Source organism: Chionomys nivalis, chromosome 15 (genome assembly GCF_950005125.1).
Source record: "Chionomys nivalis chromosome 15, mChiNiv1.1, whole genome shotgun sequence".
Lineage (NCBI taxonomy): Eukaryota > Metazoa > Chordata > Mammalia > Rodentia > Cricetidae > Chionomys > Chionomys nivalis.
In genome coordinates, this window is record NC_080100.1 from 46284456 (window position 1) to 46428634 (window position 144179).

Below are 144179 nucleotides of genomic sequence, written 5' to 3' on the forward strand. Positions count from 1 at the left end.
GTTACACACACCTTTAATCCCAGCAGCCACACTAGTTAACCATAGAGGCCAGGCAGTGGTGGCACACGCCTTTAATCCCAGCAGCCACACTAGTTAACCATAGAGGCCAGGCAGTGATGGTGCACACCTTTAATCCCAGCACTAGAGAGAAATATAAGGTGAAATGAGTCAGGAACTCGCTCTCTTTCAGTCTGAAAATGTCACAGATGTAAGAGCTCTCTAGTGGCTTGGCTGCTTTGCTTTTTCTGATCTTCGGGTTGAATCCCAATATCTGTCTCTGGCTTTTATTACTCGTGCTACATCTTAGAGGCCATCTAGCATCCTTTTGTCAGATATGCTTTACAAAATCCCATGAAGATAGCGTGAGCTTTAGGGTCTGTTCCCCTGGTGGTTTCTGTTTAGTTTAACCCTATTCAGTAAAGTATTGGAAAAGCTTCTAGAGCATTCTGTCTCATACACTGAATATATTGTTATTAGAATATATTTGTCATCCCCCGAGTGTGTTGTAGCAACTGGAACCCTCTCACTTAGATACCACTGCAGACCACTGTAACAGGGTGAAAGAGATTCCTCCAGAGGATTCTGGGAGCTCCCAGGGATCCTCCAAAAGCTGAGAGCAACAAGCAGGTATCTGTGATGGGGACAGATTTGTGGCTTTTTCCTGGAGATGGGAAGAGGAGGTGACATTAACAGAATGAGTATCGAGTTTAAGATGGTCTCTGGGGAAATGGGAGTTAAATTGGCAATTGAAAGTCAATTTAGATCAAAGGATGGGAAAACTGTCAAAACTGTGTGTTGATTTATCTCAGAAAATCAGGCCCAATAAAGTGCTGCTCATTGGCCTCTGGGGAACGGCAGGTAGGGCTGCATGTGACCTTCCAGGACCTCAAGCTGACATCAGATCCAGCCTCAGGAGAGCACGCTGCTGCCTCTGGGCTTGGGCAAGACCTTCCAACACCACCAGATGTCCAGAGTGGGGCTTCAAAATAATTTTTTTTCCCTTATCCTTGACCAACTTTTAAAAACAGGTATCCAAACAAGTTACCTATCTGAGACATGAAGGAATTATCTGATTCAGCAGACAAAACATAAGACAGCCAGTTCAGTTTGGGTTTCAGATTAGCAATGAATAATTTTGAATACAATATTAGCATATAATAATTGGGAGGTATACAAAAAAATCTGTTATTTACATAAAAATCAAATTTGTATTTCATCTACAAACCGTAATATGAATAAGCTTTCCCCTGGAGAGCAAAGCAGAAAAATAACTAGAAAGAAAGAAAAGTTTGGGGGTCTTTTTTTCTACCAAGTACAAAGGAAGTGGCCGGTGGATTGATTTGTCTTTCTTATCTCCCAAATGATTGGCGTAATATAAAACAAAAGGCGCATGCACACGGAGACCACTAAAATGGAGAAAATCAGATGCAGTGGGAATGGGGGTGGCGGAGCTTACACTGCACAAGCCTAAACTGATGGCTGTAGTTGGTCTCACCATTTACGTCTGAGCATCTTGGCAGCCTGCAGGCAAAGACACCCTGGTCTGATCCAGAAAAGAGGCCTCTAGAGCTGGCTTTCTACGACTTATTCCCAGAGAACTTTATTATGAGGTTCTCACCCGGAATAAGCTGCCAGCGAATGTGGTTTGCAGGGCTGGAAGGAAGCGAATTCAGACAGCCGAGACCCTGGGCTTAAGCCTCGTTCCATCACCGCTTCACCTTCTTCTTCGATGATGTGACTTATGGTGATTTCAGGACAACGGGAGGCCCTGTCTCCAGTGTTCACAGCAGCAGAGGGTGGTCGCGTGTGATGTTGTGTTGTGTTGTGGGTTTGTAGGCACACGAGCATTCTTCGTATGACTTCTACAGCATTAACACTAACGGCCCTTGATCTTTAGATGAACAAGTGACAAAACTTACTAAAGGCCCTTCTTATAAGGCAGGTCATAGGTCAAGTCATCCTGCCTGGTCCCTGCCCCCAAGGGCATCACAGATGAGACAAAGCTCGGAGCCTGTTGTGGGTGCTTTGTCTTTGGAGCACAGCTAAATTAAGGAGCCTGGCTTCTACTATTCCAAATATTCCTCCCCCACCCCTGCCTGAGAGCGCCCCATCTTAACCTAGAAGCAAACCTAAAGCAAATGGGATGATTGTTCAAACACACGACAGGGCTGAAGAGGCATATGCCCAAGAGTCAGAAGAAGGAAAGACACATGGCTGTGGATGCCACTAGATTCATAGACAGGGTGTGGCATGCTGCTGCCATAATTTAGCAATGTGTCTCTTTATGAATAGAATTAGCATACATTCAAAACATGGCACCAATGAGTCTACGGCATAGACATGTGGTTATCTACCACCGGTTTGCTTTGCATAGTCACTTGGTGCTTTCTTCTCTTTTTATAGGGAAAGACAGGACTGCTCCCACCATTTCACCTCCGCCTGAGAAGTACCAACGTAATGCCGGTAGAAATGGCCGCTGGGACTGAGTTCAGGGCCGTCTTCCATGCCTGGCCCTCATTAACCCACTGGGGGACACTCTGCTACTAAGGAAATATTTGGAAATGATCCTTTTTGCCAGACATGTAAGGGAACAAAAGAGCCCTGTGGCTTTTTCAGTGAAGAAAGTTGTTCAATTTTCTATCATTTTTTGTAAGACTGGTTTGCTTCAGCTGAGGAAAAAAAAAAAAACCCAAGGGCCACTTACTCACAGACATGAGCAATTGAGAAGTACCCATTGGATGTCTTCCAGGAAAGAGCTAGGTGAGAAAACCGGAGAAGAATGAAGAGCATGGGTCTCGAGTCTGTCCTCTGAGGCCCTTACACATGAAAACTACATTCTGCCAGGCTGACATTTGTCTTGGGTGTGGAAATTGTCCTCCCCAGGCCAGCAAAGGAAGAAATTACTGATTATATTCTATTACCATGACTTTAACTCTGCGGTCAGTTAAAGTCCGTCTTGAGCTCACTAAAGGTCCGGATAGTGCTCGGGATAGGAGCTAGTCTCACCTGGGCCAGGTAGAGCAGCTAACTCTATTTACTGGAATCAGGTGACCCTTCAGCTTGGGGCCAGCTTAAGCCCCTGCAGCTGGTCATCACAACCTCCCAGCCCCAGGCTGCCCTTCTGATTCACTTTTCACTGCACAGTGAGCAGTTGGAGGCTTGTCTGCTGGAAGGTGTGCATTTGGAAGCTCCCAGCTGCCTCTCTGAGAATCTGCCTCCTTTTCAAATGCCCTGGATTCCCTGCCTAGCCTAACAGTTTGGTGAGCTCTGTCCGTGGGGGGCGGGAGGGGGGAGGCTTCCTGATTCTCAATGTGTGGAGAACCTTCAAATGCAGGGTCCACAGCAATCTCACCCACGGGAGACATTCATTTTTGTATCTCCCACGGAAAGCTCGGGACCTTGTCCTGGCTACGGCTCTTTAAGCTGCAGTTGGTGGAGGTCACCCACCGTCTGAGAGCATCACACAATTCCAGAAATAGGCACTTTGGAAGTTTTCAGTGGCAGAGTCTGGGTAGCGTGATGAGATCTCACCCTGCTCTGCTCTGTCCTGCCCAGGGCGTGAACTGTCCTTTCTCCAGTCTGCAAATGTTCTGTAGTCTGTCCACCCACTGGTGCCTGGGGAGCCTGGATGATCAGGGCCTGGGAAAAAATAACATGAGCAAGAGAATCTCATTTTTTAAAGGACAAATGAGGTTTTAGTAAGAAGCTGAGTAACAATTTCCAGAAGTGGATAGTCTATAAAGCATAAGGCCTATAACCCTCATTTTACTTAATAGTGGTCCCAAAGCATAAGGCTGATGGTGCTGGTAACTTAATAGCAAGCAGTAGTTTGTTCTAACTATTTATTCTATTTCATTATTGTTGTTGTTGTTGTTAATATTTTACCCTGCCTACTTTATGAATAAAACTTTATCCTATGTAGGTATGCACAGGAAAACATATCCATAAGACCGGGTACTTAGGACCCGGTACATAGGACCATAGCCTCTCCCTAGAGATACGGAAGGGCCTCTGTAATCACCGCTGTTCCAAAAATCACAGCTCTCATCTCAAAGGGAATAAGACTGAGTTTATTCTGGAGCCAAATATGAGTGACTATGGCACAAGACACAGATTTGGGGGACCCCTGCTCCAATGGGGAAACCGTTTGGTGAAGTTTTCAGAGTTATAGAGTAAAACTCATGAATAAAGGAGGCCTCACGTGCATTTGTAGAAGCCTCAAGTTGGTGGTTATGGCCGAGTCTGGGAACCTCTGCTCTAGGGTTCAAATGCTCTCCGTGACATCCTCGGCCCTCCAGTTCATGGAATACATCCCAAAATACTTCATGTCATGGTCACGAGGACGGTAGATCAAACGCAGAGGCAATGAATGGCTATCAAGGGAGATAAAAGTAACCCAAGACAATTTGACTCCGGATCCTGTAACGTTCCAATTCTTCCACAGTCACAAAGTCTGAAGTCAATCAACCCTGTAGACTCTTTAACTTAGATGTGAGTTTTATTTTTTTCTGGGATCTTCAACTCCGGTTACAGAGAACAGAGAAAGATAAGGTTTGAAGGCAATGATCATCTCTCTGCCTCTGACCCGGAAATGCGAAGGCAAATCAGAGGGTCAGTGAGGGTACAGAGGTTGGTGTCACGTCTGCACTGACAGAAGGTGCCGCAGTAGGGAGTCCAAGCTGTGAGAGAGGAGCTGGCCTCCACAGCCCATTCTTCAGATTGGGATCCGGAGAACGCGAAGCATTCTGGGTGGCGTCTCTCTTCAGAACCAGAGGCCCGCGCAGCAAGGCTTCAATCCTGGTTTGCGGACTCCGTGCGAGTCTCGGAACAGAAAGAAGCTCTTGGCAGCCTTCCCTATGCCCCTCTGCGTAAACAGCAGATTGCCTGCTTCTGTCGCCCTCATCGCGGAAGGAGAGAAAGATGCTAATCGTGTTATTTTTCTCTTCTTTCTGTCTTCAATTGGCTTCATGACTCAAGGGCTCTCTTCTCCCTCCACCAGACTCTGTGTGGTGTAGAAGCCTTCAGGCAGGGACTGACCCGGTTCCTTTGCATCTGGATGGTTCCATTTAAGATTTATTTATTTTTTTAAATGATGTTTGTATCTGTGTGGGTATGAGCATGCATGAGTGCTGGTGAGTTCAGAAAAGAGTATCGGATTCCCTGGTGCTGTTAGAGATCGTTGTGAACCACTTGATCTGGGAGGGAGGGAGGGAGGGAGGGAGGGAGGGAGGGAGGGAGGGAGGGAGGGAGGGAGGGAGGGAGGGAGGGAGGGACAGGGGATTGAACTCTGGGCAATAAACCCTCCTAACCACTGAGCCATCTTCCCAGCTCACTAGTGGTGGATCATTCACAAGCAATTGTGGGTCTATCAGATAACGGTGCAACGCATGCACAGATGTTGCGCAAAACAGACACAAGCCTACAACACAAAGCAAATGCCAGAAAGGTCAACAAAAGTCAACTCACTTTCTGTTTTGCCTGCTGACTTTAACGCCTGTCTTAAAATACCAAGCACAATTCTTCCTAATGCCTTCGTTTACTGCTGGGAATGCACACGTAGCCTGCCCACATGTGCAATCTCGTGTTCAGCAAACCCACAGATGTCTCCTTGCATTGCCCCTTCATGTGCCAGGAACAGACACACTTGATCCTGAAAAAAGGAACATTAAGGTCTGCTTTCTCAAGTATGAACCAGAGAGGAAGAATCTAATCGTCCACTGACGGGCCTGACCCGAGGAGCTGATACAGGATGTACGTGTGGAAGCAATATGAATTCTCCGCCTCTTAGAGGTTCCAGGTTTACACCGGTTGCCCCAGCTCCACTCTTCAGGGATAAGTTGAGGAGCAGCGACCCAGCAGGCCTCACCTTTCTCTCTGAGAAGATAGATAGGTGGGACTAGGCAGATGGGAGGTGGAGCTCTGGAGAACATTTAATGCAGGGGGCAGGTTACACGGATGTCTCTATCTGAGGTTTCCAGGAGACCCGGAGACAAGGATTGGAGGACCAGCAGCTCTGAGAGAAATGAAGCCAGGGATGCAAGTAGAGGAGCAGTGAGACAGGCACAGCCAGGAAGCCCACGTGAGGATGCATCGCCAAGCTCACATCCACAGCCGATGTCCATGGCCTTGAAGGGTACCCAAGAGTCATGGAGGGACATGGCTTCAGGTCAGCCCATCCCTAGGAGAGAGAGATCTGGGTCTTCTGAGATGCTCGTGGGAGCGTTAGCTCTCCACCTGGCTCTGATCACAGGCTGTTCATGCATCAGTGACCATAACCAAAGTCCTCAGGCAGAGGGTACCTGTGATCAGTGAATGCCTAGAGGGCATAGGAAGGGGACAGCACCGGTGACAGAAAGAGGCAAACAAAACACCAGGACTCTCCTGGGATTAGCCAGAGGAGAGCAGGGTGGATAAAACTGAAATCCTTGCTCCTGCAATCCAGCATTCAGAACCATGTGGCAGTAGCTCAAACCGTGGGGAAGAGGACAGTTACAGGAAGAGAACAATGAAGAAGACAGATCTTCCAGACACAGTGCCAGAAGAGAAAGGAGGGACGCATGTCTGACTTCGGTCTTTCATTCCTTCAATCCCTCACCAAAGAATAAACGCAGCAGGGCTGGGAGTCATGCAACAGACTAGCCAGCAATGTCAGTTGTGGGGTGAGCTGACTGTCCACTTTTGTGTCCCTTGATCCCCACCACCCGTGGTTCAAGCAGAGCAGGAGAAGGACAGGCAGCGGATATGGAAAGGGACCCGGTCTAGGAAGGTGCTGGAAGGCCAGCACCAGCTCCCCACCTCCACCCCTGCACACGCCGTGCTTGCAGAAATAAAGAAAAGGCATTCTAGGCGGGTTACAGCATGTCTGCAACTCAGAGCTTGATTGGTCATTCTGTTGGCTGTCTAGACTTCAGGGTATGATAGACACAATGATCACAATAAATATTAAGCTTAGAACCTGCCATTCTATAGCTATTAGGCTGTGAATATGCATACATATGCACACATGCATACACACACACGAGACAATATTCTTTATAATCCAGAGCCATCCTTTAATTTCTGTGAGGAATTGCTCACAGTATTAGCACATAGCTGAGGTGGGGGCGTGCACACTGCCGCAGCCGAAAGGGGTCTCAGTTTCAGTTATTATTTCATATGCGTAAGAAGTTATTTATGAGGATGACATAATAGATTACACATCATAGCAGTGATAATAAATTTATTGGGAGAGAGTTAAAGATTGACACGTCGCTCTATTTGTTAAGTCACAGTCGGAGTGCAACCCTAGCCTGGCAGCAGAGACTAGCTTCCTGTGAGAGTCAGTGAAAGCCTATGTAAGAATCAATGGGCTACATGGAATTTGCAGTAAAAAGTATTACATTTTTATTTTTGCTTGGGAATTGTGAAATACACTGCTTATATCAGTAAATTTGAGAATAAACACATATGCATGTACGTTGCATTTGTTTCCCTGGAGAGCTGATTGATTGGGAAGCCTGGCCCAGCATATGGAAGGTCAGATGCATTTGTTCAATAGTAGCTCTGTTCTATGGGTATCCTGCTTTAAGACCCTGCAGGCGTCATCTGCTTCAAATACCCCCATGTGTGGGAAAACACTGGCTCTCAAAAGGATCCCAGTTAATGCTTCTTTTAGTTTGGTTTACCACACGGACTTACTGTGCACAGAGAAGCGTTCACTACATTACAGTCTTAAAATTCCAAGAAATGCTTAAAACCTTTACATTTAACCTCTTTTACATTGAATTCAGACTAAATTAATAGAATAAAAAGTTCACTTTCACTATCTTAACTATGTCAAAGGGATGAGTCTGTGGTCTTTAGTATTCTTGTGGCATCGCACAACCTAGTTTCCCCAAGAGACTTTGGACCATTAGCTGTCATTCACTGTTTCTTCTTACAACGCAACCTGTCGAATTTTTCTTCTGTCCCTATGGGTTGATCTGTTCACCCTTTCATAGCAACAGTGTTCTGTAATGTATGGCTATTCATATCTGATTTCTTCTACTTCATTTCTTGAGGTTTTCGAGTCTCACCATGCACAGCATCCTCTGTTATTCCTTCTCTACTGTTGAAGAGTACTCCACTGGGTGACTATAGCACCTTCTTTATTCAGGTGGCACACAGCATTGGGTTGTGCCCCCTGTTAACTAGCATGGATATGTTTCATTCATGTGCGAGTTTCTGTCTGCACATGGTTTGGTTCTGTTGGGTATGGAATTTCTGGGTGATCTGTAAATGACTGGTCAGTTTATGCAGTGGTCAGCCCACTGTGCACTCATTAGGATGATGTTTCCCTGCAGACAGGAGTCTAAGACCCAAGACAGATAAATGACTCTCAAGAAGTCACGGTAGAACAGGTTAGAAAACCCATCTACTCCACCTATGTCGTGTTCCATAGATCCACTGAAAGCTAATGTACTTTTTCTGTCATCCAATAGGAAAGTAGTCATTATAAAAATCAAAACAAAACAAAACAAAAGTGTAATATTGGTAAAAAGGATGAGTCTTAAGAAACTCTGAATTAATCATAAAATTCAAGTAGTCAAAACCCACCTCATTATGCATCCCTATTCAGAACCCCATCATCCCAGTGAGCCAGTTTCACGGATTTCTGCTCTGCTGAAGCTGACTAACTCCTCCAGCAGCACCAGGCCTGAACGCTAATACTTAGAATGATATGGGTGCTGGCAAGCATATTTTAAGGAACCATCTGGGCCATGAGCCTTGACTCCCCAGACCTGCTGCCCACCCCCAAGCCCACCCCACCTCACCCCCCACTCACCCACCCTCACCCTAGCTCCTTCTTCCCATGCTCTGCTTCCCGACTTTTTTCAGAGTAGCTTCTCTGGTCTCACTGCTTCCTGCTTTCCATTGCTTCTCCTGGATTCCCCTGTCCCCAGTCATCTGTCCACACAGGACCTTATCACACCGCCTTCCTGTGGTGAATAACATTAGTGCCCTTAGCAGAATGCTCAGGAGCCTTCCCGGTTTAAGCTCCACTGACCCCACTCACTTCCAGACCCAAAGGACTATCAACATTCCCGTCCTGCCATGCTTTCAAGATTTTAACAGATTAATATACAATACTGAAAGTCTCCTATGTGCAGTCTGGGGATCCAAATGAATACATTTCTTCTTGCGAAAACAGAAAATCGCAATTACCAAGTTCAGTGAGAGCTTCATTTTAGGCGAAGGTCTCATTAAGAGACTTACAACAATGGAATCTAGTATTTAAAGTGGAATCTGACTGAATCTGATATATTTAGAAGTGCAAAAGGAGAGAAGAGTAGAAAATGATTTTCTCTAGGAATGGCGCATTGAAGGCTCCACAGAGAATGGACTCCCAGAATAGGGCTTTGGAAGATGAAGAGGAGTTCACCAAGTAAAGAAAACAGATAAGTTGGCAACATAGAAGAGATAGCTTCTGAAGATGCAGGTGGCAAAACCCAAAGGCAAGTGAGGGACTTCCTGGACATCTCTAGAACTCTGGGTGGAAGACAAGACAGGCCAGAGGATGGAAGGAGATAGCCTAGAAAGATCTGTGTGTGGCAAAGACACTGACTCTGTACTTTACCCCATAAGCAGCAAGGAGATCTCAGCAAATGAGGGGCTATCATGTGTTTATCTAAACCAGGAGGCAGTGAAGGGCAAGGAGTTTTGAGGGTCCCCAAAGAGTGGCAGCAGCCTGGTGGTGGTGGCGCACGCCTTTAATTCCAGCCCTCGGGAGGCAGAGGCAGGCGGATCTCTGTGAGTTCAAGGCCAGCCTGGTCTACAGAGTTAGTTCCAGGACAGCCAGAGCTGTTCTAAAGAAACCCTGCCTGGGGTATAGGGGGTGGGAATTGGCAGCAAGGAGCATCTCACCTCAGAACCAGATGAAGAGCGGCTGGTCTAAGATATGGAGTGGGGAGACCCACTTGTCTTTCTTTCATGGAAAACTGTTGCCTCTCACAACTCCCAGTGTGGGGGTGACAGGCAGGGACTGCAATGGCCCCTTCTGTTGTCCAGCACTCTGGAGAGACTTCTACACTGCTCCCTGTAATGACCACTCTAGGAATTTGTGTGTCTTTGCCCGCCCTCTCTGGGAATGCTGATCTTATACCCTCAGCAGCATATTAACTTCGAGAAGATGCAGGCTTTATTCAGTGGGTAGAGCAGAGAGTCTGGACTTCTTTCTTTAGGGGCTGTGGCTAGAACCCAGGACCCTGTGCATACCAGGTGACCACTCTGCTGCTCGGCTACATCCTCGGCACAGCGGTGTGGTTCTATCAGTTCTCAGGTGTATGACACGAAGGACACTTGTTGCCTGGACCAGCCCTGCTCCTGGAGGGGAGGCTCCCAGCACACGATCCCACTTGCACTTCCTGGAACTTACAGAAGGACCCCACATCCCGTGGCCCCCAGGTTCTCAGTCAAGGAGAGAGCAGTGGTGAAAATCCCCTTCTCTAAAGCGCTCATTTTTCCGTGGAAATGCACACCCTGTGTAGTCAGAGAGCAAGTCCACATCCTTCCTATGGACACTGAATAGCCAGAAAGAGCCAATCGGGCTCTGGCATGCTAATGAATGTCCTCAGTAGCCTCTGAATAATTGATCAACAGAACCGTTCAGTGTTTGCTGCTCTCGCTGACTCTGCTCATTGTGGAAGATGATTCACTCAGTTCTGGGGAACAGATTGTTCCAAAGTCTAACTCCACTTCCCTTGCTAGGTTTTTTTTTTTTTAAAACAAAACAAAAAAAAACATGCACCTGTGGAGCTCACATGCGTGCAAGCGTGCCTGGAATAGAAATGAGGGAATTCATTTGTGCTCCACGGCGTACAATAGTAGTAACCTCTCGGGGCCCTGCCAAGCATTGGGAATGGCCCTTTTCCTCAGAGAGGAGGAAAGAGACAGATGTGTCAAGTCTCTGCTGGCTGGGGAGATTGCAAGAGCAGGCTGAATTGAAATGAGACCATCTCCCTCAATAAAGCTGGCTAGTCACCAGGCTAGGCCAAGAAATCATTGGTATCAAATTGTGTGCCTGCATTTTCAGGCTGTGCATTTGGGAGCTAATTTGGCGCAACCAGTTTCTGTTGGTCACGTGCCCCTGAGTGCTTAGGGAGGCCTTGTGAACTGGAACCAAGAACAGTTTAATTTTGCTCTCAAAGCCTGATGGTTGGACAAACTACTGTGGCTTGTCTAGAACCCTTTCCACCTCCCAGCTTTGGTGACTTCCTTGTTTCTTCTTCCCATCTTGTCCTTCGGTGAAAGGATGCCTGTGTTCTCTAAAATCCCATAAACCCAAGCCTTTTGCTGTGTGTTTCTGCAGCAATTGGCACAGTTGGCTCCTGCACACATCCAGCCTAGATGAAATCTCAGCGACAGGAGAAGGCCACCGTCCAAGATAACGAAAGTCCCTTCTTTGTCCTTCAAGAATGAAAGAGACAAGCAACCCCGCAAGCTTAATTGTGCCAAGTTTCAAGGACAAACTCCGGAAAATATCATCCCTTCCTTAGTCCTGAATCTGGCTCCAGTTCTCAGACACAAGTGCAAGTCAGCCCTGTCCCAGAGGACAGTCTGGAAGGGTAGGCAGGGAGCTGGACCCAACAGATCGTCTTCTCCAGCAAGGCCGTAGATAGAATTGAGCTCTTGGTGGGTCTTTCTTAGAAGATTAGAATTCTCCATCAGGCAACAATCAACCAGTTCCTGGGGACCTTGGGATTCATAACAGTCAGCTCTGGTGGGGCTGGACGACAGACGAGAACACCGCCGTCATTCCTCGCATTGGTGCTGGCCACATCCTTAGGACCGAATGAGTCAGTGTCCTCAGAGGGTGGAGACAGGAGGCAGGCTCAAGGATCTTTCCTTCAATACCTTGTTGTGAACATGTCAATCACAGGTGGAATGAAGGTGCTAGAACGCTGAGATAATTAGCCTGTCTTGTTTCTTTGACTCTTCTTACACTGTGGAAGTTTAGCCCAGCTGGGTCCTTTCTCAGGGCCCTCTCTGGTGTGCATTTGGAAGATACGGTATCTCTTGGTCATTGGGCTGATTCTGGATATCTGAATGACTAAGGATGCTGGTACAGATTCTTCCACTCCCACCCCCACTATTGCTTTGAAGCCCGGTGTTCCCTTGAATGCAGAGAGGTGTCCTGTGCACAGAGGAAGAGGGATGAGCAAGAAAGAGACCAGAACACACTCTGGGTAGGGAAGACAAGCCATGCAACGCAAAGCATCTCTCCTCAAGAGTGGGGTGAAGTACTGGGGTGAAGCCAGAACTCCCTTGGCCACACACACACACACACAGAGAGAGAGAGAGAGAGAGAGAGAGAGAGAGAGAGAGAGAGAGCAAACACCTCACTAGATCTTAGAAAAGAAGACTACAGATGCCAGGGTAGGAAGAGGACTTACAGTCAGTAAGTCACCACCCACCTGATATCCAAGTCCCAGCCCCACCCCAACCCCATCTTGCCCGAATTTAGGACCAAAAACTGCTTGAATAACTTAGATTCCTCTGGATCCTCTGAGAATCAATGTCAGGGAAGGACAGAAGAGAATGAGCAAAGGTTTCTTAGTGGAGACAACTGAAAGAAAGGAATAGGAAAAGAGCCATCTCCAAGATGCAAGGATGACCCTGGCTGAAACAGAAGAAGATGCTGCTAGCTTCCTGGACTGACACGCAGCACACAAGTGAGAAAAGATTCAACAGAGTCCTTGTGGGGAGGAGCTCCCGGAACTTAGGTCAGCTAGCAAAGACATCCTTTGTTACCAGAAATGTGTCTGCCAAAGCTCACCATGCAAAGCAGAAAGCCACCTTGGGACAGGGGTTGGGGGTGCATTCGTATCCTCAGCCAGATGCGGTAATGATGTGCTCAAACCTCCCTAGCTGAGTCTCTGTGCATTGCAACAGTGAATGCTGGCCTGGCTCAGGCTCCTGTCCTGCCTCAAGCAGAATAGGGAGAGACGACCACAGGGGCAAGCAACAAAGAATGGAGCAGTGCAGAGAGGCCAAGCCTGGAAGCCAGGAGAGCAGAAACTCACACAGCTGCTCTCTGGAGTTCAGGGCCAGCTGTTAAACTACTGCTCACATCCAGGGATTGCAGACCGCAATCTGGCCTGGCCCTGGATGAAGAAGGAGAAGCATTTGCTGGATGTGCTGCTTTTCACTTGAACCCCAAATTTAGCTCTGCTCAAATTAACCACCAACCTCCTGGGCATAGTGGTGCACTCCTGGAATCCCAGGCACATAGGAAGTAAAGACTTCCTGTTGAGAGTTGAAAACCAAACTGGCTACATAGCAAGACCCTGTCTGTCTCAAATATAATAGTAACAAACAAACAACAAAAACACTAAAAAACAAAAAAATCCGACCAACCAACTTAAATGCTCAGTAGTTCTTTCCTGAGGTCCATTTCCAGTTGGCACCGTGCCCCAGGTAACACTTAAATACCTATCAGAATGGGGGAGGAAAGTCTGACGGAAGCAGAAAACTTCAGATGCTCACTGATTTCAGATGTCACTCTTGTCTTTCTTTTTCTGTGAACACAATAGTAAAAAATATAGAAAAAAAAACAGCTTGGAAATAGCTATTTTGAACAACCTTGAGGAAATGGCTAAAAATATAAAACTGTCGAGTATTGCAGTGATTGTCAGCGACAGTAGCTAGCACCCCAGAGGCATGGCCCTTGGTTTATGTGCAGCACTTGCATTCAGCCTGGGGCTCTGCTGGATTATCACAGGCCTTCATCCCTGCTCCCTGACACCTAATGCCATCCCTAAGACGAGGCTGGGTGTTGTCATGGAAAGTGCTTACAGCCAGTAACCCAGGCTATTTTCAGTTTGAGACTGGCAGGCGCACAATCTGTATCATGTGGCCAGGCTTTGATGTAACTGTATTCAGGGATTTCCAACATCCATACAACACACATGCACACATGCACACACACACGCACACAGATGCACGCACACACATGCACATACGCCATGAAAACAAAGAGCCACTGGAGAGCAGCTTCTGATGATAGACCATGGGTATTTTTTTTCACACTCAATTCTCATTTTGATAATGTGAGATCTGAAACTGAGGAGTATTGAAGAGAATAGAATCTGCTTTCTCCTATTTCCTGTGTGTGGTATGGCAATGCTACATGCTGATCAACAAGAAGAAATAAACAAGGAGTTTTAAAAGACAGAGGGCATGTTTTAAGCGCATCTTCCATTCTAATAATAGACCAAATAGATACAGAAGATGTATTTATAGGAAAACAATGCTTTATATGCATAGGAGATGCAAGTTTATGTGGGTGCATGTGTGTAGGGTGTACATACACGCAAGTGTATGTGGGTGCACATGTGTGAGGCGCACATACACTTACGAAGGCCAGAGGTCAACGAATGTGTGTCACTCCTAAGGAGCCATCCTCATTGTCTTTTGAGACAGTGTTATATTGCATGCACTAGAGTAGTCTCGGCTGGCCAAAATCCCTACCATCTTCAGGTCTCCATCTCGCCAAAGCTTGGGTTACAATCATGTGACACCACACCCAGCTTTTCATAAGGGCTCTAGGGACTGAACTCAGACCTTTACGTTTGTGTGACAGGCACTTTACTGACTGAGCCATCTCCCCGGTTCCAAAATGTTTTCGTTTTTTTTTTCTTGTTTGTTGATTTGTTTGTTTGATGTGTGTGTGCATTTTAATGATATCTTGTGTGATCAGCCTGGATAAATTTCAGAACTACTGAGTTGAAGAAAAGCCACCATCAAAAGAGTATCTCCACCCTGGTTTCAATGACATGATGTTCAAAACCCAATTAACAGCAGAAGTCAGAGTCGAGGGTGTCTAGGGCAAGGGAAAGGCTGACTTCCCTGGGAAGGACCATACCAGGAAAAGCCCTGGTATGGGCATCCGATGAAAATGTCCATCTCGATATTGATGGTGGAGACCTGGTTCAGCCCATTCAGCCAGTGTGCTGAGTGTACCCCACTCTCCTGCAGCAAACAAGCAATCAGGACATTTTTCTCAAAACATTGCTAGTCTGAAATTGGTCAAGGTGGAAGAAATTTAGACTGAAAATTATCATCTGATACAGTGGGTTTTGTTGTTCACGTTTTGCTTTTCCATGTTGTTTTTCAGTTTTGGGTGCTGGAGATTAAACCCAGGGCCTCACACAGGCTTTGCAGACACATGACCACCGAGCCACATCCCTGGCCACCACCCCCATGTGCCCTTGCACCCTATCAAGCCTTCGTGGGTTCTATTCCGAATTGATTAGTACCATGATCATAGTAAGTAGCCAGCATGGTAAACTGACTTTAATCCACCCTTCGCTAATTCTCACACAAGATTTATGCTAATCTCTCCTACCACATTTGTACTCGCTGGTTTTATGTTAACTTTATACAAGTTATAGTCATTTGAAAGACGGGAACCTTGAGTGAGAAATATGCATCTGGCTGTAAGGCATTTTCTTAATCAGTGATTGATGGGGGAGGGCTCAGTCCTTTATGAATGGGGCCATCCCTGGGATGCTGAACAAGCCCTCATGACGAGCCAGCCAGCAAGCAGCACTCCTCCACAGACCCTGCATCAGCTCCTGCCTCCAGGTTCCTGCCTTATGATAAACAGTGATGTGGAAGTGTAAGCTGTATGAACCCTCTCCTTCCTGAGTTGCTTTTGAGCAATAGAGATCCTAATAAAGACAACATCGAAAGCACACCACGCCACGCCTAAGAGACTCCTACTTTATTAAAACATGTTTCAAATGTTGAAGAATGCTAATGTTACCATTGTTGAATATTTAGTTCACAAAGTACTCAAGCAAATAAATGTTATTTGTGCATTATTTGTTTTCTGGGGCAGGGAGAAGAACCCAGCCTTTACACATAGGAGATAAGTGCTCTACCATTGAGCTTCAACTCCAACCAGAGTATTCTTTTTAGTATGATAAATTCCCCAATGCTCTTGTGTTATAATGGTCTTTTGGGTAGCTTCTTCATGTCAAATCCCAGCACTGAAAGCTAAGGAAAACACTTCTCGTAGAGTTGACCTGAGCCCCTACTTCAAAGGTAGACATGATTGAACATTAGAGTGTAGTTATCTCAATCAGGTGGTGGAGGCTCACACCTTTAATCCCAGCACTTTGGAGGCAGAGGCAGGTGGATCTTTGTGAGTTCATGACCAGCCTGGTCTACAAAATGAGTTCCAGGACAGGCTATTACACAGAGAAACCCTCTCTTGAACCCCCACAAAGAAATAGAATTATCCCAGCTTTCCTATATTACTTTCCATATAGAACAGAAGTAGAATTTATACAAAGTCACACAGTGGGATCCGTTTGGTTGCCCATGGTCATAGTTCTTTATTTTTAAAATAGCATCTACTCTGCAACCAAAGCTGACCACAAACTCCAGACAATCCACCTGCTTCGAGCTCCCAAGCGCTAGTGTTATAGACTGACCAGCCTCCACCCCACCCCCAATGCTTGGTTCGGTGTTCATGTGCACAAAACTGTGCATTGACTCCACCTCAGGAGGCTAGTACTACACAGCTATATCTCTTTAATCAGCCCCTCCCGCTGAGCAGTTAGGGTTTTCACAAACTCATCGTCACAGAATTAGCACCTTGGGTTAGGGCGAATCATCTGAAATGGCCGTATTTTTATACATCGAATGCAGTCAAATAGAAGTAACTTTGTGGGCTTCTTGCTACACATTTCCCTTTTTGTGCCATTTGTTTCTTGGAGTGGGACTAACGCTCAAAGGATAGATGCTTTTTTAAAGACCTTGATGGCTATTAGTACCTCATTCTCCTGAAGAATACACGTTTGCTCTGCGCTCACTTCCCGGTGCCCTAGACAAGAAGAAAAGCTTTGAATCTTCTGAATCTATTAGGAAAGCCAACCCTCAGAGTTTAGCCTTTCTCCCTTCCTTTGTTAGTGGGGATGCTGAACATCTTTCCAAATACATACTGCACCCAAAGCATTCCTCCACAGCCCTCCAACGTCTATTTACACAAAGGAAATCAAATCTGGTTTTGAAAGACCTGTGAGACCCGCGCCTGTATTGAAAAACCTCTCTTTACAGGCAGCAGGAACGGGCTGTTTTCCTGCCTTCCGATTTCTATTAGTGTCTGTTACCGGGCACACAGACATGCGTTGTGTTTGCCCAGAGTGAACTTCTTTGACTGAAGTCTTTAGCGGTTGGGGAAATTCTGCTGGGCTCTGCAAGGCAGGGCAATCTCTCACCTATAGGTAGTCCCGCAAGGCCATCTCGTCTCGGGCCGCCAGGTCGCATGGCTGCCAGCAGGGGGCCCCGGCAGCTCTGTAGGCTTCCCGACCCTCCTCCATTTTCTCTTCCTAAATAATTTAGCCTCCTCTCTCCCCAGCACAAAGAGGCAATTGCCGACTTCTGCTTAGCCAGACTAACTGACTGGATTAAAGTCATTTGGCTTCCACCATAGCAATTAGTATGCAAATTGCCGGTATACTACCTGCCTAGCCATAAATTACATTCTCGAGCTTAATATTCACAGAAGCAACATACCAGGGTGGATAATTTTCTGTTTTTCAGTAGATGGAGACCAGAGCGATTCATCACTTTATTGAACCGAAACACATTAAATCAACAGTTGAGAAATTAAGCATTTTTCAAAGCATTTTCCTATGCATTTATTTCTTTCAGCAAAGCAATAAAGCAGAACATTAAATATGCAGTGTGTCTCCGTGGATTAAATGGCCCGTGGATACATTTAATCCTAAAATAGCTCTTTTGTAACTTAAAAAAAAAAGTGTACACAACAAAGGACAATCTGTGCCATAATGCAACTTATTGAGTCCTCTTCAACATTGTTAGAACCAAATGCATTCTTTTATAGTTGCGTTCCCAGAAGAGTGAAAAATCATTAATCCCAATATATAGCTAACACTGTTCAGGAATGGGACATGTCTGGTCCCAAGAATTTGAGTTGCATTGGCTGTCACTAAGTCTTACAGCAAAGCATTCAATGTTGGCCATTAGCTCATTAAATTAATTGTACCTGATTTTGTGGGGTTTTATTTTCTCCAGTTTTGAGTAACTAACCTATTGAGTATTTTACAGAACAAGGGTGGAGGGAGTTCAAGTTGAGGGAGAAAAGTTCATGTCTGGTGACAGTGTCATTTTTCTCCATTCACTCATGGGGCAAACTGAACCTGCATTCCCTGTCAGGTTACTGACATGACCCCTGACCCCAGACACACTCAAAGGTGGTTAAAGATGCAGCCCCTTAAGTCAGCAGTGGCCGAGGGACCATACAGAGCGTTTCTGTCAGTAAAGAGCGCCAGGAGCTCTCTTGTGTTTTGTCTACATCCATCTAGCACAGAGGTCTCCAAGGACCATGGGAGAGTCCGACACTCTTTCCTCCAAAACCTGCCTTGAAGGAAAATGGCCCTTGGTTTCAGATTCTGACTCTGCTTTGCAGGGGATCAAAGGATACGCTTGTTCATCATTTAAGCAAGGAAATCTGAGAATATTCACTAGAATGGCTCACAAGACTATCCTGAGAGAAACTCAACTTCAGGGGTGCAGATAGAGAGGCATATCAAACGCATGGCTCCCATCTACACTAGCTGTCTGACTTTGAAAAGTGTTTGAGTTACACAGACAGCACTGTCCTTCAAACCAAACCACAATGTCCCCTGGAGAGATGGGACAGAACAGCACTCTGCTGAGCCAACCTGGGCCTGCGTAGCTCCTGTGTCCCCACCACCGCTGCCACTCCTAGGAGTGCACTTCATCACTCGCAACTCTGAAAAGAGCCCCTGTGAGCCTGCCTTTCCCTTCAGCTACCTCACACCTTTCTCAAGGGAGCTCATCTTAACAGGCAGTAAATATTTTTCAAGAGTCTCCTCATAGACTGAGGCACAGGGGATAAAAGAGAGGATAGTGCAGTCCCCATGTGGCCTCAGGAACAGAGGTAACCTCAGACTTCCTGCCAGGGGAGGAGGCTCCATGCAGTGTACCCAGGAGAAGGAAGAAGTCAGCATGGCCTGGAGCTGACAGCAGGTGTTCCTTCACCTGTGTCTAGACAGACAGCAGATGTTCCTTCACCTGTGTGTCTAGACAGACAGCAGGTGTTCCTTCACCTGTGTCTAGACAGACAGCAGATGTTCCTTCACCTGTGTGTCTAGACAGACAGCAGGTGTTCCTTCACCTGTGTGTCTAGACAGACAGCAGGTGTTCCTTCACCTGTGTGTCTAGACAGACAGCAGGTGTTCCTTCACCTGTGTCTAGACAGACAGCAGGTGTTCTTTCACCTGTGTGTCTAGACAGACAGCAGGTGTTCCTTCACCTGTGTGTCTAGACAGACAGCAACGGGACGCTACAGGGAGGCCGACTCCGGCATGCACCTGTCACTGAGCACACAACTGTGTGTCGCCCAGCAGAATGCTTATTTGTATGCCAGTGTAGAAGAGAAGGAGAAGGGTGTGGTGGTGGTGCATACCTTTAGTCCCAGCCCTCGGGAGGCAGAAGCAGGTGGATCTCTGAGTTCGAGAACAGCCTAGTCTACAAAGTAAGTTCCAGGACAGGCTTCAAAGCTACACAGAGAAACCCTGTCTCAAAAACAAACAAGAAAAAGAATAGTGCTTCTTTAAAATTAATTATTTTAAATGGAAAGTAAAATTATATATTTTACAAATGTGTGTATTTATCATATATATTGTGATATTTCAAATATGTCTTATGTCTACACTGTGGAGTGGATACATGGAGCTGGTAAAGTATGAATTAATTACCTCACAACCTCAGAGAACCTAGACAACAAAGTGGACCCTAAGAGAGACATACATGGATCTAATCCACATGGAAATAGGAAAAGACAAGATCTCCCAAGTAAATTGGGAGCGTGGTGAGGGTAGAAGGGGGATGGGGAGGAAGGGAGGGGAGTAGAGAAAAAATATAGGTCAATAAAAACAATTTAAAAATAATTAATTAATTAAATCTATCCTTTAAAAAGAAAAGGTTAGAGTCTTAGTACATTGCCAAGCTGATTCCAAAGGCAGTGAGCCCTGCTTCCAAGACAGTGACACTTCTACAACCCACCACGTGTGAGCTGCCCATGGCAACACACTCCTGCCAGCAGTGCAAAACTAAAAAGGCATTTTATTTCAAAAAATAAAAATAGAGCCGGGCGATGGTGGCGCACGCCTTTAATCCCAGCACTCGGGAGGCAGAGGCAGGCGGATCTCTGTGAGTTCGAGACCAGCCTGGTCTACAAGAGCTAGTTCCAGGACAGGCTCCAAAGCCACAGAGAAACCCTGTCTCGAAAAATAAATAAATAAATATAATAAAAAACAGGGATTTTTTTTTAAAAAAAAGATACAAATTGCCCACAAAGACTTAACAATGTGGAGGGGAGGACCCTTGAAGGCCTTGCCTCGTGGTTTTCAGTCCCCTGTACACTGTTACTAACACTGCTGTCACACAGGACAGCCGCTCTGTCTAACTGAAATGTTGCATTCTTGATCAGCCTCTTCTCCATCAGCCCCACCAGTCTACTCTCTGCTTCTGAGAGTCCAGCCTTCATTGGACCCATGCACGGCTGAGATCAAGCGGCTTTTGTCTTTCTTCGCCAGGCTCATTTCACTTACTCTAATGCTCTCCAGCTCCTTCATGTTGTCACAAAGGATGGGACTCCCTTCTTCTTAACGGGTAAGCAGCATCCTATTGTGTCTGTACACAGCATCCCCTATATACATACAGGTAAGAGCATCCTATTGTGTCTGCACACAACATCCCCTATATACATACAGGTAAGAGCATCCTATTGTGTCTGCACACAACATCCCCTATATACATACAGGTAAGAGCATCCTATTGTGTCTGCACACAACATCCCCTATATACATATGGGTAAGAGCATCCTATTGTGTCTGCACACAACATCCCCTATATACATATGGGTAAGAGCATCCTATTGTGTCTGCACACAACATCCCCTATATACATACAGGTAAGAGCATCCTATTGTGTCTGCACACAACATCCCCTATATACATACTTATCTCCTTTCTTTTTGAAAGGCACCCAGTAGTGAGATTTCTGGGTCATATGATAGGTCTACCCCATACTGTTTTCCTTAACAGACGTGCTTATTCCCATTCCCACCAGTGGTATCCCAGGGTTTCCTTTTCCACCTGTCCCTCATCTTTTGATAACAACCATTCTAACAGGTATGAAGTATTAGTTCATCGTGGTTTTGATTTGCACTTCTGCAATGATTGCACAAGCTGTTTCTTTGTTTCATACACCTGATGGCCGTTTGCATGTCTTCTCTTGGAAAACGTTTGGTTATGATTCTGATGAGTGACACTGGTTGTCAATCTGACAGGGCCTAGAATCACCTAAGAGACAAATGTCTGGGCAAGTGTGTGAGTTTCTAGATTGGGTTATTTGAGGTGGAAAGACCCACCCTCAATATAGTCAATCTCATTCCATATTAGTCAGGGCTCTGTAAAAGGAAGAGAACTGATAGAATGAATATATAATATAATATATACTATATGTCATATAGTACATAGTACTATACTATATGCTATATAGTATGTATATATACCATATATGGTATACAGTATAGTGTAATATATTTATTAAACTATATATAATATATCTATTATACTACATAGTATAGTATGCAGTATATTATATTAATTATATTATATTATATATTCCTGGAGAGCTGCTGCTCTTCCGTCTGCACTGAAATCCTAAAGAAGTCGGTTCTGACACCAGTGAACGACTGCCTTAGCAACAGCATTGATAAACTTACAATTGAGAATGAGGGCAAGAAGACTAAAAGCAAAAGCTCTTCCTTTTTCTATGCCCTTTCGCTTGGACCAGCACCCAGCTTTGGTGGGTCTTTCCCATTTTAAATGATCCAATGAATCCCTTTGGGCATTATTCTGTTTGGGCTTTACCTGATTCCAGATGTAGTCAAGTTGACAACCAAGATTGGCCGTCTCAGGGTTAGTGTCCTGATCGTCACGAAAAGGAGGAGAGGGGCTGAGTGCCAGCATTCATCTCTGCTTCCTGCCCGAGGACACGAGTGACTGGTTCCAGCTTCTCTTTCACGATTGACTGTCCTCTCACGTCACAAGCCAGACGAACCTTTCCTTCCTCTGAACTGCTTTCCTAGGGCATTTCGTCACAGCCCCGAGGGAAGGAGATATGAGATCATTTTACCCATGTTTAGCCAGCTTATTTGTTACCTTGCTGTTGAGTTATTGGATTTCTGTCCCTATTCTGGATATTAATCTCCTATCCCATGTATGATTTGCAAAGATTTTCTCCCACTCAGGTTTTCTGTCCATTCCGTCTCTCAGTTCCTGCCCTGTATGCAGTTTTTTAGTTTCCTGTAATCTTATTTGTCTTTTTTTTTCATCTTTGCTGCCTGTGTTTTAGGGATTGTATCTTTAGAACCATGGTCCAGCCCAATGTCTTGGTACACTGGCCGCCGTGTTTTCTTCCATTAGATCTGGGTCATCTTTACTCACCCACTGTAGGAAGGATAGTTAAGGAGCTGAGAGCTGCAATGAGCGGCTTTGAGGTAGTTGGTTTAAGAGCAAAACCCAGAGGAAGTACAAGACAATCCACAGTACAAACGCGCGAAAAAATTCACAACATGAAACCACATAACGACCCACATCCCAGGTTCTCCAGGGCTAGGATCGAGTCTGGATTATGTCTTCGTTTGTGAGTGACCTTAAAGAAATGGCTCGGCTGTTTTTAGTCCTCGTCGCCTTACTACTAAATTGACAAAGATCCACCAGAGCCTTTTAAAATTAAATGAGATAATACATTTGCAAAGCTTTGACAAGTGCCTGCCGTGTAATACCCGTGCTCTATGATTAACGATTACTAGCTGTTGTCTCATTGGTCCAATGTGCCTATGAGCTCCACACCTGTGGATCCAACAGGCTATGAATTAAAGCTATTTCAAGAAAGTTTTTTCTTGTTATTATTCCCTGACAATGCAGCATTAACAATATTTGTAACCCCCATATATTTTGCACTGGGAATTATAAGCAGTCTAGAGATCATTGAAATTGTCAGGAGAATGCACACAGCTTAGCAGCCAACCCCACATTGCTTCACACAAGGGGGTCGAGAATCCTCAGAAGTTATTTATGTAGAGTGCTGGAATCAGTCTCCCACAGATACTGAGGAAAAAACGTTACCTTAAACAGCAGAGTAGTCCAAGGAAAGGCCACGGCCCGAGGCTGGCTATGATGCTGTGTGAGAGCCAGGTCTACAATCACTTCTAACTGTCCATTTCAGTAGACACCATTCACCTTTATCTCATATGACATTTCCACAGCGGATCATACCAATACCATCTCAGGCCTAAATCACTCATTTCTACCTTTCCCTTACACCAGCCGTGCAAACTCCATCTTCAGTACCATCAGAATTATCGTGAGTAAGTGAGTGTGTGTGTGTGTGTGTGTGTGTGAGAGAGAGAGAGAGAGAGAGAGAGAGAGAGAGAGAGAGATCTTATCTCTCATAGACTGCTTAATGCCTTGGTACCTGTTCTGTCTCGTTTTTATATCAACTTGGCACAAACTAGTATCATCTACAAGGAGGAAACCTCAGTGGAAAAGCTGCTTCCACAAGGTTAGACTATAGGCAAGCCTGTAGGGCAGTTTTTAAATTAGCGATTGAGGTGAGGAGGCTCAGTCCCTTGTGTACCTTTGGTTTGATGGTCCTGAGTTCTGGAAGCAAGCAGACTGAGCAAGCCATAAGGAGCAAGCCAGTCAGCAGCACTCCTCCACGGTCTCTGCTTCAGCTCCTGCCTCCAGGTTCCTGCCCTCTTTGAGTTCTTGTTCTGCCTCCCCACAGTGACGGACTACTACCTGTAAGTGGAAGTGGGATAAGCCCTTCCCTCCCCAAGTTGCTTTGGTCATGGTATTTCATCACAGCAATGGACCCCTGAGTAACACAGCACCCTACTTATCATTACAGCTATTTTCCACAGACTGCCAGTTGCTCTCTCCTGTGATAAATTAGAAGAGATGTAATGGAAGAAGGGAAAAAATAAAAACTGATCCTGATCTGTGCACACATCAGACTTCCCCATAGGACTACAGAAAGTCATTGAAGCAAGAAAGTGGGGGCAAGTTCAAGTACTACGGAGCTAATTGTGGCTGAGCAGAGAGAGCTGGATCTGGTGCCAAGGGCAAAGGCTTGGGAAGTGTGAGAGCCACACAGAGAAGGAGCTGCCAAGGACTGAGAGATGTTGCTGGGTCAGGAAAAGATCAGAAAAAGCAATGACAAAAAGTGTTCAAAATCAGATTAAATAATCAATCTCCAGGTCAATTTCCAAAAAGAAGAGAGGTGGGGGATGGGGGATGAGGCAAGGAAAGAGGGAGAGAGAAAGAAGGGAGAGGGGAGGGAGAGAAGAAAGGAGCCTAAAGGTGATGTGTGCATATGTGTTTATCCCACAAATGAATTATACCCAAAATATGAAAGTAGCTATTATCTATCACTAATAAAAAGACATAATAAAAACGTCATAATTGGGTTGTTGCGTAATTACAGTGTGTCAAGAGACTTGGATCAGTACTTTACTAAAAGGATACAGAAGACTAATAATTTCCAACTTTAAAAAAAAGTAGAGGGCTTATGTCATGTAAGAGTCATGGGAGTAAATCTCCTTAGTATTTTGTGTAGAGAACTTAATTTTATCATCTAAGTGTTTCTCTCCTCTGTCTTGGCCTTCCTCCTCCGCTGTGTCGATGAAGGGAGGGACATCACTTTCTCTGCTTGATCCAGGAGTTGTATTACAGTCCCAAGCTTCTGAAGCAGTGGCCAAGATTTGATATTTTTAGAGGCACCCAGCAGAGCGTGTAGCTAAAAGAGGTCAAAAGTAATAGACACAAGGTGCAGGCGACTTGTGGTTTCTTCCTTGCCCGGTGTCTGCTTGCTTTGCAAGTGTCAGCCATGGAAGCAGACTATGCCTCCCCTCAGATGCAGGAAGATGGGCAGGCAGTGACTAGACACCTGGCGTGGGCCGACTCTACAAGTTATCATGAAAGGCTGCGAATTCATCCTGACTTTACGTCCATTCACCCGCCTTGTACCATAGCTGCTTCCTCTCTAACTGAATGTTCATCATTAGCACTGACAGAAAGGAACCTTCAGAATCCAAGCATATTTCCCAAGAGCCTTTTATCAGAAATATTATAAGAGCAGGGTACATGTTTTATCATCCCAAGGAAAGTTCATGTTGGTGCTCAGGTTTACCTGCACAGCAAAGTCCCTGCTTGGTGTGCACAAGTCCCTGGATTCAAGCTCCAGGAAAAAAAAGGATGGAGATGGGGCAGAATTTTCTGGTTCTGGATCTAACAGTAATTCTGGCTGTCAGCCCCAAGTGAATGAAGAAGGAAAGTTTTTAAAAATGGAGACAGCTAAAAGTGTCATGCACCATGTGAGGTGTGTCATTAGAGCCAGACAGAATCACAATAAGAAATAGAGATAGATAATAGATAGATAGATAGATAGATAGATAGATAGATAGATAGATAGATGATAGATAGATAGATAGATAGATAGATAGATAGATAGATGATAGAGAGATGATAGATAGATAGATAGATAGATAGATAGATAGATAGATAGATAGATGATAGAGAGATGATAGATAGATAGATAGATAGATAGATAGATAGATAGATGATAGAGAGATGATAGAGAGATGATAGATGATAGATAGATAGATAGATAGATAGATAGATAGATAGATGATAGATAGATAGAAGATAGATAGATAGATAGATAGATAGATAGATAGATAGATAGAGAGATGATAGATAGATAGATAGATAGATAGATAGATAGATAGATAGATAGATAGATGATAGAGAGATGATAGAGAGATGATAGATGATAGATAGATAGATAGATAGATAGATAGATAGATAGATAGATAGAAGATAGATAGATAGATAGATAGATAGATAGATAGATGATGGATAGATGATAGATAGATAGATGATGGATGGATGGATAGATAGATGATAGATAGATAGATAGATAGATAGATAGATAGATAGATAGATAATAGAGAGATGATAGATAGATAGATAGATAGATAGATGATAGATAGATATATAAATAGATGATAGATAGATAAATAGATGATAGATAGATAGATAGATAGATAGATAGATAGATAGATAGATAGATAGATAGATAGATAGATAGATAGATAGATATAGATGATAGATAGATAGATAGATAGATAGATAGATAGATAGATAGATAGATAGATAGATAGATAGATGATAGATAGATAGACCCTTTCTTCTTGTGACTGTATCTGTCTATATCACTCTGTGCAAAAACACACACACACACACACACACTACAACAACAAGCAACAGAGGTGATAACCGTGACAGTAAAGCCATTCATTGCTTTGAGACAAAATGATTCGAATTTTTCTATCTTCCCCAAAGTCTGCAAGCACAGGAACTCTGTGGCTTTGGTTCAAAGGGAAAGAAGGACTGTACACAGAGTAAATGTTCCCACCCAGGATGCTTCACTGGTGCTACAGAGAAATAAACCATAATGTCGGGGAAGCCAAAGGGATTTTTATTTTTTTTTTCTATCTTGAAAAGCTCGGCAAGGGATATGATGGAAACGAGAAGCGGCAGAGGGGCTCACAATATGCTCACTCCTGCCTTTTGCTCCTGGCCTGCAAGAGCAGAGATGTCAAACATTATCAAGGGCAAGGCATCCTCCCTTAGCTCCTGCCTTGGTCTGTTTCCTGTTGCTATGACGACACACCAGAGATGGAGTAACTTTCAGAAAAAGGTTTTGTCCATTCATGGGTTCGAAGGCTAGGAAATTCAAGAATGGGCCGCCACTTCTGGCGGGGTCTTTATTGCTGGTTGAAAGTCTATAAGATCCCTAGGTGACTCTGGCTGTCACGTAGAAGAGAGGCTGAGCAGTCTCTCAGGTCTCTCCTCTTCTCATAAAGCCATCAGACTAGGGCCACACTTAAGGTCTCGTTTACTTTGAATCACTTCACAAAAATCCCCACCTCCAAATAACACATCTGGATTAAGTTTCTACCCTCTCAATATGTCACAACGGATGTGTTGATAGGGAGATTCAAACCACAGCCGTTCCATGCTGGATTCCTGGAGTAGAGGTCAAAGTACATGGTCACTCAGGGAGGTTTGCTTGGTACCTTCACTAGATGAACACTGGACAGAGAGCTGGCCATGGGACAAGGTGACCTTGAAACAAAGGTTGGAACGAAGCACCAGTCCAGGGCACTGAATGGAGAACCCCCAGGAATCCAAGCATCTGTATCCTATCCGATGGGAGTTGAGTCATCACAGGAGAAATGGTTTGATAGTCTTGGCATGTTATATGAAAGTCAAAAGAATGGAACACAAATTCTGGTTGTAAGTAGCAGCCATGGTGCCCAGCAGAATTCCACAAACAGCACTCCCAAGTCACTGCTCCGTAGGCAAATCAAGAACAGTCTGAGACAGAAAGAAAGTCATCAAGAAGCCAGGCACCCCGACTCTGTACATGCTCAAGATGACAGACACAGTACACCCCCCCCTCCAGATAAACTCTTGGAAAAGAAAGAAATAAAACAACCTTCAGATATTGATTATTTGAGCGATACTATTTTCTATGCAGTTTCTATTATTGCCTCAAATTCAAATTAAACAGTGCCAAATACAGTAGAAAAGTCAATGGAACTATAATGCATTAAGAATTAGTCACAGAAAATATTGAAGCAAGTCTCTTTTATTCTCTCCACTCAACTGAACTGTGTCACGCGTTAACACTATTGTACGGCATCTGCCGCCTGATCTGTTGTTTCCATGCTGGAAATACATCCCATATTACCATATCGTTTCTCCTTAAAAAATCATAACAATGCAATGGGGTCATAGCTAGTGGTAGAGGGCTGGCATGGCACTCATGAGACTATAGGTTGAACCCCAACATTGCAAAACAAACAAAGGAATAACCATCCCATCGTAGGTGTGTTTACAAGCCGCAGGACATTAGTTTCCAAGGCAATTATAAACTGAGAAGTAAGGTCTATGATCTATGATGAAAAGATACAGCAAGTTTACAGCTAGAACAAAGGCATCTCACTGATTTTAATTTTTAAAGGAAACAGAATAAAATATAAATCATCAATGAAATATTACAGATTTACTCGACTCTGTCTCTCAGTCTTCTTGTTATTTTCTCCAGACAAGTTTCAACAAATATGGTAATATATACTCAATATGTTCAAACTTTCTTGCCAAGAAAAGAAAAAAATAAAACTTCCAAAATGCAAAAATAACCTGTCCATGGGGACCTCCAATCGCCATGGCTGATCTTTCATGAGTTCTAAAAAGCAGAAAAACTTGCAAAAAAAAAAAAAACAAAGCAAACAAACAAACAAAGGAGAAGTCAATGCTGTGAACTAACCACTGGGGCCTTGCTGAGTTCTAGCCCAGTGTCTGAATGGAGAGCCATGGCTGGCCCTTGCTGCCTTAACAAAGGATGTTATCACCTAAAACCAACACAGTTTCTATGCATGTGTCATGCCAGGCTGGTCCTCTACTGCTCTCTGGCAGTAATGGCAGACTTGTGAGAGTCATGCTTTAGAAAGTCTGTGCATGATCTTTAACGAGATACTTGGTATGATCCATGAAAGGGGGAAAAAAGCTGAATCCCAGTAGCAAGGATTGGAAACTACCAGGGTGGTGACCAATGGTGACCACTGGCTCTGTGGTAAACTCTTCAGTGTGGATTTGGGGCTTTGCTTTGGATCTGGCTCTGTTTTGATGATTTGAAGGGAACAGTGATGGTGATTGATAAAATCTTCTGTGGACAAAATGAGGACCACAGAAGATCTTAGCAGGCTGCAAGGGTGAACGTGACCCAGTGTGTAGAAAATAACTCTGCTATTATTGGTGCTGAGTTCTCTGCATGGCCCTTTCAGGGTCCGTCAACAACAAAAGGACAACACCAGAACACAAACAGGGTTCCTTGACATGCAAGAGCACCTGCTTTGGAGTCAGTCTCTGGGCAAGTCTCTACTCAGCGTGTCAGTGATTCTGCTAAGGATCCTGCCTGCCTTGCTGGGTTGATGCAGGGGCTACCTGAGATGCTAAAGAGGGGAAGTATTTAACACATTGCCTTGCCCCTAAGAAGCTCTCAACAGATAATAACTATATATAGCCATACACACACGGTGGCTTAGCAGGAGCATGTGTGAAAAAGACTTGTGGTTTTAATAGACTCCAAGCTCCAAATGAGCCAACGATCTGATGTGGTCTCCCAAAATAACCGATAGGGGTTTCAGCTGTCTTTTTTAAAGAGCCACGGTAGGCTGAATAAATGAAGTGACAAATTTTGCCAGACCTCCCCCACCCCCATGTTGGATCCCAGGGGGAGCCTCCCATTCCACTCTCATTATCCCTTTTTAGAAGGCTTTTTATGCACTGAAATGATCTTAAAACAAGAGCACAAGAGCTCCTTCAGCCACACCCAGGAAGGACTAGGCTCATATAGCCTGGGGAGAAATACTTAAGGGCATCATAGCACCTGTTTCAAATATTTTTAGGACAGCCACATGGGAGAGAAATCAGTATTCAACGTCCAGCCAAACTGATATTTAAAAAAAAAAAAAAAAGTCTTTGGATTATGAGAGGCTTGGAAGAGGACCTAGTGGGAAAAAAATTTAAAAAAAAAAAAAAAGAAGAGCTTTCATTCTATTCTGAAGAGTGTAGTTCAGCCCTAAGCCTTTTCTTTCTTTTTTCTTTGTCCTTCTTTTTTTCCCCCCATCAGATCATTATTATGGATAGGAAGCTGTCTCTCTGAAGACAAACAAACAAAAGCCTTTCTGGAGTTTGATCATCTTTGCACCATGATCACCAGCCCCATCTCAGAAGAAGAATGTTAAATAAAGGAGAGGCACTTTAGTAAATGCCTGTCGCGCCTCTGAGGGACACGGGAGTGCTGTTCGTCTTCCTCCAGGCTGAGCCCTGCCCCACGATGGGCTACGAGGCCTCTCCTTGAAGCCGTGAACACACGGGCGGCGTTGCGTGTTCTTCCCCACCCCCCTGACTGTCACAGCAGCACTTATGCTAAGATTAAAAACTCAGCTTCTTAGATGAGTGTAAAGAAGGCACTGGGCGGAGAGTTGTGCAAGCCAGCTGCTTTATGCAGAGCAGCGATGGTGGCTCAAGCTTCTTTGTGCATGGTGTCCTGATCCCTCCCCTATATTCTCCTCTGTACACTACCTCAGAACTTTATTTGCTTTAAGGTAATATATATATTTTATTATATACTATACATAATATATAATAAATGTTATATATTACATATAATATAATAAACACATTATATATTACATATAATATTCTTTTTCTTAAACAGTCAAAATCAAGGAATTTGTATTCTGGTCACAGTGCAGGGCCTGGATGGAACAGGCTCTGGCTTCTCTCACCTGATCAGTGCATTTAAATGAGAGAGAAAAATAAATGGAATCCCATTCACAGTGCAAATAATAGAGAAAAGCAGAAGCCATTCTGCCTTATAATCAAAACCAGAAAGCTCTGCTCCATTTCCAAGGACTGTAGCCCACAGGCAGACACTCTGCTCTGGAATGAAAATCTGGGCAGCTTGAGGTTGCTTCTGCTCAAATCCTCTGTCCTGAAGGTTCCAAAGTCACGGGTGAAGTGGACTGACAGCAGCTGACCAACTGGAGAACTTTGTTCTGGTCACATACTAGTTTAAGAATAAAAAGAGCCTCGGTTAGTACCAAATACTGAGGCATTAGGATGATGTCTACTTTGATGACATTCATGAGGGACGGAAACTAGAGTTGAATTATAAAATTATGTTTTATAAACACTTCTCGAGGCAAATCTAAATGCATAGCTGTTGATGCTGGGTTCTTAAAGCCTTGTTTGAAAAGTTCCTCGGGGACTCCCCGACTCTTCCATTCTTCCACAAGACCTTATTTGCCAGCAAACTTCAAAGGATCCCACAGTGATTTTCAATTACACTTATTATTAGCTCCACAATCAGCCAGCTGATTATATAAAGCGAAGGCAGTAACTTGGGCTGCTCAGGGACTGGCATCAAGTTCCAAACTGACATGTGGTTCTCGGGGAAGGGCACAGACTTTGGAAAGATATTCATCCCACTTTGGTTTTGTTTGACGTTGTTTCGACTTTACCAACGGGTCCTCCAGACACTGCTATCTTCACCCGAAGGTTAAACTTCAAACAAAAATATCTTAGGCGTTTTTATTTTAAAAAACATTTCAATAGGGGGCTAAAGAGAAGGCTCAGAGCACGAGATGATCTTGCAGAAGACTTGGGTTTATTTCCCAGCAGCCACACGGCAGCTCAGGAAAGTCTGTAGCCTCAGTTCCAGGAAAGCTGACACGGCTTCATGCTGTCTCAGGCACCGGGCATGGCACACATACATACATGCAAGCAAACACTCATATAAAATACAACTCCTTTAACACAAAATAAATCTCGGGCGCTCACTCACACTGCCAGTTCTCTTTGCTATTGCTCTGGGATTTTCGCCTTTGATTTTTAGGATTCATTTTAGTATATTGATAGATTATCTCTAATATTATATAAAATTACACAGTTATGAATTTCAACAAGACTGGTTAACACTGATATAGTAAAGCACACAAAACAGTCTGCTGGTTATAGGTCAAGAATATCATCCTGTCTGGACAGTGGTGGCGCACGCCTTTAATCCCAGCACTCGGGAGGCAGAGGCAGACGGATCTCTGTGAGTTTGAGGCCAGTCTGGTGAGTTTCAGGACAGCAAGACTACTCAGAGAGTCTCTGTCTCAATAAATAAATAAATAAATAAATAAATAAATAAATAAAGTACAAAGATTATCGCCCTGATTTTCCTAAGAAAACCAGATCAGTGAAAAGGAGCACTTTTTCCAAGATTTCAAATGATGACAAGGAACAGATGAACAAGCCTAAAATGTGTGTGAGATGCAGTCCCGCCCCTCATCTGCTATATGGTGGTGTGGGCAGAGTAGAGATGCCCCCTTGTCACCTGTGGCAGATGGGAGAGCTGGCCCTGAGGTCCTAAGAGTGGGAGAGCTGGCTGCCCCTCACAAGCAAGAGAACTGGCCCTGCCCCCTGCTCATCTCTGCAAGGAATGAACTAGCCACACACTCACATTCTGGGACGGGCTCATTTGCTCCCCTGTCAAATAGGGTCAGCTCTATTGTGCTGCCCAGGCAAGGACCCTCTTTCCTGAGTGCTTCAACTGGTAAAGGGCAGGACCAGTTCTCCCTGAGGTTGCAGTCAGTGAGGGGGAGGGGCCAATTCTGTACAAGGCCTTGTCCTCTTGGTCTTCGATGGTATCAAGAGCCATGAACATCAGCACAGAACACAGGTGCATCAAGGTCATGAATCCAGACGTGAGCCCCAGTAGCAGCCCAGGCCCAGACATAACCATGGCCCTGGGTGGCAACCAGGCCACCTATATCAGCCCATTCCATACCACTTTCACTTCTTCAGAGATGCCTCTGTCCACAGGTCCTGAACCATTCTCTCTCACCCCCATACCACACCATACATTTGCTCCCCACAATAGTGCTCCTCTGTCCAGAGCTGCAAGGCATCAAGCAGCCCATGTTTTCTCCTCAGAACCCAGGAAAGACCACCCCTGGACTGCATGTGGGTCTTCTTGTCCCACTCAGTCTGCCATGGCGCTGGGCAGGGCCCCATGGCCTGTGTGTGGGTCTGGTTGTCCCGCTCAGCCCATGACAGAAGCTAGGCAGTGGGGAACATTTCTAAGCCCTCACTGGTCTTGAACTTGAAAAGAAAACCTGAGGGCAGTTTTCTCATGGAAATCACATCATATTTTGTCTTTAGATTGTTTAATTTCAACTGTTTCAGCTCCCAAAGTCAAGCACTTGCAAGCAAAACCAGTGTGGGGCTGTTCGATGCTGCAGTTGACCATGACCTGAAAAGCTTTGCCGAGAAGCATCGCCTAATTCATCACTAATACGGATTCAATAACTTCCTTGCAGAGAATGGTTCCTTTGTTTCCCTTTTGCTGCGTACAAAGGCTGTTGCTGAATAGCAATCTTTCCCCCATGTGGAGCCTGCTCCTTTAATCACGCTTGCTGGGAAACTGAATTCTCATCCTTGTGCCTAGCTCCAAAGCCATGGGATGCCCCTATTCTCTCCAAGTTCAGGTTAGCTCTGCCTTATATGGGTTGCCAACTCCATTTTCTTCCTAAAAGAGAAAAGGTGAAGAATTCATCCTGCAGGACTCTAAAGAGCTTAAGGAAAGAAAGAGTCTTCTGGCCATCTATAGGAAGTGGAAATTCCAATCCGGCTTCCAGTGATGATCCATGAAGTATGCCCCACTTTCAACAACCTTGTGTGGCGTTTTCTGCATATTGAGCCACAGCTCTTCCCTACCAGGGAAATGTTCAGCCTAGGAAGGACACACAGAGGTTTAGCAAGCAATAGAGCCACCCCTGAAAGAGTTCAGCTGCTCTGGAGGGGAGATATGTGCTGGTCATGCTGTGTTCTACCTAAGAGTAATAAGCTTTTACACTAACCTCTGAGGGTCCACTCAGCTAAACTGGTGCCCTAAAATCTTTCTCCTCCATGGAAATAAGAATCCGGGAGCCACAAGCCCCTTCTCCATTGCTCCCTATTCCCTTGGTGCAGTAGCTCGTTCCCTGCCAGCAGGCCCCTGTCTCTTCTACGGCATCAGAGGGTGGCCATCCTTTGGCCGTCATCCACACTTTTTTTTTCAAGCTTATATTCCTCAGGGAAGGTGAAAAATTAACGAGCCTTCCTAAGTGTAAATAGAAAGGAGGGGACAAGACAGCACAATGGGACCCCTGCTCGAGAGTCTCACTGAGAGGAATCATCATGGCCAGGGCTCCCAAGTCCAATTTCATGTGTTGGTAGCTTGAGAGCTTCCGTTAGGCTCACCTGTCAGGCTTATCCCTCATGTGGTTTTCCTCCTTAATGAGGAAAGGCAGGCTGGAAAACGCCACAGTGCCGTGTGAGTCGTGATCCCCTGAGAACTGCATGCTCATTGACTGCAGGGAGCGATCTATAATGAAGTGGGTACATAATTCATTGTTAATGTACAAAATCCGTGTAGAGTTGTAACAACCGTTCACATTTCCAAGGGCTTCCGGATTCCCCGGGGGGATACCTACAGCAAGTCTGATCACGTTATAGGTATTCATCCCGGAGCTCTGCCAACCGTTCGCCATGACGTGTCCCCAACGTTCTCACAGCCATCAGAACTGCTATGATTGCTGAAGTCCAGTGTCCTCATCTGCTCTCTTTAGCTGTGAGGGTTTCTTTGGTTTACGTTTCCAGATCACAGTCCATCCCCGAGGGAACTCAAGGCAGGAACCTGGAGGCAGGAACTGAGGCAGAAGCCACAGAGGAGTGCTGCTCCCTGGCTTGCCCCTACCCATTGTTTGCTCAGTTTTTCTTATACCACCCAGGACCACCGGCCAAGGGGTGGTACCACCCCCCGGTTGGCTAGGTCCTTCCAAAGCAATTATTAATTGGGAAAATATCTCCCATAGACTTGCCCATAAACTCTGATGGGGGCACTTTCTCAATTGAGGTTTTTCTCTTCCCAGATATGTCAAGCTGACAGGAAACTGACAGCATCTCTAACATGACTCTGAATGCTGTTTGCTAGATTTTTTTTTCCTACTGGTTGACCTCAAGGTTAAAACCCAGAGACCCTACGCTATCAGCAGTCCGCAGGATCCAGTGGTAACTTCATCTGCACAACAGCTGTCTCGAGTATGCGTCACCCCGGCACATATACGTTGGCTGTCTGTGATCATTAGCTCTCGGCCCATGCTATTAATTACGAGGCAGATGGGAGCGCTCAGGAAGGAGACGGAAATACTTTAATATGTGGTGGGATTTCCTCTTAATTTACGATGCCACGTCATTTTCTCTGTATTCTGTTTCTGCCAGCTCCCTTAACCTTTGCATGACTTTGTCTTGGAAGGCAATTCCCAATTTTGAAAATTATATGTACACATGGACCAGTATTGGCAAACAACGCCCCCCCCCCCCACCCGGTCCTCCGTATTGAGATCTTTTCCCCAAGGTCCTTGCCAAGAAACTTACTGTTAGCAATTAGAGACAACCAATGGGGGATTTTAAGAGTCTGCTCTCATTGGATTGGGAGAAAGCAAGCTAGCTGCATGTTGTAGGCCAGGCTGTTGGGTGGCTGATGCTGGAATAAAGATGGGAGTGCATGAGTGTGGGGACAGAGTCGTAGAATCAGGCACAAGGGCACACACTCTAATCAGGCCCGAGTCAGTGTTCCCTAGGAGCTCCTGAACTTGACTGGTCTTGCAAAGTTGTCCCCGGGTAGAGTGAGGGGCCAGGGCAAAGGCTGCTGGGAGCATCCCACTTCAGTATAAGCTTCTGCTGGGCCAGGGACTCAGCTATGAGCAGTTGACAATGAACATTCCCAGCAGCTCTGCAGTCAAGGATGCTAAGTCCTCAGGGTATGGTGAGCAGCAATGACTGCTGGGAGCTGACCACACATGCTCTGCTTGGTCAAGGTCCCCTCCTTCTGTCTAGTCATAAGTCCAACTCTTTTCGTTCTGTTATTTAGCTAAGAATATGACCAAGTGATTGCTGGGTTAGGATATACCCTCCTCCTAAAAATGAGAGAATATCTTTGAAGGACCAAGTTTAATGGTGGGTGAGTTTTTGCATTCAAAATGCAACTGGATTTGCCAAATGCTGCTGTATCAAGAACATCTCAGGGCACACTGTAGTATAAGGGCATGCACATTCATGTCCAAGGTCAGAAGACTGAAGTCTTCTCCGAGAAGCAGCAGCTTCCATTGGGGTCAAACCTACCCTTCTTGGGAAGTGGCTTATGGCCTAGAACTTGGGAAGTTAGTACTCTTGACTGACTGTAATTGTCAAACTAGCACGGGGAAACTCAGCTTCCCTTCTTTCTAAACTATTGAAAAATCATACTTTCCTAGCATAGATGTAAAAGCACAGTGGGTCGCTTCTTCGGAGACAGCCTAGTGCTGGGACATGATCCAATCTAGCTTTCTATTCTGTAAGGTCTGTGGCCCCGAAGGAAATAACTTTACACTCTCTGTGCCCCAGTTTTCTCAGCTTTGGAGGTGTTTTGTGGGATGGGGTTAATAACCTTGCACACGGTAGTGAGTCCTGTCACAGAAAGCGAACGCTAGAAGTAAACATTGCGCTCACCTTGGCATGTTCTCCAGGGGCCTTATGATCATCTCACATCCTATAGACGCCAAAGGGCTTGCCAGCGACAGTCTAAAGGGAGGAGGACAGGATCAGGGCCAGCATGCAGTCTTCTTGCCTCCTGAGCCTGCATCTAATCCTGACCCTGCACACATACTCATGACGCTGCATGGGAAATTGCGCATGTGGCTCGGTCCCATGGAGCCTTTGAGAAAGCTAGTAGTGTTTGTCAGGGCTTGGAGCCTGTGCACTGGAAGCAAAGTACTCTTCAGATCTGAAGGATTATTGTTAAAAAACTGTTACCTACGTCATTATGCTAAAAACCTACCTTAGGATCCAGGAAAGAGGGGAGAAGTAGTTCATTGTGTGTTGCTAATGCAATTACTGACTATGCACAGCCGTCCGGGTATGCAGCTGTCACAGAGAAGATGGAGGATGGGGGCGGGGAGAAACAGAGCCTTTTAAAAAGCAAATTACTCTGCCATGTATTTTGTATTATTTCCTGCCCTGTGTCTTTAATCAGTCAAAATTGAGAGCTCTTGTAATTGCCTGGAATCAGTGGATAAGCTCTCAGCGCGCCCAAGTGCTGCAGGGTGTACAGTTTCTCTACCCGTTGGTAGGTATTCATTTCCAAAATTTCATTACCAACCCACATGTGAGTCATTCCCTCCCATGCAATCCTCTTAAAACCTCCACCAGGAGGGAACCCAGAAAAGGCTGAGCCTATTCATTTACTATGTTGTGACTTGTCCAAGTGACACAGGAGAGGAGGGCCCAGCAGGGTCCCTCTAAGGAAGCCAGCAGAAGCTATGGAAACATCTGATCCTCACCGGCCACTCTTCTCAGGAGGTACCCTTGGACTTTGCTAAATGCTTCCCGTGGAGTCTGGGGAAGCAGAGGGGCAGGACAGTTTGCGAGGAAAAATGGACAAGGGAGAAGTTCCTTCACAAGATGATAAAGTCAAGACTGGGGATTATCAAGAAGCATCCCCTAGGCTGTGTGCAAGCACCTCTGGTAGGTACAGCAGACTTGGGACTGGAAGTCACTCAGTGTGTAAGAGGACTGAACCACAGAAGCCTGATGTTCTGGTTAACTTTGTTGTCAGCTTGACACACCTGGGAAGAGGGAACCTCAGCCGAAAAGGTGCCTCCATCAGACTGGCCTGTAGGTAAGTCTGTGGGCGCTTTCTTAATTGCTAGTTGATACAGGATGGCCAAGGCCACTGTGGCAAGTGGGTATGAGCTGTATAAGAAAGGGACCTGAATAAGCCGGGGCAAGCAAGCCAGTGAGCAGCCTTTCTCTGTGGTTGTTGCTTCCAGTGCCTGGCTTGGTTTCCCTTGATGATGAATCATAGGCTGTAAAATAAACCATTCCTTCCCAGGTTGCTTTTAGGTTTTATCAAAACGACTGGACTATAATACTTGAGGACCCGAGTTCTGATCCCAGAGCCCATCTAAAAAGTGGTGGCTGTGACCTCAGCAGGAACAGGAGGACTGGCAAGGCTTGCTGAACACCAGCCTAGTTCCAGGTTCAGAGAGACACTCTGCCTCAAGGGGACAAGGCAGAGGGTGACGGAGGGGAACACCTGATGTCCTCTTCTGATTTCCTCACAAACACACAGGCGCATGCAGAGGTGCAGGGACCCCTCCCTAACATAGATCACACTAACATACCCATCCTCTTGCCCAAAGATACACACACCTGTTGTAAAGTATTATTTTAAGGTGTGTTACTTTAGCTTATGCTCTGCAACGTTTGTTTAATGATGCAAAGATGTGTTTGATTAAATAAAATTCACTTACAGTCAATGTAATTATTCAGCCACAAAGAAGGCTGCACTTCCGGGTTCTAGAGCCATGCGCACGTACAGACAAACCCTCACTCAGGCAAGTGCCTGAATATTAAAGCCCCCCCCCCATCCATGGACAACTCAGTTAAACCCTTGCACACATGCGTGAGCCCATCTTCTGCGTGTGACGTACTCACGCCAATCTCCCGTGCACTTTCACTAGGCAGCTTTTAAAAAGCTGGACGCGCCATCTTCCTCTCTTTCTGCACACCCATTCCCCAGGCCTGTACGCACCCTCTCTAAAAAACTCCTAAGCGGGTTTGTTGCGTGTTCCGTGTTTCCTTCTCACTCGTGCCAGGTAATTTCAGTCAGGAGCCTGAGTCAGCAAATAGCTGACAGGAAGTTGTAAGGAGGAGCCTGGTGGAGAAGGGTTTATAAGGAGGCGCTAGAAGAGGCACAAGGACTTCAAGGGGGAAGTGAGGAGGCCAGGTAGGTGAGCTGCTTGCTCTTCAGTCTCTCTGGGGAGCAGGATTCTACCTCAACCTTTGAATCTTTTTCTTTAGAGGGACAGAGACTTCGAGAAGTTCCTATTGTCACTTTGTAGAAGTCGGGTGCCTGAGGGAACAGCGCTTCCTCAGGCTGCAGCCTTTTGCATCTGAGCCTCTGCTTATAGCACCGGGAGTTACAGTTGCTGACTAGGACAGCCGTAGCTTAAAAGGCAGCAACAATTAAAAAAGAAAACAACACATTCCAGGTGCATGTGTACATGCATGTGTACTCATACCCATACCCACCCACCCACCCACACCTCCTAAAACCAAATAAAATGAAAACCTGGGTCTAGCTTTGTTCTTGCTACCAAACTCACACACACACACACACACACACACACACACACACATACCCCTAGACTTTTATCTCTGTCTTAGGATTTCTGTTGCTGTGAAGAGACACCATGAACACAGCAACTCTTATAAAGGAAAACATTTAATGGGGTGACTTATAGTTTCAGATGTTCAGTCCATTATCATCATAGTGGGACATGTGGCATGCAGGCAGACATGGTGCTGGAGCTGAGAGTCTTACATCTTGATAGCTGACAACAGGAAGTGAACTGAGACACTGGGTGTGGCTTGAGCATATTGAGACCTCAAAGCCCCCACCCACAATGGCATACTTCCTCCAACAAGGTCATACCTACTTTAACAAAGCCTCACCCCCAACAGTGCCACTCCCTGAGCTTATGGCGGTCAATACATTCAATACACCAATCTCTGGTGATTCTAACTCTAGTGAATTGATAATGGAGACTGAACACCACTCATGCCCGTCCCAACTCAAGATTGATAAGAAGACCTCAGTTAACAGAAACCTGCTTGCTGACCCTCCTGCTTGTCCCACCTTCCTCAGCAAAAGGCTTCCAAACTTCAAACTGCCTCACGGTCCACTATATAGCAACCCAAATTCCAACTAGCGACGGACTCCATTCTAGCCAGAACCAAAACAAAGAAGATGGAAGCAGGTAGACATGCTTTCCAGCAGAGCCAGCCCCGTTTCAAACTGTTTTCTAAGAAGTCCCAATCAGAGGTTTTCAATTACAGCCACTGGCAACTCCTAACAGCAAGGGAAATTAGGAACACATGGACATCTAGAGAGGCGAAAATGGGGTTTTGGCAGACAGGCTACCCAAGGCCTATGGCATATTTTGCCTCTTAGAAGTACACGGCCACAAAATTCTTGGCAACTCTCTAGAGCTTAGGCTCTGACAGTAAAGATTCAGCCCCAGCCCCACTGAGCAGCACCCAGTGCACCTTGATATACAGAGGAACCAGCCAAGTTAGAATCGTTACTTCAGTCTGGCCCAAAGCCCCACTATGTTTTGAGACAAGGACAAAGGGGTCGGTGGCTTAGCTGGGGGAGGAACTGGAGAGGTGGCTTCAAGGCTGCACAGTGACTGTCCCGAATACATTTCACCCAGAACTTTCAGCAAAAACCCACCAGCCACAGCAGAAAAATGGGAGAAAATGGAAGTGCATTGCACAAATCTGGCTAATCCCAATCGACTTGAACCAAGAGCATACTGGGAGGGAAGGTAGAAGAAATGGGATGGGGTGGGATCTGGAGGGGCCATTGGCAAGGCCAAAGACTTGGGGATCCCAGGTTTATGGGGTGAGAAGATGGAGATGGTGCCATTGTAACTAACAGGGAAAGAGATGGAACAAGGAATTTCCACAGAACCGGAATAGGACTGACTAGAAGAGAAGGGAGAATCCTAAATCCAGCCAACAGATTGTTGGAAGTCCTTTTTACCCACTGGTGATATGCACGCGGACAATCTGCATTCTCGGTAGGGTTGTTTCTATTCCAGAATGAACAGAAGAGGAGAACGTGGGAGAACAAACCATCTAATGCTAACGCGATTTTCCAGAGCTCTCACTGAAGTGGGGGCAGGGGTGCCGTGCTGAGCAAGTCTGACCTCTGGGAAAAGAAATGTCAAAATGAGACTTAAAAAAAAAAATCCAAGGGCTTGAAGTTTCTCTCTTCTCTTCATTTCTGTCTTTAACTCTCAGAGCCGTTGTTCTTTCCTCCTCTCTCCATTCCCTTCTCCCCAGCCACCCTGTTTAGATACCACAAAGCTGCGGGGAACAGCCGCACTTAGGATCACCGTGGGGCTGCTCCCCCCAATCCTGATGCTATACAAAGTTAAACATGGACAGAAACACTTGGAAACATTAGAGATCCGAATTGTTCAGCTGAAGACAGGATGTTCCAGGGCCACAGCACCCTCCCTAGCTCTCTGGATTACCTGCACACCTCAGTTCTCCTGACGTCATTTTGCTAATGGTTATTTTTGCCGGCATTTTTCCATCCAATTATTGCTTTATGGCTCTTTTATGCAGTTTCCGAAACAGGCACACATTTGATTTATGCAGCGGGACACAACATCAGTCCTTGCCTCAATTATGAGTCAGAAATTTATGTGGGGATGCTTAAGATAAATTTTCATTGTCAATTAGTCTTTGAAAACAGAGAAGATTTAAAAATCTTGAGTCCTAAGAGATCCACAGTAAGCTTTGAGAAGATATTTTAAGAACAACAAAATGTAGCTCCTCTCCTTTGTCTATTACTAATTCCACCTCTCCCTCACAAAAATCTTGCTTTTATTAAAATGTTTCACTAATATGCTGCTGTCTGTTTTTCTCCCATATTAAATTACAACCTGATGGGCTTGTCTTATTAAGACTTTTCAAAGCACTGCCAAAATTCAATAATATTGGAAATAATAAGATATACTGACCCAGATAAAATAATGAAGTAGGAAACAAGCAAAATACTCAGAATGCCAAACCCCACTCTTCCCAGGGTCTACAGCTTTAGTGATTCACAATCCATTTCTACAACCGTGTCTGTATCTTCAAGAATTTGTTGGTTTGCTTTGGGTTCCTTTTTGAGTTGCGTATTGTTGCAGAGAAGCCTTTCCTGGCTTGTGCCTTTGCCAGTTGAGCCCACCATTAGTTAGCCTTGTTGTCACTGAAAAACTTTAAATGCTTGAGGATGTAATTGTCCCCACCTCATTAACTTTCTAATGAGTAAAGTATCGCTGCTAACGTATCGAGATATCTAGGCAGCCTTTTATCTGTTTAGGAATTGTGGGTTAGGCCTTGAGCCCATTCATACCCCAGTCAAACCTCAGAGCATGAGGACTTAGGAGAGGCATCCCTCCAGGCCGCCAGCATATTTGTCAGACTGTGCAGCCCACACCTGTTACAGCTGGAGGAAAACCTAGAGGTTTGCAGATCTGTCTGGAACCCCGAGATCTCTAATCTGGCTCTCTGCTGTTCCTCTGGGTATTGCTGAACATGAGATCTTTGTGTCCTGGGTCCCATCATCTCCTGAACTTTCTAAGTCAATAATCTGATCTACTGATGTAATATTTCATTTACTAGGTGAGTTCATGAGTCAGAAACATACACCGTTTCAAGAGTTTTGATTGGCATTTCTCAACACATCTTAAAAACACTCCAGGGTTGTAGTCTAAACATGGCCAAATACTTTTCCATAGACACATACCACGTAATCCTAGAAGCCAGCTCTATTCTGCATTCATGAGCCAGGTCCAGCATCCAGCCAGAGAGCCAAGCCTATGCCCTCAGGAATCCTAGGCTAGTGGAAAATGACATTCAGCTCAGTATCGCTGTCAAATATCTCAGCTCTGTCACAGTTTAAGGGCTCATTTCAAAACACAGACATAAGCGACAGCCCACTGTGAGCTCCCACTGAAGGCACAGGCTTGATAATCAGCAAAAACATCACTTATCCAGAAAGCCAACTTTGTCATCTGGTGCTATCTTCATTCAAACCGATAGTCCTTCTCTAAGGCAAAGCGCTCGCTCTGGTATCAGTAGGCATGAAAAGCGCACGTTGTAGAGGCTGACCCTTACTGACTTCTGAGCATATGCCAGCTCAGTCCTCTTCCAAATGCTAACCAAAACCCCCAGTGCCTTTATAAAGGTTCCCCAAGGCTCCCTCTCTGCTCCCAGCCAGGCTAAAGTCTGTGGCCACCACCCAGGCATATCAGCAGCAAGCCGTCAATAATAATGTGCTGTAGATGAGCAAAACAAAGACAAAAACAAAAGAAAACATGACTTGCATTTTAGTTCTTTTGTTTGGCCTTTCTGTAGGTTGGCATCCCAATCCTGTGGCACACTGCCCGTGAAGATGTGGTTTTTACTACGTTTTTTTCACTCTGGGCTCGGAGTCCCCTGCCAAGGACCTCAGCTGCAGCCCTTAAAGGCTCTGCAATAGGAAGATATTGGATAGAGCCACACCCCCTGATTCTTTAATTCTGACAGACCGGGCACCTTAGAAATACCCTCAAGTAACAACTGCTCACAAACACATTGCCTCCCATCGCTCTCCTGCTAAACATGAAGGACTCGGGAGGCTCGGAGTTTGTGTTTAATGTGGTAGTTGTTGCTTATGGATGATTTCAGTGATGGAAGCGAGCTGGGGCTATACAGTTATTATCTTGGACAGTTTCTGTTTGGTTGGTTTTGATATTTTTGTTTTTGTTTTGGTGGGGGTTTTGTTTGTTTATTTTGGTTTTGGTTTTTGCTAAGGAATCTTGATGATCGTGTCTAATAGACTCTGGAGTCCAGCTGTAGCATGAATAATAAAAACCCAGAGACAGATATTGGGGTTCAGCCTGAAGATCTGAAAAGCAAAGCAGCCAACCATTAGGGAGACCTTTTACCTTTACCAGTGCTCAGACCAAAGGGGCAATCCTCAGACTGCCAAACCTCTGACTCCACACTCCACTGAGTTCCTGTCTCTTCCCCTTTAAATTCCTCTCTCCGTCCAGCCATATCACTCCTGTCTCTACCTCCCTAGTGCTGGGATTAAAGGCATAGGATCCCAAGTGCTGGGATCACCTTTGTGTGAGCTCTGTTTCTGTTTCAGACAGATTCAATCTTGTATAGACCGGGGTGGCCTTGAACTCACAGAGATCCGTCTGCCTCTGTCTCCCAAATCCTGGGATTAAAGATATGTGCCACCACTCTCTGGCCTGTATGCCTGACTAGTGTGGCTGCTTTGCCCTCTGATCTTCAGGCAAACTTTATTATTATTATTATTATTATTATTATTATTATTATTATTATTATTATTTTGGTTTTTCGAGACAGGGTTTCTCTGTAGCTTTGGAGCCTGTCCTGGAACTAGCTCTTGTAGACCAGGCTGGCCTCGAACTCCCAGAGATCTGCCTGCCTCTGCCTCCCGAGTGCTGGGATTAAAGGCGTGCGCCATCACCGCCTGGCTTCAAACTTTATTATTAAAATACAAATAATATACCACAATATCCAGTTGCCCACCTGAAAATCTTATTCCACCGCTCTCCGGAGGGATGTCGCTCTCTTCTCCAGGCTCAAGCCTCTGAGTGGTGAGGCAGGCCCTGTCACACTCACCTACTGAGGAGGGCGCTGTGGTGAGAGTGGAGTGACTAATGAGGCCTCCCCCAAACTCCCACCCCATCTTTTTAGACTCCGACCATAATTGTCCATCACACAGTACTTGTTTCCCCCGGCTCTCTCAGTCCAGGGCCCAATTACAGACCTCAGAGTGCTGGGAACTTTTCTATTGGGCGTTCCAATTGGAGGTATGTACAGTATGTTCACGTGTTTTGGAAAGGCTTGTTCATTTCATCTATACCTGAACATCCTTTTTAAAATACAAGATTCTCTATGGGCTGGGGTATGCACTAGAGGAAGCCTTTACCAATTTTCTTATTTCTGTTGGCAAGTACATCCATTCCTGTGACATCACCATCAAACCAGTACTCTGGTCACCATTAGATGATTTATATGCTAGACACTCTTTGTCATTTACCGCATATGAGATAGATATTCTCTGCCTATATCATCATTTTAATTTATTGTGGAACTAATATTCAGAAATATGAGTAAGCCACCCAAGACCACACAGCCTAAAACAGACCAGGCAGGTACTCAAAAGTCAGTTCCGCCTGCCAGTGGGGCCCTGCAGATCTAAGTGGTCTGCATTGCCGTCTGGGGCAATGGTGACATCCAGACCCAGCTGCTGCTAAGGACTGGACCATGTCTGGGTCCATGGTTCTACCGTAGCTGGGATCTGTGTTGAAATTCGAGGCCTGTGTTGCCACCAATGGTTACACAGAAGCTGGGGGTTGGGGCTGAAACCTGTGGCCTTGTTGAAGCTTGGGGGCCTTGCCATCACCAGAGCCATCCTGATCTAAGTGGCCAGTGCTTCCACCCAGAGCCAGGATGTCATCTGGGCCCAAGCTATTGTCAAGCACTATGTCTGGGTCCATGGTCCCAGTGCATCTGAGGTCTATTTTGCTGTCTGTGGCTCGTGTCACCTCAGAGGACTACAGGAACCATTCATGATGAAATCAGAGGGTCATGTTGAACCACCTACGCTGGACACTGCAGCAAGAGAGTTGGCATCAACTCTCGTGGTAGAACTGACCCCGTGCCCTTGGGAGAGATGGACCCACCCCTCACCACAGCTAGCGAGACTGACCCTTATGGCATGGGTGTAGGGGATCTGGCTCCACCCCTCACCTGAGGAGAGGCAGCCCTAGTGGGGTAGCCCTGGACTGACTACTCCCAGGGCCCACAGCTGGGCCGTGGGTTGGCCCACCCTACCATCTACCCCATCTAGGACCTGCTGGCGCTCATGAAGGGACTGGTCCTGCAGGACAATACCTGCTGGATCTCCTTGACTCTGAGTGGCCGCAGAATATCTGAGAGGAGTTCCAGTGAGGACCCAGTGATGATGGTGTACGAGAGACCCTGAACCAGACCAGTGACTCGTTACCGTGAACATGCATTTGCAAATAAAGCTGATTGGACAAAAGTGTCTACTGTGTGACGCCCTGCAGCTCCCAGTGCCACCAGGATGAATGAGGAACTGTTGGAGAGGTGGCAAGATGGAGGAGCAAAGAGGGCTTTTCAGTTTGTTTTTGTTTTCAATCTTGTGGGTTTTTTTTTCAGCTTTTTTGTTTGTTTGTTTTTCTTTTTCTTTTTGCTTGCTTACTTGTTTTGTTTTGTTTAAATTTTTTATTTTCTGGGGGGGGGCAGTGCTACAGGGATGGTGGAGGATATGGAGAGACTGGGAGGTGGGCAAAATTGGGGTGCATGTGTGAAATTCCCAAAGATTCAATAAAGAAATTAAAGTAAGTAAATGAAAAGTGTGTGTGTGTGTGTGTGTGTGTGTGTGTGTGTGTGTATTTTATCCCCAACCTGTAATTCATATTCTGGTGGGGGAGGGGCTGTTATGGAGCACCCACATTTTCCTATATTCAGAATCAACAGAGTAGTTTTAGAGTCATGCCTGGGACTGGTTCATATTAAAAGCTTTCAGCTGATTCTACCACCCAGTTACTCAAGGCTGATTGAGTGCTATTAAATACTAGAATATTCAACGTATTTGGTAATATCTATTAAATAATCTATCTCCTCTATATGTACTTCCAGGCCCTATGAGGGCCAGCACCCCCTTCTGAAACTAAGCTAATTTGTGATATTCCTATTTGGTTTATACTTCTCTGTATTTTTCTAAACCTAGTATTTTTTTGAAGGGTGATCTGTAGGCTGTCTACATCAAAGCCACCTGGCTTGATTGATTCTTTAAGCAAATGAAGACCCCAGATCCACTAGAGACTTTGGAGCTCTGCCTTGAGGGGGTGGTATCTGGGAGTCGTGTTTTCGCCAAGCACCCGGAGTCAGCACCGTAAAACAGAAGGGGTAGGACTTGATTATGCTTACCCTGACTGTCTAGTACTCCCTAGGACACTACAGCCCTTGACATGTATGTCAGTTTAGTGACCACTATCAGATCATTGCCTTTGTGAAGCATACAAAACACAGGCTACATTCTGTCCTACGTTCATTTCTGCTGCTGTGATGAAATGTCTGACAAAAGGCAGTCTAGGAAAGAAGGAAGTCACAGAGGCAAGAGTTGGAAGCAGCTGGTCAAGAGCAAAGAAAGAATATTTGCATCTCTGCTTGCTCACTCACTGCTTAATACTCAGCTCGCTTTCCTTACTCTTACATAATTCCGGGCCCAGCCTAGGGAACGATGCCGCCCATAGTGGGCTTGGTCTTCCTATAGCAATTAATATAAGATAATCCCCCCCCATGGCCACACGCCAACCTGATCTAGATAATTCCCCACTAAGACTCTGTTTCTAGATGATTGATTTCTAGGTTGTGTGAAATTGAGAGTTAAAACTAATCATACCACATGCATGCATGCACGTGCACACACGTACTGGCACACACACACACACACAGAGAGAGAGAGAGAGAGAGAGAGAGAGAGAGAGAGAGAGAGAGAGAGAGAGAGAGAGAGACGCTTCCACTTTAAACTCTTCTTTAGCTGAGAAAACAGTTCAGTGTGCATTTTTGTTTGGTTTTTGGGTTCCCTTCCTTTTAACAATCTTACTTGAATCATAGAAAACTTGAGGTCAGGATCAGTGGGGTCCTTCTGAGCTTCTTTACACACAAGTTTAACCCAGAGGACGCTTTCTCTGCTGCAGAAGCCAAGTGTCGAGGTGCAAGTTTTTAAAAGCACAGACATAATAACTGAAACTATTACAATTTACGTTACTGCCTGGGGTGGGTGGTGGTGCACATCTTTAATCCCAACACTAGGGAGTCAGAGGCAGGTGGATCTCTGAGTTTGAAGCCAGCCTGGTCTACAGAGCTAGTTCCGAGACAACTGAAACTACACAGAGAAAGAAACCCTGTCTTAAAGTAACCAAAAACCAACCCAACAAACAAACACACGATGTTGTTGAATGTATTAGTCTTTGCTTTTGAAATGTTTGACGTCCTGAATTCGTTTGTAATTTGCTGTATTTGCTGAATCAAGTATTGTTGTTTGCCAAAGCACAACCTACAGACTGTCCATTAGAACCAGCTGGAAGAATTCTTTGAGAACAATGAAAATCCCACCAAATGCCAAGGTATACACTTGTAATCCTAGCAGTGGATACCGTAGGAGAACTGCAAGGGTAAGCCCAGACTGAACTATACAGCAAGACCCTATCTTAGAAAACCAAAACCCAAGCATAAAGAGAAGGAAGAGGAAGAAGAAGAGATGGAGGGGAGGGAGAGATATCACAGATTCACCTGAGTCGTACTGGATCTCATAAACCAATAATTCGGTTTGTGTGGACGGATAATGGATCTTAGGAGCTTACAGACTCATGACATTTAATTTGTTTGTATGAGATGTTTTGCCTTTGCACATGTGTGCACTGTGTGTGTGCCTAGTGCCCATAGAAACCAGAAGGGAATGCCAGATCCACTGGAACTGTGGTTAAGGATGGTTGTGAACCACCACGTAAGTACTGGTAACTGAACCCAAGCCCTCTGTAAGAGCAGCCAATACTCTTAACCACCGAACCATCTCTCTAGGACCTGGGAGCCTGATTTCACATCTTACTCCAAACTGCCCAACTCAGAGCTTATCTCTGGTCCCTGAATTCTTAGAAGATGTGTCTAGTGCCTATTTTATAAGCTTCTTGATTAACGAGCCAATGTGTATAAAATTGCTTTGCTCTCTCACACCAAGGTTCCATTTAGTGTACAAAGCAGCCTCTTACTATATTAGCAGTTAAGTGGCTTCTTTGGCAAACCCAGAACTCAGTTGTGATGTTTTCCGGCAGGTAAGGTTCACTGCAGTCGGTCAGGAAAGGGAACGTAGGTGCACACATGCAAGCGTCCACAAGTTCTCAACCTTATGGTGCAAGTTTCCCTCTAGAAAAGTGGTTCTCAACTTGTGGGTCGCCACCCATTCGAGGGTTGCATATCAGATATTTACATTACGATTCCTACTGTGCCATGTGCACATCCTGATGCCCTGCTCTTGCCAGCAGGTTCACTTGTGTGCAGGCCCCTGGCTTGCTCACAAGCACTGGAGGCAAACAGCACCTTGGTTAAGATGCAATGACCTCGTTCTTCTGCATAGAGAAAAGACCTGTCCTGCCAAGTCCTCTCCCAATCTGACTTTTAAATATGTCATGGTTCTTTTCTTCAGCACAGCCACGAAAGCTTGATTCTACTTTGGAGCTCTGGAATATCCCAAAGACAGTGGGATGTAGGAATGATTTCATAAAGCCATCCATCCTAGAAGGGAACACCCTTCATCTGCAGCACAGCAGTCGGCACTCCGTGGCTCTGCATGCTCCATGGCACTGCATGCTCTGTGGCACTGCATGCTCTGTGTCACTGCATGCTCCATGGCGCTGCATGCTCCGTGGCATTGTGCATCATGTATTTTGCAAATGCTTCTGTGTTTTATTTCATTCAGTCCTCACAGCGAGTCAGAGGACTGGTATCCGTTGGCATCTGTGCCACAGGAGTAGGTTAAAGTTAGTCATGGTCAGAAGACCAGTTTACCCAACGTGTCAGACTCCAGAGCTTTTCTTTCAACCACATGATAGATTAGGGTGCTTTTGTGGAAACAAAATAATGTTACATTGACACCTACTTAGTGCTAGCTGCGTACTTGACAAGTTGGACACGCTTTACGGGTAGTAATTCACCCGATTGGGTAGCTAATAAACCATTATTTTGCAGAATGAAATAGGTTAAGCAATTCAGCTAAAGTGTCTCAAGCAGGAAGTGGAAGACCCATATCCTAAAGAGAGTTTGTTCTGCCAGTCAGTGCCCACCTCCTGGGTTGTTGTGCCCTAATAGCTGTAAGTGGATGGTCTAGAATAGAAGTTAGAGCTGATTATAATAGATGTTAGAGTTCAAGGTAAGAGGGGGTGGAGCAGTAGGGTGTGGGAGTGGGAGGGGTGGCCGGGGACTCGGGGATGGGGATAAAGGAAGAGGAGAGATTCTGCAACCATGACATAGAGAAGGCCCCGTTTATATGCAGCCCTTTCTCCTGAGCACGCTGGAGGACCAGGACTCCAACCCTGGAGGGCGCTGTGAGGCTGGGACTGGATGAGGTGGAGCTACCAGGTTGGCTGCACGGAGGATCAGAGCAATCAGCGAAGGGTCAAACGTAGAGCCAGAAGCCACAAAGAATACATGACAACGAACAAATCCAAGTGACCACCAAGAGAGACAATGAGTTTCAAAGCGAGAAAACTTCAATGAGGGTAGCAGGATAGCCAAGGGAAGACAGTCATGGGCTGGATTTTGAGGCTTTGGTGTGTAGAAGTCACAGCATATGGACGCAACATGGTCCCCAGAGCCAGTGGAACGGAGAGGGAAAGCTAACCCCTCCCGTATCTCTCCTCAGACTTCAGATCTGAGTTAGTCAATCATGGTGGGCCTGATTTCCTCCGAGCTCTTCCCCGTAGGGATAAAGAAGTCAATGGTCCCCAACACGGAGCTGACTAACTTGTCCCTTTGCCCTCCACTCCGCCTACTCTGACAAAGCACAGCCAGCCACTGAATTCTTTGACGGGTTCTGCCGCAAGAGAGCCTTGACTCGGAATATTGGCTTCCATGAAACATGTCTCACTTTGTTCTCAGCCCGTCTCCCTGGACACCCACATCGCCATCCTTATGTAAACAACGAGGCTTTGAAGCACCAGGAGCCCTGCAAGGCGGGGAAGAGATCAGAATGAGCTGCAGGCTCCCTGGTGTGAACTGGAGACTAGAAATCTCTCATAATCTCCATTTGTTTTTTGTGGCTGTGAAAATAACAAGTGTTCCTGGTAGAAAATACACGAACATTTGCAGAAAACAACCGTTTTCCCGCAGAGATAAGCAAACAGGACGCCTAGTTGAGAGCGGTTCGGGTTCTGCGCACAGAGAGTCACGGAGAACGCGAGAGCGAGAGCGTTGTGGCGTACAGCATCACATCGTGTGCAGCTTTCTTTCCTCGTGGTTCTTCTCGTTTTGGCACAGATTGCAAGCGCATTCGCTGTAAACAGTTTTAGTCTACCAGACCGTCAAAGCTTCGAAACTACTGCCTTCATAGTAGGCTGCCGGCTTGAAACTCGGCCTCCTCGGTTTCCTCTGTCTGCCTTGGGAAATTTAAGGTCTTGGTTCTGAGAACCAAAAAGATTCTGCTACCTTAAGCCTGGGAAATAGAAAATCTGGGTTTGGCTTGAGCTATGCCACTAATTCCCTGAGCAGCTGCGGGCAATCATGTCCCTCTGTGTAATGCCCCACATCTGTCGCGTTACACTGTCCCGTTTAAAGCGGAACACTGACAACGGAGAAGGTTCCACCTGGCGAGCCTTGGCGCGGAACTCCAGAGCCCAGCCCAGCGTGGGAAGAACTGGTCATTCCTACTGAGTGAGAGGCACCACACCCTGTGCCTGCCATTGTGCAGAGCACAATACTCGCTCAAAAAAAAAAAAAAAAAAAAAAAAAAAAAAAAAAAAAAAGATACAGTCTCTGGAGACCTGGCTCTCCTCCTAAGGAAAGCGCTCTTCCCCCAGGGCTGGGCTCTGGAGCCATACCCGGCAAGAGAGCACTCAGCCTGCTGCTTTTCAACATTAATGGGCCTGTCCATTTCAGAAGCAGGTGGAAGATTGTCCAGGAGGCAAATCTGTTCAGTGTTCAAATCAAGGGAAGGAGTGAAAGCAGATGTGAGATAAGTGGCGGGGGGGGGGGGGGGGGGGGGGCTGTGGAAGTGCGAGAGCAGGAGTCAATCTGAAGAGGAGAGCGGGGCCTCCAGCTCAGCCCTGGTCCTCACTCCGCTGTTGGAATAATTGAATTATAAAACCATGTGGCTCAGAGCATCTTCCTCATCCTGCCCCCACCCCAGCACGCACAGGGAGGTGGTATTTTGAGTCGTGGTAACCACCCCACAGATTCGGGTCTATTTTTGTTTCTGTAGACACATCCATCCACGTCCCCTCCCCTCCCCTCCCTTCCCCATCCATTTTCTGCTCTGGGTCCCTCCCTCCCCCACGCCCACACAACTGAGCTCACACAGACCTCGGAATAGAGAGTGCTCCCTTCCAGGCCTCTCTGCCTCCAGGATGACTCACAGGTTGCACAGAGCAGCAAGATACAGGAGGGCTGGTCCGAAACTACTGTCTCTTTACTTTGTTCTGCCCCTTCCCAGCCACCCAGAGTCGAGGGCTTGCATCTCAGCTCCCATCAGACCTGATATTATCTCTTCAACATCCAAGGGACACTCAAGCATTCTGGAGGAGGAGGATGGGGACAAGATGGTGGGCAGTGTGAGTCTGACAGGAGGGTATGCTACCCAGTCCAACTGTCCCTAACCCCGTGTTGCTAATGAGCACTTGAAATATGGTTAGCCCAATCCAGAAGTGTTATATTGTTAAACACCCTTCAGTTTCCAAACATTTCAAGCAGAAATATATCTGCACACATTTATGCACATATACACTTGAATATAATATATCTCAGTAGCATTTTTATTTGTCAGAATTATAATATGTTGAGCACATCAGGTTAAGTAAAATATATTAAAATCAAGCCAGCCATAGCAGCACACATCTTTAAACCCAGCACTCGGGAAGCAGAGGCAAGAGGATCTCTGTGAGTTCAAGGCCAGCCCAGTCTACATAGAGACTTCCAGAATAGCCAGGGCTACACAGAGAAACCCTGCCTCAAAACAACAAAACAAAAACATATTATCAAGTTTACCAATTTCCTCTCATTTCCATTGTCTGAACACCAGGGAAATATTCATCTGCACATAAGTCCTGCCTTAAGTCTTTATCTCTGTGTGGCGGCACTGGAGTTGGCAACATTTTTGCCAACCTGAGTAGCGAGGCGGGACTTGGGTCTACTGTTTCTGGAGGTCACTCAGACCTATGTCACCAGATCCCATTTCAGTGGGTCCGCATTAGAGATCCAGATGTGTTCAAAGTGACTGTCCCAGCATGCCACAGTTCTGGGGCGCTGTCTTTTTCATGTTTCTTTAAAGTCTATCTTCCTACACCCCTGTCCTTTGCTGAGGCACATCGGGAGGGAAAGAGACTCCCTCCACTTTCAAAACCTCACTGTCCTTCCAGAAGGATGCGTCCCTCCCAGGTGTCCAGGTCTCCTGCCCTGCATTCCCCTCCCCTCTTACATCCTAAATCAGAAGCCTCCTTCCTAGGAAAAGCTAGAAGAAGAAAAGACTCCATCCTCTATGGACCTGAATCAAGTCCCTTTCTGTAGTAGCTGTGGGTACCCCACATGAACCCCCTCTGGCCAAATCCCATCATTCTCTGGCATACTGGATTGCAAGAAATGCTGGCACCGTCCATGAGAATGTGACAGTATATCTTTCTCCCGGGCCCCCCCTACCCGCAGCTCCTCAGAGAATCCTGTCTGGGCGCACACTGCTACAGTGGGAACCTGAGGACCATTCAGATGGTGTACCCCAGAGTGTGACTGCCTCTGGACCACATCAGCATTCTTAGATATGAATCTTCACGGGTGTGATGCCATGTTTGGGGGGACAGGATCTGGCGAGCTGGGCAGATAGATCTTATGAGTTCCCCAAGGGAGTGGGGCGCACACTGAAGTTGTGAGGACACTGCTGGCTCAGCAGCTGCCTCAAAGCCCAGTCAGTGCCGCAGTCTGCTCTCTCTCCTTCTAATAACTCCATGCTTTGTTTCAAAATAACCAGCCCCTTCTCAGCTACAGATCTGGAAAGTTCACTTAGTCCCCCAAAAGACCCAGACCTGATCAATCAGACCCCATATCACCGTGGCCAGAGTGATGGGTTCAGAACTGCAACCAAAATAATTTCAGGAGGCAGCCATGCCTGGTGACGTGAGTTTCACAGTCAGGCCTGTGTCTCTCTGCTTCCTCCTATCCTATACAACATGAGTGTGACAGAGCCTCTCGGCTGCCAGCTCTGCTGGTGTACCTGCAGCTCTGCTGGTGTAGCTGCAGCTCTGCTGGTGTACCTGCAGCTCTGCTGGTGTAGCTGCAGCTCTGCTGGTGTAGCTGCAGCTCTGCTGGTGTAGCTGCAGCTCTGCTGGTGTAGCTGCAGCTCTGCTGGTGTACCTGCAGCTCTGCTGGTGTAGCTGCAGCTCTGCTGGTGTACCTGCAGCTCTGCTGGTGTAGCTGCAGCTGCCACCCAGCACTGCTGTGACAGTGAAGAACAGTGATGGAGCGCTTCAGAACAGAGAAGAGGCTCAGGGTGTCGGCAACTGAAGCACCAAGATCTGGGCTCCAGGGTGGGAGGATCTCTACTCAGGGGCAAGACCCTGACCCATTGTGCTTAGATCTGGAGGAGCAAACGGAGGAGAAGAGGGGAAGGCAGGTAGAGGGGAGTTCAAGTGCACAGCTTTGAAGTTTCGGGAAAGAACAACTATTTGGTGGTCAAAACAGAATATTCAGCTAAAGAGGTTCGGTAAAACCTGAGAGTGTAGGTTCCCCTTTGGAACCTTCAGGAAAGCAACCTCCACTGGAGATTTCAGGAATAGATCTCCTCAAAGCAAAGTCCTGGGCTCCATCTGCACCTGCTCTCACCTGGCCTCATAGATGTGTCCTTTAACTCACCGTGGAACTCAAAAAACATGGCTTCTCCATACAAAACGTGACCATTGCCATTTTGACTGAGGTCAGGTGACCTTACCACCATTTTAACTGAGGTCAGGTGACTTCACTGCCATTTTAACTGAGAGCCAGGTCAGGTGACCACGTCCTGCCATCTTTTCTGATGGTCTTGTGTCTGCTGCCCACTGCTGCCACTTGGGGACCTGCAGCGATTTATGTTTTATTTTTACCATAACATCTAGAGGCCCAGTCACTCTGATTTTAGGAGCTGATCCTTCCTGACCTGGGTGATTGCCTGATTTTTCTGAGACCATCTTTTGAGTTGTATACTTACAATCTAGTTGGAGAAAAGAGTCAAAAAGCAAAGGAAATTGGTCGCAGAGAAAACCTGACTGACGTGGGATTCCCCTCTATATGCTGTGAATATGTTTTATTACCACTGATTAATAAAGAAGCTGTTGGCCAATGGATTAGCGGAATAAAACCAGACGGGAAATCCAAACAGAGATAAATAGAGAGAGTAGGAGACACCAAGTAGCTACCAAAGGAGAAAGATGCCTGCCAGAACCTTACATACTGGTAGGCCACAACCTCATGATGATACACAGATTAATAGAAATGGGTTAATCCAAGATGTAAGAGCTAGCTAGAAATATGCCTGAGTCGTTGGCAGAACTGTGTTGTTATTAATATAGTTTCTGTGTGATTACTCGGGTCTGAGCAGTTGGGAAACGGAAGAGCGGTCTCCCTTTACATCTGACCTATTTGGCAATTGATGCCTCTGTTCACGCTGCCCACTTGAGCCTTCACCCAGGAAACCTTCCCTGAACATTCGCTGTGTGCCCAGCATGGCTTGCCCCAGTAGGGCAGGCTCCGTTCAGCAGCCCTCCCCAAGCCTCCTTAATGTATGGCCTGTGACATTTCTGATCCCACCGAGGCACCTGGTGCTCTGGGGATCTTTTGCACGCAGATAATGGGAGTGTGTAAAATAGAGCTAATTCAAGGCTGTAATAATATGTTTGTCTTGTTTCTTAAGCACCACATAAGTTGCCTAGTGTACGGTCGCTTGTTAGGGATGGGTGAGTTCAGGGATGGATGGGGGATAGACGGGCTGGTGAGTCTTCCTTTGGGTTTAGCAGAAGGAGATTCTGAAACAATGACTTCAGTGACCAGAGGAGATGCTGATAGACGAGGTCAGAGAGCTAGGCAGGAAAGGAAGCCAGGAAATGATGTGCTACCAAGCTGTGACGACACTCACCTGTTTTGGAGGACACCAGGAAATGTGGCTTAGGACCAGTGAGATGACTCAATGCATCAAAGATGTGTTTTGCCTGACACCTTGCTGCCGAGGACAATTTGCTTCTGAGCTTGACTTGAGTTTGATCCTGGGACCCGCATGGAAGAGAGAACCAACTCCCCACATTTTATCTTCTGATCTCTACACATACACCATGGTACATGTAAGTTTACATGTGTGCGTGCACAATCACACACACACAATCACACACATACACACTAGAAAATATTAAAAATATTTGTTCGATTTTAATATGGTTTGGAGGTGTTTCTCCCAATACATGGGAAAGCCGGGCCTTTAGCCTGTCTTACTCAGCACTGACTAAGGATGTCAGAAGCACTTCGAGAGAAAGGCCTGGGTCAGAAGCCGCTTACAGACACAGAGCCTGGAGCAGGGCCTGCTGAGGAGTCAGGGCTGGTGTGTCTCCACTCAGCACTCAGTGTAATGCACAGGACGCTCTCCCTGCAGTGGGCGGGGCCATTTCCCATAACAGGGGCCCAGTCACCCAGTCTCCACTGAGGCTTCCAGTAATTCTCACCCTTCCTCCCTGCTCCCTCCCAGTTCCCTAAGGGCAGCAGGAGAGTCATAGGCCACTGTGAACTGGGAGGCTCATCTTGTCCCTCTGAGAGCTCTGCAAAGGTGGCCAAGCCAGTCCCCAGCACCCTGGGAACACCAGGCAGTGTCAGGGAGGTGCACAGTCCCCTCCTCTTGTCACTGTGCTGAGACAGACGCTCCAGACAGCAGCACTGGCCTTGCTGGTTTAACAGATCAGTGAGTGTGGGCGCGTGAGCCACGATGATTAGTTGTGCCTGGAAGAGGCCCACAGGGCTGTTCCTGCCTATCAGGCACACCTGTGGCTTCCCAGAACAAGGGGCTAAGTAACAAGGTGTGCTCAAGTCTAAGTGACAATGTCAGGAAGACCATTGACGTTCTGAGGCCGTATTTCTTACACGGCCCTGTCAAGAATAAATATGGTTCTCAGTTGATAGCCCACTGAGTAAAGAATAGTCGGATTCCTGTCCTAATGAAACTTCAGCATGGTGCTTCTAGCCCTCACACCCTTCAGAATTCAAGAGACTATCCGAAGTGCTGCCCTGGAAATGACTCTGGTTCCCCCCAAAATGGCCCACTGTACCCACTTCCCGGGAAATCACCATGCTCCCCAGTATATTAAAGACTCTCCAAAGTTCATCAGCTACAGATAAGCTAACCGAACTCTTGCCAACTTTGTTTAATAAGTGTTTAGCTTACTTGACTTTGAACTCATTTAATAAAGTGATCCCAACAGCCTCTTCAGAAAACACCCAAGGAGAGTCTGCGGATGGTGCCTCTGCCCCCTGGAATGTCATCTTCCCAGGCCTTTGGGTCTCTCGCATGTGGCTGGCAGAACTCCCCAGGAAGGCAAGACTCTGAGCACCTTGCGGTTGGAACATTTCTCACCTGAGGTGAACAACCGTGAGAAACGAGGCCATGTCTCATCCCTCAGGGACATGGGGCAAGCTCACTGTAGAGAAGTGGCTTCCCCAAGCAAACCCACTGCACTGCACTTTATCCGGGGATACTCAGGGAATAAGGAGAGCCAGATCATATTGCCGTCTGGTTGCTACATGGTGATTTCAGGGAGCCGTGTGCCTTCAACTTGTCTCTGATAACAGGCCAGTTTATGGGTTTATTATTTACAAGCAAGAAAAAAAAAAAAACCCTGACTCTGACACCCACATCGTCTGCCTGGCAAGCTCCCTCTGTCCTGAAGATAAAGCACAAAATCTGTGGAATCTCTCCTGAGTCCCCTTTCCTTTGTCTGAATCCCTACAGTTCCTTATCCTTCTGTTTACTCAACTGGTTACCACACTGAACCCCACATAGTGTATTACTACACTGAGCTCTCTACAACTAATGGCCATACTGAACACTACACAACCATATGTAACTCTACACGGTGTATTAGTGTACTGAACTTTACACAGCATATTACTAGACCGAATGCTACACACTGTGCCTCCCCCTAGGCCTAGAGAGGATGTTTACGGTCAGAGATGGGCATTACGTTCGCCTTTGGTACCCATAGCACCTGACACATGCCAGACACCAAGATATCTTTGAATGAACCAATGTCATTAAGGAATTACCGTTTTCACAAATCTAATAATAGAATGTGTGAACCTGGGGTTGACTGTGGGAAGCAAGAACGACTTTGGTTGTTTTTTTGTAGAAGGGTTGCGTATAGAGACTTAGACACTAACAGCATCCACCGGGATGGCTGGAAAAGAAGAAGACTATAGGCTGAGCCTCTGGAAGGTCCCAGTAGCAGAGAAGGTAACACTCCTTCCACGGCCATCCAGAGACTACAGTGGAAGGAAGCTATGGTGCCAGTAATCGTTCCAGATTTATTCTGCCTCTGCTGTGACCCTTGCCTGGGAGCATGAAGCTCAACACCCAGGAAATTGAAACCCAAACCCCGAGGTCCTGTGCCTGATGCCAGAGGAGTTCCAGCTGCCTCTGAGGGGGCTGACTAGTGGAAGGTTCAGAAGCATGGCTTCTCTCTCATTCTCACTGCCAAGCTTACTGGCCGCATCCTTCGGGTGGGCACCGAGCCTTAAGGATTCAGTGACATCTAAGGGAGTCTGAGAAAAAGTTTGCAGCTTGTCGCTCTCTGTGGTGCAATACAGAAAGCACAAGGCAGTCAGGATGCCTCTGAGAGGGGCCATTGTTGAATTAGTCACCTGAGGGCTTGTCGCCATGTGTGAGTGATGTACACAAGGTGTCCCATGGAGTTAATCGTTCAGACACATTGACTAACACCACTGTGAAACATCCCCACCCTGTCCGTTCAGATGCCGAGAGTCCCACCCTGCTGCCGCTGTCTTTGGCAGCATCTCTTCCCAAGGATGAGACAGACCTGACTAGAAAGCAAGAATTGTCAGGTACCAGGCTACGGGTCTCCATTAAACAGTTTCCAGGCCACACCCTCCCCCAGGGACAATCTAGCGTTTGGAAACTATGCCAGTGTAAAAATATTAGGCAGAATTCTGCAAAGAGGCCTGCCCCTCCGTAGCACAGTATTAAGGGTCAACAGTTCCAGCCACCTTGTAGAGAAAGCCCCTGCCTTTCCTCACATTTTCATTGGGCTCCAGGGAACAGTAGATGCTCCCAGCTCCCAGCTGAGTCCCTCTCCAGGAACTGCCCTGCTCCCCGATCATGCTCCTGAGAGAGACTGTAATAAGCCCACACCTGATGAGTAATCCATGCTGGTCCTTTGTCTCAAAGTGGGGCAACCCAGAAAAGCCACACCAAAGCCAGGGCTCCCCTAGGAATCAGCAAATCCAGGACGTTTCAGGTCTCCCTCTGGGCCTCACCCTAACCAGATGCCACATGATGGTGTGGATTGGAAAGTCCATAGCTCTGGGGACATCTCCTCCCATTCAGTTACAGCGAGGCCAGGGGGTTAGCATGGAGTTAGCAGGATAACACTGGAGATGAGCTTCCATTGCAGGAACAGCCGTGACTAAACATGCACGAGATGATGATGCCAGACTCCACGGGAAGCTACAGACCACAGGGTATGAGCAGCCTGTGACTGTGTGTCATCTAGATGTGTCACTCACTATCTCTGAGCAGAGCAGCTGTGACGTCATCAGACAGCCAAGCTGACTCACTGCCTCCAGAGGTGGCCTTCTTCTCTCTTATAATCCCTTCATCTCTCTGGGTCTTAGTTCCTCCACCTCTTCAAAGAGGAAGCCGTGTTTGGACTTCCTACAGAGGACAGACATGTACCAGCTTGTTTCAGTCTGTACGCCTCCCTCGTCTCCTACGATTGGATGGGCATACAATCCAGCTGTCCTGACCGACAATGTCAGAGAACTACCAAAGATGACGGGGGGGGGGGGGGGGGGTGTTAGACAGCTTTTCACTGCTGTGACAAACCCCAGAGATAAACCATTTATAAGGATGGAAGGTTTATTTGGGCTCACGATTTTGAGAGTTTCAGTCTGTAATCCCTTGGCCTTGCTCCCTGAGCCCGAGGCTTTCCAATACATCAGCCCACACTGCATGCTGGAGAAAGCTGCTCACCCCGTGGAAGACAGGAAACCAAAAGAGAAGGAAGGGGCCAGAGTTCAGTACCCCTTCCCAAGTGACCTAATTTTTAACCAGGCCCCAGCTCTCAAAGGCTCTCCTGCCTTTCAACAGAATCATGACCTCAGGAGAAAGCCCTTAACACATAGGTCTCTGAAGAACATTTCTGATCTAAACTACAGCAGGTAGCTGCCTTCAACTCAAGGGCATTCTTTCATTTTCTGTTAGGATGAGGGGCTTTCCAGATATTGCCAAGTTCTTGGATAAATTCAGCACACCTTTGGGAAGAGTTAAGTAAAGCTTCTGATAAAGATGTCTTCTTTTTGATATGAAAATTAGCACAAGACTGCTTTAATCAGCCGGGTGGTGGTGGCGCACGCCTTTAATCCCAGCACTTGGGAGGCAGAGGCAGGCGGATCTCTGTGAGTTCTAGGCCAGTCTGGTCTACAAGAGCTAGTTCCGGGACGGGCACCAAAGCTACAGAAAAACCCTGTCTCGAAAAACCAAAAAAAAAAAAAAAAAAAGACTGCTTTAATCAACAAAATAGCTTGATTTAAAGCTGTTCACCTCCTGTAGACAGGATAGCTTACTTTGTGTGTATGTACGGGTGTACATCAGTGTACATGTTCACTGAATGCACACATATGTGTAGGTACACATTGTATAAAGGTGTGTGTGCGTGCGTGTGTGTAAACTAGAATTGATATCAGGTGTTTTCCTCTGTCCCTCTTCACTTTATTTTTGAGCCAGAGTCTCTCACTGAACCAGGAACTTACTGACTTAGCTAGACCACTAGCCAGCAAGCTCTGGTGAGCTGCCTGACGGCCTTGTGAGTGCTGGATTATAGGCACATGCCACTGGGTCCTGCTTTGGTGACAGTGTTGGAGATGGGAACTCAGGCCTTGGTGTTTGTGTAACAAATGTTTCCTCAGCCAAGTCTTCTCCCCATTCCCAGCAGTGTTTACTTTTAAGGGTCCTCGCATCCATGTCCCACAATCATTTCTCAGCCACATGATTTTAGGCGGCTACTGAAAGTCCCTTTGCCTCAATTCCCTTGCCTGAACCATAGCAATAAGAATGGTTCCTGCCTCGTGGGATACCAAAGTGACTAAATGTGACTCTGCCGGTGTGTGTTTGAATGAAAATGGTCCCCATAGGCTCGTATGTTTGAGAACATGGTCCCCGGTTGATAGAACTGATTGGGAAGGATTAGGAGGTGTGCCTCTGGGGGATAGATCACCTCGTTCCCAGTTAGCTCTCTCTGCCTCCTCTTGGCGAATCAAGATGTGAGCTCTCAGATACTGCTCCAGTGCCGTGCCTGCCTGCTGCCTGCTCCCTGCCGTGGTGGTCACAGACTCTAATTAACCTCTGAAAGTGTAAGTTGCCTTAGTCATGGTGTCTCGTCATAGGGATAAAAAAGCAACTAAGACAGCTAGCTAAACATTTGTGTCAAAGCCACTGGCAGAGGAAATATTTGTTAAGTGCAAGGTACTCTTATCACTTCTTAGGATGAACAAAAGTGTGTGATTGGTGGATTGGCTGAAAATTCTAGTTTGGTTGATATTATTAAGCATACAACCATAATGAAGACATGTAGATTGGCCCAAATACTCTGGCCTTCCAAAAAATGTTTTGGGAGTTCGAGATGCCTCTACAAAGAGGAGGTAAAAAAAGAATCAGTCATGCCATCCAACGGCAACAGAGCCAAAATAAAATTCTTAATTGTGTGTTTAATCTCCTGTTTTGAGCCTTGAGATTTAGGGGGTCTTTCAACCCAGCTCCTTTTATGGAGTCTTAGGAAAGAAAGCAAGTTTGTCCGCTAATCATGGTCTGCATTGAGATAAAGTGGTCTTACATTTTAACACTGAGTTATTTGATGTTTCCATGACCTTCATTTCTCAGGGTGTAGGGGAGATCATTAAACCTGCTTCTGCTGCATGCTCCGCCTCTTCTTAGAGAAAGCTGGACTCGGCTGCTGGAATTGGGCCTCATAACGTCAGTCGCGCGCCGCCTGCCAATTCCATCTCACTGCACATATGCCCTGCAGAGTGGCTGCAAACAATAATATCCGAATGCTCATCTTGCCACCCCCAGTGACATGGGGGCCCGTTAGTAACGAGGAAGGATGGGTCGCTCTGGTTAGAGGCCTAGCAATTCTTGCTAAACAGTTCTTGACAAATGGTTGACAAGGAAGGAAGAAAAGAGAGGGGGAAGAGAGAAGAGAGAAACAAGGAAAGAAGGAAGGGAAGGATGTAGGGAGGATAAAAGAGGTGGGGGAAAGAAGAGAAATGACCTTCCGAATGAGCAATTGGACTTCAGTACACCCCATAGTCCGATCCCGGGGCCTCTTTATCACTGTATCCCCAAGGCCTTGCTCGGTACCCAGTGAGCAGTCAGCAGGTATTTCCTGAATGGGTTAAAGTGAACAGTGAGCTATGGCTATAAAGGAGCGGGACCAATTTTACAGATTCACATGAAGACCTGCCCCGGGAGTCCAATACTTAGCCTTAAAGACAGATCAAAGTAACTCTACAAAGAGTCCAATTGTGACACAGCATCTGTAGAAATTGGATCCTGGGGCCTCCTCCCCAGTACCAAAGAGTATAGACATGCAAGCCCCGATTCATTTGCAACCTTTGTGTATCTCTCCGTATACTTCAGTTACTTCTAGATTCCTATGGTGCCTAATGCAATGTCAGTGTTCTGTGGGTAGTTTTTATCTTCGTTTTCTAGAGAATAACGGCAAGGAAAAAGTCCATCTGAATTTAGTACAGGTTCCACTTTTTGTAAGTGTTCCAGTCAACATTTGGTGCTTTCTGGATTCAGAGCCACTGATAAGGTTCATAATCTGTAGTATAAGTACCCCTATTTTATACAGGAGCAAACAGAGACTAAGCAAGCTGAAATAACTTGGCTGCAGTGAGACATTCTTGGCGGAAGGGCTCTGCCCTCTTCCCACCCTCCAGTCTCGGGCCTAGAGCAGCAAGGTCAATGCCGCTGCTCTGCTGGACACAAGAAGATGGTCATAGCTCATCTCGTTTCCCTCCCGATTCACAGTTAATTCTGGACCCCCACAGAAGTAAGGCGTCTTGTCCCAAGGCCACATAGGTCATAGAAGAGAACAGCATTACTTACAATCAGGTGCGCTATCTCTGGGCCTGAGTAGCATGTGACTGTGGGTTGCCATCAATACCAGCCTCTCCAGAAATCATTGTAATTGTCTGTGATTGAACAGAGATGAGTTGTGAGCAGGAACACTTCCCTTGCACACCTGTGTCAACACGCTGCATCCTCTTGGAAAGCACCCTAGAATATCGGGGGCAGAATCGCAGGTTGTAGGCTGCAGATTTCAGGAGCGCTGAGGAAAAGAAGACACTAATGGAAATCAGAGGGGACAGGCCACCCCTCCATGCCAGTAGCCTCTAGGAACGACACCTTAGCTCTGGCCCTGGGCTAGGAGATGTGAGCAATGGGAGTCGTTGGATGATTTGCACACAACCATCCTGACTATCACTGCAAGTGCTGCATCATAAGAACGCCCTCAGAGCCTGACCAAAGGGTTGCTTGGCCACCATGTCTATTCCTGCTGTCTCTCCTATACCACACATCCACAGGGGGAGAAACAAACAGGATTGTGTCAGAGAGAGATGCTCCACTAAGAGTCACTGGTTGATGAGAGACACTGGCAGGTCCTCCCTGGACTGAGCCACCATTGCTAATATTTTGAAGCACTCACCTAGGGCCAAATGGAAGGGCTGGACTGGGTGAATGCACTGATTCCACGGCACCCCTGCAGGGCAGAGCTTGCCACTCTCCCACCCAGGGTGGGATCTAAGGATCAAAGAGGGGAAGCATGTGCCCAAAGCTCACAACCTAGAAGGTGGCAGAGGCAGGATCTAGACGGTACAGAGTCCAGGGTCACTGTCTCTTCACTGTGGTGCCTCAGAAGTAGATGAACACCACTCCTTCCCAAGGAGGGGCTAGCCAGGTGTAGCATGGCCTGCCCACAGTTCCAGCGCTCCCAAGGCTGAAGCAGGACAGCCTGGGCTACATAACAAGACTCCATCTTCTAGGCAATGCTCAGGATGGAGAAAGGGATGAGTGTGGTGCCCATATGTTATTTCAGCTACCGGAGAGGCTGAGGCAAGAAGATTGAAAGTTCAAAGGCTTCCTGAGCTACAGAGCAAGTCCAGATCCAACTGAGCAAGCTAGTAAAAGCATGTCTCAAAATAAACAAAAAAAAATTGTTTTTAGGCCTGGTGGTGGTGGGACATGACTTTAATCCCAGCACTTGGGAGGCAGAGGCAGGTGGATCTCTATGAGTTCTAGGTCAGCCTGATCTACAAGAGCTAGTTCCAGGGCAGGCTCCAAAGCTACAGAGAAACCCTGTCTTTAAAAAAAAAAAAAATTTGGTTTAAAATTCTGAGTACTAATGACAGAGGACTTGCCTGGTGTGTCCAGGGCTCTAGGTCTAATCCACAGTACTAGGAAAGCAGAAGAAGGGGAGACTTCCTGTCATGGGTGGCAGGAGAAGACAGATGTGCAAGCCCCAGATGGAACACGATCATGGCTGGCACGGAGCTGTCACTGTGGGACACCATCTACTGAGACTTTCATCAGGATGAGTCTATGTGCTGCTGTTGTCGCCCACAATCCCACAAAGGCTGGAAGAGGTCAGGTACTCACCACAGCCACACAGAATGGAGCTGGAATGGAATTCCCGTGTTATAACCTTGGGAAAGGGCTGCCAGCCTCTGGGTCAAGAGCTCATCTATTTACTTCCAGATCGGAGTGGGCCCAGCTGAAACCGCGGGGCACCCTGGATGGTCACTGCCTTATGCCTTCCTATCAGCCCCAGACCCCAAGGCAATGACTGCCTTTCTGCCAGTCAACGAGCCAGAAACCATTCCAAGAGCCTCTCAGGGCAATGCAGCTTGCTCAATCCCACATGGTGTAAAGGGTTTTTCTTTGGGGATAAACACCACAGTTCCGAGCTATTCTAGGAAGCTGCTTTCCACACCCACCCCCAGCCCACTCACCCATCATAGCTGCATTCCTGCTGCTCCAACTATAGGCAAAGATACATCACCTACCTACACAACAGCCGAGAGGGAAGGAGCCTTGTCTATCAGGCAGGCTCATCCTGGAGCTGCCCCGCCTCCCCCATAAGCACTGCAGAACCCAAAGCCACCACGAGCATCCCTACCTTCTGGAGCTGCCTTGTTTCCATGTTGTCCAAGGAGACAGCTGTCTGGAAGTATAGCTGTAAAACCCTCAGGACGCCCTAACCTCTCCTCTGATAGCCTCGGATTCTATATGGGGAGGGGGATTCCATGAGACCCCTGGCTCCCCCAGTCCCCCACACTAGATGATAGCATTGCTCGGGTTCCTGGGCAGCAGGGTGACTTCTAGGTGAGGACACTCCCTTCTTCATCAAGGCAGAGTGACCAGGCTGGGATGGCTTGTGATGGTGACCTGGCAATGACATCTGCCACACCATTGATTGATTGCTAGCACTGATTCAGAATTTGCATGGCCAGGGGAGTGCCCCTTACCTCCTCACTGCTCTGTGTGCATCCTTCCTGAAGCTTCCAGATAGGAGAAAGAGAACGACCTCCCCACAAAGAGGAGGACCATTATTTGGTCAAGGGTATACCCGGTAGCTGCCTTACCCTGCTTGAACCTCCAAACACGTTCTCAAGATGGGCCAATCCAGGGGTGTGAATAGGATCTTTAGAAAATAAAAAGAACCTCATTGTATCTCCTACAACCAAAGGAGAGGAAGAAACTGGAGTAGAAGGGAGGGTCGTGGTCCTAGGTGACTGGCAAAATCCCGCAAGTCATATAGGCCAAGAAGGACTCTCAGCCACCAACTGGGTAGGAATGCACCAGTTAAGTTACAAATAACGGAGCTGGCCTGCAATGTATTTAAAAGGCCAACCATTGCTGTTTACCACGTGCTGGGCACTGAACAAGTCACTTTATGTGTGCATTTAACGCTGTGGCAACCCTAGGAGGGATTATTACCACCTCCATTCTACAGATGTGGAGAGTAAGGCACAGAGGGACCAAGTTTCTTCCCTCAGATCACTCAACCAGAGAGTGGCACAGATGGGATTTGAACCCAGGATGTTTCGGGACCACCGTGGGAGCTCCAAACAGATGAGGGGTAGGTAGAGAGTAACACAACAGACTCCTCAAAGAAAGCAGACGCCTGGGTCTCTAGTGCAGGGACCCTTAGAGGGGTGTCTGATGTTATACATTGTGGGTTTCCTTTCATTTAACAAGCTGCCCTGGGGCCCCGCCTGCAGGGCACCCACAGACCCAAAAGGCTGCTTGGTGGAGAGAATTCCCCAGGCTCCCGGCAAGAAGCTGGAACAAGAAAAGTGTGTCATCTCTGACGCAGCGTCTGACACCCGGGTCAACTGTAAATGCGGTATGTTACCCTGCTTTCCAAGTGGGGTCACACGCTTCACTTTTATCTCCCAAGTCAAATGTTTTCTCTGTCTGTGTAGAGGTGACAGTGTATGCGTCACTCGTCCAGGCTGGAACTGCACAGCCTAACTCTGCAAGTCTCTAAACAGTCACACTTGGTTCATGTCCCCTACGGTTAGTGCCTCTCTCAACAGGCCACCACCCTGGGTACTTCTTAAGCAGCCAGCGAACCACAATCTGGCATGGTCAGCCTGACTGGCATCCATTGCTAGCAAGAGGTCCTTTGCCTGGTAAAAGAACACCGGTAACTAGAAGCAATGTCCACGGCCTGTCCCTACATCTAAAGACCAGGTCACATGAGTGTGTAAGTTGAGGTGGGGAGAAACAGCAGTAAAAACCTCTCCATTGAATGTTTCCTGTATGTCAGACCCATTCCTGCGTCGGCTTCCAGAAAGAGATGCAGTAAGAACGGAATTGTCTGAAGCAGATAGGAATCCTGAGATATACAAAGATTAAACCACCTAGTCTGTGCACGAGGAGTCAGGAATGCATCCGCACTGCCTGAAAACAAAGACTCTCTTTGACCGAATTCCAACCAGGCTCCTCCAAGCCTCACTGATTAACTCTATCCAAACCTTGGACTGTCACTGCGTGAACAAAACATACAGGTCTCCAACGGTTCAAGGTCACACCCTTAGGATGCTCCCCTACCCCAAAGCACATGCCTGGGAAAATTCCCAGCTATCAAAAGAATTTACTGATAATTCCAAACAAACCCCGTCTTCAGGCTTGGGTGGGAGCCTGTCTTGCACAGGTGAGCAAACCAAGCGGGGTTCACATGGACCAGTCCCAACCTCCTGTCTTTGTCATCTTTCAATCCCCTGGCTGTATGAAGCCCCCATCCACCTCCCACTCTGACTCTCTCATGGGTACCTGCTGCCCCTTGGTCCTGTCCATATCCTCTCTCCACCACCGGCCTTCACAGACAAGGTGTGGATGAAGGGGGCTTTGGGATTCTACGCTCCTGATCGCTAGGGTCAGATTGCTTTCTGCTTTTCTCTATTTTCCAAATGTTAGGAACTAAAAATACATCACTTCTGCCTCAAGTGGGGATTATTTCTAAAAATAAAAAAGAAAGATATGTTTTTGAGTCAAACATAAAAACCCAGGACCCCCAGTACTGTGTATTTCTGAAACTCACAACCAGGTTTCTGGCTCCTAAAAAAAGTGATCACACATCTGGAAGAGTCCCACCTCTCTGCCCATTCCTCCCATCTTCCTCTGCTCTTTGCTCCACTGGTAATACCTCCCACCTGACAAGAAACAAGTCATTCTTGGCCCCCATTGAGCAGCATCTCAGCAATGTCCTCTAGGATGTGACTGGCCGAAAGGCAGTTGATAAAACCAGAGTGAACAGATTCCTGCAGGTGGCCACCTCTTGGGAAGGGTTTTGCCAGACACTGGACCAACACATACTAGAAAACAGCAGAGCCTGGAAAAAACTCCAACCTTGGCCCCGAGGAGATCCAGGAGCTGCCTCTCAACTATGATGAATAAGATGTCCTTACACACCTCTACAGTTAACACTGTCAATCAGCTCTGTGCTGGGTTCCACGACAGTCTCTCTCTCTGTGTCTCTCTGTCTCTCTCTCTGTCTCTGTCTCTGTCTCTCTCTGTCTCTGTCTCTCTCTCTCACACACACACACACACACACAGAGAGAGAGAGAGAGAGAGAGAGAGAGAGAGAGAGAGAGAGCCAGGCCTGCAGGGAGCGACTGTCCTCATATGTCAACAACTCTTATAAAGGAAAACATTTCATTGGAGCTGGCTTACAGTTCAGATGTTTAATCCCTTAACGTCACGGTGGGAAGTATGGCAGCCACAGGCAGACAAGGTGCTGGAAAGATAGCTGAGAGTTTTACATCTGGACCAGCAGGCAGCAGGAAGAGAGAATGACACAGGACCTGGCTTGAGCGTCTGAAACTTCAAAGCCGTTTCCACAGTGACACACTTCCTCCAACAAGGCCACACCTCCTAATAGTGCCACCCCCTATGAGCCTATGGGGGCCATTTCATTCAAACCACTACACCATGTATGGATGAGCATTTGTGACATGAGCACAACCAGGTTAAGGACGCTAATAACTCATACTCAATGATCATAGCCAGGCCTTCCCTGGGTCAGGATCAGGGGAATGCCTTCCTCTGGCCTGAGCATCGATGTTGACAAATGGTTGACCTTTAGGTTAAAACAGTACATTAAAAAAAAAAAAAAAAACCAAAGAGAGCTTGTGCGGGTGACTTCATGATCACTCACTCCTGCAGTAGAAAACCCCACCCACTGATATTAACCAATCTGTGTCCTTGTCCAGCCACTGCACGTCCTGGCTGATGATGTATTTCCATCTGAACACACGGCTCCACCCATTTCCAGCTTTATGTTATTTGTATCTGTCTTTCTTAATCTCAGGTCACTCCCAATCAGGTGCCTAAAACCCAGCCAGCTGGGTCCTGGCACAGACCTCTGTCAATACTGGCCATTCATCCCTGATGCGTGACGAAGCACACTTAACTCACAATAGCTGAGACTTACTCCCATGCTCAGAAGCTGTGTGCTGCCTAGGTCTCTCCCAGTCGGCCAGTCTACGCAGTGAGCAGCACGTCTCTTGCATGGGCTCACTCTCAGAAGCAGTGTCCGTGTGTTTCTTCCCTACATGACCTCCTGTAAGGACATCCACACAGCCAGAAGCGCTGGAGGACAGACCACCTCCCCCTGCAACAACAAGCAGACTTGTTTACTGTCCATTATGAAAGCTGTGGGTTCATCTAAGCTTAGGATTCCTCTCTGCTGATGCAACACGCCAAAATGGCAGAAAGCAGTCGTCAGGCTGAAAATGCCTACCAGCTAGCACTGTTTTCTAATGTAGGCGCCCTCTGAGCCTGCTGTTAGTCACCGTGAGAAATAAGGCCCGAGGGATCTGTTCAGATTGCTGGTGTTCCGAGTGCTGCTACTGCTGGGAAGAATAACAGGTTCTTTCTCCAGGTGTCTTCTATCTTCTGCCAGCACCCCTAATACTAAAGCAGACTAATCTTGTAGCCTGCAGGGGTGGGGGTCAAATTTCAGGATGTTCTCAGCCTGTGTCACTCAGCCAGTGGGCGTCTGAGTCTGCCTTTCTCCATCGGGGAACTTGGCGTTGTTTTCTTCACTGTGGCTAATGTTAATGAACTTGACATAAAGCCATGCTTGATGGACTGAAAATAAGGGGGAAGTTGTTAAAATGACAAAAGTAATGACAGTTCAAGACTCCTTCCTCAAAAATGGTTAAAAAGTCACATTCAGATCAATAGGGAAATAAGATTCTTTTAAAAAAAAGAAAAAGTGGGGCCAGAGAGATGACTCAGTGGTTAAGACCCTTGTCTCAGTTGCAGAGAACTGAGTTCAGTTGCCAGCACCCACATGGTGGACTCAGTCATCCATAACTCCAGTTCCAAGGGATCCAACAGCCTCCTCCTAATATTCTCGGGTACCAAACATGCACATGGCTCACATATATAATTAATTTATTACTGTCCATATTGGATTTCATGGTCTAAGTTGATGAGGACAATTGACCATGTCTCTTCCTCAAGAGGGCATCAGATTTCAGTACAGATGGTTGTGAGCCACTATGTGGCTGCTGGGAATTGAACTCAGGACCTCTGGAAGTGCAGGCAGTGCTCTTAACCACTGAGTTATCTCTCACATACATATGCATACATACACATATACACATACATTCATATTTACAGGCAAAAAAAGCACTCATACACATAAATAAAGTATTTTTAAAAGATGAAACACAAAACATCAAATACCATTCTATCTGGGCTGGGTGAAGGAACAGTTGAAAGAGAGAGAGAGAGAGAGAGAGAGAACATCACTGGGGGACACATCTTTGCACACCTCTCCCAGACAGTATTTGCTAAAGAAGACACCCCTCTTTCGTCATATGGCTTAAATTATAAACACCATGGAGATCTGTAAGCTAGGATTCATCTCTATTTCCAGCCCTGTGGTGGGTTAAACATTGGCTGGGATCATACAAGTTTGGCCATAGTTAGACTTTGTTCTAAAATACCACTCAACAGCAGAGTGATTACAAGGTTTAGTCCACAATGTTTCACACAGTTACTCCCTTTCATTTTGTTTTCAGCTCTGGAAAACAATGACCATTCCACGAACAATAAGTTCTGAAAATAGAGCATTCACAGGAAGAGTTTAGTAATCAAAATACACAAGAAAATTAATTTGACTCACTTTTTCCAGGCTAAGCCGTCATTGTGCTACCTGGTGACCAGGCATAAGCAAGTCATAGGAACAGATGGGATCGAGGTACACGAGCTAAGGCCTGGTGCTCAGGAGTGTGCTTCCCTCTCCTTTCCAGATCCCTTTAACCTCACCCATCAAGAACACTAAAAGACACGTGTGGCGAGGCTTTGTGCTGTGGGATCCAACCTGTAGTGGCTAGAGAAAAGCCCCCCAAACTCCCTCCTAACTGCTTGCTTCCCTTTGCGATGAGACCTGTCAGGAAGGAACCCGGCCCCAGGGGTGGGAGTCAGTGACGCTCACACCAGTTCTTTCCAGTCTAGCAGAAACTGGGGCAGGGAATAAGTACACACACACACACACACCAGTGGCCCTCAGGGTCGTATGTTCTTAGGAATTAAACACTCAGACCCCTGACAGAGTTGTTCAGGGAGGAGGAGGTGGCTTCACTGGAGCTGTTTGCCCATTTACCATTTACACAATCTCTCTCTCTCTCTCTCTCTCTCTCTCTCTCTCTCTCTCTCTCTCTCAAACACACATACACACTTTATCTTTCATTCTCATTAAAACACGTACAGGCTCTGAAACTCTCCAGGCCAAACACCACACACGTGTGTCTTCACAACTGTCGTACAATCCTGCCACAGGCTAAACACTGCCTGATTCTCAGTCCTCTGCTCTGCTCTGGATTTTGGTTGGCTGGTGTCTCCCCATTGGGTCTCTGTCTAGTTCTTCCAGCACGGTTGGTTGAACAATTTTCCTTTGGGGAAACTTCCCACAAGAGATCCTTCCCTTTTCAAATACTTCCACTCTTGGAAGTTCAGTTTCAAGAGCTTCCATTCTGCTCCCCACTTTTTTTTTTTTTTTCGAGGCAGGGTTTCTCTGTAGCTTTGAATCCTGTCCTGGAACTAGCTTTTGTAGACCAGGCTGGCCTCAAACTCACAGAGATCCACCTGCCTCTGCCTCCAGAGTACTGGGATTAAAGGCGTGCGCCATCACCGCCTGGCTCCCCACCTTTTCTTTAGAGCGTCCTTTGGCTTTTGTTGAAGATGGTGGTGATTATTTTAACTGATGACTCTTGAGGAATTTGTCATTGAAGCCAATGCCACCCCCAACTGCACCCCAGATCCCTTTCCTTAATTAAAGTGGTATCCCTGGAATTAACCTCTGCGTAAGGCAGGAATGGAGATGCTCCCTGTGTAACTGGCAGGAGGAACGCGGCACCCAAGGGACTGAAGGACTTTTGAAGCCACCAGGGAAAAAGGCGGAGGAGTCTCGCCTTACCCAAGCAGCAGTCATGTTTTGTCTATTACACGTTCACATCTCTAATCTTTCGGCCTTGCCACCCCCTTTAATTTTGTTGTGAGAAACAATTCCCAGTGTGGACAGTTCTGGCTTTTTCTTTCACTACATATTACAAGACTCAATAGTGGTCTCATTTTTAAATGTCTATATGCTGCTGGCATCTCTTCAGACTCCCTAGAGATGATGGCACTGTCCTTAGAGAAAGGCCCCTTTATTCTGTGAATTTCTGGATGGTGGAAGTGATGTTCCCTCAGGTGACAAATCCTTATGGGAGCATTAGTTCCAAAACTGACCCAGTTTGCCAAGAGAAGTCAGTTTCCTAAAGTCAGAACTAACCTCTCATCTGTCCCCACCCCTGCGCTTACAGGACACAGTTCACTGAGGCTGAGAGTCTGTGATCTGGAAAACACAGGCACAATGGCTGTTGTAGACTGTAAACTTGCTGCGGATGAAAGCTGAATGCAATCCTAGCGACAGTGTGAGTCTTGAGAGTCTTACTCTTCTTCCCTTAGTTCAGCTAGAGAATTATTAACAAAGCGTTTGTGAAATTCCAAAGCCTGCGACTGCAAGACAGTTGAAGGAAACGTCTTCCAAGTGGAAAGATGCACGCAGTGTAATCCTTTTGTGTAGGTTTACGTCCTGTGTTATTGCAAAGAATGTGCTCAGATGAATCTCAAATACATCTTCATCAATGGCCGTCCCTCCTCCAATGTTCCTCAACAGAGGTGGCTCTAATGAAGCTCCCTGCCCAGGCACTGAGAAATTCATATCTCACTGTGCCAGGAAATAATGCAATCATGGTTTGCAAATGCAAATCGGGGGGAGTCTCTAGACTCAGTAAATAAAGATTTATGAGATTGCCTCATTAATATTTTGTGCAAGCCGAGGCTCACACAAGCGAAGTGAGATGAAATCCTCAGTAGCGTCTTAAGTATCCAGCTCATAATGACATACAGAGAAGCTGCCAGGCCAGGCGGAGAGGTTGGAATAATGGGTTCCCGCTAATAGGACGCTCCATCTCCTGCAAGATGCATTTAGTTGGGTTTGTCAGAGAAGGGCTATATGCACACCAGTCGCCATTTTGTGGGCCGTAAAAGAGAAGCATAAATTGATGTTTCTCCTGGACTGACGTTTTCATCCTGCCAATCTAGCAAACACTCACAGGGAAAATACAACGTGCTCTAGGCAAGATGGAAATTTTATATTCTCATCAAAGCCTCGTCTCTTTTGTTTGTGTAACTTAAAGAGAGAAAGGAAGTATCTGTATGAGCTGAAGCTGCACTGGGAACATAAACCCCAAAGAGCTTGCTTCCTTTCATCTAATACTGTTTTTATTACACTTTGTATAACACATGTACGAGCGAGCATGATTTCAGAAAGCAAAATGCCCCACCAGGACCAAGTTAGACCAATGGCTTAGAGAGCTATACAAATGCATCTAAGAAGCAGCCTTCGGTGCTGTTCTGCAAGGAACATTCATTTCTACCCCAAGGACACTGGCAATTTCTTTGAAACATGCTGACCCAGTTCCTTCAGGGTGAATGCGCCCAAACAAACACAATTCTTATGTCTAGGGCTTCATTTACCATCTCCATTTTTCTTACCCCCAGGGAAAAATACTCATTGGCATACAGATTTCACAACACCTTAAAAAAATAAATAGCTAACTCAACTCAAGTGGACAATTTAGAAGAATTGAAATGGAAAGAAAAATGTCTTCATCTGTGTAATCGCATATGAAGCAGAATGATGTGACTGAGAAGTGACCCATCGTTGGCTGCCGTTTCTCAGCAGAAGGCAGCAAGAAGACGGCCTAAGAAAGTGCTGTTCCTTTGGCCCTGAAGATGGACATGAGCTTTCCTATCCCCAGGGTACCATACTGAGTCTGTGAATCTATTAATATTACATGGAAAGTTCCAGAAATAAACTATGCCTAATCTTACCTTGCACTGTGCTTTGCATAGACTGACCAAGTCCTGTACCATTGGCTCTGTCCCACCTGGGAAGTGGGTTGACCAGTCCTCTTGTCGGCCTATCCAGTAGCCCAGCCACTGTCTGCAGTCTCACGTCAGCAGTCCCTGTGCATGGCATGTGTGTCCAACTAACCTGTTCTTATCTAACACTGCCCCATTCCGACATAAGAGCAGTGATTCTGGCAGGCCAGGTGCACCGGAGAGAAGCAGCAAGGTGTCTCAAAGAGGAAAGGGTGAAGGGGTTTTATCTGAGGGGAGAAGGTATGGAAGAGTATAATGGTCCAGGAAAATAGCTTTGAGAGAGACCACATTCACGTAACTCTTGAGTACAGTGTGTTGTTGTTATGATTGTTCGTCTCTTTAAGAGACAAGCCACGACCACTTCCTTCTTTTCCCCTTCTCTCTGTCCCCTCTCCTTCTCTCTCTCTCTCTCTCTCTCTCTCTCTCTCTCTCTCTCTCTCTTCCTTTCTCTGTCTCTCTGTCTCTCTCTGTCTTGGTCTTCACTCTGTTCCCTTCTCTTCCCTCTCTCTCTCTCTGTCTCTCTCCCCCCCTCTCTTCTTCACCCCCCTTCTTACCTTTTTCCTTCCCCTCCATAACTCAACTAATAAATATCCAGTTCTATTCTGTATGATGTGCCTGTTTATGTGCCAGGACCCACTGCAGCCACCTTGGTTTGTGAACCTGCCGCCACCGGGACCCTGCAGCAAGCTTCTGAGGACTCGCAGCAAAACCATAACAGTTGTACTCAAATCATTCGATCTTATTCGTTGCTACCAACTTCTTACTGTGCCTAACTGATGAATCAAACATCACTGTAGACAAGAATGGGAACAAAGAAAGTATAAATGGGACTTCGCATTGCCTGTGGTTTGAGGCTTCCACTGAGGTTCTTGGCAAGTTCCCCAGTCCACCCCCAAGGAAGGGGCATGGAGAGGGGGTGCAGCTGCTATGTCCACACTGAGTACTACGTGCTACATGTCAGTAGGTTGTGGGAATTCCCTTCTGCTTGGTACCCCTCCGTCGATCAGGTGTGATCATTCCACTCTGCTTGCCTCTTTGGATGTCTTGACCTTTTCTCCCTCCCATCCTTGGGGGAAAAAAGACACAGGCCTTTCCCAAGGATGTCACATATTGAGGAAACTGTGCCACTTAGGAGTGATGTGTGTGACCATTCAGAGCTTCCTGTTGTCATCCTGGCTGTTCAGACTTGCGAACTTGCCTTCTCATGTGTAAGGGACAGTGCCATCCCACATAATAACGTAACCTTACTACGGTTAGAGTCCAAAATGTCCCAGACAGGCTTGTGCATTTGCACAACTGGTCCCATTGTAAAAGGCTGCAGGATCTTGGGCCCTAAGCTCCACTGAAGTGGAGGGAATTGAACATTATGCTCACCTCCTGTTCCAGTCTTCACCCTCTGCCTCACTGCCCCAAGCACAGTGTGAGACACTTGGCCACACGCTCCCAGCTGACACAGACTGAGCCACACTGGCTGTCATGCCTTCTCCCCCACCATGGCCCCATGGAAAACTCTGCTCCTTTATGTTGTTTGCATAAGGCATTTTGTCACAGAGGTGAAAAAACGCTAGTAATGTACACCTCAAATCCCTCACCAGCTCCCACTTTCCATCCCCAGCAAGGCTCCTTTGGGAGGCCAGCACCTGTGGCTGTCAGCTCTTGATTTACAGCTAAGCACACAGTTTGCCTCGGGCATCCTTTTTCATTAGCATGGATTTATTTTGTAACTTCGCATTGATAACAGTTCACTTTGTAGACTGTCAACGGACAATAACAATGAGAACCTTTCCATGAATACAAAACCCCATGAAATCAGGGTGGCAGGCATGGAACACATTCTGTGACCGAATAGTTTTGGAAAAAAAAATAGGTACTTTAGAAACATAAATGATCGCAAATAGTGCCTTTTATTAACAAACAAACAAGCAGAAAAGAAACCCTGCTTTTCTTAAAATCTCAAGCTATTTTTCAATTATATTAACCTGCAATCAGGAAGAGTGGGCTACTGCTCCAATGCCAAGTCACCGCTGACCTTCAACAACTGCTGGAATGCTTATCCCCAGTGCAAAGGACAAAAAGTGCTGGCTTGTTTAGGAAGAACCGCAAGGTTCCTGAAGGAATCAGACCCAGAGACTGGGAAGCTGCATCTTGTTCCTGCACAGCTGGGAGCATGCTGAGGAGAGCATGCTGACAACAATCGCTCAGTCCCAAGAGCTGCTGCTGCAGGACAGACCATCAGCCTGCAAGGTGGGCATGAGGTCCAGGGCAGGGCCATGAGGGTTCTCAGTCTACCACCTCTTCTCTACTGCCTTTGCGAGAGGTCATCCTCTGACCTTCTCAGTTGCCTGTTCCAGCTGGACTTCCAGCACTCCTCCTCCTGAGCCAGCACAGTGCTCCCTAAGCACAAACTCAGCATCTGGAAGCTGGCAGGTGGTAAGCACAATGCCATGGAATGGGCTAGCAACTCCAGGGATACGCAAGGTCCTACCAAGTCAGACACTCGTGTGTGGGTAAGCACAATGCATTGAATGGGCTAGCAACTCCAAGGATACGCAAGGTCCTACCAAGTCAGACAATCTCGTGTGTAGGTGGGTTTTTCTGTCCCACCAGCCAGTTCCCAAATAACCACATAGAGACTTAAAACTAATTATAAATGCTCAGCTGATAGTTTAGGTTTGTTTTTAGCTAGCTCTTACAACTTAAATTAACCCATTTCTGTTAGTCTATGTCCTGCTCCGAGGATCGTTCACCTCATTTATGATCTCTCATCTTGCTCTGCATCTCCCCGACGTCTCCTGGCCACTCTTCCTCCTTCTCAGCGTTCTCTTAGTCTGCTTCTCCTGCATAGCTTTATTCTGCCTAGTCACCGGCCAATCAGCTCTCTATTAACCAACAAGAGTAATACATATTTACTGTGTACAAAGATCATTCCACAACACTTGCGTCCAAGGGTTCAAACACACCTGAGACCGCCTAATCCTCTTTTCCTAGAAAGTTCAGTCTTTCTAGAACTCGGTGTCCCTGTGATCCTTCCTAGATCGCTTTCCAGACACTTCTGGGCATCACCGAGACATCTGTCTCTCTGTGAGCCCTAATAAGATGGTCCTGGCATTGTCCTGCTTTTAGAATATCTCGCCTAGCAGTTGGGAGCTGCCCAGGGACTTCAAAGCCTGTTGAAGAACTAACTGCCTGGATCTTGGCCACACCACAGCCACTGATATGTCTTTGTCTTTTGATCTACACTCATGATCCTAGCCTCCAACAGGGCCACTGCCATAGCCTCAAATTTGAACCTCCTGTCACCCTACAGATATCAAGTAATGATGTTGATTGACAAGATCCAATACCTTGTCCTAGCCCAGTGGCAGGTCCAAGGGAGACAATTTTCAGTCACAACACCAGCAGCCCGTGGCTCTGCAGTCGTAGCCACTGTTTCTCTGCCTGACTTTGTCAGCCTTGTGGTGTTCCCTGAGCACGAGGCATTTGTAACATCTGTTTTCTCCACTGTCTCCTGGCCTCGGGCACTTCATTTCTTAGTCAGGAGGGAAACAGCTTCCACTCTGGCACCCAGAACTCCAGAAGCAACTTGAACTGTAGGCAAAGACTTCTGTTTATGCATTCTAGAATGTTCCAAGAAAGTCAAGGCATTTCTACAAGGAAAGATGTTACTCATCCCCATATGACTCCAGCCAATCCAGGCTGCCCTAGGCACTGAGAGCAGTCTGTAGGCCTGTCCGCCTTGCATTCATTAACCAGTGGTATTTATAAACACATGTATTTGTTTTAGCTTGGGAAGACAGGACTCTTTGGAATTAAGTCCAGTCTAGTGACCTGCAGTCCTAGAACTATGACCAAGCCTGTGACAGCCTAAGAGACAGATTATGGCCTGGCTTGGAGGCACATGACTTTGATTCTAGCACTAAGCACTAGGGAGACAGAGGCCAGCCAATCTCTGTGAGTTCCAGCCAGACCCAAGCTAAATAGGAGATTTTTGTTACAGCTTTTCGTCTCAAAGCAACAACAAACAGATGCACTATGGAGATCCTGGACTTTGGATCATTAGGAGTGGTGGACTTAATTCATGGCATATTAGAATGGGAGAGTCATGCGGTTTATACATTTGTCAAAATCCGCGGAATGTGCATAATAAGTAAACTTTAAGATAAACTACAGATTTTGGTCAATAATAATATATTTGTGTTGATTTACTGTAGGCATGTGACAAACATGCCTACAGAGCTCTGGTCCATGATGATTGGAGACTGAGTGTGTCAGAGGTTCAAGGGGAACTCCATGTACTTACCACACAGTTTTGCAGGGCACCTAAATCTGTTCTAAAAAATAAAGTCTAGGTTCTAGGAAGAGGATCCATTAATGCTTGTCACGCAGCCATGAGGACCTAAATTTGGATCCCCAGCAGCCACACAAAAATCTGGGCACAGCAGTATAGGCCCCCGTGTTGAACAGTTGAAACAGGAGGATGCCTAAGGGTTCCTAGACAGCCTGTCTTAGCTGGACCAGTGAACTCCAGATTCAATAAGAGACCCCGTCTCGACAAACAAGATGGAGAGCAATTGAGGAAGGCATACAACATTGATCTCTAACCACCACATGCATGTACACTTCAAACACATATTTGTGTGAACATGTATACATACATGTACCAGACATACAAAAAGTTTCTACTTCCGTTAAAAAGAGAAGTCATCAAAAATGAGTGATTAAACATATAACTAATGAAATATTTCCTTAACAATAATTTATAAAGGCCCAAACATAGATATAAACATATACTTATATTTGTATTTCACATGCAGAAAGAAAATTCAGAGGTATAGAGAAAAGGATGAGAAAGGTCATCAAAAATGCCTACCTAAGGTTTCAAAAGGCACAGAGAAAGCCTAGAAAGAATAAGAGAGACATGTGAAGAGATTGTGGGAAGAAAATTCCAGGATATTTCATGCATTCTTAAATCTAGAAGCACATGAATTTCAAACAAGATAAACAAATGTAACAGTACACCAAAATACATCACAGAATTTTAAAAAGAAGAAGAAAGCTTGGCATGCAAATTTAGGAGCTAGGGATGCATCTTAAGAGCAGCTGGAGGGCTGGTGAGATGGCTCAGTGGGTGAAATCACTTACTGCACACACCTGATGGCCCGAGTGTGATCCCTGGAGCCTAAGTAAAGGTGGAAGGAGATAACTGAAGAAGTATCAAGGAAGACATACTCATCAAACAATCATGAGAAAATAGGCAACATTTACAATTGCTGCCAAAAATACCTGGGTATAAGTTTAATAAAGGTAGACAATCTTAGAGAAGAAAATTATAAAATTTTATTATGACAGCCACTAAGGACCAAAGTGAAATAGAAATCCAAGCCTATGGATATGAAGATTCAATATCATAAAGATGTCCATTGTCTTCTAGTTCATCAAATTTCTATTGAACACAGTCAACTGTTACAATAAACCAAACCATGCAGACAACAAAATAATCAAGACCAAGTTCTCACCAGAAGACAAAGTATACACCTGACACCCTCTAGCCTCTAGGAAATTGCATCACGTTTCTCTGTGTGCTCCAGCTGTGCACACTTGGAGTAAGGACAAGGACATATTCCAAAATCAAAAACCCAGGCATAGGCTTAGGATGGGGTTCCTCAGCTCTGACACCATTGACCTCTGAGACCAAATAACTTGATGATGTGGGTCTTATCTTGTATACAGTCGGATGTTAGTGACATCACACACACACACATACACATTCGCACACACAAGTCTCAGTTGGACTCATCAAAATGTCTCTGTACAGTATCCAATATCCCCTGCAAGCAAAATCAACTCAGTTGAAAACTCTAAGTTGGAGGTTGGAGAGAGAGTCATCTCTAGATCACAGATGAGAACACTCATTGTTTTTGCAGAGGACCCAGGTTCAACCTCCAGCACCCACGCTGTGGCTCACAACCACCCATAACTCCACTTACAGGGTATCCAATGCCCTCCTCTGGCTCCATGTGTGCCAGGTGCACACATACACATAGTACACATACATGCATGTGGGCCAAACACTCATACATGTAAATATAAAGTAAATTTTGAAACATTTTTAAAACTTTAAGTTTATCGTATAATGGAATAATAAACACATCTCCTTTAGTCACCTCTTTTTCTACTGGACTTCATCAGTAGCCCCAGTTATGAAGAAACAGAATTGTATCAATATTAATAATGGCATGGGGAGCAAATGACAAAGGAAATTGTGAGAGAAATTATTTCCATTGGTGACTGAGGATCTCAGGATCATGCTGCCATTTCTTCTCCAACTCTGCCTCTCTGTCCCTGTGTCTCTGTCTCTTTATCTCTGTATCTCTCTGCCTCTCTGTCTCCATGTCCCTGTCTCTGTGTCTCTCTGCCTCTCTGTCCCCATGTGCCTGTGTCTCTCTGTTTCTGGGTTGCTGTGTCTCTGTGTCCCTCCTCCCTGCTCTCCTGCCTCTTTCCTTCACTCCCCCCCGTCAGGGTCTCACCTGCAGCCTAGACTGGCTTGGAACTACATAGTCCAATCGGACATTAAACTCATGGGTAATGCTCATGTCTCAGTTTCCCAAATGCTGAGGTTAGAATAAGTGTGAGCTACCACCTCCTCCCTTGTCACCTGGACGGCTTCAGAAAAGTCCCAGGGGGCTCAGGGAAACTAATGAGGTCTCCAGACAGAAAAAGCCCAGATTCCTAAAAACTGCCTGTTAAACACCAGCATTCAGCAATCACTAGGCAAAGATTTTGTGCTTGTTAAGTCACAGAAATGTGAACTGTTGACCTACTCTGGTGAACAGGCAATGTGGAATTCAGGGCCTGAAAAGCTACTAAGTCAGACATTTATCCACTCTCCAGCCTTTCTCAGAAAGTAGAGAGTGTACTCTATTAAAAAGACCAGGCATGGTTGCTCATGCCTGTAATCCCAGAACTTGGGAGGCAGAGGTAGATGGAGCTCTGTGAGTTTGAGGCCAACTGGGTCTACATAGAGAGCTCCAGACAAGCCAGGGATGCTTAGAAAGACCCTATATCAAAAAAGAAAAAAAAAGAAAAGAAAGAAAGATAAAAGAAAATGAAAAAACCAACAAAATAGGGCACAAAGCAAGACCTCTTCAAATGCAGGTGGGTAGGAGTCATAGGAAAGGACACTTTGGGAAGAATTTAATTAGGAGAATTGAGCAGCAGACTCAAAAAGGGGCGAAAAAAGGACATGAGAAAGGACAGGGGCTCCAGAGAGATCTTCAAGGACAAGATGGAACTAAAGGGTCACCTTGAGTCTTTGGTTATAATGAAAGGTTTTGTCCCAGTCTAGCTGAGAGCCTGAAGCTGTATTTGTGATCCATGAATAGGAAAATCCAACACTGAATATGAGGAACTGATGAGGTCCTGAGTGGATGCCCATTCTTAGCAAGGACTTCAAGCCTAGACCCATGGGAATAAGCAAAGTCCCCTCCAGGTATGGCTCAAAGACACAACAAGAGCAGTGTTCAGGAACAGTTGACCACTGCAGCATCCTCCTCCCAGATGACAGCACCCGAGAAGTTCTTCCTTCCTGTGTGTACATAAAGAACAATGCTGTGGCTACATCAGAGTGAACACAGCACACCCATCCCAGGTTTTCCCTACGTGTATCTGTCCATTTGTCCTGTCTTCATCCCTTTATCACCCCAGCCAAGACATGGTGACTGAGGCAGCCAAATCAAAAGAAAACAAAAAGGCAAATGAGAAAGGAAAGATAATCAAATATGTCTAAGATTTGGCTGTAAACATTTCTTGATTCTTGGTTGAGAACTGCCTTCCCTCCAAATTATTGTGAATCTACACTGAGAGACTGGAAGGAGGTCAAAGGTCAGGGCAGGTGGGGAAGGAGGGAGCAGGAGTAGACAAGACAGATACATACTTATCTCCTGTAGCAGGAAGTCTGTGGACAACTGATGTAGGAGGGTCATCTGTCTATGTGTTACTTTCATTGGTTAATAAAGAAACTGCCTTGGCCTTTTGATAGGCCAGCCCTTAGGTGGGTAGAGTAGGCAGAACAGAATTCTGGGAGGAAGAAAGCACAGTCAGGCAGACGCCATGATTCTCCGACCCAAGACAGATGCAAGTTAGGATGGTTCCCCATAAGCCACCACCTCGTGGTGCTACACAGATTACTAAATATGGGTTAAAGCAAGATGTGAGAATTAGCCAATAAGAGGCTGAAACTAATGGGCCAGGCAGTGTTTAAATGAATACAGTTTCTGTGTAATTATTTCTGGGGCTAAGCTAGCCTTGTGGGAGCCAGGAGGGACGAAAAGTAGGCCTGCTTGCCTCATCACAACAGACAATGTCTAAAATGGAAAAATAGGCTTAGCAGAGGACCCTGCCCAGTTCTCCAACACCCACATGCTAGTCACAACTGCCGAGTCTGATTCCAGTGTATCTGACCCTTTCTTCTAACCTTGTGATACACTTACATGTAAACTCTCAAAGGCACACACATAGAAACAAACAACTGAACCTTTAAAATTGAAAAATCCTAAAACAGTAGCTATAAACTTCCAACTTAGAAATATTTGCCAAATCATTCTCCCTAGTCCCAATAAAAACAAAAACAAAAAATACACAACAACAACCAAAAGAAATGAAATGGCTGAAAATGTGGAGAAGTTGCCAGTGTAGTGTTGAGGCCAAGTTACTATTGGGTGTTAGCCAACCAGCATTATTATTTTTAGGTTTATTTATGTGTATGTTTTTCCTGAACTTATATATGGGTCTAGTGCCCACAGAGGTCAGAAATGGGTATCAGATTCCCAAAATGTGGAATTACAGTTATGAGCCACCATGTGGGCACTGTGAACTGAACCTGGGCCTTCTACAAGAACCACAAGTGTCCTTAATCTAGGAGCCATCTTTCTAGCTCCTAGTATTATTTTAATTATATATATACATATATGTATGCATGCATATATATGTGTGTGTGTGTATATATATATACATATTACTGTGCTTAAAAATTAAAATTTAAGTTTGAGAGAGACAGAGATAAAATTAGATAATCCATAAATAAAATGTATCCAATAAGATGCATAAATTGTTTTACTTTCATGTGAAAAATAAAAATTAGATTGAGTTCATTTTTACTTACCAAACTAGAGAAGATTTTTTTTTAATGGTAGCATGTAACACTGGGTGTGGGGTAGGGAAAATGTGTCTGCTCTCATATAAACTTGGTAACCTTTCAAGAGGTCAAGTATGTTCGAACAGACCCTGCAGATATTGCTTCTCAACGTGACCCCTGCTCCGGGTAAGCTTAAAAGGGAGCTTCAGAATATTTCTCAGGGCAACAGTCAAGGCAACCCCAACCAATCAATAAGAACTAACATGCAAGGTTAAGCAACCCTGTCTGTCGTCTTGGGACAAAAAGAACTGTAGTACAGGCTTAGCCCTCCCACCCCCCTTCCCCGGTATGCAGACATAATGCCAAGGCTGACTTGGCGATGCTTTGCTGAGGTACAGTCCCAGGGAAGCAAGAGTGAAGAAAACAGGAAAGAGAGGCATAGCCTGAGGATGAGTACTGGCATGCATTACTAAGCTCTAGCGCCTGGGGCTTCAAGAAAATGTGTCCACAGGAGTGACATGTGACAATTGCTAGCCAGGACAATCCACTGTGTGGGAGAGGAATGAACCATGTATCTGCACGTGCTTGCCCGTCTTCGGCTTCTCACTGCCAAAATCCACCTGGGATGGCTCATCTTCACCATTGCCCTGACTGTATTTGGAATCACCTAGGAGACATGCCTTCAGGCATGTCTGTGAGCATGTTTCCAGAGAGGGGTAACTGAGGAGAAAAGACATGCCCTGAGTGTGGATGACTGCTCTTGTTTGCTTTCTGTTATCACGATATAAACACTCTGACCAAAAGCTGCTTGGGGGAGGAAAAGATTATTTGCCTTACATCGTCCAAGGAAGCCAAGAACTGATGCAGACGCCATGGAGGATGTGGCTTACTGGTCTGCTCTGTAATGATCTGTCCTGTCTCTTTAAGAGACAAGCCACACCCACTCTCCCATCCCTTCCTCTGAGGCAAGCTGATCTACAACTTCCATTCTGAGTCCCTCCCCTTTTCTCTCTCTCTCCCAGAGAAGTGGCTGCTGCTGTGGCTCCCCCCCCTTTCTCTCTCCCTCCCTCCCTCTCTCTCTCTCTCTCTCTCTCTCTCTCTCTCTCTCCTCTCTCTCTCTCTCTCTCTCTCTCTCTCTCCTCTCTCTCTCTCTATCTCTCCCTCTCTCTCTCTCTTCATCTCCCCTTCTTCCCTTTCCCCTCCATAACCCACTAAATAAATATCTAACCTCACTCTGTATGTTGTACCTATCCGTCCGTCTCTCCCCCACCACGTGGCTCCCTGACCAGGAACCTCCAGAGACCTGTGGCGTGGTCTCGTGGCATGCACAAATCTGTATCTCCTCATGGGATTTGCTCCCTGCCTGGAACTGGCAGCCTTTATGGCCCACCATGGTCTCAGGACCCGCTGCCCACTGCCTGCTGACACTTCAGGGACCTGCGGCATTTTACTTAAACCATAACATGCTCCTCAGGCTCATGTTCAGTGACCTCTCTCATTTTTCCCAGGCCTACCTGCCCAGAGAGGGCACCTTTCATATGGTCTGGGTCCTCAGCATCAGTTAACAACCAAGAAAATAACCCACAGAAGAGCCACAGGCCAATCTGATGGAGGCAATTCATCAGCTGACGTTTCTCTTCCCATGTTGTCAGGTTGTTACCGTGATGACTATCTCGTGTTCTGGGGTCTGAAACTGGAGAAAAGGAAACCAAGAGAAGGTGAGCAGATGCCTCACCTTCTATGATTCCTGACTGGAAAACACGAGCAACTCCTTCCTGCTCATGACGTCACAGTGTCACCACTCTGACAGCCAGACAGGCTGTGCCGTCAACCAGACTCCAAATGAACCCTCCCTCCTTAAGTGGCTGTTGCCAAGCATTTTATCACAGCAATGAAGAAGGTAACTTAGCCTAAGGAAGCAACTCAGTCCCCGAGCTCTCTCCCACCTGGCTAACCTGTCCCCACTTCTCTAAGCAGCCCCGGGGAGTGTCACAGCCTTTGGAGGCCCATCTGAAGACAATCCCAGCATCTCTCTGCCCAGGTAGCTGTAGGGGTAGGGACAGGGACAGGACTGGCAACTCCTCTATCAGAAGAGCAAGGGGACCCAAGAGATTGGGAGCATTATATAAACTGAGTTTTATATAAGTATGATTTTCATAATCTTTTAAAGTCTAAGATCATATAGATATTCATAATATAATCATATGTATTTACATAACAAATTTGGAGTGATATACTTAGAAACAGTTACTTTGACTACATTTAAGTAGTTATTTTCTATCTCTCCCTTTCTCCTCCTTTCCTATCTCCCATCCTGCCTGACTTTCCTAGGTTAACCTAGAATTCACTATGTAGCCCAGGCTAACCTAGAATTCACTATGTAGCCTAGGTTAACCTGGAATCCACTATGTAGCCCAGGCTAACTTTGAACACATAACACTCCTCCTGTGTTATAAGTGCTGAGATTTACAGATATTCGCCAACAAAACTTTATTTCCTATATGAAACAAAGAAGGTGATATAAGTGCTGGCAAAACCTATACCCTAAAGGATATTTTCACATAAGCTACAATAAAATGAAAGAGACAATAAAAATTTTAAAGTAAAAAAGACCAACAAAAAAGACTTGTAACATATGATACAGCATGTATGCTCAGATAAAAGTTTAATAATGACAAGGGAACTAAATAGGGAATCTACAAAAGATAAAAATGTATTTATGTGAAAAGTTATTTCAAATAGAGTCACTATACACCATTTTAGGGCACAAAATTAACAACTCTTTTAAATGCTAATCCCTGACGCTATTGGGAGTGTAAGGAGAAGTCTCTCTGCATCCGTGGGAGGTACACAACCCATCCAGCCTTGGGAAGGGATGGTTCACTGTCAACTAAGTTGCATGTCCTTCTTCAACATTCAGGTGCTGGAGCCCGGGGCACCAAGGTAAGGCATTAAGGGACAGCACTCTTAATCTGGTAGTTAAGAATAAGTAGGTTTCAAAGGTGAGGCCCTAATCTGATAAGACTCTCGTCCTCCTAAGGAGAGGAAAGGTCACCAAAGATCTCTGTCAGCACACGGTGGAAGGCCATGTGAGGACACCAAGGCAGTCTGCAAACCTGGAAGTGAGGGAGGCCTGGGTGGAAACCAAATACGTCTGGAACATTGATTGATCTTGGACTTTCCAGGCCCTAGAACTGCAAGAAAATAAATCTCTATTGCTGAACGGAAGGCGTTTTGTTCTCGTGCTCTGGTAGACTCAGTGCTCGCTCACAAGCAGAACCGCTTTTCATGTGCCTGCCACTCAGAGAGGTGTGCCTCTTCTGGGAATTTAGCCTAAGGAAATAAACAAGAATTTTCTGCAAAATTTAGCATGTTCTGCTAGTGAGACTCAATCAGATGCTATTCCCGACAGAAGATAATTTATACATAACTAACTTTAAAGTGTAAGGTAGAAAATATGGAAATTTTATGCTGTATTTTAAGTCGGGAAAAAAGCAAGCAATAAAGTAGGGTCCTTGTGTCCCTAAATTTATATGCTAGGGTAGTTAAGACATGGGCTTAGCAAAGTGTGGTGGCACATACCTCTAACCCCAGAACGTGAGAGGTCTTAGGAAAATCAGGAGTTCAAGGCCATCCTCCCCTGCACACTGAGTTCCAGGGGAGCTTAGACTTCATGAGACCCTGTCTCAGAACGCAAATAAATAAGGATCTATGGCCTCCTGAGAGAAGGGCTCATATATGCCAGCTGCATGTCTTCAGGCAAGTTGCTAATTTACTTAGGATACAGCCCCTCCGCCGCCTCATCTATAAAAGCTCCTGCTATGACAATTCAGGTAACAAGGGCATTTCATTGATGGGCTACTGAAGTGGTGGCAGTTAAAGTCCTCAGTAAAGAAGGTACCCACTGAGGTGAGCACTCAACAGAGTGGGTACCCAGCAGAGTGGGCACTCAACAGAGTGGGTACCCAGCAGAGTGGGCACTCAGCAGAGTGGGTACCCAGCAGAGTGGGAACTCAGCAGAGTGGGCACTCAGCAGAGTGGGTACCCAGCAGAGTGGGAACTCAGCAGAGTGAGTACTCAGTAAAGCGTGTACTTAACAGAGTGGAAATTCAGCAGAGTGGGTATTCTTCAGGGTGGATACTCACCTGAGTGGGCACTCAGCAGAGTGGGAACTGAACAGAGTGGCTGCTCAAGACTCCAATCCTGTAAGGATTTCTAGCCTGACTCTAGTTGTTGCTACTAAGGGTGTGACCCTTTGCTTCTCTGAGCTTTAGGCTCTTCGTCTATGAAATGATGGCCCAACCAGTTGATTCTCTGAGAACTCTGACTCAAAAAGATGAGAAGCAATGTCCTGCCAGTAAAAGGAGACACCATAGCTTTAAGTAACACGAAAAAACAGAAACTAACCTCCTGCCCACTGGCTCCTCCTCAGGAGGCCCATGGTTGCTCCCTCCTTACGTGCAAGAAGCTATTTTCACGTTAAATAATTCTGCCCTTCCCTGTGTGACAGTACCAGTCATTTTCAGAAATGCCGATTACAAAAATACATTACAGCAAAAAGCTACTAAGCATTCAGCCTTGCATTTAAATTAATTTTTATTTTAATGAATCCCAATAGCAACCTCATTTACTTGAAAAATAGTAACACTTACATGGGAGACACTTCATTCATCTCCCCTGTGGATACAGTTGGCATCCTTGCAGAGCCATGGAGACCACTCCAGTACCCACCATTTGAGAGCCACTGAGACAGCACTGTGAGAAGCTTCTCAGGGCTCTCCAGGACAGGGGGCAAACCTGCCTCCTGTGACTATCTCCAGGTTGAAACCGAGCCGAGTCGTGCAGTGTGCTGTAGCTTCAGGAATATTGTTCCATGCTGTGAATGCCAAGTAGGCCCATAGCCCCTTGGCATCCAGAGGGATGTGTGAGCTTAGCGTCTGCTCCAGAACAAAAAGGCAATCCTCAGTAGAACTAGAAACATGAGCATCAGGCGACAGGTTGGACATTTCCCCTTCAAATTTATCATCTGAGAGACGTGCCCTGCTCCAGAAGAGGCCACCCCTTAAACCAAAACCAAATTGTCCGTTATGATTGTTCAGCATACAAGGCTACCGATGGCTAAGGAAAATTCTGCATGTGGCCTGAAAGACAGTCTGCAAGGGGCTGGAGAGACTGCTCAGAAAAGCACTTGTTGCCCTTGTGGCAGAGCCAGCACCTACATGGTGGCTCACAAGCATCTCTAACTGCAATTATAGGATATCTGATACCTCTACTGATACATTGTGTTTTAGCAAATAAAGATTGCCTGAAGATCAGAGAAGCAGTGCGGCCAGCCACTAGAGGGACCTTTTACCTCTACCTGTTGGGAGCAGTGAGACCCCAGATCCTGAATTTCTTGTAATCCCCTGATCTGAGTGCCTACAGCTGAGCACGAGACCTTCAGGAGTTCCTGATGGCAGGAGAGTGGTTTCTGGTGGGTTTAGCTGGGGCGTGGCTATCTCTATATAATCTGCCCCTGAACACAATAGAGGGGGCATTCTTGGGGAATTCAAAGATGACTCATGTCGCTATCTCTCTGCCTGTGTGTATCTGTGTATTTTAACCTCCAGCCCCTTGCCCGAAGCTCGTGAACTGGGTGCACAGCATCTACCAGTGCTCAGACCAAAAGGGCGATCCTGTTCTCAGACTGCATTCTCAGACTGACCCTTTCAGACTGCTTCTGTCTCCACCAAACCTCAGACTGCACTGAGCTCCTGCCTTTATTCCTTATTTCCCTCTCTCCACGGTCCAGCCTATCACTGCTGTCTCCACCTCCCTAGTGCTGGGATTAAAGGCGTGGGATCCCAAGTGCTGGAATCACCTTTGTGTGAGCTGTTTCTTTTTTTTTGGATAAATTCAATCTTGTGTAGCCCAGGATGGCCTTGAACTAACAGAGATCCCTCTGCCTCCGTCTCCCGAGACATGTGATTAAAAGTGTGTACCACCACTGCCTGGCCTCAAGTGGCTTCTCTCTGCACTCTGATCTTCAGGCAAGTTTTATTTGTTAAAACACAAACAAAATATCACTACAGGTACTCTCTACCAAACACCCAAGGTGTATAAACATACATACAGGTAAATACTCAGATTCATAAAATGAAAATCTATCTTAATAAAGGAGAGAGGGACAGTTTCCAGTCACCCCACATCTCTTCATCTTAGTTTTGTAAAGCGCGACTGTGGAAATCATACCAAATTCACGGGTGACTGTTCTCTAAGATCTGCTAAAGGCTGCTAGTGTCCTCCAAAGCCCTGAGGAAATGATGCAATTGTTACTAGATGAATGCTGGGATGTTTTTCAAGTTAAAAAAAGTAATACCTGCCAGGCGGTGGTGGCTCACGCCTTTAATCCCAGCACTCAGGAGGCAGAGGCAGGCGGATCTCTGTGAGTTCAAGACCAGCCTGGTCTACAAGAGCTAGTTCCGGGACAGGCACCAAAGCTACAGAGAAACCCTATCTCGAAAAAACCAAAAAAAAAAAAAAAAGTAATACCTCTTTTCAATCTCTGCTAAAGTCCGGCAGCCCAGAAAGAAAACCTGTTAATGCCAAACAAAAATGACCGGTTTAATCCACTGCCACGCCCACGCCTGTTAGTCATGGTACTGTGTGCATAAGAATGACCTGGAGAAGTGGAGGTTGTTTGTAAAATCCCGCGTGGCTGCTCTCCTCCAGGCCTGGCAGATGAGCTATTCAAACCGCATGCACAAGGGCAGCTCATGCAGAATCAGCTCAGCCTAGAATAACAAGGAGTCTGGCTTGATTCCCCTGCTGGGGGAGAGATACATCCATTGTTGTCTACCTGTCCCTAGATCGCAAAGCTAGCTTCTTGTTCATTCTTAACCATATGATTTCAGGATTAAAAACTGTGTTCCCATTTATATGCTAGGGAAGGACCCTTTGCAAAAACTCCAAGAGCTCGCAGGCAAAATGAAACAGTTCCATTGACATGCAATCTTTTCTTTCTTTAAGAGCATACTTGCATTTTCTTGGAGGAAATACTAATTTATATTAATTTATTTATATTATATAGGTGAAAGTACTCCCATAAAAGTTCAGTCTCACCAGTAGAATCATCAGATTTTCAATTTATTTTGCCTAGTTTGATGACCGATCACATCTGCTCTAAATCACCTATGAATACCCCTTTAAGATCCCAAGCATCTTGTTAGCCCAGATTTGGGAGCCTTGGACATATCTCCGTGTGCACAGGATTCAGACCTAAGACAACTGCAGCCCTGTGTAAATGCTAGAAATTGTCGCCGCTGTCCAGAAAGCTGATAGACTACAAGCTGCTGTCCGATTATCCTCCATGAAGAACCACCCTAGTGGGCACAGATATAGATTGTATTGAGAGAGCGACTGAGCTCGAGATGTGGGCACAGGTGTGAACAGAATGTCTTTCAGAAGCAAAGAGACCACATTGGGCTTGATAAAAGGAACATCCCCCATCTTTGTATTTCTGTTACTATATTATCTTTTTGCAATAAAATGTTTGTTTCCTCAATTTTCATATGTGGTTTGGTTTCCATTTTTGTTTTATTTTTAGGGAAAAGGCTGAAGTTGTGACGTTCACAGGAGGACTATAAAGACTTGCCTCCGCAGTCTGTTTTAAACACAGACAAGGACTCTCGGCAACGCTCACTTCCTACGGGCTTAACTCCCTACTTTATCACCTTCCCTTCAAGGGTCTGGTTCATTCCCATTCACAGACAATTGTCTAAAAGCATGAGCTCATAAATCTCCCAGTAGCCTACCAGTTGAAGTTCATGGCTTCCCTTCATAACATCTGAGACAATTTCTTGAGTACATATTTTTTGGTTGGATTCTCTATGTATTTGCTGTCAAGTCCAAGAGACTCTAGGTGTCAAGAGACAGAAACAATGACTATCTGGCTTGTCATTGTATACCTAGTGCCCACCATAAAGCTGGTACGTAAACAAATAAATGGTTAAACCAGGATCCATGCAGGAAGACAGATGAATGAATGAATGAATGAATGAATGAATGAATGTATGCATGCATGAATCAATGGCTGAACCAGGACCCATGCAGCAAGACAGACATCTCCAATTAGATCTGTTAGACTCCGAAGCACAGGCCAGGGGCTAAGTCAACAGGCAGATCAATACATATTTGAAGCAGCCATGAATAACTTCTGTTTAAATTCAAAGAACTCCAGGAAACGCTGACATGAGTGAGATTCCAGACCTTGAAACCAATCTGTCTCCTGCAGATGAAGAAGTCACGCTGCTGGTAGGTGGCAGAGCCGGGAGCCTGGATCCTAACTCTCAGGTCAGCCTGCTCTCGCTGGCACGTCCCTGCTCGGGGAGTAAACCTGGACACACTCACAGGGACAGATCCAGAGGTTCTTCTCGGCTTCTGCTGACACGGAAGTCTGGAAGTAAGCGGACAGGCGCCTCTATGGATGGCCTTTGCATAGGTTATTAAATAGAATAAATGCAAGCCTCCTTTGACACCAGTATTCCTTTCATTGCAGAGGCCTCCCTAATCTCAAACCAACAGGAAACTCACTTCCTTTCTCTGACTTCTCTACCACACATATAATGCCCCTAAGAGCCACGTTGGAGTTTAGTTATCGCCATTTCTTTGGTGTGTAAGAACTATATGTAAACGCATGCTAAGCACCTGCTATAATAATTACATTTATTGAGTACCTACTGTCTGCCTGAAGCTATCTAAAGACTTTATATGATGTGGTTGCTCAGTGTTCACAGCAAGCCTACGAGAGAGAACGAGGAAGCTGAGACAGAGGCCTAAATGGCTTCTCATATTAGCAACTATGGAGCTGGGATTAGCGCCAGGTAGACTGGTTCCAGCAACCACATTCAAACAAGACAGCTGTTTGTTTCTGTACTGTATAGGATCAGCGAGGGGCACGGTCCCAGAGCTGTCAGGCAGACTCCAAATTCCTCACCAAGTGGCTTTGACCTTAAGACCAAGAAAGACGCTGCTTGGCTGAGAGACACCGGCCAGCAAACAGGGAGGCCGAAGGAGGAGGAAGCTGCCAAGCTATTTCCTATCACTGGCCCCTTTTCATCCTAAAAACAATGTCAAATCCATGGAAGAAATGACAAGACAAATGTGCAAGCAAGAACAGGCCTTTCAGCTCTGTTTATCAGCTCTGGATGCACGCCATGGCTCCATTATCTCCCCCAGCCAGACAGAAATGTCACGGACGACAACAGGCAGCGAGATGAGACGTGATGTTGGCCTTTCTTTTTGAATTTTCTTTATTGTTGAAGCATTAATTGATCCATGAGAAAAATAACAAAAATAAAAATGCTCTTAAAGATAAAAATATCAGGTTAGCAATGATGGTGATGGTGTACTCAGGAGGCTGAGGCAGGAGGATCACAGGTTTGAAGACAGCTTGGGATACCAAGCAAAACACTGTCTCAGCAAAACACAAACCCATCAAAGCATTGACAGTACAAACATTGCCAGCTCCGCTTCTCCACACAATGGAAAGGAAAAGCCGCTTGGGTACACCCCCAGTTTCACCAACTTCAGAGAGCTGTGGTAACCTGGAAAGTTACTTAGTCTCCCTGAATTTTGGTTTCCTCATCTATAAAGTACAAAAAAAAAATTACTAAAAATTGATAGCAGGTCCAGGGTAAAACACAGAAATCTATCTTCTTCGGTAAGTCTGATGTAACCCACAAAGGATTTCCTGAGGAACAGCCAGGAAGGTAATTAAGTAAGGAATTTGGGGGATGGGAGTTGGAGGTCTTTCAATGTCTCCTCCCTTCCTCCACTGTTCCCAAAGGAACAGGAGGTGGGTGGGGGATGCAGGGGAGGGTGTAAGCTTGTGGGGTGGAGAGGGAGTGTGCTGAGTTCTAAGTGTCGAGATAAAGGCATTGAGCATTCAAGATAAAATCTGAAATGAATGAAAACCAGAGAGTAAACAGATGTTACGTGGCCTGTTGTGTCTGTGATAAGTTTCAATTAAAAATAGCCCCTAATACATCCAAAAAGTAAAAAAGCCTGGTGAATTCCCTTGATTGTTCCCTTAATGTGTTACCAAGGAGTTATTGGTATCATTTCATGGCTCCAGCACAAATACCTCAAGGATTTATTACCGGGTTCATCCCGGCTCTTTTAACGGATGTTTTCCAAGAGGCGCTTGAATACAGGGCTCCTGTTACACATCCCTTGTGGTGCTGGCTAGAGCCAGCTGCGTCAGCAAATAGCAATAAACTCACCAAGGCAACAACTCATGCTCACCAGCCTTGGCTCATTTAAGGCAGGATGTTCCTAGATGGGCGCGGATGGATGGAACCCTTTTACTTCCAACCCCCGACAAGATGAAATTGAAAAGTTAATCATAGCACCCAAGTTTCATATGTTGTTCTACACACACGTTATATTACATTTTAGAAAGAGAACTTTTGTAAATTGCTAAAAACAAAGTGCTCCAGGAAGGTGGAAGTGTGTTTAATTAAGACAAACTATCAAAACATTCTATCAGGAAAAAAAAAATTTCCTTATTTAAAGATTTAGAAACTGCTTAAATTGCAAACTCTGGGTTTTTTATGTGAACATACTGTCAATAAAAATAATTTTTCTAGGATCTGAGGAGTTGACCTAGGTAGGGTCTGGTCTTTAACCAGAGGCTATTGTCAAACCCCATTAGCTACTCTGCCTCCATTGGGAGCGAGAGCATCCATCACACACTGGTACTTTGTGACGATGGAAAGAAAGAGAACACTAAATCTACTGGTCTTTTAAGCCAAGAAAAAGAGGGCCAATGTCCTAATATCAGCCTGAGCAAAGAATGTGTAGAAGGCAATGGGGTGGGTGTAGTGAGACCTACTACATGGTTTTTGCCAGGGTCTGCAGACTTCATTCAATAGACATGACTTGCTCTTCTGGATGTTTCCTAATGTCACTTTCCATATAGAAATTAAAAAAAAAAAAGAATTCTGTGCATTTTAGGGGAACTAAGTGACCCAGTTAGTAGATAACTTTCTCCTGTGGAAATCCAGTCCTGATGCAAAACTGATGCAATACTTTCAATGTGCATCTGATTTATAAAGACAAATACCTTTAAAATTTTTAATTATTTTTGTTTTATATGTATGAGTATTTTACCTTGAGATGTACTTATATGTTCCATTTGTGCCTGGTGCCCACAGAAATATCAGATCCCCTGGGAGTTGTATCTACCATGTGGATGCTGGAAATTGAATTCTAGGCCTCTGGAAGAGCAGCTAACTTAACTGCTGAGCCATCTCTCCAATCCCCAAACCTTTCAATCATGGTACAGCATAGGAGCATCAAGACCCACAATCTCTGCTGCCTTCTCACTTTTTAAAACCCTCAGATGACACTAAAAAAATCAGCATGCCATTTATTCCTGTGCTATCTGACGTGTACTGATGCCGGTGACCGCCAGTCTGACCTTCTTGGCAGACGCTTAGCACAAATTCCCTGGCTCATTAGCCTGTCCACTACGTAGAGCTGAGTCACTCAGACTTGAATACATCCACAGAGACCCATGGGGTCGGATCCCAGTGATGGTGCTGACTCGGGAGACCTGAGATCGAGGCCCAGCTTTCATAGTTCTAACAATGCTCCCCAGTGTTGCTGAGCTGAGTCACACACTGGACCACAATCTCTTTAATAATGTCCTCTAAAACTTCCAGCAGGAAATAGAAGCACATGAAAAAAATCACCCGTGGTTTGGTTCCTGAAAGATAGCAGTGACTGTTTTGAGAGAGAAGTCTAAAACCCAGATATAGTCTTCCTAAAGTCTACATCCACAGATAGACATCGTTTTAGATCTCACGGAGAGAGGGCCTTTCAGGTCGACCGGGATTGACTTCAGGAAGTGATCCAAAACTGAGCATAGGGATTCATTTAAGGCAGAGCACCAATACAGCACATGCTCCGGCTACACTATTGATGTCTGCTTGGCTCCTTCTCTGCAGTAAATGTCCATAAACAAACTGAAACGTGATCTCTTTATTTTTGAAAACCTCTTCCTGAGAACAGAATTCCAGTTCATTTCCTTGCAACTGCTGTACGAAGTTCACTTAAATGTGGCACACCTAAATAAGATTTCTATAATTATCAGAATTTATTCATGTTGAAATGTATTAGCCTAGAAAGACTGGACCATGGAGATAAACATCAAAGGTTCAAAATAGTCTGTTTCCTTTATAAGGACAGCAGGGTTCTGTTTTTGGTTTGTTGGTTTTTTTTTTTGTTTTTTTTTTTTTTTTGGCTCTTTCTGTTTATTGCATGAAGAAGTTATACTTGTCCAAGTTAAAAGTGGGCCCCAAATGGTGACATTATACAAACTGTGAGGTTTATAAATTATGACTAGAGTCGGTGCAAGAGAATCTTCACTTAGAGTACAAAAAATCACAAGTACTTAAAACCCATGAACCCTCAGCTGATCATCCTGAGCCTGCCAGGCCAGTCTCTACCAGGAACATCCATGCGCTCTGTGGAATTTCTTCTCCATATTCTGGATGCCCACTAAGAACACTGCTGTAAAAATTCTTCAGCAACGATTTCACTTGTTTCTTTTTGTCGTCGTCATGGGTGATCCTTTGGACAGCAGTGAGGCTCTTCCTACTGTCTCACTGTTGAACTTATGTGGCAACTCACCAGTGCCAGCAGGAAGCAGGTCACCCCCCATATTTGCATCCATCAACAAAGGTGTGGAGAGAATGGAGGTTTTCCTTGGTGGTGGGAGAGAGGACAACGGTGATGGGTTCTCTCCTTCTGCCATATGGATCAGAACTAAAGTCAAGTCATCAGGGTTTTTTGTTTTATTTTGTTTTCGAGACAGGGTTTCTCTGTAGCTTTGGAGCCTGTCCTGGAACTAGCTCTTGTAGACCAGGTTGCCCTTGAACTCACAGAGATCCCCCTGCCTCTGCCTCCCAAGTGCTGGGATTAAAGGTGTGCACCACAACCACCTGGCAGTCATCAGGCTTAGTAGCAAGCACCTTTACCCACTGAGCCATCTTGCTGACCCCATGGTTCTGATTTTGACACTCACTGTCTTCTAATAATCTTGAAACCCTTCATAATCATCCCTCTGACTATTTTTAAGTCTGTTAAGGGGAAGGATAGCTTTACAGTTTGGGCTGGCTTTACAGTTTTAGATTATTTATACTGAAAAACCAAAAAGTTAATTTTTCTCTAATTCAGGTACATACTAAATAGAACATGGTAATAATACCTTGGATGTGGACATGGAGCTCTTACTTAACCTCCAAATGCATGCTTAGCAGGCTCAGACACAAGCATACTTCCCTATACATATAAGGAAATTGGTAACAGAAAACAGCTGAGCATATTCATCCCAGAAATAGTATGATCTGCACTACACTACTAATGAGAATAATAATTATTAATACATATAATAAGTCAGGAATATTCTAAGCATTTTGCACATGAGCAATTGTTCTTTATAACAATTCTACAAAGCAGGTACTATTATGGCCCTCAAATCACAGATAATGCTACGAATTATTAAGAGGTTAAATAATTAATTCAGCATTAAAAATACTAATAAGAGCCAGTCAGTGGTAGTACATGCCTTTAATCCCGCACTTGGGAGGCAGAGGCAGGTGGATTTCTGTGAGTTTGAGGCCAGCCGGGTCTGCAGAGCTAGTTCCAGGACAGCTAGGACTACACAGGGAAACCCTGTCTCAAGAAAGCAAAACAAAAAAATGAATAAGAAGCAGACCAGGTTTCCCTCTCCAGCAGCCTACCCCTACCCCCGAGCTCTATCACATGCCAGATGCTGCCCTGGGTGGCAATGAGGATCACCAAAAGCGTCCATAGAGACAGCAAATGTGTGTACTCTGAGCATTTCCACTGGGATCCACCCACTCCTAGGCATCAGGAATGTGACATCCTTTCCAACAGAGCTCAAGTTGGAACTCAAAACCTTCTAAACTCAGTTGTCCAAGCATCCATCAGCTATCACTGGGCCCTGGCACATGGATCAAAACGTGTTCCTAACTGACTACACGAAACACATCATTTGTTGATTTTAGAATTAATGCAAATTCAAAAAGAGGTCATTTTTGCTGGGCAGTAGTGGTGAATGCCTGCCTTTAATCCCAGCACTTGGGAGGCAGAAATAGGTGGATCTCTGTGAGTTCAAGGCCAGCCTGGTCTACAGAGTGAGTTCCAGGACAGCTAGGACTGTTACACAGAGAAACCCTGTCTCAAACACTGTATGCACATGGCACACAGACACACATGTATTCAGAACACTCATGCATGTAAAATCAAACAATACAAATATTTTAAGTCCATAAACAACTAAAAAAATAAAACAGGACTTTGAAGATGGCTCCACACATAAGGTGTTTAATGGGCAAGTACAAGGGTCTGAGTTCAAGGCCCCAGGATCCATGTAAAAAAGCCAGCACAACAGTGTGTGCCTGTATTCCACCAGTGGGGATGCAGAGCCAGGAGGATTCCAACTAGCCAGCCAACTAGCCAGATAAATCGGTAAATTCTGGTTTCGGTGAGAGACTGTCCCAAAAAATAAAGCAGAGAATAAAAGTTAATATTGACCTCTGGCATACACACACACACACACCACATACACACACCACACCACACATATACACCACATACACACACACACCACATACATACACACACACCACACACACACCACATACACACACCACATACAGACACACACACACACACTGAAAATATTTTTTAAATGCCAAGATGAAACATTTGTATGACTTGCACAGCTGGTTATTGCCCAGGACCTGGCTGATCTCTTGGTTGCTCCGGTAATGGTTCCGCTCCACAAGTTCTTCCTTCTGTCATCAGGCGGGCTGAGGTAAAGGCAGAGGCAGAGAGAAGCAAACCACACCTAGGCTGACAACTTACACCTTGTCATGTTTACTCTGTCCTCTTTCAGATAAACACACTGTCAGAAGGCAGAGAAAATATTCTCTGTCCAACATGTGTGTGTGTGTGTGGTGTGTGTGTGTGGTGTGTGTGGTATGTGTGTGCATGTGTGTGTGGCGTGTGTGTGTGGTAAGTATGCGTGTGTATGTGTGACTATGTGAGAGTATGTGTGTGTGGTGTGAATGTGGTGTGGGGTGTGTGGTGTGTGTATGTATGGTGGGTGTGTATGTGCATGCGTGTGTGTGGTGTGTGTGTATGTGCAATGAGTATGTGTGTGTGCATGTGTGGTGTGTGTGTGACTGTGTGACTGTGTGAGGGTGTGTGGTGTGTGTGTGACTGTGTGAGGGTGTGTGGTGTGTGTGACTGTGTGAGGGTGTGTGGTGTGTGTGACTGTGTGAGGGTGTGTGGTGTGGGTGTGTGTGCATGTGAAGGGAACTGCAAAATCATGTGGCAGAAAAAGCTAGGCCTGGCTGGGGAATTGAGGAACTAAGGCCAGCGCCATGGGAGTTAAGATGTCTGGACATAGATTCTCAAGCTAAGTTATTTAATAACAATAACATAATAATCATTTTCCACAACAATGGGGGGAGAAAAGGGTTAAAGAAGCCATTGACCTCAGAAGCCTCATTACATTGGGATGTTCTTCTTGCAGAAGAACAATGGCATTAAATTTACCTCTACCACGCACAGTTCATTCCTCAGCACCAACGCTTCACAGACAAGCGCCAGCAACACCTTTCAGTATCATGTGATTGCGCCTTGTACAGTGATCTCAAGCGAGCAGCTTTTGAGATGTCATTCTTCATAGGCTCTATTTGTTCTTCAGGAGTTTTCCTGAAGCACAACACATTTTAAAGTCAAGTACGAGCCCTCCAGAGGTAGACTGCTACCTCCCATATACTCCAGGGAGAGCAAAATAATTGGATTGTGTTTCCTCATTCATGACCACTTAAATATTCATTTTCTGAGGTTACCTTTTAGTGTGTTTTTATGTTTTATTCAGGACACAATGTTCCAGCAAACATCCCAAGCCTAAATTAATGACTTATACCGACATTAAATATGCCACTAGCAGGCTCCTTTCCAGAAATATTGGTGAGAAGTCGTCAACAAACCTACAAAGAAAGCCCTGCTGCGTTTGAAATAAATGATAAAGTAAGTACAAGAAGTAAGAGAGGAGAAGGAATTTGAGAATATCTAATTCCCTTCATGGCCGTTACTGTCGTTTCCGTAATCTTTAGAGCTCATGCCATTTTTTTCTGAGCCATCTCGCTGTGGTTCCCTTCACCCCTAGGCTTAGATGCTCAAGCGTGATGTGACTGACACCTTAGAGCCTTGGTCTCTAATACCCACATCACCCTGAGCAGTTGAATCCACACAGTGCATTGCTGGAAAAAAAAAAAAAATAACAGCGAGAGATTGGCAGCCCAGATACACTCACCCAAACCATGACTGCATGTAACAAGTTTACCAAATTTGTATCCATTTTCATTCATCTGTTGACCAAACTAAGAATTTTTGCCTTTAAAATGCAATATATGCCACGTGGTCTGGAATTGTTCTCAAAAATGAAAATGACAAGTCTGTGATGGCAGCGCAGGGAAGTTGCGGAGGTAGCAGCACCTGGGTACCGAATAGCAATGGTGAGACACAGGCTGAGCATGGTGGCGCCCCTGAGGTCAGTAGCGCTTCACATAAAGCTCCTACTTAGAGCAGGGTATCACGGGTCATGAGCACTGACAGCAGAGAGGGGAACGGGAACTTGAAGAGCAAATGGAAATTGTCAATCGCATCTCTCTTGAGCTCATTTCTACTTCCATCATATTCACCTCTTACACCCCATCTCCCATCTCCTCCCACATCCTCCAGCCAATGACACTTCCCCTCCCACACGCAGAGACCGGCTAGTGCTGCCTATACATGCATGGGTGCGTGCGACCATCCACGGGAGCGTGGTCAACTTACCAGGGACTTCACCTCTAAAGAAAACGGACTCCCCCTCCTCTAGCAGGTCCCCAATGGCCAATGGCTCCTCAGCTTGACTTGCAGGCTCTGTGTCCCTCTCGAGAACATTTTTTGAGTCAGTCCAAGAATAACTCTTGCTTGTAACGACGACCCAGGGCTACTCAGAACTTATGTCTTAGTTAGACTTTTCCTTGTTGTGGAGAGACACCATGACCACAGCAACTCTTATAAAGGGAACTTCTAACTGAGTGGCTTGCTTACAATTTCAGAGGTTCAGTCCATTATCATCATGGCAGGGAGCATGGCAGCTTACAGGCAGACACCTCCTAATAGTGCCACTCCCTCTGGGGGCCATTTTCTTTCAAAGCACCACAGTATGGAATTGTGTTCTCTTAACTATTTTTAAAAATGGAGAAAACAGGCATGGAGAGGTAGCTGAGCAGTATAGTGATATTTTGTTTATGATCTAACAAATAAAGTTTGCCTGAAGATCAGAATACAAAGCAGCCACACTAGTCAGCCATACAGACCAGCAGTGGTGGCACACACCTTTAATCCCAGCAGCCACACTAGTTAGCCATAGGGACCAAGCGGTGGTGGTACACGCCTGTAATCTCAGCACTAGAGAGGAATATAAATCCAGATAAGACAGGAACTCGCTCTTTTTTCAATCTAAATGTTTTGTAAAGATACGAGCTCTCTGGTGGTTGACTGTTTTGCTTTTCCGATCTTCAGCTTGAACCCCAATGTCTGTCTCTGAGTTTTCATTATTCATGCTACATTTGGCATCTAACTTTTGGGGCACAAATTCACAGAAAAGCAGTTTGCCTGTGACTTTACAGCCAGTGGCATTGGCTGGAGCTATATACATGGCTGGAGTTACCACTCTACCAGCTATGGTTTTCCTTTCTTCTCTGCTGCTGAGTTTTCCCTGAACCCCCTTCTCAGGCTGCTGCAAACTAGGTAGTTGCCTTGAAATCCAGTCAGGCTTTTATTATTCTACACAGCAGCCATAAACCTCACATCTTCATCATCATTGGCACCAGACTTGGTGAGAAAATTAGAAATTCTTAAGATAGGAATTAGTTAAAAGGGATAATTTTCCCCAAATTAAAAAATGGAAGACACAATTACAATAGAGAAAATTTGTTCTCTGTATTATTACATAATGCATGATTTAAAAATGGAACAATTAAATGAAGGGATAATGGTCTTAATAAGGATTGATGTATTATTAATTATCATTTTGAAGATCCTTGTTTTCATTTTAATAATTTTTGGTTTATCTCTTAAAAGTTGTTTGGTTTGAATGTCAAGATACAGGCCTTAGAAAACTTAATAAAGCAGATCACAGAGATTTTCAAATCCAGACAGAAGAATTTAATTGAGAACCAATTTCAGCATTGCATTTGAAGGTTAGAGAGGAATAGCCTAAGGTTTTCAAACAAACAACCTTAGTGTTTCCAGTAACCTTGCAGGAATTGCCAAATGACAGAGGCTCTGTAAGAGACGATTGAACTCCTGTGCCAATGTTAGATTTAAGGAGATCCAAGGAAGGAATAGTTTCATGTGGCATGCATTTAGCTTTTACGAAGCAAATGTTAAACACAAGGTCAGTTTGTAATAGAATTATCCCTAAAGACTGAATAGACTTGGTTAAAGCGGTTTTAGAGCCTGGTCCACAATTATAGTGGAGTACCTGGTTCAGAGAAGAGGCTAAGACTGTTGAAGCTAGAGGTATAGAAATCTCCCAAGATCAAATTCTTAAATAAGGAAATTATGCTACTGTAAATAGGCATTGTTTATATGGTGACCATACCCTTGCTTTATGCCATGCAGCAGTTTTGAAAACTTGGGACAGAATAAGAGAAGTAGGAAAAAAAAAACTGAGTCATTTACTAAAGTTATACAGGGATCAAAGGGAACCTTCATGGATTTCTTACAAAGATTGACTTTAACAATAAATAGAATGATACCACATTCAGTAGCTAGACAAATAATAATTTAACCTCTGGCTTTTGAAAATGTTAATTCTCAATGCAAAAGGATAATTCGACCTTTAAAGGCAAAGTCAGCACCCTTGGAGGAATGGATCTGAGATACAATCAATATTGAATCTTATGGCCATGATGATGTTTGGATAGGAGAGGTGACTTCCAGAGGTTTGAAGAAAATTTGAAATGTCAAGTGTTATAATTGTGTCAAACAAGGCCACCTTAAAAGGGATTGTAAACAGGGCATTCCTAGAAACAATGTTTTTCTCTAAGAATAATCTATTCAGAACCTCTCTCCCTTCTGGATTATGCAGATGTGGTAAAGGCAGACACTGGACTAATGAATGTAGATCAACAAGAGATATTCAAAGTAATCCTTTGCCATTGGAAAATTCCTTGATGGGTGTCTCGCAGAGCCCTATGCCAAATCCAATTTAGTTGTGTCCTGCCACTGTAGAGGAAACTCCTTCCCAGGGCAATTAAAGAACCTAATGCCTATTGAAAAACACCATACTGTTCTGAATAATAGAACAGCTATAGAAGAGAGAACAAAAAGTTCAGGAGAAACCATAAAATGAGTATTTTTGCAAACTTCTATAAATGAACAAAGACCAAAATTAAAAATATGAATAAATGACGTTGTTATTAAAGGTCTGATAGAGGTAGATGTAATAATAATTTCACCAGAATCTAGCATCCAAATTGACCTCTTCAGGAGGTAAATGTTCAGGGATTGGAACTTTATCTCAGGTAAAACAAGAGTATGAGATGGGTCAGATATATAGGTCTGGAAGGACATAGAATAAAATTAAAGCCGTTAACAGAAGACAAACTGTAGGCTTTAGAACAGCTGGTACAGGAGCAACTAGATGCTCACCCTATTTAAGAACCAACCAGCCCTTGGAATTCTCCTGTATTTGTTGTTAAAAAGAAATCTGGTAAATGGAGAATGGTGACAGATCCAATAGCTGTCAACAAGGTAATTCAACCTATTGGCCCTCTACAATCTGGAATTCCTCTGCCTTCTCTATTACCAAAAGGATGGCCTCTTATAGTTATTGATTTAAAATATTGTTTCCTCACTATACCTTTACAAGAAAAGAACAAGGAAAAATTTGCCTTCACAGTGCCTACTTACAATAATTCTCAGCCTATTAGGAGATACCAGTGTACCGTCCTTCCATAAGGAACACTCAATAGCCCCACACTATGCCAATACTTTTTAAGTCAGCCATTGGAAATAATACATTTAAAAAATTTTCTAAATCTATAATTTACCATTACATGGATGACATTTTGCTATCTGATTCAAAATAGATACTTTAGAAAGGATGTTTGAAGAAGTAAAGAAAGTTTTGCCAAAATGGGGATTACAAACTGCTCCTGAAAAAATACAGAGAGGAGATTCTGTCGTTTACCTAGGTTATAAAATAGGTTTGCAGAAAATTAGAACACAAAAGGTACAAATTAGGAGAGACCGATTACAGATTCTTAATGATTTTCAAAGACTGTTAGGAGACATTTCCAATCTACAATCAGCTGTTTGGATAACACCTGACCTAATAATTCATTTAAACAAAACCTTAGATGGTGACAAAGACTTAAATAGTCCCAGAGAATTAACACCTGAAGCAGAAAAGGAATTGATTGTCATTTAAGAAAAATTACAGGAGGCATACGTAGATAGGGTGAATCCAAATCTTAATTGCATCCTAGTCATATTGCCTTCCAGAATTTCCCCTACAGGAATTTTAATGCAAAGGGAAGATATCTTAGAATGGATCTTTTTACCACATAAACAAAGTAAAAAATTTAAAATTATGTGGAAAAGTCTCTGAATTAGTTATAAAAGGAAAACTGAGACTTCATCAACTAGCAGGTATAGACCCAGCAGACATTATAGTGCCTTTTACTACTGATAAAATTAAAAAGCCTTTAATCCCAGCACTCAGGAGGCAGAGGCAGGCAGATCTCTGTGAGTTCGAGGCCAGCCTGGTCTACAAGAGCTAGTTCCAGGACAGGAACCAAAAAGCTATGGAGAAACCCTGTCTCAAAAATCCAAAAAAAAAAAAAAAATTAAAAAGTCATGGGAAGACAATGAACCTTGAACCTTGGCAAAGAGGCAAAGAGCTTGTGCTAATTTTTTAGGAGAGATTAATAGCAATTATCCCAAAAGTAATAGAATTAACCTTATAAAGAGAACTACTTGGATCCTTCCTGCATTGTAAGGGACACACCAATAACTGGAGCCTGTATATTCTATACTGATGCAAGTAAATCAGGAAATCCAGGTAACAAATTAGAAGATTTAAGTAAGGTGGAAAAAAGCCCATATAATTCTGTCCAAAAGGTAGAATTATATGCTACTCTCATGGTACTAAGGGATTTTAAAGAACCTCTTAATATAGTTACTGATCCACAATATGTAGAAAGAGTTGTCTTTCATATTTAAACCACTGACTTTATAGCAGATGATACAGAATTTACTTTATTATTCATACAGGTTCAAGATATAATCAGGAGTAGGCTTTGACCCATATACATAACACACATCCAATCCCATATGGGTCTGTCAGGTCCTCTAGCACAAGGTAATACAGAAACTGATTGATTGAGTATTGATTGGAAGTGTGTTGAAGGCCTCAGAATTTCATAAAAACATCATGTCAATAGCAAAGGTTTAAATAGAGTTTTCCATTACATGGCAACAATCTAAGGAGATTATAAATCTATGTCCTACTTGCTCTTTCTATAACCAAACACCACTACCTACAAGGAGCAACCCACAGGGTTCTCAAAGGAATGAAATCTAGCAGATGGATTTGTTCTGCTTTGCAGAATTTGGAAAATTAAAATATGTACACCACACCATAGACACTTACTCAGTTTTTCAATGAGTAACTTCTTTGAGCTCAGAAAATGCTGATTTAGTGATCATACATTAATTAGAAGTTATGGCCATAATGGGTATACCTGCACAAATAAAGACAGATAATGGTCCAGCATACGTCTCTAAGAAAATGAAGCAGTTTTTTGCTTATTATAATATAAAGCATATTACAGGTATACCAAAAAATCCTACAGTTATAGAAAGACCGAATCGAACTATAAAGGATATTTTAAACAAACAGAAAGAAATGGAAAATACCCCCAGAAATAGATTACATAATGCTTTATTTATTTATTTGTTTCTTTGTTTATTTATTTATTTATTTTGATTTTTTGAGACAGGGTTTCTCCGTAGCTTTTTTGTTCCTGTCCTGGAACTAGCTCTTGTAGACCAGGCTGGCCTCGAACTCACAGAGATCCGTCTGCCTCTGCCTCCCGAGTGCTGGGAATAAAGGTGTGCGCCACCATCGCCCGGCTTACATAATGCTTTATTGACCTTGAATTTTCTTAATGAAATTTCTTAATGAAAATTCTCATTGAAAGGAACAACAGCAACAGAAAGACTTTGGATAATAGAAAAGTCTTCTGAATTAAATCAGCCGGTATATTGCAAGGATGTGTTGAACTCACAATGGAAACTAGGAGATGTGCTGTGTTGGGGAAGGGGGTTTGCTTTTGTTTCAAGGAGAAGAAATGTTATGGATACAATCAAAATTAATAAAGATTCAGTTTGAAAAAGAGAAACCTCTTGATAAAGAGAAATGACTGCTCATCCACAGAGGTGACAACCAATCAGGTGGTAAGGAAACCTCATAAGGGTTGGGGCAGGTTCTGCTCTTGTCTTTGCAGGAAAATACTCATCTTCAGAAAGTCAAGAGACCCTGAACATCTAGGTGCCTAAAGAGGAAAAGACAATTATCTATATAGGATCACCAAGCGAAAATAATTATGACTTGTGAAGACAGGTCATCTGAGGGTAAGAATCTCTGAATATTAATTAGAATAATAGTCATGACTCACTTAAAAATCAAAGCTGGTTTTTGAGTTGGCCAATGGCTCTGGCTTTCTCTAAATCCAAACATGTTGTTAAAATAAAAATCCAGAGTTTCTATCTCATGTCAGGAGCTATGGTATGGGACAGAAAGAATTTAGAAAAAAAAATTTCTTCATACCCATTTTTGTTTCTATTGTACCTTTCCTTGAATTTATGTCTGTATAAATAATGTTTAAGTTTTCCACAATGAACAATGAATTTTTCTGCAGTAATCTTTGAAGTTTCCAGGAAGAAGATGGGGTCCCACAACAACAACTCCACCTGGTTGATATGATGTCATGATGCTGATAGCACTACTATAAGACCCGTTTTGGGTACCAGCTGACAGAATGTTGGGCACCGAAGACACTCCACTTGGAGCTTGTTTTCTTCTTGGCAAAACTGGCCTTTGGACAAGGAACTGTCCATGCATTGACCACTGACAAAATGCAAGATGTCCAGATAGGACAAGCAGGATACAAGAAAAAAGACTGTCAAATCTTGCCAAGACAGGGTAAGACGGTTTTGTAAAACTTCCTGCCTCTGAAAATGGTCTGTCAGTTACTCTAGGCCTTAACCAAAGTGGGTTGCTACAACGTTGCAAGTGAGACTTTGGGTAATTGCCCAGGTAACCAGTTGTCTCTGTCATTTGTTGCACATTTTGGAAGTTGCTTGATTGCACTTCCTGCTTACTCAAGTAATATTTTGCCTTCTCAGGTCTTCGATGCGGTTGAAGAGTAGACAGTTGTAGTAACTTTCCTCTCATGATTCTGCCAAATTATTTATAATACAAGACTTGAACTCTTTAGGATAGGATAATTATTGAAACATTTATCACGTTTCTTGCTTGATATTGTTTATGTTGGCTGTAATTCTAATTTTTATACCTGATATTTGTTCTTATTGTATATAATTTTGTATTAGGCTTAGAACTCTCTTATTTAAACAAAAGGGGAAGTGCTGTAGGAATTCCTATGGCCAGTAGCCTTTAAGTTACCCACCCACTTGGGCGTGGCCTCTTATACGATAAATGCCGACGTAAAGTGCACAGTTGACCTCTCTTCTGACTGAGGTATTGGTTGCTGTTCCCCATTCGAGCAGAGGACTGTGATCTGTGAGTCTACCCCTAAGTAAATAACCCTTTATTATACTAAATTCTGAGCTAGTGTGGGATTCTTTTTAACGTCCATCTTCATGTGGGGCCATCCACAGAAACATAAGCAATCCACCAGTGGCCACACTCTGGAAGAAAAACACCTCTCCCTCCTCCAGCGGCCATCAACTGCCTACAGCTCCTCAGCCAGGCTTCTTTCATTTCTTTGCCAGCTATACTGAGGTATAATCAATGTTCAATAAAACCTACATATTTTAAGGTTGCATTCTGGAGAAGGTTGATATAAGTACATACATGTGAAGAGTCGTTGCCAGTTGAGTACAGACCTGCCCATTTTTCTCCAAAACGAGTGTCCCTACCCCCACAGTAATGCCTCCCACTGCGTCGCTCTACCCCCACACCCAGTCTCCAGGCACAGTGATCTGCTTCCTGTACACGGGGATTCATCCTCATTTCCTATCAATGAACCCAGACATTATCTTCACTCTTTGTTTGGTTTCTTTTACTGGACCCTGGAAAGCAAGCCATTTTCCATCCATATTCGTAGGTATGGGTTCTATTTCTGAATAGCGTCAGTCAGAGAGCCCACTCTCCCTAATGATTTGATAGTTCTTCAGGAAACCCAGGTTGTTTTCACACTTCCATGAGCCGATGGGTACGCAACTAAAAGCCCAAGAGGATCCTATGCAGGTCTCTGGATTCTCTCTCTGCTCATGTCTTTCCTCTCTGGTTCTCTGTCCTTGAACTCTAACTAGTCACCTATGTGGTCTTCCAGCTCCAGCACCTAAGCTCAGGAAGACAAGCTCTGTTCTGGGCTTCCCTCCCTAAACCACAGCCTTGAAACTATCTCAGGACAGTGAGTTGGGCCACCATGGGCTCTACTTGTTTGCTTATCACCCAGCAATCGTTGTCTTTTGACATCTCATATTCAACATCTTGAGAATTATCATTTCATAAACTTCTTTGTCTTGATTTGTACATTAGACAGGAAGATAGATACATGTAATTAGCACCACTCCTAATAACTAGAAGCAAAGATTCAAAACCTATTAAGTATTTTAATATCAGCAAAATAGAAGATTTGGGGTATGAGACTATTTTAACATTTCACATTCTGTGAAGTCTACTTACTCTTCAATGATGGTAGATGATAAAACAAGGTTTTAATTGCTGGGGTTGTCATTCACCATAAGACTGTCCAACCATGAATACCAGGAGATAATGGGCTCTGAATGGAGAGTCCTATAGATCTAGAAATGTGTTTTCAAGGAGCAACAAGAAGAAATCAATAAACAATTAACTTTTTTGAAGAGCCAATATTATAGATGTTACCAGACTGCCAAACTTTTAATGTCTTCACCAGAGTGGACCCTAACCAGACTGTGGACACCTCCGATGAGGACACACATGGCTTCCAGAGCTCCTTCCTCAGATTCACCCTCCCTTCAGTATGTAGTTATTGAGCTTCTGCTCTCTGTAAGGGTTCAAGGCCACAGGAAGAAAGCAGATGAGGCCTCAACTTCCTAGAACTCAGTAAGCAAGCAGACAATAAGCAAATGATAGATCGATAGTTGAATTAAAAACCAATTTAATTGGATGAGGACTCAGTAGTATTTTTGATAAGGCTGTCAAGAAATATTCCTCTGAAGAGTTCAATTGGATTTGATTGACCTGGAGGAGGAATTCAAAAACAAAACAAAACAAAAAAACTCTAGGAAAGAATATTCTGGCAAAATCGAGCAAAAAGTACAAATAGACTAAGGAATGAATGACCTGGATTTGATGAAAGGGTGGGAATGTAACCTAACACCACCAGTGACCAGAGCCATCTAGTTTGCCTACGCTCATTTTACATACTCGTGCATATTATAATATACATAGCAGTCGGCTGCATATGTGACTCAAAGAGAAGTTACCTCAAAAACACTCACAGGCACAATTTAATAAGAGGACGGAAGACAGGCATAATAATCCATACTCATAGTAATGAAAATAGTGGGTCTCTTTGCTGAAGGGTCTGAAAGGTGTGTTTATTCTGAGAGGCCACATCTCACTGGCCCACCACTCTGTACTGAAAGTAAAGACAGAGGACTGTGTTAAGGAGCAGAGCATTTGAGGGGCGATGCAATCGTGTACCTTTGAAACATGGCTGTGGACCGAGAAAAGCAATTAGAACCGAGCAAGATTGTGTTAGCCAGATGCGTCCCCTCTGGATTCTAAAGTCCAAATTCTTAAGCAGACAAATACATGAAAGGGGAGAAATTATTTTCATTACTGGCATTCTACTTTAAAAAGGGAGGGGCAGGAGTGAGGCATGCCTTTAATCTCAGTACTCAGAAAGTGCCAGCTCTGCCAAGAGTTACGTGGTAAGACCTTGTCTTAAAGATAAAACAACAACAACAATGCCAGGCGGTGGTGGCGCACGCCTTTAATCCCAGCACTTGGGAGGCAGAGGCAGGTGGATCTCTGTGAGTTCGAGACCAGCCTGGTCTACAAGAGCTAGTTCCAGGACAGGCTCCAAAACCACAGAGAAACCCTGTCTCAAAAAAACAAAAAAACAAAAAAACAAAAAAAAAAAAAAACAAAAACCACCCAAACAGGTCTCCCTTCAACAAGTTGACTGCTAAGGGTATGGAAATAGGAATGGGACTGCTGGAGCCACACAGACAGAAAAATCCATAACTACCAAAGCCCAGCTGAGCATCCTGCGCTTCTCTCTGGGGATGAGATGTGTGAACACAACATACCCAAAGGCTCCCTAAATTGCCCCCAACGCAAATGCAGGACTTAGGAATTTTATATGTTTCAGTTATGATCTTAAAGTGACCACCTGCTATCCCAGGCTAATTACTAGACCTTTTCCAACTCTTTCTCCCACTCATTTAAAAGGAATAATAACAGTATCATTTTAGGTCTTAGGTAACGGTGAGGTTCAAATACCATATGGTTTAAGAGCTTAAAAATGGCAGCTACTTAGAAGGTGCAATGATTATCATTAATCATCGTATAAAGGCTTTAGCCAAGAGAAGAAAGATAAGGAAATACAGCTCATAAAGTATAGTTGAGATCCACATTGGCCCCTATGCTGCGCCCCCAGAAAGCAAGGACTAGCCCTGGAACCAAATCTTGGGGATTTATTTATTCAGCATCTTAAGCCTGCTTCCTCTATTCTTCACTTTGTTTCTGAGGGATGTTACAAGGTTTCCTTTCACCCTCAGGCTGAGAAGTATCCCTTTCTAAAGAGTTGTTCTCTGGGATGGATGTCGGAGGCTACCTACAGCTCTCACGTGCTTGGCTCCCTCCAGCTCCTCATCCTAGGACAGCTCATTTTCAGGTCTATAAATACAGTTGCTCAGGACCCTTCGATACTTGGCTTGAATCTTCTATTTGCCACATGTTAAAGCTGCCCCCACACAGAAGCCTTGAGAGCAACCATCCCTCCGGTCCTGACACATGTTGCCCAAGAGACCAAAAATAAATACCTTCTTCCCAGTGTTTTGCTGTATTTATTTCCTGTTGCCTGACTACCTGCACCCAGACCCATAGCAGCCTCTGAGCCCAAGCGTAAACTCATTTCCCATCTGCTCCTGCACTTGAACAACAGCGTCCATGCATTTTAAAGATCCAAGTCCTAGAAATAAAAGCTCAGAAAAGTCTTCAAAAGGGGTATAAGGTCTTCACTCGTGTTCTCATAAGTCTATGAGGTATGAGACTACAGAATACAAGCCTTCGGGCTCCCTTGTCTGATCAAACGCATACTTGTGAAAGGTTACTATTCTGATCCAGAAGGGAAACATAATCTGAGACCTTCTTAACAACTGTCTTCCAAAGTACTTGAACGTGGTGCTCCAAGTACAGTGTGTCTCCTCGGTGGAGAGCCTACACTTGCTCTTCGCTGGTCTCCACAGCCCAACCCCTTGCAGAGGCTCCGCCTGTGAGGCTTCATTCTAAAGATGCCTTTGAAGAGAGAGACACGAACTTGCCTGTGTGCTCTGACACAGGCTGTGAAAGAGAGCCATATCCTCACACCTGGAGAGATGGCTCAGAGGTTCAGAGCACTGATTGCTCTTCCGGAGGTCCCGAGTTCAGTTCCCAGCAACCACATGGCGACTCACAACCATCTGTGATGAGATCTGGTGCCCTCTCCTGACATGCAGGTAGAACACTGTAGTAGTGAGAGTGGCGGGCTGCAGCCCAGCTCCCGGCTAGCTTTACCCGAAATTATTACACAGAAACTGTATTCTTTTAAACACTGCTTGGCCCATCAGCTCTAGCCTCTTACTGGCTAATTCTCACATCTTGATTAACCCATTTCTATTAATGAATGTAGCACCATGAGGTAGCGGCTTACTGGGAAGCTTTTAACCTGCGTCCATCTCCGAGAGGAGAGCTATTGTCTCTGCCTCACTTCCCTTCTTCCCAGCATTCTGTTCTGTTTACTCTGCCTACCTAATTTTATCTCCTATCAAAGGCCAAGGCAGTTTCTTTATTAACCAATGAAAGCAACACATAGACAAATGACCCTCCTCCATCAGAACATTGTATGCATAATAAAAATAAATCTTTAAATTAAAAAAAAGTGATTGTCAGCTTCCTGAGGATGGAGGATAATGGAAAAATACAATTGATTTGGAGTGTAAAAATAAATAAACAGGTAAATAAATAGATATCTAGGTAGGTTGGTAGATAGATAGATAGATAGATAGATAGATAGATAAAATTTAGAATTGATAGGCAAAGCAAAATTTGAAGAAAAAATAACAAAAGAAAATCTGAAAAAGGAGAACATATAACTTGAAATCTTAGGGTCTAGAGAAGAAATAATAATCCCAAAGAAGCTGGTGTTCATCTAATTACAAAGATTCACTGAAGGGAAACACAGCACGGTCTTCAGAGCAAGAGAAGATGTGAGGAAGGAAAGCAAAGTGATAGAATTCATGGCCAGAGGTGCCAGGAACAGAATTTGGAATGGCATTGGGGCGGGTGAGGGGGGCAGACGAGAAGCTCCTTCCAGGCGTTCACGCAGAGAGAGTGAGCTTAGCCCTTAATAGGCAGCATTTAAGGTCAATGTTAGAAAATACCCTGGTGTAAGGATTTTGAGAAAAATGTGGAAACTCCATTTCTGAAAATATTAAGACGTGATAAAGATAAGCACTATGCTTCAGTGACGGCTTAAGTCAAACCCAGAAAGCGGGCTGCAAGGATGATCCACCCCGAAGCAGCTACAGTTCTGTATGCTTCACCAGCCCAAACCCCTCTTCATCATAGATAATTTAAAGAAAAATCCTTATAGAAGCCTTTGGTATTTACTGGGTTTATCTATCCTGAATCTTCTTAAAACTAGTCCAGCTTCCTGACCAGCATCCCATGTTCTCCTTTACAATTTTTTTCTATAGCTCTTCAAGGGCAAGAGCTTGTCATTTCTCTCTGAATTGCTGCCCAGCACTGTGTGCCACACATAGGCAGGACTTGATAAACAGCCCCAAGCAATGTTCACATAGAGGAAGAAAAGCAAAGATAAAAGGAACATCATAGAAACCTTAGCAATGCCAAACTCTAATGGTTTGTTTCCTGCCTTCACACACACACACACACGGGGGGGGGGGGGGTCCTCATCTTCTGCCCATTTAGTGATTAGTTTTACATGCCAATTTGACTAGGCCAAGGGACATCTGGATAGCATTATTTCTTGGTCTGTCTCTGAGGGACAGATCAGGCCGTGGCACCATAGCCTGAGGAACGCAGATGATGAGCTCATGAGGCAGGTGGGCTTCATCAAGCCTCGGTGCCTCAGACAGAACAAAGAGAAGGAAGAAGCGTGGCTACACTCTGTTTAAGTCAAGCATCCATATGACCACAGCTGACACCAGTAATCCAATCTCAACCTATGTCCCCCTCAAAGCCCTTATCATTCTCCCCCATTATCAGACCTTCAAATTCAATCTGGGAGTTACACAAGAGCACTGCCTGCCTCCTGTCATCCTAATTCCGTCTGCATCCAGCACCAGTATGTTACTGGGGAGCAGGAACCAGACCTTGAGTCCCTCTTTTCTGAGGATAACTTAGCGCCGTATAACAGGCTACATGCAAATTTGCTTTGGGTAGTGATGGAAGGTTGAGGGGTGTTTAAATTAGCAAATGTTTCAAAGAAAAAGGAAACTAAAGAAAACAACATAATCTATTATATTTTCCTGTCTTTGCATTTAAATCTTTTAAAAATGCAATTAAATCCAACAATGAAAAACATAGATTCTAGCTCAAGTCCCCACTTGAGTCTTTCTGAGACCCTTTCTCCCCCATCACCAGCAGGAACCCCCACTGGGTACGTGGTGTCTTTCCCATATGCTTCTTATACTTGTATAATTTATGTCCAAACATATAAGCAATATTGTTTTCATTTTCCATTTTTCCATGCGCTATACAACACCATATGTTATTGTGTGTAAAATGCACCCAACAGGCTTCTATGTGGGAATGTTTGGCGTCCAACTGGGGGTGCTGCTCTGGAATGTTGTAGATCAGGGGTTCTCAACTTTCTAATGCTAGGACCCCTCAACACAGTTCCTCGTGTGGTGGTGACCCCAACACATAAATAAAATTATTTTTGTTGCTACCTCATAATTAATTTTGCTACCACTATGCAACATAATGCAAATACCTGATGTGCAGGATATCTGCTATGCCATGGCTGTGGAAGGGTCATTCGACCCCAGGGGCTGGGACCCACAGGTTGAGAACTGCTCTCAGAGCCTTTAGCATGCGGAACTTCCTGGGAGGAAGTGAGTGGCTGGAGGCACCTTGAAGTTTTATACCCCATATCCTGCTTCTTGCCTACTCATAGCTTCCTGGCTTCTGACATGATAAGACCAGCCACCTCATGCTCCTACAACCAAGCCTTCTAAACCATGATGGGTTGTATTTCCTCAGATGATAAGCCAGAATAAACCCTTTCTCCTTAACCTGCTTTTTGTCAGAGCAATGAGAAACAAAATACACCATGCATATTTTGAGATTTTATTGTTTTTGTTCAGCATTTGGGTTTCATATAAATAGATCACTGCTTATTAAAATTCCTTCAGATTTTTTCACCATATCAAGAGAACCAGTTTATTTAGCCCTTTCCTTAAATTCCATGAATTTCCTTAAATAGACATGGAGGTCACATCTATTGTTTCTCTGTGCAAACATTGCTCCAGCAGACAGCCATGAACTTGTCTCCTTCCACAAGAGAGGATATCCAAATGTGTAACTGCCAAGACACAGGATACACAGGCTCACATGTAACAGGCATCACCCATGTTGGTCGCCAAGGTGACCATAGCAGTTTACACCATGCCTGTAATACAAAATAACTTCCTTACGCTCGTCCCAGCATTCGGAGGTACCGGAGTGATTTGGTTTTGAGAAGTTGGCCCCTATGAAACGGTTTCTGTAGTTTCCATTTCCTGCTGAGGCTCAACATTGTTTTATGCTCATCAGTTCCTGATGATGTGAATTTGACGGCTTTCCTAGTCATTCATCATTTTAAACATTACTTCCCAGAACAGCCAGAGCCACACAGAGAAACCCTGCCTCAAAAACACAAAAAAGAAGTCAGGTGGTAGTGGGGCACACCTTTAGTGCCAACACTCTGGCGGCAGAGGCAGGCAGATCTCTGCGTTCAAGACCTGGTCTACAGAGTATGTTCCAGGACAGCCAGGGCTACACAAAGAAATCTGGAAAAAGAAAAAGGAAAGAAAACAAAGACAAAAATAAAACATGCTTTTTCAAATCTCTTAACATATTTCCAACTGTTATTCTATATAAATATTTTTATATATTAATTAATAGTCTACATTCTATATAAACATTTTTTACTAGCTATGGTTTGTCATTTAATTTTGTTTATAATACCTTCTCTCATACACTTGTCATAAGTCTCATACAATCAGGTAGGTCATTTTTTTTCTTGATTAGTATATTTTAAATTATTGTTGTTCTTTGTCTTGTGTCCAAAACAACATTCTTTTACCTGTGCTGAAAGCAACTGAGTCTTAAAAATCCTCCTTATTAGGTATGATGGCTCAGTACTTGGGAGGCAGAGACTGGTGAATTTCTGTGAGTTCAAGGCCAGCCTGATCTAAATAATGAATTCTAAGTCTTCTAGAACTTCATAATGAGACCCTGTCTCTAAAACAAACAACAACAACAAAGTCAAAATACAAAAACATAAAAATGTAGTGATGATTCTTGGGTGACTACAGCTCATGATAGAAAGGAAGGTTTGGGCAGGGAAGGAGATATCTTAATTAAGGGAGCTATTTTAGGTTGGCAAGAGGCTTGACTCTAGAGGTTCCCAGGAGTCCACAGGGATGTCCCCAGCTAGGACCCTGGGCAGTAGAAGAGAGGGTGCCTGAACTGACCTTGTCCCGTAGTCAGACTGATGGCGACAGATGGAGATAGAGACAGAGACCCACATCGGAGCACTGGTATGAGCTCCCAAAGTCCAGTTGAAGAGCAGAAGGAGGGAGAATATGAGCAAGGAAGTCAGGACCGTGAGGGGTTGGTCTACCCACTGAGTGTGCCTGAGCTAATGGGAGCTCACCAAAGCCGACTGGACTGAGACTGAACGAACACCGGATCAAACTGGACCCTCTGAATGTGGCTGACAATGGGGGCAGACTGAGAAGCCAATGATAATGGCACTGGGATTTGTCTCTTTTTGGGATCCTATTCTATTTGGATGCACACCTTCCTAGGCCTGTATGGAGGGGGGAGGGCCTTACTTAGACTTACCACAGGGCAGGGTACCCTGCTTTCTCTTAGGACTGGAGGGGGAGGGGGAGAGGGTGAGTGGGGGAGCAGGAGGGAAGTGGGAGGAGGGGAGGAAGTGCAAATTTTGATTGGTATTATTTATAAAGTAATAAAAAATTATTTTGAATAAATACTTTTTATCCCCCCCCAAAAAAAAGAAAGGAAGTTTTGGATGAGAAAATAAGGAGGGCCAAGAGGTGATGTCTATGCCTTTAATCCCAGTATTCAGGAAGAAGGAGGAAGAGGCAGGCGGATCTCTGAGTTCAAGGCCAGCCTGGTCTACAGAGCAAGTTATACCCAGGGCTACACAGAAACATGCTGTAACATAATAATCCTTTTGTACACAGTGAAAATTTGTCACTCAGATTGGTTTTCTAAAAGGCTGGATGGCCAATAGCTTGGCAGGATTTTCAGGGAGAGAGGACATTGAGAAGAAGAGGGTGGAGTCACCAGAGGACGCCAAGAGAAGCAAGATGAGCATGCAGTGCTGAAAAAGGTACCACCACATAGTAGATAAGAAATATGGGTTAATTTGAGTCATAAGAGCTAGTTAGTAATAAACCTAAGCTATCAGCTGAGCACTTATAATTAATAGTAAGTCTCTATGTGTCTATTTGTGGAGCCGACTGGCGAGAAAGAGCAAATGGCAAGACAAAAAAAATAAAACCCTGCCTATAGAAACACTGCCTGGAAAAAAAACTTAAAAAGAGAAGGGAGGGAGGGAGGGAGGGAGGGAGGGAGGGAGGGAGGGAGGGAGGGAGGGAGGGGGAGAGAGAAAACAAGATCAATCTTCTTGCTTTGACACAAGCTCCCACCAACACTAGATATGTATACTGTCCTACCCTGCACAGCCCACCCAGGCTACCAGATTCCCATGGCCTAGGTCTCTGTCTGAGCTCTGGTGTCAGATTCATGACCATTATAAAGAAGGTGAGATAGAAAAACAAATAAACAAACCAAAAACAAAAAAAGACAAAAAGAACCAAACAACTAGGCAACATCAACAAGACAGGAGCATACTGGTGTGTATCATATAGAATCTTGATAGACAGAGAGCCTACAGTAGCCCAGGAAAAGACTTCCCAGTGAGCACTATTCTGTCCCCTGAAAACCACTGTGTCTGCCAACACCCTAAAGGGAAGTATGTCCTCGGAACTGGAAAGCAGGAAGCAGTGGAAAGTCCAGTTGCAGATTTACTGCTACACTGCTGGGGTGTACATCTTTAAAGCAAGGAGTTCAACTTCTGCAAGTTCAGTTTCAACCATAAGTGGTGTAGCCAAGCTGCTTGCATGGCAGTCTTAGCAAGGAAAAAGAGAGACCATCTTGGCAAGGTCACATTTTTTTTTTTTTGAAACAGGATTTCTCTGTAGCTTTAGAGCCTGTCCTGGAACTAGCTCTTGTAGACCAGGCTGGCCTTGAACTTGGTGTAGAACAATGGTCTGTATTCTGTCAATTATATTTTTAAATAAACACTGATTGGCCAGTAGCCAGGCAGAAAGTATAGGCGGGATAAGCAGACAGGAAGCAGAGGTGGTCAATGAGAACAGAGAATTCTGGGAAGAGGAAAGCTTGGTCTGCAGTCCTAGCTCAGCCACAGAAGAAGCAAGATGTGACTGCCTCATTGAAAAAGGTACTTAGCCATGTGGCTAACACAGATAAGAATAACGGGCTAATATAAACTGTAAGAGTTAATAAGAAGCCTGGGATACTAGGCCAATCAGTTTATAACTAATGGTATTGTGATGTCACATCCAACAAGAAGCTCTTGTCTCTTGCTGCAACCTACAGAGGTGCCATTGTGGGAATGATAGTATAAAGAATAGGACCAAAATACATAAAGAGGATAAACATGCCATGCAGAGTAAGTGGGTATTTATTCAGTGGGTTATGGAGGGGAAAGGGAAAGAGGGGAAGGGAAGAAATGAGAAGAGCAGAGAGGCAGAGAAAGGGGGAGGGAGAGGAGAGAGGAGAGGAGCCATGGCAGCCGCTACCTCTTTGGGAGAGAGACGGAAAGGGAAGACTCAGACTTGAAGTGGAAGGAAGATCCTCCTGCCTCAGCAGTGAGAGAGGGGAGGGGGTGGGGCTTGTCTCTTAAAGGGATAGGACAGACCATTACCACGGGACTTGGCCTTGGGAGCAGAGGGCAGTTGGAGCCTGTGGAATTTTAGCCTCAGAGACAGGCTCTTATCAGTACTGTGAGTTGTACTTACAGCACCCCTTCCCTTGCGCTCCCAAATGTTTGTTGCCAGAGCCCTGCCCGGTATTGCTACAGTGTCACTGGGGCCTTTGCAAGGTGTCCTCACAGCCCATCATGGTGCCAGACTGATCAGGAACAGCTCTCTTGACAGGCCTCATTACTGAGTGCTTCCCTCCCTCAGCATCTCCTGGCTCGGGGTTCTCGGGCCCTACAGCCAGCCCAAGGCTGCTTGGCCTCAGAGAGGAAGGATCTTCACAAAGCAGGAAGGCCAAGGCAGGAAAAGCATTCCCCTTCCTCAACAGAACTGGCCAGCAGGTGGCTGGTTTCCTGACTGGTTTTGGTTGTGGCTAGGGCTGAGCCTCTGTCCCTTCCCTTTTCAGTCAGTAGTGATCATGTGATTTTCATTTCTGCCCTGTGTGGTCAAGGACAAACCTTCCAGGAGGCTCTGACTTAGACATTCTTAAATCCAATTCCAAGGCTTCAACCTCCCTTCTGTTCCCTAATTACTACAGTGTCCAGCCCAGTGTTGAACAAATCGTATTGTGTAGTAGCCTCATTACAAACAAATAAATCATTTCACTAGTCTCAAAAAAAAGAAGTAACACCTCTCATGATAGACTGTACCGTACAACACACAGAAAAAATAAATCTTTCCTTGTTAGTTGCTTCTTGTGTGGAATTTACTGCGATGTGTCTTAATTAAGCTATCTATTGTTATGAAGAGATACCATGACATGGCAACTCTTATAAAAAAGAAGTTTAATTGGAGCTGGCTTACAGGTTCAGAGGTTTAGTCCATTGTCATCATGGCAGGAAGCATGGCAGCTTGCAGACAGACATGGTGCTGGGCAGGTAGGTAAGCATTCTACCTCCAGATTCAACAACAGCAGGAAGAGACAATAAGTCACTGGGCCTGGCTTGAGCTTCTGAAACCTCAAAGCCCAGCTCCAGTGACACACTTCCTCCAACAAGGCCACACCTACTCCTACAAAGCCACGCCTCCTAACAGTGCCACTTCCTATGGGTCCATGGGGCCGTTTTCACAAACCACCACACGGTGATAAGAAAAATAACTAAACTCGCATGGTTCCTGGACAGACTCCTGCAAGCAGATGTCACTTAAGTCCCACTGGTGGGAAGACAGTGCATTCAGAGAAGGGGCCTCGTTGGGAAGCAAATATGAACTAATGCAAGGTGTAGCAGTAATATTTTAATTTATAAACTAATATTCTGAGAAATAAGAGCTCTGAAGATGTTAGTCATGCATTGTGTCCCCACACAGCGTGTCCCACACACCCCAAAGAGACCCATCCCACTGTTTCAGTAAGCGGTCTCAAGTGATACAACTTTGCCCTGAGAGATGATACAAACCAGAAGACTAAGGGAAATTATACTGTGTTGGAGGCAGGTTCTCAAGGAAAACTCAGCCACAAGGCATTGGAATCTCGCCCTGCTACAAATGCCTGCAGACTGGGCTTCTTCAAAAGCTGGAGTCTTTTATTAGGCCTGGAAAAGACTGGATGTTTATATTTTTATTTCATTAAATTTAAGGACACTGAAACTTGCTTTGAATATAAATAAGACACAACTTTACTCTAGCTCTCAGGGTGGGAGCAAGCCCTAGGTATTTTTCTTTAAGCCTCTGGTGCCTAATTTCATTGTGCTGCAATGAACATAACTTTCTGCCCTTGATTATCAGGCATAAGCATGTCTTTCCTGTCGTTTATGTATAAACCAACCTAAAAGGGCATCTCAGGACAATTGACACAGGCTGCTTTCAAACCTTATTAGGATTCTCTGGGTGTAGACTCCCTGCCATAAACCCTTCTCTCCCAATTTAAAATCAGCCATCCTTTCCCTCTGGATAAAGGCTTTCCTCTGACTTGTCTGAATGAGAAGTTAGTTGTTGACTGTTGGAACCTTCTCCCTCATCGAGAAAGAAAGGCTTTCTCCATTCTATATGCTAGAGCCATGGGTTCTCAACCTTCTTAATGCTGCGACCCTTTAATACAGTTCCTCATGTTTGGTGAAACCTCACCACCACCACCATAAAATTATTTCTTTGCTACTTCCTAGTGGAAATTTTGCTACTGTTATGAATCATAATGTAAATATCAGATATGCAGGAAATCAGATGTGTGGCCCCAAAGAGCCCAGACCCACAGATAGAGAACACTGTCCTCGCACCTCGGGGATGCTGTGGAATAATAAGACAACCATGTTCCTGAAGCTGCCTAAAACTCTGAAGTTACAGCTTAAAACTCTGAGGCACAGTTTAGGTCCGTGAGGTCTGCTTTTATTTTATTTTTTTCCACAGAAATCTAGAGCATGGGGCTTTAACTAGAGCCCTGGAAATGGGGTTAGACGACTTGGGTTCAAGTTTTACTTCTGCCACTTTTTGCTGGCAACACCAATTTCCTGCCGAGCTTCAGCCAATCCTGTCCCTGTGTCTTGAACCTTAAGATGCTCAGACAAGGTAACACCGGCAAGCACAAGAGTTCATCGAGAAGCAAGGTGGAGAGCAGCAGCGCGGAGATCCAGCAGCGTGGAGCCCAAAGCCAGACTCTTGGGGTGAGACCCCAGCTCTGTTACTAGCCATCTGTGATCCCAGGCAAGCCAGCTTCCTCACCAGAGGCCGGAGGAGCTCAGGCCACACCTGCGTCAGAAGTGGCTGGGGGGAAAATCACTGGTCCCTGAGTGCAGAGCAGTGTTCAGACCAAGATCAGGGCTCGGCCGGGGTCACGTTGCCTCAGCGTTCCTTCTCCTCCTGAGCCAGTTCCTGCCAGTTCTTGCACAGACAATTCCTTCCTGCTGCTCCCTCTCCACCCACGCAAGCTTTTCCTATCCCGCTCTTGGGCCTCTGGGCAATGGCGCTGCTGGGCTCTCTGATCTCATTTTCTGGAACGCTGACATCTACTCCCAATATCCCCTTATGTCAATTAATTACATAATCGTAATCAAATGCCTAGTGGCCCTTGGGTGCCTGTAAAATAATTTTCAACCCTTAGAATGCACTCTCAGACATTTTGCAAATCCAGCCACTGTGCTCCTATTCAGAGCCTCTGGCATGTAGCCTCCTGTACTCTTACTTGAGTATGGCTTGTGACTTCGTCTTGTGATTTACCTCTGGCCTCCATGTTGCTGTTCATTCTCTCTCTCCTGCTTCCTGCTTTGGGGCCAACGGATGGAAGACTGTGTAGGAGTGGTTTGAGGCTCCAACTTGGATGTCTGACTGTTGGCAGTTTATTTTCTGGCTTAAGACTTCTGAAGCATGTGACCTCGGGTAACTTTTATATTAATCCACATGCTTAGTTGGATTTTTTTTTCCTCTGTAGTGCTGGCTGTCCTGGAACTACTCTGTAGACCAAGCTGGTCTCGAACTCACAGAGATCTGCCTGACTCTGCCTCCTGAGTACTGAAATTAAAAGTATGTGTTATCACTGCCTGGCTTAGCTAGGACACTCTTAATATAGTAAGGAAAAAAGATCTATTTTACATTATATTTTACATCCATTTATAATAAATGTATTGATTTTGGAAGCCTTAATCACTTTTTAGCTATTGTTTTACTATATAAAACATGAACCAGAACTCAAAAAGTTAAAATTTTTCTCATATCTTTTATCCCAGAACCTTTTTCTGTTCTCTATGAAATTACATCAGATTCACAAGGAACTCATCAGGGACTGGAAGCCTTGTGCCCAGTGTCGAAGCTAATTCCTTTATTATCGTCTTACTCTGCACAGAGATAATCAAATTTCTCTCATGCACTCTCGGGTCACCTAAGAACATTGACCCAGCTTTCACATTAGCCAAAGCAAGACATAGGCTATTCCCAGGTCTGGTGAGGTTAGGGGGAGCAGCAGTGGGGTTCTGGGCAGAGAAAGAAACGGACCTCAGTCAGGTGTCAGGCAATCAGAGTGGGGAGTGAGCTTGTTCCCTCTCGGTCATGGAAACACCACACAGGAAAGAATAAACCTGGTCTCGGCAGCACACAGGGCGCTGCCCAACACTGCCTTTTCTCTTCTTCTCGGTTTCTTCTTCGCCAAAGTCAGGAAGAACAGGTGCTTCTGTCTACCCGGTGTCTGCAAAGGTGTTCACGTCGAGTTCTGCCTCTCTCCAGATCTCAGACCCCAGAGTCCTGTGATCTGAAAACCTGTGCTATCCTTGTCCATCCTGCCTGTTCTCGCCCACCACCTCATGCTCTCTTCTCTCTCATCACGAACTGCTGCCCTCTCTTCTCTCGCCCCCTTCTCCCCGTTACCCTTACAACTCTCATTCCAGTGGAGTTTGTTTCTTTTGAAGAATTTAAAAGACTCCCCAGTATCTTCAAGCATCTATTTCACTCCCACAGCATTCCCAGAGGATACCCATGCCCGGCAGGGCAAGCTTTCTGTCTTAAGTTAATGTCATTTCTACCACCATTATAATATTGTGAAATTATCTCTCGTTGTTATGATGACCTTGTGTCATTACAAGATCCTGTGACTTAAGCAGGTACTTCAATCACAGAAGGTGGTAGCAAGCAATCCACACCCCAAGTAGGAATAGCATAATGCAGCAAGTAGCAGTTGTCTATGGAAACTGTGGGACGGAGGGAGAAATCTTGAACTTTGAACTCAGAGCCAAAGAGTTTTAAACAGCTTGGAGACTGGCCTGGTCAGTATGTGTGTTGTCCTGTTATCAGACACCAGGCTTCATCAAGACCTGGAGAACCGAGTGGAAGAGAAGCAGGGAGAGGAGACGGTCTTCACGCTGATAGATGTTCGTCCCTTCTTCCGGCATGTCCGGAGGAGAAAGCACCGAGGGCCAAGACACACCTGCAGTCCTCACATCCATACTTTATTTATTTATTTATTTTTGGTTCTTTTGAGACAGGGTTTCTCTGTGGCTTTGGAGCCTGTCCTGGAACTAGCTCTGTAGACCAGGTTGGTCTCGAACTCACAGAGATCCGCCTGCCTCTGCCTCCCGAGTGCTGGGATTAAAGGCGTGCGCCACCATCGCCCAGCCACATCCATACTTTAAACGACTCTTTAAATAATAAAAGAGACTTAGGTTAGCCCTGAAATAGCCATGCAATTTATAAGATTGTTTTCCTTGTTTTTCTGAGCACGCTGGTAAGCAGCATCCTAACTTACAGCCTATTGTTTTGGCCCTTGCAGCTTTCTGTGTTATGCACTATAATACATTACACGCTTCCATCTCCTCACCCAAACAAAGACCAACTAAGAGAGTCAAAAGAACTGGAGAGATGGAGATCGAAATGTCACCTTTCTTACTAACCAGCCATGCAAGGAGCAGTCTGTAGGTATGGGACACGTGTTTCCTGTTGTAGCACAGAATTAAACAGAACGACCTACTGATCCACAAATGGGACCTCACAATTCCTTCCTGGGAGTGAGCTGCCCATAGAGAATCCAGGTCTGAGACAGGGCTGTCTACCTTGTTTCCCCTTCCCAGTCAAGTAAGGCATTAGTCTCAAGGAGTGAGTAACAGGGAAAGAAAGGCCAGAGTGTTACTGTAGTGGAAACGATAACACAGATTGATGGGGACGAAGCCAATGCTCTCTGCCCAGTAGCTATTCTAAGTAGTAGCAAATAAAGCTGCTCTCTAATTCAGTAAACTGAGTGATTCTATCTAGAGGAGTCTGTAAGCAAAAGTAGCTAGATCTATTAAAGATCCATCACCCCAAAGCAGAGTGGAAGCAGTGGCTTCCTTCCTAGCGGGAGGAAGCATGCCTGAGACCAAAACGGTGAGCAAGGTGGAGTGGACATTTGCGTACAAAGCCTGCAGTCTTCAGAAATTAGAGCCAGAGGCTGGAGAGATGGATCAGCACTTTAAGACACTGACTGATCTCCCAGAGGCTGGAGAGATGGATCAGCACTTTAAGACACTGGCTGATCTTCCAGAGGCTACATGTTTGACTTCCAGCTCCTACACTGCGGCTCACAAGCATCTGTGACTCCAGTTCATGTGATCCAGTATCTTCTTCTGGCCTCCCTGGGCACCAGGCACACGTGGCACACAGGCATGCATAGCAGTAAACACCCACATGCGTATTTTTTTTTTTCAAAAAGGAATTAGAACTAGTTTAAAGTTATCCCCATACCGTCTTCCCTCCTTCTAAAAAATACACACAGGCCTCTTTGCTTTCCCCATGCAGAAACTCATTTTGAAGGGCCTTTACTGGGACTATTAGTCGTAGTGGCCACCATGATTAGTTGAAATGCTCATGAGTTATTGTCAAAGTCATTTCTATTCCTTTTTTAATTTTACTCAGGGGTATAATTGATCAAGAAAGCTTAATAAATGGGCTGAAGAGATGGCTCAGTGGTTAAAAACACTGATTGCGCCGGGTAGTGGCGCACGCCTTTAATCCCAGCACTCGGGAGGCAGAGGCAGGCGGATCTCTGTGAGTTCGAGACCAGCCTGGTCTACAAGAGCTAGTTCCAGGACAGGCTCCAAAAACCACAGAGAAACCCTGTCTCGAAAAACAAAACAAAAAAAAAACAAAAAACAAACAAACAAACAAACAAAAACAAAAAAAAAACACTGATTGCTCTTCCAGAGGACTGGGGTTTGATTCCCAGCACCCACACGGCAGCTCACAACTGTCTATGACTCCAGTTCCAGGGGATCCAACACCCTCACACAGACATACCTGATGGCAAAAACACCAATGCTTATAATATAAAAGTAAAATTTTATAAAAGCACATGATTTCTTAAATGAGCAACATGCCACAGGCAAGAATGGCTCTACAAATGTCTTCTGGCTAATGACAGAACTAAAATGTCAAGCAACAGTAGACCATGCAATTAAGACTATAGAATCTGCAAGAATGGCGCTATCATCACAGAAGGTTAACAAACACGGTTCCTGTCATAATCTAATCGGTAAAAGATGGAAATTCTGAATTCTTCAGTTGTTCACACTTGGCTTCTAAGAAAGCAATATCACTAAAACTAACTAGACTGCTTTCTTTTTCTTTTAAGGAGTGAGTGGGAACGAAGTCCCCCACTGCCGCTACCTATGCAGTTGAGTTTCCATGCTTGGGGTCAGAGCATGTGAAGTGTGATGGGAAGCCCTGCCCTGCTAGCTAAATACTAGGCGTTTTCTAGATAAAGGTGACAAACAGCTTTGTTGCTGCTGCTGTTGTTGTTATGCTTATTTCTTTGTGTGCATGGGGGAGGGGGGAGAGAGATGAGGCAGACACAGAGACACAGGCACAGAGAGGAGAGAGAGAGAAGCCTGTGTGTCATGGTGCATGTGTGGAAGTCAGAGCACAACTTGCCAAAGTTGGTTCTCAGCTCCTATTATGAGTCTTGAGATCAAACTTAGGACGTTATGCTTGGTGGCCAGCACCTTTACCCACTGAGTTCTTTTTATTTAAATGTCCATATATAGTAAAAAGAGGAGTTTCATTTTTTTATGTTTTGATTTAAATGTAATTACATTTCCCTCCTTCTCTTTCCTCCCCAACCCCTCTTGTTTCCTTCTTTCAACCCCTCCCATGATACCCTCATTCCCCCTCAAATTCGTGACCTCTTTCTATTATTGTTACATGCATATGCATAAATGTACAAATACAATCTGTTGATTCTGTTTAGTGTGGCTTACATGCATATGAGTTAAGGGTTGATCGCTTGATATCGGAGAGCCAGTTAGTGGGTGGGTCCCAATTCTTAAAACAGGGTAACAGCTACTTGTATTACAAAGCAATCACTTTATGTTTGTAATTCCTTGCTTATTTGTTTGATTATAAGTGAACTCATACATGTTTTTATAAGGAATGACCTCTACAAGAGAGTTAATATCTTTGCTCTTTATTATTTACCAGTCGCCCATTTTGACAAACTTTTATCCAATTCTGATTGAAGTGTATGGGATGCATGTTAATTGCTACGGGGGGGTGGAGGGGGGGAGAAAAGCAGAAAACTTGAGCTCTTCCCTTTTCTGCTTCAAGGTGGCGTCAATCCTCTCAGCACCCTCCCAATCCCAGGAAAGCCTGAGCCAGCCAACTTGTCCTCAGCAACAGGTCAGCTCTGTTGCTAAGTGTTTGTGACATAGGTTGAGTAAGTGCCAATCAGAGAGAAGCCCTGGCAATGTGACTGTGACATGTCACCATAAGTAGGGTGCGCGTTCCCATTCCCCGGCCCTTCTCCTCTCCGTTCCTAACCAGCAAGGAGAACAACATCTACAATGGCCAAATCCATCATCCAAAGATACCAACACATCAAAAGACATCTAAGACCAGTCTCAAGAAAGCAGTCACGTTACTCTAGTATCGATTTTGGCCATGGAAATTACTCTCGCTACATATGCAGGGTCCTGAAGGAAATTGTACCCATGAAAGGCATATCTTCACACACCGTGGACGTTCTGAACTTCCTGGTCAATGATATCTTTGAACGCATTGCTACAGAAGCTGGCCAGCTGATGTATCTCAGGAAGCGCTGCACCCTCACCCCAGAAGATATCCAGAAAGCAGTGTATCAGCTGTTACCCAAGAAGCTGGCTAAGTTTGCAGTGATTTTTGGAAATAGAGCTGTCCACAGATTTGTCCATCCCTAAATTCCATGTACAAACCTTCTTGAAACTTGGGGAAAGTAAATCGAAGTGCCGGTAGCCTGTGCTACGTTCACTCTTCTTTCTCGTTCTGTTTGACATATGTGGTTATTTTTAGCTGGTGCATAAGGAGGTCAGAAGACGACCTTGGGTCCCCTGGAGCTGGAGTTACAGGTAGTTGGATCCTCCATGTGGTTGCTGGGACTTTAACCTAGGTCCTCTGGAAGAGCAGCCCGTGCTCTTAACTGCTGGACTCTCTTTCCAGTTCCCACGCTTCCATGAACTACCCAATTCATTGAGTTTAGTTCTTTTTTTCTTTTCTTTCGTGGGGCAGAGTCTCAAAAAAAAAAAAAAAAAAGACTCACTACACAGTCCTGGCTGGCCTAATTTGCCATGTAGGCCAGTGCTGCCATGCTTGGGTGACTTTAGGAAAGTCCTGAAGCTTTCTCCTAACTCCACCTCCCTACCCGCTGTCCTGAGGGCTCTCCACAGGCCAGCCCAGCCCTTTGATGTTCCTTGTCCTTTGTTGTCTCTGTGTCTCTGAGCCAGCAGTTTCACTTTTGTTTGTTTTGCAAGGATAGGCTCACATCACGTGTGTTTCTCTCTTTAACTTGTTTCTAAGGTTCCCACCTGTGCTAATCGTAGCTCTGGATTACTGACCCTCTTGTCCTAGCTGGGACTCCATCCTGTGATCATACCACAGTTCATTATGTGCCCTCTCTTGAAAGGGGTCTACAGGGCTTCTGGTTTGGCTAATAGAGCAGCCCCAATAGAGATGCCACAGTAGCAGAAACATACAGCATTTGGTACACGATCACACCCTACGTATATTAATTTGTTTAGCCCCACAAAACCCTGTGAGGATTAAATAATTATCCCCAGCCCCTGGAGGAGGAAAATGAGGTACTGAGAACTATCCACTTTCCCGAGGTCACTCACGTAAGTGGAAGGACTGGGTTTGAACAGAATCCCAGATCTGTCCGACAGACTAGGTCATAGGGTGTGAACATTCTCATACAAGAGCTCCTTTGGGGAAATACCTTGACAGCAGGACTCTTGAGACATTGGTGGCTTGTAGTCAGCTTTTCTAGGTGTTGCCAGGTTGTCTTTCAAAGAGTTTGTTTGTAGCAGACAATAGAAATTTGATTTTTTTTTCTGATTACAAGACACATAAATTTCCATAAGAAAAACAAAATCGCTTGTCTTGCATCTCTTCTTGGGTTGGAACTGAGCCATCCTGAGAGAATGTTGTTTTTCCCTTCTCTGCTTCTCAGTTAGGATCCATCCTCTGTTTCTCCTGGGTTAGTTCACTTCTGAATCTACCTTCTCCGAGTTTCTGAAAACTCACCTAAACAGGCTCTACTCCCCTATTGTAGACAGAGGTGATGGGCACCTTACAGCTTAAGTGATCTTCATCCTGTGACCACATCTACCTAGGATCAATGACTGACAGAAAGGCCCTGAGGTCTAGGAGGGTCAGGAAATTACAGCTTCTGAGCCAACTCTGGCCAAAGAGAATATCACAGATCTCTTTTGTATTCAGCACCAAAGTGCTCAATGAGGCTTCTAAGTTTGTGCACAGATGTTTATGTTTAAGAAAAAACAAAACCACAGGAAAAGTATTCAACAGGCCTAATGTGGCCCACAAAGCCTAAAGTACAGTCAAAAGTCCTACAAAAGGAGGTTGTGGTCAATAGTTGACATTTGTGGTGGCAGGCTTGTGAGGTCACAATGTTGCTGTTCATTCCTATTCTTGTTATTTTTACTGTACTTTTCTATGTTTAGACACACAAGCACTTAACTTGGTGTTAAAAATTGTCTGCAGGGGTCAGTACGATAATGTCCTATACAGATCTGGGCCTAGGAGCAAGAAACTATATTATCTCTATGTACTAGCACGGTGTATTCTGTCTGCTCTTGTAGACCAGGTTGGCCTTGAACTCACAAAGATCTGTCTGCCTCTGCCTGGGTGCTGGGATTAAAGGTGTGCGCCACCACCGCCCGGCTCATCCGTTGATTTTTAAAAGAACTCCCCAACAGCTAAATCACTTATCAGTGCATTGCTCGAAGACCGGATCTACCATCTAGAAGAGAAGTTTGCCAAGGGCAGGTTTGGACCACGCTGCGTACTTTTGTGCTTTTAGTACCTCGGGCTCTCAAAGCTTCTCACCATAGGTCAGTTTAAAGAAAAGGTGCATAGTTGACATTTCAAATCACTGAAATAAGGAGAGAAAATGCAAACAACATTCTGCAATTCAGGTAATGATGTAATCGTGGAAAATTCCCCTCTAGATTGAGGTATGAGCTTTGGGGGAAGGGAGCTCCATACATGCCCTCCACATCAGCATATGTTTGAAAGCATTTAAACAATAGAATTTCAAAATAGGATCAATATAGGGAAGGGTGATGCCTGGAGATACAATTGTTTTCAGGTCTAATTATATAAATGTGTATGTGTAAAAATACCTATTTTTGGTAGATTTAAACCTTTTTTGTAAAATATATTGAATAATGTGGCCGCCGTACAATGGTTGCCACCACCGTCTCTAGAACCTTGTACCATTAAACGGTAACTCCCCATTCTCTCCTCTTCTGGGTCCCGACAAACCCACTCTGTCCCTCTTCCCTGTGTGCCTGACTCCTCCAGGTCTCCCGTTGGAAAAGTTATACACCATTCCACTTGTGATCCACCATATCGCTCAGCAGGATAGCTTCCAAGGCATCTATCCTACACCATGTATTTACTCAGTTACTGATGCATGGTTGTAGTCTTGTAGCCTCTGTAAATAGTGCAGCTCTGAACACGGTATACAAATATCTATTAGTGGCCCTGCTCCCGGTGCTTTAGGGTGTATCCTTGAAAGTGAACGCTGAGGGGTGCTGGAGAGATGACTCAGCAGATAAAGGCACTTGCTGTCAATGAAGCCCAACTGCCTGAGTTTAATGCCCAGGTCCCTTGATCGCTGTGCAGTTAAGACGGCAGAACACACAGTTTGAGAGGATGCAGGCCTCTTATGATTGAACCACCCCTTCCAGCCATGGCTACCCTGTGTTGACATAAGAGAAATGATATTTAACTTATTTATGCCAGTATTATTTTGAATTATTATCAGTCATACTCTAACTTAATTCTAATATAGACATCCAGTAGATCATTGACTGCCATACAATGTAGTTAGCATCAAGATGATAACAGACTTATTAAATAAAAGCATATTAACCCAGAAATGGAGGCTGATGCTTTGTGTATTGCCAGATGATGCTGTGGCAAAATGAAATTTCATGTCACTTAGCAGCCTTTTACTCAGAGATACACAATGCAGATGGCGAGAGCCTGCTTGTTATTAGTCTGCTGGGTCTATGACATGACTTTGGAAGATTGTTGAAAGTACAAAGATATCAATAGATTCAAAAGTCACAGGAAACAGATTTTTCTACTGTCCGCAATATGAACAGATACGGATTTTGTGATCATTTGAAACCAGTGGTATACACCATATGTCACACACCAACAAGCAAAAATAGTGCTGACTTTAAAGTCACCCGACAATAAAACTGTGGTCATCTTGAACCAAGCCAGCGGCAGCAAATAAAGTAAAAAAAAGAAGAGACGAATCTGAAAGATATTAGGAGGCAAAATCGTAGCAGTTACTGTGATGTGCGTAACAACAGATGAACTGCCAACTAGACACTCCCTGGGGCAGCACGACCAAGTAACTACGCGGTATGCAGCCAGCTGTTGCACAGGGTAACGTATGAGGGCTATCACAAGAGTGCTCCAAGTGCAGGAAGCTGGCAAGAGTCAGATGGCCTCATGTTGACCACTAGCACTTGCTTAAAGCTCAGGAGAGGACAGCTTGAATTTTTAATACTTGAGATCATTTCGTATCAGTCTCGCCTATGCCGCACATCAGGTGTTGACGGATGGCATTTGGAACGGATTGGCAAACTGGAAGGCATTTGGCAGTATGGAGAAAACTGTCGGTTGCCTTCAAGATTAGGAGTCCAGAAAATAATTTTCAACTGTCAGCAGGAGGGGAATGACCACTGACCGGTTCACGGCCGGCTTCGTGGATGTCGCGGTTGCCATGGCAACCAGGGAGGATTCCTAGAACAGGACTCTGGAATACAGCAAGTGCAATCTTACTGGAATGGCAGTTCATTGCCAAGCCTGGACTGAACAGTGAGTTTAAAATCAGAACGGGCTACTCCAGTTAGGATCAAGAAGAATTCCTATAATTTGTTTAGCCCCTGATAAAATTAGTAGCTAGAAAATCATGGAAGATACAGCATACACAAACAATATAATCATAATATTCTATCCAGCAGCAGTGAACTACAGATTTTCTCAAGTATTCATAGCACATTCACCCAAGTTAGACCAACTCTTAGTCCATTAAAACCCCAACTCGCGTGTGTGTGCACGTGTATGTGTGTGTGTCTGTGTGTGTGTGTGTGTGTGTGTGCATGTGTGTGTACCTATGTGGAAGTCCATGTGTGCCTCTACCTGTGGAGGCCCAGAGGCAACAAAAACTGATAAAACTAAAAAGAAAAGAGGAAAAGAACGGAAAAAAAGCCAAATATACAAAAAATGTATAATGGGGATGTGTGGAGAGATAAATATTTGAATTAATAATAATTGGAAAATTCCTCTAAATGTCAGACAGCAAACCACAGATCCATAAAACTCAGAGAACATTAGGAAAAACAACGAAGAAAAAGCTACCTTCTATGTCCTATTCAAATTGCAGGAAAATAAAAGCTAAATAAAACACTAAAAGAAACCAGAAAGGGAACAACATTCTCACCTACAAGGAAACAAAGATAAGGATTCCTCCAACTTCTCCACAGAAATCATTCAAAAAGTAGGGAAAGACACTGTTGAGGAAAAAAATCCCACCATCCTAGAATTCTTTATACTATAAAACTATCTTTCAAAAGCAAAGGAAAATATTTTCCTAAACAAATTTGAAAGAATTTTTGCCTTCAACAAATGTTTAAAGTTGTTTGGAGAAGAGGGAAAACTATGTATAAATTTGGATCTATGTAAAGAAAAGAATTCTCTAAAAAGAATAAGCAATGGAGAAATATTTTTATTTTGTTTTAGTTTTGGTTTTTGAGACAGGGTGTCTCTGTGTAGACTTAGCTGTCCTAGAACTCACTCTGTGGACAAGGCTGGCCTTGAACTCACAGAGATCGCCTCTCTCTGCCTCCTAAATGCTTAGATTAAAGGCACATGCTACCACTGTCTGGTGATAAAATAAATTTTACCTTCAATTTATCTAACACTTGGGAGGCAGAGGCAGGTGGATCTCTGTGAGTTCAAGGACAGCCCGATCCACAAAGTCAAGTTCAAGGACAACCAAGACTGTTAAACAAAGAAACACTGTCTCTAAAAAAGAAGAAGACGGAGAAGAAAGGGGGGGGAGGGAGGGAGGAAGGAAGGAAGGAAGGAAGGAAGGAAGGAAGGAAGGAAGGAAGGAAGGAAGGAAGGAAGGAAGGAAGGAAGGAAGGAAATGCCTTGTCCAAAGGCATATCTAGGTGGGACTGGAACATTTTCTCAGTAGAGGTTTCTTGCCCCCCCCCCAGTGGCTTTAACTTGCCTCACATAGATGCTGTCTAGCCAGCACAAGCATGTACAGCTCTTCCAGAAGACCTCAGTTTAGATCCCAGCAGGCAGCTCCTAACAGCCTGTAACTCTAGCTCCATGGACTCTAGCTCTGTCTTGTGGCCTCTGTGGGTACCTAAACTCACTCGCATACACATGCCCATATACACACAAGCATATAAATTTTAAATGCAAAAACCTTTTCAATTTTTTTTTAAATTAAGGTTAATGAATGGAGAAAGATATACCAGGCTAACAGTAATCAAAATAGTGGGAACATTTCAGAAAAAAATAGATATCACAAGTTATCGGAGGCAACATTACGTATGTTAAGGGGGTCAGTTACCTAAGATTATACAATGGCCTATCATATATATCATATTATATATATATTATATATATATATATATACCCCTGTAAAGTGAGCATCAAAGCACATGAGCCAAAGACTGATTTAAAAATATCAGAAAGAGGGTTCTTTCCCTCTCTCTCTCTCTCTCTCTCTCTCTCTCTCTCTCTCTCTCTCCCTCTCTCCCCCTCCTTCCCTTTCTCCCCTTTTAATAAATGTTTTTATGGCTAAAAAAAAAAAAAAAATATCAGAAAGCTGGGACAGGATCGCCGTGTGTTCAAGGCCAGCCTGGATATAATAAGACCCACACCAGTGTGGGGACTTAAGAAATTTTTTTTAATAAGTTAATCCAATATTATAGATGGAGACCACAACAGAATGCCAGTACAGAAAAATCAGTACAAATTGATTTTGCTTAATTCCATCTATCAAGAGATATAATAGACAAAAACCTGCAAATGGATATGTATAGCAGGTTGATTCATAAGTGCCAACACTTGGAAGAAACACATGTAACTTTTGGTCAACTAATGGATCATCTATGGTACATCCAGAAAAACAGTATTATTCAGCACCAAAGAAATATGAGCTACCAAGAGGTGGAAAGATGTAGAAGAAACATAAGTGAATATGATTAATTAAAACAGGCCAATCAAAAGGCTGCATATTGCATGATTCCAGTGATTTGAACCTCGAGGAAAGAAAATCTACGGAGCATGAAAAACAATAGAATTAATGGCTGTCAGAACTTCATGGGGATGGAAAATGAGTAAGCTTGTCCTGGAGGCCTTTTAGGGCAATGAAGCTTCTCCATATACTACCATAATAGTAGGAATATGATATGTATTCATAGAACTTAGGTCACCAAAGTAAAGCCATGTGAACTACAGACATCAGGTGACGATCTGCCAATGGAGGCTGATCGAGATAAGTGCATCGAGGGAAGTTGTTGATGGGAGAAGGTACCTGTGTGTAAAGGTGAGGGATATGTGAGGAGTTCCCGTAGCACAAATTCTAAATGGTATTAGTAATAAAAACCCAGAATCACATGTAGGGGTTAATGCTGAAGATCAGAGAGGCAGAGTAGCCAGCCACTAGAGAGTTCTTACCTCTACCAATGCTCAGACCGAAGGGGCGAGCCTGTCCTCAGACTGTAGCTCCCAACTGCATCTGTCTCCACCAAATCTCAAGACTGCACTGAGTTCTTGTCTCCTCCTGCCTTATATTCTTCTCTCTGCCCAACCACATCACTGCTGTCTCCACCTTCCTAGAGCTGGGATTAAAGGTGTGGGATCCCAAGTACTGGGATCACCTTTGTGTGGCTGTGTTCCTCTTTAGACAGATTCAATCTCCTGTAGCCCAGGATGACCTTGAACTAACAGAGACCCCTCTGCCTCTGTCTCCTGAATCTTCAGATTAAAGGGTTGTCCTTCCACTGCCTGGCCTCTAGTGGCTTAGCTCTACACTCTGATCTTCAGGCGAGCTTTATTTGTTAAAACATAAACAAAAACTCAGTACCATGATGAGTTCCTGGATCTTTTGCTCAGTCTTGCTATGAACCTAAAACCATGCTTACTAAATAAATAAGTAAATAAATAAATAAAAAGTCTATTGGATTCTGCTTTACTCTATATCAGTGTCTTGCTTAGCCATCACCCAAGAAGTATCCTTCTGCAAGAAGCAGGAACTAACACAGACAACCAAAACTTGACAATGTGCAGAGTGAGAGACCCTGGAACATTCAGTCCTAAAAGCAATGTCTTCATACAACCTCTCTCCTCAGGGCTCAAGAAACCCTGTGGAAGAGAAGGCAGAGAGACTGTAAGAGTCAGAGGGGATGGAAGACACCAAAGAAACAGCATTTTCCAGGCACAAAACTGAGACACACATAAACTCACAGAGACGTTAGCACATGTCAGAGGGTGCCCATCACTGAGAAGGCACCTTCGAAACCAAGAAACTATCTGCAATTGTCAACCATTCACAAAGGAAAAATTCATTTTCTCCAATGGAGCCTCACTGGATACACTTAAGGGCAAGGCCCCAAGTCCTTGGTAGATGACCAACACAAATTCTGTGGTATTTTTTCTTTTTTTTTTCTCTTTCTTTTCTCTCTTTCTTTCCTTCTTTCTTTCTTTTTGCCTCATCATGCTTTGTTTGGGATGTTTTTTAAACCTTATTGGTCTTTTGCTTGTATATTATGTTTCCAGTTTTGCATTTTTATGTGTTTTGTGTATCTGTTTCTCATGCTTTTTCTTTGTTTTTGTTTGTTTTTATTTGTCTCTTTTCTAAAGAGAGAGAGAAAAAAAGCATGGAGTTGGAACGGTGGGGAGGTAGAGAAAATCTAGGAAGAAAGGAGAGAGGAGAAATCAGAATATATTATATAAAAATTATTTTCAACAAAAATGAAGTCTATTGGAAGGAAGAAAGGGAGGGAGGGGAGAAAGAAAAGAGGGATGAAGGAAAGAGAAAGGGAGGTAACAAGGTGGTTTGTGCTACTGAGTTCTACCAAATATTTTAAACCAACTTCATATTTTTAAAAAATAAGGTCTGGGGCAGGACCATGGTGGCGCACGCCTTTAATCCCAGCACTCAGGAGGCAGAGGCAGGCGGCTCTCTGTGAGTTTGAGACCAGCCTGGTCTACAGAGCTAGTTCCAGGACAGGCTCCAAAGCCACAGAGAAACCCTGTCTCGAAAAACCAAAAAATAATAATAATAATAATAATAATAATAATAATAATAATAAGATCTGGTGACAGGCATTGGTGATGCACCTCTTTAATCTCAGGACTCAGGAGGCAGAGGCCAACCTGTGAGTTCTCTGTGAGTTCTAGCCCAGCCTGGTCCACAAAGGGAATTCCAGAACAGCCAGAGCTGTTATACAGAGAAACCCTTTCTCAAAAAAGGAAAAAAAAAAGATGGGGTTTTCTTCATAGCTAGGACTTCAGATCCCCCTCCTTGAGCTTCTGGGGTGCTGGAATTACAAGTGTACACCACTATGCCCAGCTCCAAAGACCTTTGTTTTTTTGTATCTGGTTTGAATGTTTGATGGTAGTGGTGGTAGGTGAGTGTTTTGGTGGTGGGAAGAGTGTTTTTTGTTATGGTGTTTGTGATGGTGTAAATGAGAATGCCCTCCCATAGACATATAGTTGAATAATTGGTCCCCATGGGTAAAAATGTTTGGGGAGTGTTAGGAGGTGCAGCCTTGTTGGAGGAGACATGACACAGGAGGAGGGCCTTGAGGTTCCAAAAGACTTGTCATTCCCAGTGTGTTCTCTCAGACTCTTATTCAGGGATTAAGATGCAAGCTCTTGGCTCTTCCTTTCACATATCGGAAGTCAGACTCAAACCCTCTGAAGCCATACGCCCAATTAAATGCTTTCTTTCATAAGTTGCTTTGGTCTTGTGCTTTATGACAGCAATTTAAAAGCAACCAAGACAGCATTTAACATCATTTTACACACTGTTCTAGAAGACAGAGGGGAAAACGTTCAAATCTCAAGGAACTGCTCTGGGATTCCTTTGGAGATGGTTTTTCCAGAATTATGACTTTCGACTGCACCAGGCCTCCGACATCCTGCTTCTGCATGGGGATCTTGAGTGAACAGCGACTCAAAGCTAGAAAAGGGGCATTCACAGTAAAGAATCTCTGATGGGCTAAGACCTGGTGGCACTACTCAGGACCGTAGCAACGAAGAACATGGGGCTACAGGAGGGACCGCTGACTTACCTGCAAGACAGCTGTGCTGGCCCAGGGAACATACACCTTCTGGTGAAGATCGTGGAGTTCTCATGATGAACACAGTTAGCATGGAGAGAGCAGAGACTGTGAACCCAGCGAGGTGGCACTGGTCCAAAAGAGGGGCTTCCAACTGCGAGATGATTGTTCTTAATGGGCTGTATTGTGAGCGTGGGAGGAGCTGGTGCCTTTTGTGGAATCACAGAAGCCTTTCAAGATGTTGGGTTACAGAAACTTTGAGTTATGAAGGTTTTACCTGAAAAGAACAGAAGGTCTCACCATTCCCACAAACCTCCTAACAGGCCTCTCTTGGCCTTACTTGTAATCGCTTCTTCTGAAGGCCCCTCTAGCTGAGGAGACAAAAAAGCCACTTGACATCAATCTCTACAGATACATGTTGACTCCAAAACTCATTAAACAAAGTAACATTTTGTCCCAGCTGAATACCTGTGCATTTGGATCACTCCACAATTAAAAGGCTTGTAAGAAATATAACCAGTACTATTTAACACAGTAGCCAGTCAGCAGATGGCTTCAGAAGGAAGGAATGTCATCTTCCAGCCCATGCGACTATGGCACCTTAGGGTTGGTCTGAGTACCCTGTAGAAAGCATCAGGAATGGCAATGAGACTCTCAAAGCTATATCCTCAGCAAACATTGCCACTGCTTCCTTGTTTTCTCTTGATCTCACTCTAGGGAACTACCTACCATGGTCATGAGACTAGCCAAGCAGTCCCATGGAAAATTCCAGATAAACCCAACACCTCTCCCACAACCAGCACCAACTTGTGAGTCAAGGTGACTGAGGCACTTTGAGGCGTGAATCCTCACATCCCAGTCAAGGCTTCTAAGGACTTTAGCCTTGACCAACACCTTTCCTATAAATGCAAAAAAGACTCTGGAAGAGAACTACCCAGCTAAAATGCTCCTGAGTGGGGAGCCCCCAGAAACCTCATAAAATGAGCTAGTCTTCTCTTTTCTTTTACTTTTTCCCCCCAGTTTTCAAGACAGGGTTTCTCTGTGTAACAATCTGGGCTGTCCTGAATCTCACTCTATCCTCAAGAAGGCTGTCCTCAAACTCACAGAGATCCACCTGCCTCTGCCTCCTAAGTGCTGGGATTAAAGGCATTGCCCTGATAAGTTAGTCCTTACTTTAAAAAGATAATTATTGCATTTTTATGTACTCGTGTGTGTGTGTGTGTGTGTGTGCCTGTTTATGTTGCACACGTGCCAGAACCAGGGTGGGTATATGGAAGTCAGAGGCATCTTACAGAGTTAGTTCTCTTTGGGGAATCAAACTCAGGTCATCAGACTTGGAGGCAAGTGCCTTTACCCACTGAGCCATCTCCCCGGGCCTAAATTAGCATTCTCGTTGTGAGATTTGAGTTCATTTGCTCAGTGTAAGCCACATGAGGAAAACAAAGCAATCCTTCCAAAACAAAGATCCATTCCCCACAGAAGGCCATCTTCCTCTGTCGGGCAGCTGAAGTAAATTTTTGGCATTTTTAAATTTTAGTCACATTGTTGCCTTCACCTAAAAATATTCATTTTCAGAAATATTAATGTCTCAGCCACAAAGTCCCACCATCGTGCCACAGAGGTAGCTAGTTAGGCTGCTGGCCAGATAAAGAATTGACCTAGATAGTGTCTGCGGGGAAACAACACCACTATAATCCACTGCCCCACTGGGAAAGAGCAGAGAAGAGAACCATGATGCACTGCTATGATCATTAAGTAAACACTGAATGATGTATTTTCTAAAGCAAAATGCCTACAGAAACATAAACATGTTGAAAATATGCCATTGAAATCCCAGGAGAAATGCTAGCCTCCATGTAAAGTGTGGGGTACTTAAAAAATAAATCTCAGCAGACTAGCTGCAAAGCTACAGACAAACCAAAATGAGTTTGGAAAACAGGACAAGAAGAAAGCACCAGAACGAGAGGCAACCCTCCGAGTGTCAAGGGGTCTCGAAGACGAGGTGGTGAATTGTCACAGGAGGTCTGGGACTTCCCTTTCAGTGTCATGTGTCTGTCTCCAGCACTAAGCTGAAGGCCACTAGGAAGCAGGAACTAGAGTTCCTGTGAATTCCACTCGCTCCCTGGGGTGGGAGGAGGGGAGAGTTAGGAGAGCAGGGTATGAGCTTGAAGCAGAACTTCATAAAGAGTACAACCCTAAGGCAGAGAGAATGAAGGGGAAACTAAGGGAAGCAGGAGATGGGAGGCAAATGCAAAAAATGTGTGTGGGCCCTGCTGATGCTTCTCCAGCACAGCATAGTCCCTAGTGCCTCCTCTTCGCCCTGCAGAACACATCTGAGCAAACTATACCAAAAGATCTGTGACTCTGAGCCAGGCGGTGGTGGCGCACGCCTTTAATCCCAGCACTCAGGAGGCAGAGGCAGGTGCGTATCTATGAGTTCTAGACCAGCCTGGTCTACAGAGTGAGTTCAAGGACTGTTTCGCAGAGAAACCCTGTCTTGAAAAAAAAAAAAAACCAAAAAGGAAGAAAAGTCTCTATGAATCTGAATAGTTCTTGGAAGGAAAGCAGGAAAAATGAACCTGCTAACTCCATCCTTACGCACATTTCCTAACAAATCAATTGCTTTTCTTGTTGCTACAATCAAATACTCAAGAAGCAGTTTACAGAAGACGGTTTACTGTTTCTCTTAGTGTAAGGTTACAGTATAAGATGGTGGTGAAGGCATGGCCACAGGGATGACTTGAGGCTGCGATGGCGGGAGCTTGGGGTAGCTGGTTCACATCTTGGCAGAGAAGGTGGAGTTGCAACTCTTAGCCTGCCTTCTCCTTTCTTCCCCCTCCTTTGTGTTCAGTCTGGAACCCAGCCCAGGGTTTGTGCCACCCACACTCAGGGAATGTCTTCTCATTTCAGGGTCTCTGGGACCACTCTGACAGATACACCCAGGTATATTTGTTCTAATCAAGCTGGTGCTAGATGAACCACCTCACCTACCTGCTGATAGAAGTTTGACCTACAACTTTATTCCCAGAATACCTATGCCTTGCGGGGGGAGGATGGTAAGGGGAGCCAGAAACTATGAGAGTTAGCCTCTGGTAAGAGAAAAATGTGCAGGGCCACATAAGCATATGACTCCAAAACCAAACAGCCAAAGCACACCACAGCAGCAGCCAAAGCCATAAACCTGAGGCTTCCAAGGCCACGTGAGCAGCCAGCTTCAGTAGGTGTGTGTGGACAGAACTTCCTTGTGCTCTGAAAGGAACAGATATGAGGCGAGCTCCAAACTCTAGTTCCTCCTGCGTGTTACTCATCCCTTCATCATGGTGAGGTGTCTTAGGTGTGTAACACAGCGATAAACACCAACCAAAAGCAACTTGGACAGGAAATGGTTCATTTCAGTTTGCAGTTGAAGTCTATAGCGAAGGGAAGTCAGGCAGGAATTCAAGGCTGAGCATTAAGTGACTTGATAAGGAATGAAATAAACTCTTCCCTCCCCAAGTTGCTCTAGTCACAGAAGCCCTAAGGCACACATACAACGAAAAACAATTTTAATCAATAGGTGAAAAAAATTGAGGCTCAGGAACAGCAACTGCTTGCTGGAGTGGTGTGCTAGGAAGCATATACTTACCTCTAGACCTAGTTATTAGTGTTGGCCCAAATTGCCTTACATTTGAAAAGAAAAAAAAGCAAAAGAACTAGGAGAAAGCTGGTAATTGGGCTTAGAAACTTAGGGTCCTTCCCTAACATTGTGCTATTCATGGCCTTTATTGCCAGTTACTTCACTGTCCCAAACAGCTCCTCGAGATTGCATGCACCTAAGACAAACGGAAGAAGGTCAACTCAACCCCCCTTTTGTTTTTCCAGAAATAAGTTACAACACTTCCACCTTTATCTTTTTTAGAATTTTATCACAATCACACCTGAGGTTTGCTACAAGGGAGGCTTCACAGCCCCCGTGTAAAAGCAGAGTTCTTTGTCTAGGGAGAGGTATCAAGGTGTGCTCAGAGCAGACACTTGCACAGTAGGAAGAGAGTAACCATGGTAACAATACTAACAACAATAATTAGTCTAGCTCCTCAAAGATCTTCAAGGCAGGATATCTCAGTGCCATAAATGGGCACCAGGGCATGTTTTCTATTTATAAAGCATCTATTATGAAATCAATTTAGATAACTTTTGTAACAAGGATAATGGAACTAGATTGGCTATAAAGCGAAGAAGAAGAAGAAGAAGAAGAAGAAGAAGAAGAAGAAGAAGAAGAAGAGGAGGAGGAGGAGGAGGAGGAGGAGGAGGAGGAGGAGGAGGAGGAGGAGGAGGAGGAAAGAAAGAAAAGAAAGAAGGAAGGAAAGAGAGAGAGAAAGAAAGAAAGGAAGAAAGAAAGAAAGAAAGAAAGAAAGAAAGAAAGAAAGAAAGAAAGAGAAAATCAAATTTCATATTGTACTAAAATCACAGTATTCCTCTTATCTGGCAGTTGGCTTTTGTCCTCAGACTATGGTGGCCGAACACATCTGGTAAGGAGTCCCTCGACGTTTCAGTCATGTTTACTCTCACATTGTGATGCTGCAGATTGCTTGAATCCAACTTGCAGTGCTCTGCTCTTCTACTTGTCTGTAGTCATAGTCCAAGGAAGCTCAGCTCAAATTTCAGAGGAAAATGCTGTCAAAAATATTTCCCTTCTGCACATTCAAAATACTACACGGAAATTTTGAAATGCTGACTGACATTCTTCAAAAAATCATGAAAATGTATGATAGTTTGAAAACAAAAATTAAGTATAATGCATCCTTATGAAGACCAGTTCTTATAAATAAATGCATTTTTTATTTTCAACAGTAATTTTTGGAGTTTTGTGATGTGGGATGCCCTTCTGTATGCTATGAATATGTTTTATTAGCATTGGTTTAATAAAAAAAAAAAAGCTAATTTGACTGATAAAATAGCCAGGCAGAATAGAGCCAGGAGGGAAATCCAAGCAAAGATAAAGGGAAAAGTAAGATGAAATCAGGAGACAGCAGCAACTGACAGAAAAGAAAGATGTGAGGTAACAAGCCGCCAGCCTCATGGTAAAATATAAACTAATAGAAATGGGTTAATCTAAGTTGTAAGAGCTAGTTAATAATAAGCCTGAGCTAATGAGCCAAACAATTTGTAATTAATATTAAACCTCAGAGTTTGGAAACTGGTGGTCAGGAAAGAAACCTCCAGAGACAGTTTTGTTGTTTGTTTGTTTGTTTGTTTGTTTGTTTGTTTTTCCTTTGTCTTTTGAGGACAGGGCTTCCTGTACCCCAGTCTGACCTTGAGCTTGCTATGGAAGTCAAGGATGGCCTCCACTTCCTGAGTGCTGGGGTTGCAGGCAGGCACACTATGCTTGCTTTTTGTGCTGCTGGGCATCTAACCAGGGCTTCATGAACACTAGGCCGGCACTTTAATAACCAAGCTCTATCCCCAGCTCCTCAACAGTGATTTTTAAATCATCTAGTTATTTATTTATGGGGTGCGCATGTGTTGCTGCATGCTTGTGTAGATCAGTGGACAACTTGCAGGAGTCAGTTCTCTCAATCTTCCATGTGGATTCAGGGTTGAGCTCAGGTTCTCAGGCTCAGGGTCATCACCCTTACCCCCTCAGCCTTCTTACCAGCCCTCAATAGTGATTTTTAACATCTAGGGTTTATTGAGCAATTTACATGTCAAGAGCAGAATTGAGTGTCTTACCTATTCATTCAGACTTTTGGGGTACTTTCTCTTGTCTGAAAATATTCTCTTTAGCCTGCATCTCTTAGCATCTTTTCCATGAGCATATCCCAAGAATCAAGCTACACTAACTCATAGGGAACACCAAAACAGAAGACAAATGCCAGCCAAACAAAGCACATAGTCTTGAAAGGGGACGGACAACAAAAGAACTAATTCTTACAAGCAAGGCTGTGAGCCCCACTTCCTGAGTTCAGTTCTGGCTCTATTTATGCCTTGTTGTGGGAACTTGTTTCAAATCACGGGGTCCCTCTGAAGATTCGGTGTCCCCAACTGGAAATAGAGATCGAAGGGACCAGTATTTGCTCAGGACACCTCCCCCACAGTCCAAGATCTCAGTACAAAGATTTATTTGCCCTAGAGGGACAAAGGGCAGGGGAAAAGAGACAAAGACAAGAGATAGAGGATGAGGGAGATGGGGAAGGAGTATTTGTTCTGGAGAGGACAAAGGACTGCCTCTGGACAGAGAGGAGACAGACGTGGTTTATAGAAAAATGGTGGTTTATAGAGATAAAAAGGAAAAGCCTGTATTGTGTTTAGGCATTTAATTTTGACTGGACAGATTAAGGTAGCTACAATGGGGTTTTTGATTGCTGGACTTCAATACTTTGACAGCTGGACCTTGGTAGTCAGCCTCAGAAGGAGAAAATGGCCAGATAACAGAATAGACCTTTGTGACTAACTTTAGGAATGTAATCTATCTATCTTTAGCAAGGCAGAGGGAATGGGTAGAAGGGCAAGGCCTGCCAGAGCCTTGCTTGCCAAGCTCAGGCTGACTAAAGTCCCTTCAGGCATACGCAAAGTACTGAATGAGACCTAATTTCTGCAGGCCACTGGACTTACTGCCAGGTGCTGAGTAACCATCAAGAAGGCATTGAGCTGGGCAATGGTGGCACACGCCTTTAATCCCAGCACTTGGGAGGCAGAGGCAGGTGGATCTCCGTGAGTTCGAGACCAGCCTGGTCTACAGAGCTAGTTCCAGGACAGGCTCCAAAGCCACAGAGAAACCCTGTCTCGAAAAACAAAAAAAAACAAACAAAAAACAAAAAACAAAAAAAACTAAAAAAAAAAAGAAGGCATTGAACTCAGCCCTAAGGCTGAGCAGACTTCAGCAGACACACAAACCTGAGACTAAGTGTGCTCAGAATTTAACATGCTTAGCTTTGAGCTTGACCTGACTGTGGTGGTAGCGACTGAAGGAATGACAGGTAGACAAGCACAAAGCTAGGATTGGCTGAGCCACACACTCTGATGGAGATGCACCAGCAGCCCAGAAATTCTGCAGGTTTATTACGCACAGCTGAAGGAAGAGGTGGATCTGTTGACCTCAGTAGGCAGCCTCCGTAGGGTACCAGTCTTGGACTGCTGTCCTCAGAGAGGAACAAGTTGTGACTGTTACCCTCTGTGCACACTGTCAATATTCCTAGACTGACCAGGGGAAGGCCTTGGCATTCCTGTGGGTCTGAGGCCCTGAAGTTCTTTCCATGGCTACGCTCATGTCAACAATACATAGTCACTCGGAATTTCGTCTGCTCTCCCACATTTAGAATGCTCACTGATATGCAGAAAGTCCTGCATCCAATCCTCAGGGCTGCATGAACAGGATGTAGTGCATTGCTCCTGTGATACTGCCACTTGGGAGACAGCGGCAAGGGGGGCAAAAGGTCAATGTCATCCTTGCCTACATAGTGAGCTCAAGGCCAGCCTTGGCTGTGAGGAGGAGGAAGAGAAAGAGAACACTTTGAGAAAGATGCAGCTCAGCTCTTCCGCGTTCTCCAGTTTCCTAAGTGCAGCCTTCTTTGTAAATAACCTCACCCATATTCTCACAAAAGCAGGATAAGAATCTGTCGCCGTCGCATGGTGGCATGACAAATGACAAAAGTCCCCAGGTTCCCCGTCCAGAAGGCTCCCTCCTTGTTACAGTCTAGCCTGAACACAGCAGCTCCATTCCTTCCGACCACTAGTCCCAGGGTTGATTTTTTTTTTTTCTGATTTCCCAGTTTCATTCTCAGGTAAGAGGTAAGACACAGACCGTTCATTGATTCCCCAAGTCATTTCTTTCTTTCTTTTTTTTTTTGTTTGTTTGTTTTGTTTTTTGAGACAGGGTTTCTCTGTGGCTTTGGAGCCTGTCCTGGAACTCCCTTTGTAGACCAGGCTGGCCTCGAACTCACAGAGATCCGCCTGCCTCTGCCTCCTGAGTGCTGGGATTAAAGGCGTGCGCCACCACCGCCCGGCTGGAACTAGCTCTTGTAGACCAGGCTGGTCTCGAACTCACAGTCCCCAAGTCATTTCTGAGAAGAAGTGGTCCCTTCCAATAAGGCTTCAGTAACCAGCAAAGGATGCTCAGCTAGACACCAGCCTACACGCATTATGACAATGACGTCTCTGAGACACAGTTCAAACATAAGGGGACTCTCTCTTCCTCCTAACTCCCATGGGTCCAGCTGCACCCCAACCACAGGAATCTTCACATACCTCCATTTTACAGAGTCCAACCTCAATTTTTTTTCTTTGTCCCTCAAATCAGAAAAGACCTAGAACAGAGCCTTTCTCTTTCCCTCCTCAGATTGGCATCCAATTCCTGCTGCATCTCAAAGACTCACCTGAGACAATCATAAGAGACCCTA

General features: G+C 44.9%; 1 protein-coding gene across 1 annotated transcript; it reads left to right on the plus strand.

Moving 5' to 3' along the window:
* Positions 1-125763: 125763 nt before the first annotated feature.
* Positions 125764-126135, plus strand: LOC130887200 (histone H2B variant L1-like). Its single transcript, XM_057789507.1, has one exon. The coding sequence runs from the start codon at positions 125764-125766 to the stop codon at positions 126133-126135; it is 372 nt and encodes a 123-aa protein (XP_057645490.1).
* The last annotated feature ends 18044 nt before the right edge of the window (positions 126136-144179 follow it).

Coding starts and splice junctions, on each gene's coding strand:
- LOC130887200 (XM_057789507.1), top strand. CDS start 125,764: ATGGCCAAATCCATCATCCAAAGATACCAACACATCAAAAGACATCTA.